The 144,179-nt window shown below is 40.2% G+C and overlaps 5 protein-coding genes across 12 annotated transcripts in view; 3 read left to right on the forward strand and 2 right to left on the reverse strand.

Annotated features, from left to right (window-relative positions):
• Window positions 1–385: 385 nt before the first annotated feature.
• LOC135699439 (sodium channel protein Nach) lies at window positions 386–9,656 on the forward strand. Its single transcript, XM_065219703.1, has 6 exons — window positions 386–480; window positions 8,069–8,263; window positions 8,331–8,789; window positions 8,846–9,045; window positions 9,157–9,432; window positions 9,520–9,656. Exons 1-6 carry the CDS (start codon window positions 386–388, stop codon window positions 9,654–9,656), a joined length of 1,362 nt encoding a protein of 453 aa, XP_065075775.1.
• Window positions 9,657–20,312: 10,656 nt separating this feature from the next.
• On the forward strand, window positions 20,313–68,804 carry LOC135699438 (uncharacterized). The gene is made up of 2 exons (XM_065219702.1): window positions 20,313–20,356; window positions 68,468–68,804. Coding segments are annotated over exons 1-2 (300 nt in total). The 5' UTR covers window positions 20,313–20,354; the 3' UTR covers window positions 68,766–68,804.
• A 10,365-nt stretch (window positions 68,805–79,169) lies between these two features.
• tadr (torn and diminished rhabdomeres) lies at window positions 79,170–101,722 on the reverse strand. 6 transcript variants are annotated; one of them, XM_065219642.1, is made up of 10 exons: window positions 101,694–101,722; window positions 94,141–94,515; window positions 85,229–85,392; window positions 84,957–85,151; window positions 84,659–84,885; window positions 84,420–84,574; window positions 83,931–84,319; window positions 80,819–81,361; window positions 80,591–80,758; window positions 79,170–80,524 (listed from the first exon to the last, which is right to left on the reverse strand). In XM_065219642.1, coding segments are annotated over exons 2-10 (2,010 nt in total). In that variant the 5' UTR covers window positions 94,143–94,515; window positions 101,694–101,722; the 3' UTR covers window positions 79,170–80,357. The 6 variants fall into 6 exon arrangements, with proteins under 6 accessions (XP_065075714.1, XP_065075718.1, XP_065075719.1 ...); XM_065219646.1 differs by having other exon boundaries at window positions 101,632–101,695; XM_065219647.1 differs by lacking the exon at window positions 101,694–101,722 and adding an exon at window positions 101,405–101,583.
• Window positions 101,723–116,357: 14,635 nt separating this feature from the next.
• Scgalpha (sarcoglycan alpha) lies at window positions 116,358–118,616 on the reverse strand. Of its 3 annotated transcripts, none has more exons than XM_065219650.1 (5): window positions 117,643–118,616; window positions 117,342–117,583; window positions 117,157–117,219; window positions 116,925–117,053; window positions 116,358–116,864 (listed from the first exon to the last, which is right to left on the reverse strand). In XM_065219650.1, the coding sequence occupies exons 1-5, from the start codon at window positions 118,381–118,383 to the stop codon at window positions 116,723–116,725; spliced, it is 1,317 nt and encodes a 438-aa protein (XP_065075722.1). In that variant the 5' UTR covers window positions 118,384–118,616; the 3' UTR covers window positions 116,358–116,722. The 3 variants fall into 3 exon arrangements, with proteins under 3 accessions (XP_065075722.1, XP_065075721.1, XP_065075723.1); XM_065219649.1 differs by having other exon boundaries at window positions 116,925–117,071; XM_065219651.1 differs by lacking the exon at window positions 117,157–117,219.
• A 13,972-nt stretch (window positions 118,617–132,588) lies between these two features.
• The window catches only part of LOC135699414 (ATP-binding cassette sub-family C member 10), a 12,144-nt gene continuing 553 nt past the window's right edge, over window positions 132,589–144,179 (forward strand). The window contains exons 1-4 of the mRNA XM_065219675.1: window positions 132,589–132,898; window positions 132,962–134,744; window positions 134,808–136,223; window positions 143,077–144,179. The exon at window positions 143,077–144,179 is cut by the window's right edge and continues 553 nt beyond it. Coding sequence (XP_065075747.1) covers window positions 132,963–134,744; window positions 134,808–136,223; window positions 143,077–144,179 — 4,301 coding nt within the window. The 5' untranslated portion in view covers window positions 132,589–132,898; window position 132,962. The remainder of the gene's footprint in view (window positions 132,899–132,961; window positions 134,745–134,807; window positions 136,224–143,076) is intronic.

A 144,179-nucleotide genomic window follows, 5' to 3' on the forward strand; every position in this document is an offset into this window, starting at 1 on the left:
CGAACAAACCAAAGTCCGACTGATCGTCGAATCGTTCGAAATCGATGCCACATTCCGCTATCGCTTCACCGACACTATGTCGGAGATTATCGATAAGTACATTCTTATGTGATTGAATCACCACCACCAATGCGTATTGAATAATTAATTGCCAATGCTTGTTGTAATTATTCTGCAATTATTCCATAGATAATAAAAACACTTGTAATCTGTCACGGCTTTTGCTTATCGAAAGAAATCAGTGCGTTTGTCCTTTTTGAGCAGCATGAATGGGCACCAATTTGCATTCAGCACTCGAGCGGTGAGGATTTATTGGCTTTTCAACCTTGCGTGCGTGTCGTTACAGAGTTCTTGCTAAGCTAGTTTGTTTTTTATCTATGCAGTCATGCGTTTTGTGGACATTGTCAAGGAGTACTTATTTAATTCGACGATCCATGGCGTCAAGTTTATAGCCGATGAGTCTTATCATGCGGCCGAGAGGTGAGGTTACATATTCGATTTTGCATATTCGAAAGGATGTGGTGTTTCGCTGTTAAGGTTGAGAATTTCAAGGCATTCCGACATTCAGAATTGAACTCTAAATCGAAATTCTGTTGAGGTTAATTTTTTTTCCGTCAAGCTATAATACGTATTCTACCTTGACTAAAATGTGTATTTCAATACATTTGCTGAACATCATTTAGTGCGGTTTCTGTTTAAACTTTGGATATGATGATGAAACTTATCTAGAGCTTCGCCACAGACAAACAGACATAACTCTTAGAAGAAAATTCTTCAAAAAATATCGTCAAGTGTATTTTGCATGCGCACTTGCACCATCTATCATCCACATTCCTAAGCATTGTTTTGCAATCGGAGCATCCCTCGTTCATGTAATTTTTTCACTAGTTGCTTTTCCATCGTTCTGTCAACGCGTCAGCTGTGTTGAATAAAATCAAAACAGATGGAAGTCAGTGATGTCAGATTCAGTTGAAAGATTGCCGCAAAAGCTCAACGCAGATGTCGTCACTGCATGATGATGATAATGTTGACAGACTGCATATAAAATTCGTGAGAATTAGCATTAAATCATAATTTTAATCAAGCCTGCGTGAAATCCTTCCAATATAACATTCGAATTGAAGAAGAAAACGTTTTTACGATCAGACTGATGTGCATCTTTGACTTTTCCAGGTGAACTTTCATAGAATATATTCATTTCATTTCACGGCTCCATCAATGCTGCATCGTAAAGGTGATGGTAAACAGAAGTAAATTGCTCAATTACTCAAAATAAAGATGATTTGTCATCTTGTTATCACTTTGAAGACCATTTAGCACCATTTTATAGTATGGTGCGTGTTGAGTAAATCAAGTTCCGGTGCGTTTTCCGTCAAAAATTGTGAGTATCAATATGTTTGCTTAAAAAAGGCAAAAAAGGAACATTTATTGAATATTGGCGTCCTATACAACCAATTCTCTATTACCACTAGCATGATACAACCTTTCCTAAGTAAATTCACTTAATTTCTACTTTGATCTTAGTGAAAATCGCACATATTTACCATCTTCTGAAAAATGCAGCTGCGCAGGAGGTAATCTCTCCCTGTGGGTGCAAACTTGTTATGCATAATTTGCCATGAAAACATCTCCGATCCATACCGAAATAATAACAAATAGTTTTCAAACACGTTTTCTTACACGATTCAAGCAAAAGTTTCCACGGGAAATTGAGTTTTTCTTTATGGACCAATTTGTCCCAAAAAGCGTCTGTTTTACTTGGAAAATTTGAAAACTATCCTCCTTCTAGTAGTTCTTACTTCGAAATGTAGGTGGCGAAAGCTTGGAAAAGTTTCACTAAGACGCCAATAGAATAGATTGGATTCTGCAGAAATACGGATCCGTAGGAAAAAATTACAGAAGCTAAGACTTTTTTTGCTGGAATCAATTTTTTAAACGAGATAATGCATCACTAATTAGTGCCCTTTCTACCACCGCTCATCACTTTAATGTGTACACAGTAAAAAAATATAATATGTATCAATCAATGAAATTCATGGTGAAGTATTGAACATCAATAACTGGTAAAAGTTGATAGAATATTAAAGTCATCAACATGATTTGTTCTCGAATTATGTGTACATCGTACAGCGTAATATTTGGAACGGAATGACTAATGTGCAGCAATTTTTATGTAATATTCAACAACTTTTTTCTGTATTCGTCAGATGCGGTATGTGTCTCCAGTGGGATGCCTTGACCACTTATTCGAATTAAGTTCGAAATGTGGTGGCTTGCTCAATGCTAAAACATTATTTGCGATGAATGTGAGTGTTTAGTCTGTATTTATATCATGTGATTCGATTAAACAGTTCAGAAAACTAGGGGAAAGCAGAGCCAAACCATCAGATCCTATTTAGAGCTACGCACAATGCTTCCAGATCTGATTCATTGCGATAAATTAAACAGTTAGACAAAAGATTTAGCTGTCACTTTGCTGTGATGAATCAGATCCGGATACATTGTGCGTCGCTAAAGTGGATCACATGGTACTACCTGCGGTTGTATTAACAATTTTAAGAGTTTAAAATCAAGTAATGTATCAAAGAAGGTGGACAAAGTCTGTTAAATACGGAGGGTAAAAGCGAGGGGGCCGACTCTATCTAGGATGCAGAAAAGATTTTGTTTTGCTGTGGCTAGCTGCGCGCACGCTGAGTAAATAGAAAGAAGATTGATGGCGATTCTGTAGATTTCCTGTAAAAAGATGAAGATGAAGATTTTTCGAAGATTGATTCGCTAGTGTGAGATTTTTGAGCATCTAGAATTGAGATTTAGATGTGTCGCCCCCTCGGAGTTACCTCTATGGTACAACAGCGCGAGTAACGGAGCGTTAAATAGCGATGTATACGCTTGATCACCGTCCAACAAACAATTTGAGTTGATCAACAGCTGAATAAGCTATTTTTAAACTGAATAAGCTTATTTTTGTCTGAATAAGCTCTTATTCAACATTCAATGTTTGTTGGACGTCCTAGCATAGAGGTAACTCTAAGACTAGAAGGTCCCGAAATAACGTGCTCAACTTTTTGGCTCAGCTCTGGTACTCTCTTCGGTCCCAAGCTAATCGATTCACCCCTCGAAACATAGGAAAAACCAATAACCCCTCATTTTATCTGTCAAACTTTCATAGCGAATCAAAACAAACATTGCGTAGTACTAGAATTTCGACTAGAATGGGGTACGTTAATCGTTTGCTTGGGACCAATAGGCTAGTCAAGTAGTGAGCCAATTTAAAATCGTTAGTTTCGTATTGATTGTTGGTCCTAGTGCCAGCGTGGGACTCTAACCAGAGCTGTGCACGATGGTCCTCTGGCGAGAAAGGGGGTTGGGGCAGGCCCAACAAGCCGCTCTGGAAAAAACACAAAGTTGCAAATACTAAAGAAAGAAAATTGATCGGAACAATCCTCACAGACCTGGCGACATGAACGCTTCGGTTGGACGGGAGGCAAAGTATAGACCGACAATCGGGCCAAACAGCCTGCATGCCGTATCGAACGACAACGGCCAACGATGCGTGAACTATGCAGTCTCTCGGGGTATGGTAGTTCGAAGTACCTTTTACCCCCGCAAGGATATTCACAAAGCCACCTGGAGATCACCTGACCAACATACACCTGCACTACCCACGGAAGAGCAACTTGGCGCAGCTTCTTTTGAAGATGGCTGGAGGGACATTCTTTCCGTCATAGGTAGTACTGCTGCAGCGGCACTAGGTACTGCGATCCCGGACCGAAGAAAGGACTGGTTTGACGGTGAATGCAAACTGTTAGTAGAGGAGAAGAATGCAGCACGGGCGAGAATGCTGCAATACCGCACGAGATTGAATGTGGAGCAATACAGACAGCGCGGAACAGACAAAACTCGGTTTCCCGAAGGAAGATGCGTCAGCAGGAAGACCGAGATCGCGAGGCGATGGAAAATCTGTACCGCGTAAACGACACACGGAAGTTCTACGAGAAGCTAAATAGTTCGCGCAAAGGCTACGTGCCACAAGCCGATTTGTGCATGGACTTGGACGGTAACCTTCTCACGAACGAGTGTGAGGTGATTGAGAGGTGGAAGCAGTACTATGACGAGCACCTCAACGGTGAAGCAGCAGAAAACGAAGGTGGCACGGCAACAGACCTTGGAGTGCGCGCAGAAGACGACAGGCTACCGGCCCCTGATCTTCAAGAAGTTGAGGAGGAGATCGGTCGGCTGAAGAACAACAAAGCAACTGGTGTAGATCAACTATCAAGTGAGCTATTAAAATACGGTGGCGAAGCACTGGCTAGAGCACTGCACTGGGTAATTGCCAAGATTTGGGAGGAGGAGATATTACCGGAGGAAGCCCAAGTAACCAAAAGTTCTGATAAAAGGCCATTTGTGGCTTAAGCAGCTTAGTTGGTGATGGTCTTTAGAATTCTAAGCAGCCTCATTTTTAAGTCGTTATAAGAACTTGAAAGTTCCGGTATCATAATTAAAGAGTCCTCTACACCAAAATTCTATGTTTAGTTCGCAATTTTATGAAAGTTATTTCTAAAGGCACGGTATTAACAACAATCAATAGGAAACTAAAATTTTAAATTGGCTCACTACTTGACTAGCCTATTGATCCCAAGCAAATCGATTACGTACCCCATTCTAGTCAAAATTATAGTACTACACTATGTTTGTTTTGATTCGCTATGAAAGTTTGACACATAAAATGAGGGGTGAGTGGATTTTCCTAGGTTTCGAGGGGCGAATCGATTAGCTTGGGACTGAAGATAGTACCAGAGCTGAGCCAAAAAGTTGAGCACGTTTCTTCGGGACCTACTAGTCTTAGAGTTACCTCTATGGTATTAACAAAGACGAATACTAAGATGAAATAGGCGGAAGAAAAACTTTCTATTTTAGTGTCCTCTTTCAAGGTCCCTTTCATCCAATGAATACCCTCCGTATGCAAGGTAATTTTGTGGTTTTGGTGCCCCCTCGGTAGAGATAACATTTTGCGCTCTTTTTTATCAAAACAATCACACCAAAATCAGAGATGTCCCATTTTTTAAATTATTTGATTAACATCTAATCGATTATTTTTTGTTCGCTGTGCTGTCATTTTTCCACCAATGAGAGTGCAGCATATGTTTGAAACGATTGGTGATTATCATCTGAAGAAGTTAATGCTTATATTACCGATTACAAATATTTTACTTTATACACGAATACACGGGTTCGAATCCAGGAAATTACATTTTATTTTTTTTTAATGTTTGGATAGAATGTTGATGCACTGCATAAATATAAGAATTATGATTTATTCGGGCCACTGATCATTTAGTATTTACGTACATTAAATTTTGTTACTAACTAAGACTTGTGCGAATTGCTTCATGTGGCTTGAAGGTTCGGTCGGAACTTTATTTGAAGTTTATGGAACTTGAAGGTTCGGTCGGAACTTTATTTGAACTTTACAGAACTTGAAAGTGATTTTAATTGTTGAATGCGGAACTTTTGGTTACTTGGGAGGTGTCGTATACCCAATCTACAAAAAAGGGCGACAAGTTGGATTGCTGCAACTATCGCGCGATCACACTGCTGAGCACCGGTACTCTCTCAAATTCTATGCCGCCGCCTATCACCATTTGCAAGAGAGTTCGTGGGGCAATACCAGGCGGGATTCATGGGTGCCCGCGCTAACATGGAGCAAATTTTCGCGATTCAAAAGTTTCTGCAGAAATGCCTCGAATACAACGTGCCCACACATCATTTGTTCATCGATTTCAAATCCGACACAATCGATCGAGATCAGCTATGGCATATTATGCACGAGTACAGATTTCCGGATAAACTGACGCGATTGGTCAAGGGGACGGATGGATCGAGTGATGTGTGTTGTTCTAGTTGAATCTCGACGGGGGTTACGGTAAGGTGATGGACTTTCGTGTCTGCTATTCAACATCGCGTTAGAAGGTGTAATCAGAAGAGCAGGGACCCGAGTGGCACGATCTTCAGGAAGTCCATCCAGCTTCGCCAATGACATCGACATCATGGCACGGAACTTTGAGACGATGGCGGAAACGTACATCAGACTGAAGGCTGAAGCTAGGCGGATTGGACTTGCCATCAATGCATCAAAGACAAAATACATGAAAGAAAGAGGTTCTAGGGAAGACAATATTAGCCTCCCACCCCGAGTTCAGTGATGAAATCGATGTGGTCGATGAGTTCGTGTATTTGGGCTCACTGGTGACCGCCGAAAATGATACCAGCATAGAAATTCAAAGACGAATAATGGCTGGGAATCGTGCCTACTTTGGACTCCGGAGGACGCTCCGGTCGAAAAAAATTTGCCGCCACATGAAGTTTACTGTCTACAAGACGCTGATTAGACCGGTGGTCCTCTACGGTCACGAGACCTGGACTATGCTCGTGGAGGACCAACACGCCCTTGGTGTTTTCGAACGGAAGGTGATGCGTACCATCAACGGTGGACTGCAGATCGATGACGGAACGTGGAGGCAGTGCTGAGATTTGTCATTGTCATTGACAGACTTTTGCGCGATGTTGACAAAATTGTTTTCACATAGTCAATGATAGACTTGATCCTCAAAAAAATCTTTGTCAAAATCTCATTCATTTTTTCGTCAATAACAAAGATTCACCTGGTAACAGAAAGGGTAATTTCTTGCATTCTGAGACACATTATTGTTATCCAAGCTGTTCAGGCCGTAGATGCTTGTTCACTTTAATGGCTCCATGTAATTGTTTTCCTCAAGCCATTTAATTTCATTTTAAATTTAGCTAATAAACAAATCAGCACATGTTCGTCACTGACAAAAATGCCACTGACAATTGACATGGTTTGCCTTGACGATGACTGTTAGCTCAAACGAGTGACCAAAGCAGAATTTTGAGTATCACCGTGTATTGTCGAAATTGTGCAGCACTGCGTGGAGGAGGCGAATGAACCACGAATTGCAGCAGTTGCTGGGAGAACCATCCATCGGGAAGAACCATTCATCGTCCACATTGTAAAAATTTGGGCGACTACGGTGGGCTGGGCACGTCGTAAGAATGCCGGACGACGACACAGTGAAAAGGGTTCTAGAAAGCGACCCAACAGAAACAAGAAGATGAGGCGCACAGCGGGCAAAGTGGATTGACCAAGTAGAAGGCGACCTGCGGACCCTTCGCAGACTACGAAGCTGGCGAAGTGTGACCATGGATCGAGTAGAGTGGAGGCGACTTTTTCAGACAGAAGAGGACAACAAGGCCTTAACAAATTATTCCAATTGCTTAATTAATCAATGCTTAATTCACAGAACAGAAGGAGAAGTGCAAACAAATCGGTGAATCAAAAAGTGCTCATTTTTCTGCTTAACAAGCGATGTGTTGTGGTAGCGTTCCACACGGGCTTTCTATGTGCACTTACACTATCATAGCATCCTGCCTATCTTAACTGTAGGCAGAAGATGCCTTCTACCGCTAGGTGCGCTAGTGTTCGCAAATGACAAGTGGAGCCACTTTCGGATCCAAAGTTCCACTCCTGTGCTTAATTCCTAAATAAATAAATTCCGAAGCAAATCCCCAAATCAGTGAACATTTGAAAAGAAATTCAGAGGATAAATCTAAGGTTGTTCTAAAGCATACACCAATAAAATTTAGGACTATTCCAAAGGAATTTTAAAGATATCTCTTTAATAAAGAACTCAAAAAGATTTGTAGAGTGAATGCCTATTTTTTTCTGGATAAAACTTCACGAGTGTTCAATAGATAATTGCTGCATTGTGCGTAGAAGAAATATTAACATTAAATTTTGAGAAATCTGAAGTGATCTCTGACGAAATTCTGGGAATGAAAATTAAAATTATTGAGAAAATGCCAAGCAAATCCTGTAGAGTATTGTAAAATGAAAGCCAAGAATTTACTGGAAAGAAAGCCTATAGATTTCTGCGGAGAAATGCTGGAATTCAGTGAATAACATTTCAAAGGAATATTTGCAGGAATTGCTCCAAAAATCCCTTAAGTCATTAATTGATTAAATTTCATACCGTTATTCATGTGACAGAATTTTCTGGATAGTCTGCGTCATCGTATCCTGGTTCGGTTCGGCCCTGCTGATCAACGCCTCCCTGGAAGCATTCCGAACCAGTGCCATCTCGTTCGTGGTGGAAACGAACTACCGTGACTGGAACACCAAATTCCCGGCGATCGTAATATGTGAAATGCGTAACATGGAACGCATCCAGATGGTGGCCGATGAGTAAGTTTCACTTGTTGAGTAGATTCTTGATTTGTTTATGATAATGTATCTCATGAAACTGTTGAAGGTTATGGGGTGAAGATCACGACTTTGCAATGGAGGAAGTTCTCAACGAGATTGGATATTTCCGGGGGGAGTCGTACCACACTGTGAACGAGTGCAACGGTGATGAACCTGCGGAAAATTGCTTCTATTCCAACTTTTCCGACTATGCTCGCTTGGTACGGAGCACTTGCGAGGGCACGCTGGAGGAGTGCTACTGGAACGATAAGCCGTTCGATTGTTGCAAGTATTTTCAACCCATGGAAACGGAACTGGGATTATGCTATGCTGTGAACTCTGTGCAGACTAGTGCAAAAAATCCTATCAAGATTGATATGATTTCGAACAAGTACACGGGACCAGGCAAGCTGAAGGTTACATTGCTGACCGAGGCTTACGTTTACACGCTTGGGGAGGAAGATGTTCCCAATTTGATAACTCCCAAGTCGGAGGTTCTGTTGATTGATTACTACATCGCCTACAAGTAAGTTATGTTTGTTGATTGTTGTAAATACTCATTGAGTCGTTCATTTCAATCAGACGCCAAATTTCCGTCAAAGACATCGAAAACGATCCGGAAACGAAGCAGGTTAGCGTCGAGCAACGCAAATGTCGCTACCCCGATGAGAACATCTTGGACGTCCACGCGTACTACAGCTACAGTGCATGTTCCGTGCAATGCCGGAAGGATAAACAGCTGCAAATCTGTAATTGTACCAGCCACCTAATGCCGAACACAGGTGCCCCGTAGTTAAATTAAAAATCGCTTTAAATGTCAAATTACACCCATTGCGGAGAAATTTATTGATCGACATTAAAATTGAAATTGCTTTTCCTTCTCCCCGTTGCAGATCCCTCGCTCAAGTGCAACATGACCGGGCTGGTCTGTCTGAATGCACACTACGAGGAGCTGACCATCGTCATTCCCAAGTGGTCCACCGGGAAGCAGGGGGTCGTGTGCGACTGTCTGCCGTCCTGCACCGAGGTGGACATTGCGATCGTGCACGATTCGCGTGAAAGTGTCTACAACCCGGAAAATCGTTACTCGACGATCGAGATCGAACTGGCCGCGCTGCCGACCGAACGCTACAAGAGGAATGTGGTTCGCGGTCGGCTCGACCTGGTGGGTATGTGTCACCGCAGATCGTCGCGAGGAAAAATGGATTAATCTAATCTCTTGTGAATGTGACTTTTTATTTGCTCTGTACACGCAGTTTCTGTAGGTGGGACCACGGGGCTGTTCGTCGGGGCCAGTCTGCTTTCGTTCGTCGAGATTGTGTACTATTTTACGATCCGTCCCTACGGGACGGTTTTCATGAGGAAGTTCCGCGGCAAGCAACAAATTCGTTAGGGGTGCTAGACCTGAAACCGGAGACCTTGCTTAGTGTTGTTTTAGCATTTATTCGATGTACTTAGATACAATGTGTTAATGTTTCAAATAAATTTAATCCTCCGTAATCCTACACTGACCCAGAAGTCGTATTGAACTTGAACGAACATATGTTCGGGTACTGTTGCGTTCTGGTACACCGTATGTAGGGGAAGATGGCAACCCGGAGTAAGATGGTCACTAGACCGATTAAAATTTGAAAATTTCGCTTTACTGATCTACTGGTCCTGATAAGCCTTTAAAAATTTCAACTCATTTAGTAAGAAACTGACTTGCCACAAACCATTTGAAGTTCATACAGCTACAACTTTGCAGAAGATCGCTTTTCAGCTAAACGTTAAATTAAATAGTTATTAATTATTTTTAGAGACTGATAATCTTATGGTGCGTTCAAGTAGTTTTTTAGTGGGCAACACTGTATTCTTCAGTGTGACATATTAGCCTTGATTTTTTGATCTATTGTTTTGAGCTCACTGGTGTCGACGCATTATGGCAGCGAATTGTGCCACGAGACCTGGACTATGCTTGTTACCCGCGAGGCAATTAATTTAAAACCAAAACCATAAGATAACCACATAGGGTAAAGCGCTACTTCGTTGTAATCGCCTATTTCTGTTCTATCGATCAGAAAAGATCAATAATATCAATGACTTAACCGTGCACAAATCAATAGTAGGTTTGTTCCGATGTGATAGTTCATTAGCTACTACATAAATCATGTTAAAGCGCATTGCATGAATATTTAGGCTCATTGTTCTCAAAACAAAAGAAGCGCTCCAAGCTTATCCCCTTTTTCTACGTTTATCCGTAGGACGAAGAAAATGTAATGGCGTTTCAATGCGTCAGGAGGACGGAATTGAAACTCATAGCATGAATTTAGAATCAAGAAGCAAGATTAGATTTTAAACAATATCTCAACAATTTGTGACTCTTTATCAAAGGTGAATAAATTTAGAAGTCATCTTTGACAGAAATTATCATTTTTTTTGTTTCAACTCGTTCAGGAAAGAGAGGTAAAGCGCGGATTGTGCTTAGTAGGACGGAAATTAGATCAAAACCCCTAGTTGCATCTCGTTTCCATAGCCATACCTGACGTCTATACTAAGGCCAAGAAAATGAAATTAAAAGCAGGGAAAAAGGAACGAAGGCTCGTTTTACAAAATCTTACTACAGTATTTACTTGGGAATGTATGTATATGCGTTCAAGTAGGATAAACACGCCCATGCACGGCATGTTTGCGCATCTAGGTTAAGTTGAGCTTTCTTTCTCTGTTTACCCTTAACGAAGGATATAGTTATAATGTTTAAACGTTACAAATGTTCACATTCTTATTTGTAGGGCCATATCAGATCAGAGTTACAAAAAGAAAGAAATTTACAAAATAACCGAGAAATCCCAGATCTGAGAGGGCATAGTATAGAAGGTCTAAGCAAAACAAATTTACCCTTTCAAGGGCGATTGGAATCCTAGCTAATAGATTAGGAAAAATAAGGCAAAAGTCCGGTTGCTTAATCTCGAATGCAATGGGTCTTCAGTGCAGGCAGTCCAGTACGTTGGTACTGCCTACACATAGTGTTACGGAGTCTGATAATGATTTTAGTGGGACTATCAAGATTCAGAGTATTGCTCACCTGTCTGGAAACTGGCACCTGTTGTTTCCTGGCTCGGGATATCGCCTCCTCCAAGGAACGCAGGCATCGGTCAACTTCCTCGGGGGCGTCTGGATGTACTTCGTAGTCGACGGTGGTGTTGACACAGTGCTGGAACCGATCCCATTCAACACGATGGTAGTTTCGCGGTAGGATGCTTGAAATCTGTTAGCCGAGAGGCCTACTTCGGAGCTCAGCTCCTGGAATGCCACAGGTTGCGAGATGTTGTGTCGCTTGCTGCTTACAAAGATGTCGATGGTCGCATGAACCCCAGACGGACTCAACCGGGTGGGAGTGTCCGGGGCCAAGATGGTATAATGGCCCTCTTGCAGGTCTTCATTGAGGATGGTGCCGTTTCGATTGCTCCGACCGTTGCCCCAAGCTTGGTGTTTTGCGTTTAGGTCGCCAGCGATGATGAAGTTCCCGCTCCTTCGGGTGAGTTTGATGATGTTTTTCCGGAGGGCCACTGACGACCCGTGAGCCATAGCACACTTGTCGCAGCATGGTTTCATATGACAGTTCTTCGTGCCATGGCCCAAGGAGAGCCAGCTTATGCATTGGGTAACATCACGGTGTTGCGGTTTGTAGAATTCCCAGTCGATAATGACCTGAAACAGGTCACGTATGTTGCACTTCAGCGCAGCAAGGGTGGTGGAGCCCTTCAAGAAGTGAACCAGAAATTATTATTATTTTTTGTTTTGTTTATTAATTTATTTGATAAGGCTCAACCGAATTAACTTTACAGAGCCGAGGATTCTTGTTCACTATACAATACATCTTAAAACTATAGTCAAAAGGTACAACACAATAAACATTTTATGTTCCGCTATACAATAAGCCACCTCCATCAGAACGGGAGCCGCTTCCAGTGGTTTCATTGTATGGCAGGTTCGCCAACGGGGGTCAGTGCGCTTCCATTGCAGCAATGGACGCAAAACGTGATCAGCACTCACCCACTCATCACGAAACGGTTGCTTTCCAAAGTCGACGATGCATCGACTGAAAGAACTGCTGATGAAGTACAATGAGGAGGACCACACAATAGTTGCTGCCGGGTTAGGGCCCAACAAAGTCAGTTTCAATTGAAAATCGTCAAGCGACGACAAAGCTGTCACCCATCACTTTCAATTGAAAGTCATTCTGTCTTTTCTTCGACATCAACAGAACCTCTTTAGATCAGTTTTCATGCTGTTTGTATTGGCTTGACTCTTGTTCATTTCGTCTTCCATTGTCAAATGAGCTTACTTTTGCATTGAAGCGAAGCTATTCGATTAAAATTCGCACTGTTTTCCTGTTGAATTTATTATTGTCGGGTGGTTTGTTTACCCATCAATATGGGTATTTTTGAAATCGAGGTGACGTCTAGAGTTCGGAAAACGATATGTGACGCCATTTTAAAATTCAATATGGTGGCTTCCAGTTAAAAAAAAAGTGGGAAATACTGATGTCGACCCATCAATATGGGTATATGTGGAATCGGGGTGAAGTCTAGAGGTCGAAAGTTGATATGCGACGCCATTTTGAAATTCACGATGGAGGCTTCCACTTTAAGAAAAAGTTGGAAATAGTGCCAAATACCCATCAATATTGGTATTTTTGGAACTAGGATGCCGTCTAGAGAATGAAAATTTAATTCCAACACCATTTTGAAATCCAAGATGGTGGCTTCCTATTTCAGAAAAAGTGGGAAATAGTGCCAAATACCAAGGTTGCAAATACTCATTTCAGCTAAAACAATGTTTTTTTTTTAAATTATGGAATAATTAGATGCTATGATCATATTATGAACTGGTAAGATACAAGAAGAGGTTGCAAAGAATGTGTTTGGCATATTAAACCTGTTTATTTCACTTCATGAGAGTCACAATCAGCGATTTTTCACACTCACTCACTCACTCACTCACTCACTCACTCACTCACTCACTCACTCACTCACTCACTCACTCACTCACTCACTCACTCACTCACTCACTCACTCACTCACTCACTCACTCACTCACTCACTCACTCACTCACTCACTCAGCGATCAGAAAATCGCTGATTGTGACTCATAGAAAGCCAAATTTACAGGTTTTATGTTTCAAACACATACTTTACCCGTTACCCTCACAATCTTTTGGTTTTATTATTCCGAAAATCATTATTTTAGCTGAAATGAGTATTTGCAACCTTGCCAAATACCTATCAATATAGGTATTTTTAGAATTGGCATGTCATCTAGGGATTGGAAATAGATATGCGACACTATTTTAAAATTCCAAGAAGTGAGCTTCCGGTTCGAGAAAATGCAGATAATTCTGTCCAATACCCATCAATATGGGTATTTTTGGAATCAGGATGACGTCTAGAGAATAAAAATCGATATCCGCCGGCATTTTGAAATCCAAGATGGTGGCTTCCAATTTCAGAAATACAAAATGGGAAATACTGTCAAATACCCATCAACATGGGTATTTTTTAATCAGGGTTGCGTCTGGAGGCTGACAATCGATATCCTACGCCATTTTGAAATCCAAGCTGGTGGCTTCCGATTTCAGAAAAAGTGGATAATTCTGATGCCGACCCATCAATATAGGTATTTACGTCTAGATGCTGAAAATTGATATTCGACGTCATTTTGAAATCCAATATTGCGGCTTCCAGTTTAAGAAAAAGTGGGAAACATTATCAAATACCCATCAATAATGTGGGTATTTTCGATATCCCAGTACCGTCTAGAGGCCAGAAACCAATGTTTGACACCATTTCAAAATCTTACGTGGAGGGTTTGAGTCGGAAAAAGTGTGAAATACTGTCAAATACCAATCAATGTGATTATTTTTGGAATCGGGATGACACCTAGAGGCCAGAAATCGATGTCCAACGCCATCTTGAAATTCAAGATGGTGGCTTCCGATTTCAGAAGAAGCCCTACAAATGGCCTTGCATATTGATTTTCAGCTTCTACGCGTTGTCTCTTTTCCTAAAATACCCATATCTTAGGGTATTTGATACTTTTTCGGAAACCCGATGACCACCATCTTGGATTACAAAATGGCATCGAATATCGATTTTTGGCATCAAAATACCCGTATCTTATGGTAGTTGACACTTTTTCTGAGCCGGACATCGTTTTTTATGCACCTTCGCGTCGTCCCCGTTCCGAAAATACCGATATTGTAGTGTATTTGAGACTTTTCCTGAGCACGATGGTAGCTATCTTGGACTCCAGAACATCCGGACTACATATAATCCGGATGCCATCCCTATCGGCACCCGATATTGTGCGGATACTATATTTTCATGCCTGAAGACGCGACGCGTGACAAATCGAATGAGCTCCGAATTGAAGTGAAAGTGAAAAAAACGAAGGAAGCATGTTTCGAGTCATTTATTGCGTCAATTGAAACAAGTCTTTGCTTCAAATGAAATGAGCTGATGCACTTGACGAACGAAACAAGCCATAGTCAAGTCATGTTTGACAGGAAAAATGTCCATAGTGACTCGACAACAAGAAACACAATGACTTCACGAAAATGATATTGCTCGAAATGAAGCGATTCTGTGGAGAGTTCATTTTCTTGTCTTTGTTTCGAAAATGCAGAAACCTGTGCCGAGTAAACAGACGGTCGCGTGACACACATCGAGAGTGTTCTACTTCTGTAGCCAGCCGAGTGAACACTGAGAGAAATTATTTGTTATTATTATTTTTATTTTCTATAAATTTCGCGGGACGTACTTAATCTGACACATAGGTGTCATTTGTTGGTCACTTTGTAAAAATTCAGAAGTGGGCACATAAAGCGCTAACCGCTAAATCATGTTTTCGGAAATCACTAAATTTTCTAACACTGTACATTTTAGATTTATGTGCATTTTCTTTTCCTTGATTTGCTTTTCGTCGATCTTGCTTTCCGTACTAGAAGGTAGCTCCAACACCTGGACCCTACCTATCGACTCATCAACTCTCATGAACCGGGTTCCAACGGCTTTACTTCCCTTCCGAAGGAATGCGTGATCAGAGATTTTATGCCTCAGAAAATCCCAACTGGCCTGGGTTCAATGGCCCTTTGGGGTGAGAGGCAACCACGCTTATCACTGGCACCGTTAGAAGTGGATTTTCATACAGGATACTTCGATACTTTGGTTTTAAGTTAATTGACCTAAAGTGTAATTTAGCGGCTTCAATTTTCAAAGAATAAAAATTTATAAACTCTACCTGTGAGCAAAATTTCCTAAAATTTTGAGATCCTTCGGTCCGAACCTGCCCGATAGTAAAAATAAATCCACTGTTGTACACTGGAGTCGCTTTTTACGCGAGGAATACGTGCCGCGTAAAAAAAAACCGCGTAAAAAAAAACTACCGAGATTTGCCATTCGTAATTAAAGCATGCTATGGTCCACATAGACATATTTTAAAAATTTCTGTATTTACACCAAAAATTGTAATTTTTTTAAAAGTATGCCGTTCGATAGCTTGAAACGGATATTGTGATTGGAATCAAGTCTATAGGTTGTATCGTTGTCGAGAAATCGTTAAAAACGTACCGCGTAAATTGCGACTCATCGGCACTAACCGTGTAAAAAAAACCGCGTAAAAAAGGCTTCAGTGTATTAACATTAAAACAGAAAAAAATCATCATTCCCGAATCCTACACAAAGGAAAAAAGAGGGAACTTTTCCTGTTATTATTAGGCTACATAGGGTAAATGATGGCTTCGGCAGCCATCGACTGTTTTCGGCAACCACAATTTAAACGTTAATTTCGATGTATTTTCTCACTAAAACACTTCGCTGAATGTATTTAAACGATTCCTTATTCTTTCAGCTTCAATCCTAATACATTTTTACGACTGAGCAAACCTGTTATGCTAGGTGTTTCTTCAAAAGAAACATAAGCACATCAAAATACGGCTGATTTCGAGTTGCCGATAATAGAACAGCTGGTTAACACGCAGTTTAAACGGAAAGGTTGCCGAAGTAAAAGAGGCTGCCGACAATAGTCACACTCACCTGAGAAGTTTGGAGCACCTTAAAAACGTTTTCAAACCGTTTTGGACAGTTTTGTTGATTGGAATGGATAGAATAGCTAGCAGCAGATGAATGTAAACAAACAGATACGTCATATGTGTGCGTGACACTGAGAAAATTCTAATAGAAGTGCGGAAGCTGCTTAGATTGACGAGAATACGTAAATTCCCCTATTAATTTAAATTTTCATACATTTGGGTTGGATATTTTTTTCTCGCTGTCAAGACTGAGAGAAAAGTGATCCATAGAAATAAACGCTCAAATTAACCCTTTTTTTTCTGTGAAAAAGTTTCCTCGATGAAAAATTTCATTAGCAGTCTCAAAATGCCGCATCCTTCCCAATTTGAAAGAGGTCATATATTATTCTTTTTATTTTATTTTGAACGATAACGTAATGTTGTCAGTTCCTAAAGTATATTGGATCCAAATATAAATCCAATAATCCAAATATAGATCCAATAAATACAAATTTTAATGAGAAAGAAATATTTTTCACTAAACCTGTTAAATTTAAATCGACCTTCCCCGTCGCACAGTGGGCAAAAATTGAAAAAAACCGCGGTTAAATTGAATATCTCGGCTGCCAAACGGTTTCAGTCAACATGTTATACATATTCTCAAAGGAAAAATTCTGCTAAAATTGGTGGTGGTCTCATTGGACTCAGACTTTTGTGTACCGAGATAGAGCCGGGATCAACCCGAGTTCCCGGTAAAGTAGGAAATGCCACTATCTATCGACATAATTTTACACTTTACTTAACGTATATTACTGGAAATTGATAGTACTAAGTATATATGGTGACACCATATACGCCCTCAGGGAAACTCTACTATCCGGATTTAATATTTAAGATCCGGATAATTTGGAATACATATTTTGGAATATAGTCCGATTGACCGATAAAGTGGTCACATTATACAAATTGTCTTAGAACCTTGCGATTTTTTCTATATTTGTTCAGAATCATGAATCAAAGCGAATTAAATAAAGAATTTAAATTTTGGGGTAAATTGGCCATATTCCTGGTTCAATAACATTAGTTTAAAGATAGAAAGTAAAATAAGAAGCGTTTCATTCAAACTGCTCAAACTTCATACAAATTCCACCAACCAAACTCAAAAGGCGTCGATGTTGATATTGATTTCAGTAAACCCCTCAAAATGACCCTAAGAAGAGTAACACAACGACCTTTCCTCGGATGCAAACAAACAACCAGTATAGTCACATTTTGCCGTTTGCCGTTCGAGTGGATGCAGTAAAAACCATCATCATCGGAGGCTCTATTGGAGGAGGCCACCACATTCACGACTAATACCTACTGTTTTATAATATTTACGTATGTCTTGGACGCTGATGGCGAGGAAAGAGATATACCTACCTATCTATCTACTTAATAAAAAAAATACTAAACGCGTCTGGCTCCAAGACTCTCCTCATTGAAAGCGAGTCGGAGAAAAGCCAAACAAAAACAAACTGCGCACGCCGTGCCGTAGCTTCTCCACGAAGGAGCACGGAAATGAGGCAGAAATCATGCTTCTTCTATATTTGCCTATACGTGCACTGGTCTGGCTCCCTCCCCCAATCGTACAAAGCGCGCAGTAAAAGTGCGGTAGCTCAGTAGTACCTACTAACAGTTGGCAAAGAGGTTCGTCGCTTACTGGCGATGGTCGATCCGGAGAGGCACAGTGGGAAAAAATCTGCTCAAAATCGATACAAGCTCACAACTTTTGGCCACTTCCAACCCGGAATTAATCCCACTGCACTCAGATTTCTTGAGTCTACCACACTAGATCCAAAGGAATCGCATAGCTCTCTCTCTCTTTTTCTTGGCTCTACTCTGCGCTAGACTCCCCATTGCACAGTGGTCCAGAATGCAGATTTAGCTGGAATGATATGTTTTGAGCCTGAAATTGAAACTTTAGACTAAAAGTCTCTTCTACAAAGTTGTTCCTTATAGTTAGGCCCTCATTTTTATGACAATGAATTCTAGAGTGGTTCATATTATCAGTAAAATCAAAAATCTAACTTTTTTGTTTGAATAAATTAAGGTATACATTCTTCGGCAAAGTTATAGCTGAGCTAATTTCAAGCAACTTTGTTGAAAATAACTTTTATGTATCTCTTAAATTGGCCGATTTAGAGCTATTTTCTTGAATTGAGTTAGGGTGGCTCTTAAAAAACAGTTTTTTTGCTCTATTTTTCTTATTTCGAATTTCTCAGCAAATGTGTCTTCAGATAACTTTTAGATATTAAAAAGGCGCAAATTTTTGCTGCACAAAGCTTGTCAATATCTTTCGTCGATCAAGAGTTATTGACGTTTTTATACTAAAAATATACACTTTTCAAATGTTAATATCTCTGGTTGGGGCAAACAAAAAAAAAGTTTATTGGCAGCATTTGAAAGAGCGTATGTTATTCTCAATAATATGAAAAAATTGGAGGTATATTATTTTTTAAACTCGTATAAAATCAATTTGAATTAATTCATATTTTTTACTATATTTGAGTATATCTTTTTTATTAGAAGAGATACAGGCAACAAATTCAGCAATAAAACATTCGTCTTAAAGAGTTTTAAAAGTCTCTAGGAGATGACTTTCATGATAAATTTCAAATAAAAAAGTTATTGGCAAAAGATGGATTTCATAGGACCACTCTAATGACAAATTTATATAAAATGAGATAGTACATTTGTTTCAATATTTGGACATTTAGTTACTTCGAAGAAGTTTTTGTTCTTAAAAATTCCCTTCTTTTGGTGTTTGCAGACGTCAGGGTGGTCCTCAAATTAGGGAATTTTTAAAACTAACTTTTTTGTTTTACAAAATATAAACATGTGTTGTTCAAAATAGTTGTAGTTAAGTTACTTGCAAGCAACTTTGTCGAAGAAAATTTTTTTCTATCTCTTAACGTTCTCATTTTAGAGTAATTTTTCGGAGTTGACTTAGGGTGTTCCTGGAAAAAATAGTTTTTTAGCAATAACTTTTTTATTTGAAAATTCTCATCAAAGTTATTTTCTAGAGCATTTTTAAACTCTTAAAGACGAATGTTTTATAGCTGAATTTGTTGCCTGTATCTCTTCTAATAAAAAAGATATACTCAAATAAAGTAAAAATTTATGAATAAATTCAAATTGATTTTATACGAGTTTAAAAAATAACATACCTCAATTTTTTTCATATTATTGAGAATAACATACGCCCTTTCAAATGCTGCAAAAAAACTTTTTTTTTGTTTGCCCCAACCAGAGATATTACCATTTGAAAAATGCATATTTTTAGTATACAAACGTCAATAACTCTTGATCGGCGAAAGGTATTGACAAGCTTTGTGCAGCAAAAATTTGCGCCTTTTTAATATCTAAAAGTTATCTGAAGACACATTTGCTGAGAAATTCGAAATAAGAAAAATAGAGCAAAAAAACTGTTTTTTTATGAGCCACCCTAACTCAATTCAAGAAAAAAGCTCTAAATCGGCCAATTTAAGAGATACAAAAAAGTTATTTTCAACAAAGTTGCTTGAAATTAGCTCAGCTATAACTTTGCCGAAGAATATATACCTTAATTTATTCAAACAAAAAAGTTAGATTTTTGATTTTAATGATAATAGGAACCACCCTAGAATTCATTGTCATAAAAATGAGGGCCTAACTATAAGGAACAACTTTGTAGAAGAGACTTTTAGTCTAAAGTTTCAATTTCAGGCTCAAAACATATCATTCCAGCTAAATCTGCATTCTGTACCACTGTGCATTGGTGGCTCTAACTAGGCGCTCTGCATGCGGCATCTTTTGGATCGCTAGCATGGTACTTATCAGTTTTCAATTTGCGCTTCACGACGCCGCACACAAAAACCGCACGGATCGAGATCAAACTTCTGGCAGTCGAAATCACGACTTTTCGCGATCGCGCGCCTTCTTGGATTCTTATGATACAGTGAATTCCTACAGGATTTTATTGGATCTTGCTACGACGAGGGTGCTTTGTTTTTAAAGAAAATGTAAGTAGTGATGAGGAAAATGAAGTGATATTGTCGAAGTGACGCTGTGTGTGCAAACCGATCGGAACCTGTCTAATTAACGATCAATTTGTGCTAACATGTTGCAGGAATGTTGTGGCAGGTTGTTAGTGTTATTGATAATGGGAAAAATGATTACGGTGGAGTTAGATGGATCGGGAAAACGGTGCACATGACACTGCCGTCATAGAATGCATGCATAACTGCAGCATGCAACGGAAAAGTGATCGCAGTCAGTAGTGTTTGATGGTATAACAAGTAGCGGCAAAAATGAAAGGAGGAAAAAATGAAACGAATTCACATGGTATTTATTCTCTGCAGTTTTTTTTCACATGCAGTCTTCCCTGTTGGCAGCAGCATAGTCGCGAATAGGTTGTATAGTTCTTTTTTCTGCCAAGCAAAAAAGATGGTTATAATAATAAACAATCCGCTCGTCATGATTATCGAAGTTTAATAGAGTGGTTGGGATTTTCTTTTGCTTTGTTTCTTGGTTGAATTTTTACTAAATTGACTTATGATTGATCTACGGCTTTAAGACCTGGTTTGGATGAAAGTGTAACGTATTATATTGAATGCACTGATATGATTGAGTGGAGAGGTTATAACAACGCTTTATTTGTTGATTGCCACACATTGGAGTGCTTCATCGGAAGCATGGTTAGTGGTTTATGACGAAACGGGCTCAATTGTGCAACGGCAGTGCAAATAATAGTTTACATCAATGTAGTTTTCAGTGAGTTGTATATGTTGACCAGAAGGTTAAGTTCACTGACAGTAGAGGCATAACTGCCGCAGGAAAACAATCGAAGACTGTAATATTGTGATATTTATATTCATTATTAATTATCTATTGTTATTCAAATTACGCGCCTAAGCTTAAATAAACAAATAATAGTTATACTAAAAAAACTAGAACTAGGCTTTAAAAGCTTAAAGAAACATAAAACATTAGAAAGAATCATCGTTCAGAAAACTAGTGTTGTTGAAAAGTTTCTCAAAGTCAAGATTGAGTCAAGCAATCTAAGCTCATCGTTGACAATATTTACTAATGGAGACAGGCCTGATGTATTATTCAGCATCCATGCTTCTCACACTTAAGCTCACGACTTCAAATCTTATTTCTGCATATGTCATTAATGTCTTAAACAGTGGAAGCGACTATGATATACAAAACAAACACATCTAGTTATCAGAATCATAAGGGCATCAGGATTTTCACTTTTGTTAATACCTCGGTTGAATTAAAATTTCTCGATGCATTTGATGTTGCTTTTGCTAGCTAAAAGAATTTTTAACTATAATGTTTTGAAAAAAAAACCGAATATTCCGGTTCAGTTGTCTGTAGTAATGCAAAGTGAAATTCGAAGGAGAGGCCCTTACAATTAAGAACGCTAGATGTATTAATAACCAGTAAACCAAGTTGCGTTCCGCTATTATTCGATTCTTCAAGGTAAGTAGAGAATTATTTCAAAGCTATAATAGCTGGAGTGCACTCATGTACCTGAAACAACACACTTAGAAATAACTAATTTTACACGTGACGGAATCCATCTTTCACATCAAGGATGAGACCTAAGAGGAAGAGGAGACAACTGGCTTCTTACTCTTTTATCTCTATCTAGATAAATAGATATCTTACGCACTTCAAATCGGCCAATCACGAGCTGGTTCGCTTTTGACATAAAAGTGGTTCGTTTTTGCCCCCGTATTGTCTCCTCTTCTTCTTAAGATGAGACGTAAACAAACAGGTCATGTAATATTAAGTGCTCCCAGACGGAAAAGTTCATTATTCGACAAAAAGTATGTTTGATTGAGCTGAATTTCGCGTCTGTTATGACTCATTATGACTGTCAAAGATGTACGTCACGTGTAAAATTAGTTATTTCTAAGTGTGTGTATAGAAATGTGTGTCTCAGACTCGGCGCACTACTGGGCAAACTGAAGTGGCTACGTGGACTAAAAGGCACTAAAGCAATCAAATTAACTAAAACACAGAGTGGATCATCTTAAACACTATGGTGTGCAGCGTTGCCAGATCATTTTTTGAAAATTCTGGACCAGTCTAAATATAAAATATGGATAAATCTGGAATGCACCAAAAATCCTGTTTTTTACATAAAAATCTGTCAGTATGAATATCTGGAATTTATTCAAAGTTCACCAGAATGTTTATGAAATCCTTGTTTTAAAAAATATATAAAGCCAACTTGTTAGCATTGCTAAAATCATCCAAAAGTTAAGAAAAGTGTTAAAACATTGTTCCCAAAAAGTTTAAATATCCATCAAGCAGCTTTTCAAAATTGATTTAAATTTTTTGTAAAATACTGCAGAAAATATGTTTAGGATTCTGAAGCAGCAAAGAGTCAAGCAACTTTGATGGGATGATTTTTTTAAACTAATAGTCGATTTAGTCCTTAATATTTGATACATTACCAGAATGTGTCTTAACATTTTTATTAGTTTTAAATAACTGTAATATTACTCTGCGATTGATCTGACTTCCAATTTCATTCTTGACATCATACAACTCACTCGGTAGACTAGTAGGCAATTTTATTTTAAACTAAAATTCTCCTGGCTGAAGTGAGAATCAAAGCCTAACATCGTAGTACTCACACACAGTTTACCTAAACTTCGGGTAACTCCACATGACCATTACAATTAATTATATGCAAAAGAATAATATTATTATAAAACTAAAATGAAAGTCTGAAAGCGTCATTTTTTAAGTCTCCGGATCTTGAAATGATTCTAAATTCTGGAATTTATATTTTTCCTGGGTCCCAGATCATGAAATGTGTTGTTAGTCTGAATTTACTTCATATACAGAGTTCAATTTGAATCATCGTAGAATTTCATCATACTTCTATTCTGGATTCCCCTAAACTAATCTTGTTAATATCCAAACTTTTTCAGTAACATTTTAAGAGTGCTTAGCATTATCTCTTGTAATCTCTAGTAAATCGCTCTCTGATTCCACAATTCCCTCAAACTGGTAATAATTTCCAAGAATTGACATAATTTTGTCTCATTTTTTCTCTATGAAATTCCCTTCGAATATTCTTAATAGATTCATTGGTACGCTCTTCAGAATGACCGTCACATTCTTCTCAGACTAATCTTCTTCAGTATTTCCTAAGTACTCAAGTACTTAGCCATAATAGCTTTGAAAGTATCCAAGAAATTGCCAGATTTCTTAAAACTTGATAAACCCTAATCTTCCTAGAAACATTGGACATAATTCCATTGAAATAATTCTCTCGATTCGTATCAGCATTCTCCTTAAGTTTCATCATCACTGTAAACTATTTTCAGAATTACCTTAAAATTCTGAAATCTAGGGCAATTCAGAATTCTATAGTATTGCAGACTGCTAAGGTAACTCAATATTCACAGGTACTTTAAAACTCTATTTAAAAAACTAATTAATTATCCTCGAAAATATCACGAACATACTTCAAAGTCCTGGTGGTTGACTAGATTCGAAAGCCTTGCTAATTTTCTAAAGCTCAATTCTGAACAGTTTTCGATTTCTCTAAATACCAAAATTAGGAACATTTCTTCCAGGATTTCAAAAAAAAAAAATATTATAGTCAAAATCTAAACTTAAAATTAATTGGCTCGATATTTTTAAAAATTTTAAAATTTTTGACAGCCAACAATGTTTAGAAAATGTCTCAATTTTCATGATTCTGCAATCCATTGCAAACATGTTGTAACAATTCCATGTATGATGTTGTAATAATGTCCAACGTTGATGGCCTTTAGTAATTAAAGTAGTAAGTTTGGCTTTGTATTTTTTTTTATTAGAGAGTCCATGTTTAAAAAAAAAAAACCTGAAAATAAACGTGATCTGTCTGTGTATCTGGCAAGACGACTGAAAATCTGATGGTGTGCATTGTGAGGTGTGGTCGATATTCTGTCACATACTTTTGACGACGATGACGACTACGACGACGGCAATACAGCGAGCGCTCGCTGCGGTTCCGGAACGATTCTGTCGATGGTGGATGATGAAAGGCCGATCTGAGAATCCGGAACAATTCCGGCAATGGCGGATTTTACAAGGCTGGCCTTGTCGGAAAGATGGTGGTTCCACTGACTAGTCTACCGGTGACTACAGCGAGATGGCGTTTGAACTAGCGCGTCGTTGGTTTTATCTGGTATAGCAGTTTGTGGAGATGGTTCCGATGCACAGGCGCTTCCTTCTAACGTAGCCGGTTGACGACGGCAAGGCCACCCTCTGTCGAGCCGGGAAGGGAAATTGTCCTTTACTTGTCCTTTACGTTTAGGTCAAGGCAACTAAAACGCCACCTAGACCGTAGCGTGCAATGGCGGTCCTTGACTTGCCAACCGGAGAGCGATTTGATTTATAGAAAAGGTCATATCGAGGAGGTAAAATTCATTAATGCCATTCTTCGACCAATTTCGAGGAATGCTTAGAATTTACTTTAATCAGAGAAATTGGCCATTTGCACTTTACCTTGATTCACTACTCGCATTTGATATTCTGTTAAAAGTATACTCCACAGACACTTCAGGTCTACACGCTCGCCTGAGATAAAGTGCACGATGGCCGTTCTTTATGGGGTGTTTACACTTATGCTATTTCACTAGCGTTAATGAGTGAGCCGATAGCAAAAAAGCTCACAAGTATAATGTAAACAGAGCATCAGCGTCTACCAGCAGGAGATTTCAGGAGCAACTGTAATTCGTGCTAGTTGGCTAGTATACTAGCTCTAGCAAAACCGCACAGATGTAAACACACCATTAAGCATCGCAGAACCATTCAGCTCATCACCCGTGACTCCGTGTCACCATTTTGCCGCGGCCATGCACACCTTATTCAGCAATCGGCCGTTAAGTATGGCCGTATCGTCTGTCCAGCAAGTGTTATACAAATTTACTTGAATGCTCGATCACCTGGTGAAAATTTAAAATATTGTATTGGACCTTTGTAACTTAACGGTTACACACCATTCAACATTTTCACAACATAATTGTCATCGCCATCGCTGTTGCCAACATCTTTTCGATCATAGTAATCGATGACTTGTGTTGATTGAAGTCATCAAATAATCATTGACTGTTTACTTCGACTGAAAAAACACCCTCTCTAGCTCTGGACACTCTTTTGAAAACATAGGGGTGATGTACATATTATGACACGCTCAAAGGGGAAGGAGAGTGTGCGATTCTGTGACAATCAATACATTAGGTATAGGAAAAACATGACGAAAGGGAGGAAAGGGGGGTGTTAATGTTTCGTCAATAAATATGCGTGACATAGAAAATGCATGGCCCCATATAGGACAAATAAACATTCTCATACGTATTTAATTTTTGCAGGGTATACAAAAGCTTCCGAAACTGTAAAAATCCTTGTGAATCAAAACTAACGTGAACAGTAAAAAGTACACATTTGTTTCATTTTTCATTCAAAGCAGCACTGTCATGGTGATTTTAAAGCTTTGTTTTTCTTGATTTGTTTTCCGTCGATCTTGTTTTCCGTACTGAGTACCAATGTAACCGATGCCAGGAAGGCAGCTCCCACATCTGGATCCTACCTATCGAGCCATCAACTCATGGACCGGGACCAACGGCTTTGCATCCCTTCCGAAGGAAGACGTGATCAGAGATTGTATGCCTCAGAACAACCCGGCGGCGCTGACTGGGATTGAACCCAGGCCTTTTGGAGTGAGAGGCAATCACGCTTACAAATAAACAACCAGCGCCGCTAAATTTAAAGCTGGTTACTCGCTGATTTCATAAATGCACCCCAATTCAGGAGCGCCCCGAATTCTAATAAAGGAATTTATGTATTTCAACATGTACATTAGACCTGTTCATTTTAAACGAAATGTTCGGAATGTAACGGGTCAACCGTGATTACTGTTCGTCATGTTAATTTGAACTTTTGTGCAAATTTTCAGCAAAATCGGTGTTGATTTAGAGGTGCTTCAAGTTAATTTTATGTTTTTAAGGTAATTTACGGCTTACAATATTTGTATCTCGAGACTGAAATAACGAAAACTGCTGTAACAACTTTCATAGCAAAGTTTAATGTGTTATGTATCAACTTTGTAACCAAAGGTTGACTATTCGAAGTGATTTTATTGAATTTTCACTTAGTTTCATGCTCGAAGATATCTTAAAATGTGAAGAATTTTAAAGTATTTGTTCTACGAATTTTCCACCCATATGATATAAAAATGTGTAGTGTACGGCATAATGTTCCTCATAGTGTTCTAGAAGTTTCGTTCCAACATAGTTTTCGTGTATATTTCATAGATTGAGAGATAAAAATCAGAAAAGAGGCCGTTTTAGCTAAAATTCACAAGACAACAGAACCAATAAAAGTCAATTAGATTGACAGAACATAGTTGCATTGCTTTTCAATGACGACCGATGATGCGATTTTGCTGAAAATTTGCACAAAAGTTCAAATTAACATGACGAACAGTAATCACGGTTGACCCGTTACATTCCGAACATTTCGTTTAAAATGAACAGGTCTAATGTACATACAATTTAGTTCCCTCAAACTGACACTGAGATATGAATAAAACTTGTCTGCATTCAGTTCACCATAAAACTATCTGAGATGTAGTTCTCGGAACTGTGCTGAAGTTCAGCAATATAGCTTCTCTAAAATTTGTAAACATTTGTGAAATTCGTCGATGTGCTCGGGATTCTCTTACATTATTTGAACTGCGTTCCTTAGATTATCTTAAAAGCTACACAATTTTCCTGAAGTCAATGAAACTGTCTTGAAATTCTTCCGATGTTATAAAAAAAAAACTCTGCTGCTCACTGTACTTCATCTGAACTTCTTTGGACTTCCCTAAACTTCCCTCAAACTTCTTAACGATCATGTATCATTTTTTAAAGTTCCCGCAATTTTAATGGAATTCTAAGAACGTCCTAAAGTCTTAACTTTTTCATGTGATTTCCTTGAAATTAATGGAACTGTCCTAAGGTTTTTCGATCTTCCCTAAAGTTCTCGCAACTTCTCCAAAGTTCTTGGAATTCTCGTTCTTCCAAGTTCGCTGAACTTCTATGAAGTTCACAAAAAATTGTTATATTTTTTTAACATCGCTGAAGTTTTCTAAACTGCTGAACTGCATAAAATGTTTCGGATTTTTTCTTAAATTAATATATTTACAATAATCTTCCGTTAATTCTCGAAACCACTCTGAAGCTTACAGAACATCTTTTAAAAAGTTTTTGCATTTTCATGATGTTCTCAGAATTTCTCTGAAGTTTTCTGAGCTTTCCTGATGTTCTCCGGAATTTTATGAATTTCCCGCAATTTCCCTGAAATTTATAAACTTCCTTGAGTTTTTTTTTTAATTTCCTGAAATTAAATGAAACAGCATAAAAGGTTATCTTCCATTTAATTCCACTTAAATAATTTTGGTATCCATGACAGATACGTATTTCGAATACAATGTGTAGTTTTCATCACTGTCGTTCCCACTAAAGATTTAACAAAATCTAACCCCCTTAAGAACTTATCCCCTGGGTAAAAATGTCTAGATTAAAGCATTCCGCTTACAACCCAATTTCATTACTTCATTCCTGAAATTGTTGTTACTTCTTTAAGCCCGCAATTTTCCTGAAATTAAAACGAGATAATAAATGTAATAAAAAATAATGATTTTCACTTAAGTTCACAAAATTTTCATGAACTTCATGAAAACGCCCTAAAATTATGGAAACAAATTCAGCATCATTTTAAAATTTTCCCAATTGTGACTATCCTGATGGTTAATGGGCTTTCCTCATGTTAGTGAGACTGCAAGATAGATCTATGAACTTCCCTTATATTCACTAGACTTCCCTGAATTTATGAATTTATTTCAACAGTCCCCGTAAATTAATTTAATTGCCTTAAAGTTCCTATAATATTCCTTGAGTACTGAAAACTTCGTAAAAGTTCACGGAGCTTCGCCTAAAAACTCTAATTTTTCCAGAACTTTTCTGGATATTCATGAAGTTTCCTAAATTCTCGGCATATTCTTAGAACACATGAAACTTCCTGAAATTTTTCTTACATTAATGGAACTGCTTTGAAGACCTCTTACCGCCCTGGAAGAACTCTAAACTTCCCTGAATATAATGATACTTCCTAAAAATCTTCAAACTTTTCAAAAGTTCCCTGATCTTCACTTAGATTCCTGCATGAAAAAAACCCGGAATTCACTTAAAATCTGCTCACAATTGCCTGATGTTCATGTGTCTTTCCAAAATTTTAATGAAACTCTCGGAACTTCATAAACTCTCTGAGTTTCGCGGAACTTCTTTAAAGTTCCCGCAATTTATTTGAAATTTATTGAACTGCCCTTATAGGTTCTTAGATTTATATTATCGATCTCGGAAGTCCCGTGAAGTTCTTGGTAGTGCCATGAAATATATTGGGCTGCCATAAAAATCCTGGGGTTCTTTTAAGATACCAAATTTTGCAATTACATTTTCTAAAGTTTTCTGGAGATCTTTGGACTACTTAGACATTTTTGGTTAGAATTTGATACTGAATAGTTTTTGAAATGTCCCGGAAGTTCAAGGAACTGTTCTGAATTTATCGGAACTTACGCTTTCGATTAAAAGTTCCCAGAATTTCTGGACATTCCTTTTCTTGGAATTCTTGGAACGTCCCTGAAGTTATTGGAGCTGCCCATACGATCTCTGTAATTCTTAAAAAATCTCTAGGTACTTGGTATCTACAATTTTCTTAAAGTACTCTCTACATCTCTGCAGTTCTCTTGACTTCCCTGAAGCTCTCTGAGAATTTGAGGACCACCTCAATATTGACCAGTACCAAATAATTACACGGTGTAATTACACCGAAAACCAGAGTTACATTTTCCTCTTGTGTGCAAAAATGTGCTGCCGAGACTCTCAACAAACCGTCTCCCGTCGCAACGAAAACAACATGTGATGAGCGAGAAAGAGACACGCGAGAATAAGATACGAGCGAGAAACAAATGCGACACCCAAAAATCCTGGCGTGCGCGAGGCTCGCGCTGATCTCATGTGCCTCATCTCATGTGCTACGATTAATGCTAGAACTGCGGAGCTCGAAGTTCTGGAAGGTGTAGGTAAGCGAAATACAGGCTGTTGAAACTTGGTTGCTTTGACCGACATTTCATTTGCGTTTGCACAAACCATTCCTATTTTAGAAGAAAGGTACCATATATTTGCAGTGCTTAATTTCTTGAAATCCTCTAATAGCAAAAGCCATTAATTTGCCGGTCAATTAGAATATTCTTTGTTTATTTTTTTCCGGTTCAACACTTAACTGCACTTGCATGACTAACATCTTTTGACACGTTATTTTCAAAATATAGAATGGACAAAAATTCTACAAAAAGTGTATCGGTAATAATACGGGGATTGGACCGTTGCAAGACGTTCACACATTTTCAACGTCATTTACCCATTCATCGGCAACACAACTGGTATACATTGTTAGATGGGATGTTACGAATTTTGAATAGGTTATATCGGAATGCTACGAATGCAGTAAGGTTATGATAATTCAACGGGTGGAAGAATTTTTGCAGAACATTTTTTTCTTGGCGTTTTACCTTTACGCTTTCACTTGTACTTTGTTACCATTACTTTAAAAATGTTCAGATTTTTTTTAATGAACCTCATGCGATCGAGCATTCAGATACATTCTATAACATAAACGGTGACCCACTGGGTGATGGCGCGGTCTATGCTAAATAGCTGCAGCAAAATAGTGACATGAGCGGGCATCGTTGGCTTTAACTCAGATGAACGTGTAGACCAGTGCAGTGATATATTTACCGTTCCAATTATTAATATCACCAAGTCTACCGACCTTCTGTTCCGTTCCTTCAAATCGCTTTCTGGTTGGCACGGAACGATCTAGGTGGCTTCTGCTGACCTTTGCTCTGCGGGTTTCGATGGCATCGTTTTCGCGTCAATGTCCGTAATCGCTAAGAAGAAATAACCTTTTCGGTTAGATAATAGGCGACCTTGCCTTTGCATACCAACAGTGTCAGAAGGAAGCGCCTGAGTATCTGCACCAATTCCACAAAGTGACCACCAAGCGCCACCATCTAGCTACAACAAACCAGAAAGTGGTACAACCATTGCTACAACCTGCAACATATCAATCAAATCACCATGGTGCCAGAGTGTATAGTTTAAATTTGGCAAATATCGTGTTGAAAGTTGATCTATCCATTTGAAAAATTATGATATTCAAAAACTTAAGCACATTCTTAAGTCATCCTTTTTTTTAGCAACTCGCTAATTCAGATCAGAAGAACATCAGCAAATGCTGATCTTTTAAAACTTCCTGGCTGTCTAGTGAGCATATCTGAAAGAATATCCTGTTACTTATGCAACGTTTCATGAACATCTACAAAATTTCCTTAAGTTTTAGAAAATTTACTCAAATTTCAAAGTACCTTGAAATTAAACGATGGTCCAAAATCTTCATCTTCAGGAAGTTCATTGAGATTTTTAAGATCTCTGACAAACTGCTATGAAGTTCCCTAAACTGAAACGAAGATCCCTGAAGTCTTCTATCTTTACGAAATTCCCTGTACTTTTTCAAAATGCCCTGTACTTCTATGAAGTTATATGCAATTCCTCGAATTATTACGCAGTCCACAAAACTTCATCAAAGCTTGCTACACGTCTATGTTTCTCGTTGATTTTCCGCAAAATTCGACGCACGAAATTTCCTGACTTTGTGCGGAATTCTCAGAACTATTTCAAGTCCATGACGTTTCATCAAAGTTCTGAAGTTATAAAAAAGGTCCCTGAATAATAAAGAGGTTCCCTGCCATTAAACAATAAACTTCTACGAAGATACCCAAACTTGTATAAAGTTCCCACTTCTACGAAGTTTTCTGAACTTTTGCATGATCTCAGAAATTCAAATAATGTCACTAAATTTAGCTCAAGATTCATCTGACATATGTTGGTCTTAATGCATAAAACAAAATATAATAAAAATACCAAAGAAACAATCAAAATCAGGACAGTGTTCTAGTGAAAACAGTTAACGGAACATTAGAGTCAAACGAAGCATAAGTGTTACTAATCACATTAGCGACAGTATGATTGGCCTCATTCAGCCCACACTGTCAATTATGAGCTGCGAGGTGTATGAAGTGTCGTTGTCTTATAACTTTTTCAGGTACGTAGAAGAAGAGTAACCGAAGCAGTTCGATGAAACTCTACGAAGTTCACTGAAGTTCAGTGAGCTTCTATAAAGTTAGCTGAACTTTAAAAAAACTGCACTTCAAGAAACTTTCCTGAACTCCTGGTACTTCACGAAGTTTCTTGAAGAATTACAAAATTCCTTACAACTTGGATAGCTGTTCGTACCCTGGTGTAGTGGCTGTAGGTGCATTGTCAGACAGCACCAGCAAATCAACAGAGGAAGTGGTAGAGGTGCTGCATGAAGAGGTGGTGATAATGGACGTGCCCTCAGGAGGCCGATAAAGCATGCAAAAACGAACATCAGCATCCTCGGCAGAAAGGGTTTGCGGATCTGTCGAGATTCGATGCGTTGCAAGCACAAAAAATATAGGAAATCGATTTAGATCTCCATTATAATGTTTGTTTAGTCCTTCGGCTCCGCAGAGCTTTCAAAAATATTGAGCCTACTAAGTAAACATTTTGGAAAACATGGTTTTCGATTCAGATACTGACCGTTGAGTGTGACAAATATGTTGGATTCATCCCAAAATTTACAATCCAGTTTTCTTATTTCTCATCATATTTTCAGGTTGACTACTACTTGGGACGAACACACCATGCTTTTCGTCTAAATATATTTGAACAGTTCTCAAATTTAAGTACATGTTTGAATTAACTAGTGATATAGGCCACAGCTTGAAAGGCTGAAAATACTGATGGATGAAGTCACACGAATCAATTTCAACAACGAAGTTTTTTTAAAGGGCCCTCCGAACTATTGGTTCTCTGCCAGCTGCAAAATACCTATCAATGTCATCCACCAAGATCAATCGAATCCAAATCAGGCTGATCAATATCCCAAAATTTGAGTTCACTTGGTGGCGAACTGATTCTGCACTGACTATTTGAAGTTTATATGGGAATTACTATGAGAAAAGTGTATTTTTGTCCTCATCGTTCTAGCCCTGCACCATAATGATTTACGGAAAAGCTGTCCATCAGAGACCCCCCCCCCCGTGAAAATTTCCCAGCTACAACTTTGTTGAGAACCACTTTTTAATTGAATGTCAAGACAATTTGTTATTAATTATTTTCCAAGTTGATAACTTGCTGGTAGGATTAATCGGCTGTTTTCAGGGCAACACTGCATCTTATGACACCCTTATGACATAATAGCCTTGATTTTTTGTCCTATTATTCCAATGTTGTCTGCTGAGAAGTAAATAAACCATGTCAGAAAACATCATCTTCCTAATCAATTAATAACTAATTATCCTAACGTTCAATTTTTCAATTCCCACATAAACTTCAAAGGGGCAAGTGCAGTATAAGTTCGCATAATGAGAACAAATTTTGTGAGAATGATCAGGAGCTGATTTGAAATCGTTTGAACTTGGTGGAGCTAAATCAATATTTTGAACCATGAAAATTCCATGCGCATGGATCAGTAATAAATAACCCCGCCGGTAATTAGTTCGTAATCGTTTAACTCATCTTCCGCTTGAAATACTTCTATAAAACCACAATCTCTCAAGCCTCAAAAACTGAATACCAACTGATTGAAATCAATTAGTTGTACCAGCAACACGAGAATGTGACAGGACTACAACAGTTCTCTGCTGTTTTTTATCACCAACCAGCCACTTTTAGCATGCACGCAGGACGTAGGTACGCTGCCGATCTCCCTGGAGCTCGCCGAGCTTAGCTTATGAGACACAGCACATGTGACACGAATGAGGCACGTAGGAATAAAAAAGAGACGCGAAATAATTCGTCTCGAAATGTACCAGGCACCTACGATCTGATTGAAAGCGTGTCTCTATCACGCGGGATGGATGCACGTGTACATTAACTCTGCCGAAAACCAATAGACATTACTTGGGACTAGCATTCATCATCAATGTGTAAATACTGGTGATCTAAAATTAGGCAACACCACCGTTGGCCACGTCCTAATGCTGATCAAGAAAGGGGTAGGGATATGTTGACGTAATACTCGCTTTAATGAAAGCCCAGACCACCTCTACACTTTCACGAGAAATTATTGGGAGTTTGGCAGTGTTGGGAAAATATCAAAAGATCAAATCTTACCAATGAGAAGAATCTCATTTGAGTATCGTAAATAAAAATCAATAAGCAGACAATATTGGATGATATTAAAAGCTGCGATACGGTTGCTCTGATATCATGCTAAAAAACTCACCAGCTACAATTCTCATCAAACTGTGGTGAGTTTGAGCTTCAAGATTTTTGATGTACACCCGAACACGAACCGAAACTTCCATCACTGCTGGTAGCAGTAACTTCGTGTCTGTCATCTGTGAAGAGTAAAGAGAGATAGCAAGCTATGCTTTCTCTTTGTAAGAATACGATGTGCTACGGAATCATTGTGGTGGCAAGTCAACTCGTAGCTACAATTTTACATGTTCTGAATTGTCTCGCAATATCAAAGGAGCTTGTTAAATCAATATCATGCTTGATATTTTATTCCGGTATCTCGCGTGATATTGGCTGCCCTTAAGAGGGAAACAAAATCATTTGAGTGAGGATTATGTCATCACTGGAGGTTGGATAAAAGGGTATGGATTGCAGCACGATTCGTTTTGGTGAACGATATGCTGAATTGACGTCCTAACAATTCCATAGCGCAAAGGAGCTTGGGTTTGAACCCACGGTCTTCTGCTCAGGTAGCAAAATTGGTTGCCACTAGGCCACCGAGCTCGTTATATTACAAAAAAATTACGATCAAGTTTCCGTTCAATTTGTTGTTAATTTGTTTCGATCCCGTCGACGACCTGACCGACGCACAGTGGGACGAAGTCAAAAATAGCGGGACATGGCTATTTGCGACGAAACTATTGAGTGTAGCATTTTGATGTCCATTAGAATGTTTCTTCATTTTTTGAGTACTTTAATTGAGAAGTGAACATTTTTGGTTATACACTAAGATAAACAAATATCTTTTGAAATTGACGAACATATATGGAAACTAGACTGGCCCACAAAAATAAAAGTTCTAATTTTTCACGGGCTTACCCCTAGATTTGTGCCATTAGGTGAGAAAATCTCTCTCTGAAAATTTCAGCTCATTCGGATGTAACACGAGCTGGCGCTTTTAGTTTGAATTTTTTATGAGGAATTTGGATAAAATACACGAAAAAATGACACTCCTACACTCTATCGAACATAAAAAAATCTTTAGTATCGATTTGAATCAGATTTTCAAAACTTATAGTTCAATCAATGAGTAATAACTTTGTTTAAGATTGCATCATGAATCCAGTTAGTTTTATTGAGATATTCGCTTTTGAATGTATATGAGCATTTTGTATATGAAAATTTGAACCAAATCTCCTATATGAACATTAAACCAAAAGCTGAAATTTTCAGAGAGTGTTTTTCTCACCTACTGGTACAAATCTAGGGGTTGGCCCTTTGAAAAAAAAAATGATGAGAAAATTCCCCCATATAAATGTGGGCCATGGAAACATTGTAGATGAAGTCATTTTAAGAAACTTTGTCGAAGTCGTCAATTTTCGATCTCTCAAGTGAACGAAGCTATAGGGTGAAAATGGAGTACTAACAACAATCAATACGAAACTAACGATTTTAAATTGGCTCACCACTTTAGTAGCCTATTGGTCCCAAGCAAACGATTAACGTACCCTATTCTAGTTGAAATTCTATTACTACACTATGTTTGTTTTGATTCGCTATGAAAGTTTGACAGATAACATCAGGGGTGTGTGGATTCATGCAGAACATGCAGGGGTGAGTGAAATAGCTTGGGACTGCTTGGGACCGTTGTTCTGGTACTGAGTGAGCCAAAAATAATAATGATTTTCTTCGGGACCCAGTGGTCTTAGAGTTACCTCTATGGTACTAACGCTAGTAGCGCTAGTACCCCCTTGAAAACATTTTTTTACCATAACTTTTTAGTTTGATTTTTTTAAATTTTTTCTATGTTCTACAGAGTTGTAAGTGCTCTAAAAATGCATATTTTTACTGAATTAAGCAAAGAAATAAAAAAATCTTAGTGTATACCCCCCTTGGGCAAAAAAAATTCACCATTGCAGAAACCTTTCGTCGCAAATGGTTATGTCCATCTTTTTTGATTTCGTCCCTCTGACGAAAACAAAGAATTTGAGATGGATCTTTCTCAAAACTCAAATATTACTTATATTACGTACATTATCACAATCTAGGACCGACTTAACAAAAAGCGATTCATATAAAGCGATGTCCCCAAAAGCAGCCAACAATCCTAAGTAACCTCCAAGCCCGTTAACTATAGGGTTTCCGAACTTTATATCAGTCGTACATCAGCCTTACCCAACTAACATTGAAAGCTGAATAGGGACTTCTTCAGGCAAAAATATGCTGCTTCAGCTAAGAAATAGCTTATTCAGCTTTTAATCAGCTCAAATTGTTTGTTGGGTATATTGCAAAAAGGGCGGTAAACTTGCTTGTTGGTTACTTGGGATGTCTTCCAAACTGGATCACGCATACACCCTCTCCGAAATGCATGGTTTAAACAATTCAACTTTTGGTTATTAACTGCGCTTTATGAACTCGGAACCCAACGATAAGAGGGTTTATTCTGTTGTGGGAAACCCATGATATTCTACTCACTAAGCAAAAACGATCCCTCCAGGGTCATCGAGCTGCTAAAAACCACAACACTCCACGACAGAATATGATTAGGTTTTTGCTTGGTATGTAATGAACAGCTTTTTCAAGCGGAAAACTTGCTGGTTCACGGCAACGTCGGTCACCGAATCACCACCAAAACTCGCAACGGACACATTATCAGCACTTTCCCAGGCTAATTCGCCAACCGGACCGGGTTCAAACTCGCCCACCGTGACGAGACTTTCGATGGAACTACATGCTGAAAGTGTGGGTTCTTGGGAGGCAATCCACTATAGCACAGTTTCATGAACACTTCAAACTCAACTACAACACAAACAAATTATGTTTAATGCAAAAAATTCCAAATCTGTGGAAAAAAAAAACATGCAGCAAAAATAATCGTCAAGTCGCCTCCAAGAAAGAGTATGTCCCTCTTAATACGTTAATGTAATTATTAAATTATTTAATGGCTCTCGGCTCCGTGAAGTCTTTTTGTTCTAACTATTCCAAAAAACTGTATCAAATTTGAAAGAATTCGATTACGATCCGGAGTTGCGGGAGAGCTTTAAAATTTGTATGGGAAACGGAACAAAACTATTCATTTGCTTGAAAAAAAAAACTAGAACTTTTTTCCTTGATTTGTTTCCCGTCGATCTTGTTTTCCGTGCTGAGCACCAATGCTTCCGACGCAAGGGAGGCAGTCTACACCTGGACCCTACATATCAACCCATTAACTCATGAACCAGGGACCAACGGCTTTACATTTGGTCTATTTAAAAAGTGAGATTTGTGAAATATTCGTCTTAATCTTGATGGGGATGATTTGAGGATCAATTTGCAAAATTAATATTTTCATTTTACAAAAATATAGCGCTGTAGAACTTGTTGTGTTGATTTTCACATACAGATCAATGGAAAATTATTGCCTCATGCTGAATTGATGTTTTAGACTCAGGGGTTGACTATATTAAAATTAATCTTTTTAACAAAATTAAATTGATTATTTCGCTTCTAATTTTAATAATTCAAGAACTGGTGAATATCAACAAACGCGTATTCATTGATGTATAGTGAACTCATTTGTTTATTTCGCTCGTACGTGACGGCGCAGATTTTCAAAACAAACGCAAGTCATCTGCACTGGGTCTAAGCGCTACTCCTTGCGTGTGATTGGGAATGATAAAATCAGACAATGCATACATACATTTATTTGTACAACATCACATTTAAGATAAGACATAATCAACAATAGTACGCCACAATACTCGGTTTGCGGCTGCCGCTCTCCATCCTCGGTCATGCCCAATGTTCGCTAGATCACGCTCTACCTGGTCCGCCCATCGTGCTCTCTGCGTTCCACGCCTTCTTGTGCCAACCGGATTAGTAGCGAACACTAACTTTGCAGGGTTGTTGTCCGGCATTCTTGCAACATGCCCTGCCCACCGCATCCTTCCGGCTTTGGCCACCTTCTGGATGCTGGGTTCGCCGTAGAGTGCAGCGAGCTCGTGGTTCATTCTTCGCCGCGACTCACCGTTCTCCTGCACACCGCCAACGATCGTCCTTAGCACACGTCGCTCGAAAACTCCGAGTCCATGTCTCGTGTCCATAGAGAACCACCGGTCTTATTAGCGTTCTGTACATGGTACATTTGGTGCGGGGGTGAATATTTTTTGACCGTAGTTTCTTCTGGAGCCCGTAGTAGGCACGACTTCCACTGATGATGCGCCTTCGTATTTCACGACTCACATTGTTGTCAGCCGTCATTAAGGATCCAAGGTAAACGAATTCCTCCACTACCTCGAAAGTATCCCCGTCTATCGTGACATTACTTCCTAGACGAATCCTGTCATGTTCGGTTCCGCCTACTAGCATGTACTTTGTTTTTGACGCACTCACCACCAGTCCGACCTTTGCTGCTTCGTGTTTCAGGCGGGTGTATAGTTCTGCCACTGTTCCAAATGTTCTTGCGATAATGTCCATGTCGTCCGCAAAGCACACAAATTAACCGGATTTCGTGAAAATCGTACCCCGGCTGTTGAGCCCGGTTCGTCGCATCACACCTTCTAGAGCAATGTTGAAGAGTAGGCATGAGAGTCCGTTACCTTGTCGCAGTCCCCGGCGAGATTCGAATGAACTGGATAGTTCACCCGAAACCTTTACGCAGTTTTGCACACTGTCCATCGTTGCTTTGATCAGTCTGATCAGCTTCCCAGGAAAGGAGTTCTCGTCCATGATTTTCCATAGCTCTGTGCGGTCGATACTGTCGTATGCCGCCTTAAAGTCGATGAACAAATGATGCGTTGGGACCTGGTATTCACGGCATTTCTGGAGGATTTGCCGTACGGTGAAGATCTGGTCCCTTGTCGATCGGCCATCAATGAAGCCGGCTTGATAACTTCCTACGAACTCGGTCATTTTAGGTGATAGACGACGGAAGATGATCTGGGATAGCACTTTGTAGGTGGCATTCAAAATGGTGATCGCTCTGAAGTTCTCACATTCCAAGTGGTCGCCTTTCTTGTGAATGGGGCAGATTACCCCCTCCTTCGACTCCTCCGGTAGCTGTTCTGTTTCCCAGATCGTGACTATCATCCGGTGCAGGCAGGTGGCCAACTTTTCTGGGCCCATCTTGATGAGTTCGGCTGCGATACCATCCTTACCAGCTGCTTTGTTGTTTTTGATCTGCTGAATGGAGTCCTTAACTTCCCTCAGCGTGGGAGTTGGATCAGTTCTGTCCTCTGCTGCACTGACGTAGTCGTTTCCTCCATTGCGCTGGTCTCTTGTGCCTACGTTCTCCTCGCCATTCAGGTGCGCATCGAAGTGCTGCTTCCACCTTTCAATCACCTCACGTCCGTCCGTCAAGAGGCTCCCGTCCTTATCCTTGCACATTTCGGCTCGCAGCACGAAGCCGTTGCGGGATGCGTTGAGCTTCTGGTAGAACTTCCGTGTTTCTTGGGAACGGCACAGCAGTTCGATTTCCTCGCACTCCGCTTCTTCCAGGCGGCGTTTTTTCTCCCGAAAGATGCGGGTCTGCTGTTTCCGCTTCTGTTTATACCGTTCCACGTTCTGTCGGGTTCCATGCTGCAGCATTACCGCCCGCGCTGCGTTCTTCTCCTCCAAAATCGCTCTGCACTCCTCGTCGAACCATTCATTCCGTCGACTTCTTTCCACGTACCCGATGGTGCTCTCGGCTGCGTCGGTGATGGCTGCTTTTACTGTACTCCAGCAGTCCTCTAGAGGGGGCACATCGAACTCGCCCTCCTCTGGCAACGCTGCCTCGAGATTCTGCGCGTATGCTAAGGCGACATCCGGTTGCTTCAGTCGCTCTAGGTTGTACCGTGGCGGGCGTCGGTACCGTACATTGTTGATGACTGAAAGTTTTGGGCGCAGTTTGACCATCACCAGGTAGTGGTCAGAGTCGATGTTAGCGCCACGATAGGTCCTGACGTCGATAATGTCGGAGAAGTGCCGTCCATCAATCAGAACGTGGTCGATTTGCGATTCCGTCTGCTGTGGTGATCTCCAGGTGTAACGATAGGGGAGGTGGTGTTGGAAGAAGGTGCTACGTATGGCCATGTTCTTGGAGGCGGCGAAATTGATGAGTCGTAGGCCGTTCCCGTTCGTCAGCTGGTGGGCGCTGAACTTTCCAATCGTCGGTCTGAATTCCTCCTCTGGCCTACCTGAGCGTTTAGGTCTCCTATGATGATCTTGACGTCGTGGCTTGGGCAGCGATCGTACTCGCGGTCCAGCTGCGCGTAAAATGCGTCCTTGTCATCATCAGTGCTTCCGGAGTGAGGGCTGTGCACGTTGATTATGCTAAAGTTGAAGAATCGGCCCTTGATCTTCAACCTGCACATTCTTTCGTCGATCGGCCACCAACCGATCACGCGCTTCTGCATTTCGACCATCACGATGAAAGCTGTGCCCAGCTCGCGTGTGTTGCCGCAACTCTGGTAGATGGTATGATTACCTCTGAACGTTTGCACCATGGATCCTGTCCAACACACCTCTTGCAGCGCTACGATGCCGAATCCGCGGTCCTTCAGTAGATTGGCGAGTATTCGGGTGCTTCCGATGAAATTGAGAGATCGACAGTTCCACGTGCCGAGTTTCCAATCGCAAGTCCTATTTCGTCGCTGGGGTCGTTGCCGTTGGTCTCGGTTCGTATTCCTCTGTTGTTGATTTTCCGTTGCAATGCTTTTTTACGGCTGGCTCGCAGGGCCTGACACCGGAGGACCAGGGTGCACAGTTGTGCTTAGAGTCCTTCACTGGCACTCGGACGTAGATCAGCCGCCCCTAACATGGGAACAGACGCTGTTGTGAGCCGCTCCTCCTGGAGAACAGACGCTCAGGCTTGCCGAAGCAAACCCCCCTTCCCTGTCAGCCTATGACCAAAGTTCCCACCGGGGTTGGTTACCCGATCTTCCCTAAGGTTGCTCACAGTTCCGGCCGGTACCACGGGGAGGTAGGGATAGGAGTTGCTGGGAAGAGGCTAGTGATCTCAATGGGATCTGTATTGCGCATTACCCAGCATTAACCGACCAAAACAGATAATGACTCTAAGTTAATTGAGGAATATTTGTCATTTCTATGATAATACGAACCACCCTAGTATTAATATCACCAAAACAAGGAACAACTTTATAGAAAACACTTTTTTCTAATGTTTCAATTTCAAGCCCTAAATGCTTCTTTCCTTCTAAATTCCCATTCTGGATCACTCTACAGTGTAATTTTTTTTTTGATAGGATATACAATTACTTAGGGTAAACGCTCCTATAGTTGCGGTACGTTAGAAGCTTTAGGTTCCTATAGTTGTGTATTGAGTCTCCATGCACAACTATAGGAATCTAACGCTTCTAACGTACCGCATCTTTTCCGACATCAAATTTGCCATTTTCAGGTTAAGATTTTTTGAAAATAAGAATTCCTTATAAAAAATTAGTCTGGAAAATTGATTATTTTTTAATGCAAAATATCATCTTGTGTAGCAACCAACATTTGTGAAAAGCTTCATTCAAATCGAAGAGAGTGGCGTGGAAATGCTCAGTTCACATTGCAGACGTTAACGCTGACGTTATCGTCGGTTATCGATTAACAACCCTGATCTGAATTTACCTTGGCAGTCTTTTGAACATGCTCCTGAAGTGCTAAAACAAGTTGAATTAAATCAATAAAAAAAAATATTCCATTGAATCATCACCGTCATCACAACCATGTGATGTCATTCAACTCGTAACAGAGTGGTTTGTCTTCTTTGGATCAATATCCTCATCTAGCAGGTAGGCCATTACCAACGATTACCCTCGACTGCGTCAATGATACGTGAAATCAATCTACTCACACGACTGGAAGTATCCACCTTCAAATTGTTTCCCCATTCGCTCGCATGGTGCGTACACAATAACTATATCTAACTTGATCCAAACCGGTGGCTCTTCGCCATTCCAATCATGCACCACAAGGTAGTTTCAAACGACAACGCACGCCGGCCGGGAAGGACGTTTGAGCGCGATCTGCATTTTGTCACACTGACACACAATGCCAAAGCTTACTGCGATGTAGGGATTAGGTTTTCTTCTTCTTCGTGATTTTTTTTTTCAATCACGGAACTGCGCTCTAGCAGTAATCCGCGTGTGCGCAAAATTATGCAATCCTTGCTCTACCCTGGCTGCTGATGAAGCTCACCCGGTTCTTTGGCTTAGTCAGGTCTACCCTCGCCTGCTGGCCCCGAACCACCAACCGGCTCGTAGTAGGTACCGCACGACGTGCATTGCAATCAATGTAAGGTATAATGGCATCCAGTCGCTTTGTATATGGCCACAACCACGGTGACGGCGCTATGGTTATGCTTCGCGGGTGATTAAACGACGCGACAATTGCACCAACAGCAGCAAGGTCCACAGAAGTCGCCTGTCGTAAGAATGCTTTTGTATGAAAAATGACAATCGCGTTCAATGCTAAGCAACCGATGATGATGATGGGGCGGTGGGAATGTTCGCTTACTGCTGCGGCCATCCCTCCTTTCAAACGGATGATGACTTGGATGAATGCAATAGAAGGAAAACCATCACACGAACAGCGCTGCGGCATTTCTCATGGTAGTCAGTCTCGGCCTCAAAAGCCAGACAAACCATTTCATTAAAACCTCTTTACGCTATCGCATCTTTGATGATTAAAAACACAACCCAAAGCGAAATCATTTCCCGCTCCCGAGTGCTTATGGGCTAGGCGGCCGTATGATCGCACGAGGGCTTTAAATATGCTCTGCTCACTCACCTAACCGGGGAGGCCAGTTTAGCTTATCGCCAATTTTGACAAATAAATATGAGTAAGAAATTGATAGTCGTCGTCATCGTCGTGGAATCGCAGCAAGCGTTGCTATTTTATAGGAAACCGAGGGAGTGAGGTGAGTTTTATGAGAAATGGCTATTTGAAACGGCAAACTACATACGATTGCAGCCAGCTCAATCCGTAATCGAACTCAATTGATCAATCCATTACGAAGCGGAGGTGTTTGGTGCAGTTTTAGTTTTAAGTGGATTCCCATTTCTCTTTACTTTATGACTTCTGGTATATAGGCGATAATGGAGTGGGCAGTTTTGTGGCGTCGCGTCCGAAGGACATGTGAGTTGTGGTTGTTATAGCATCTAGTAAATGTAGTTTGGTTTGCTGTTTGAATCAAACATTAGATTGAAATTTTCAGTATGTTCATAAAATTAATGGGTAGAACAAATGTAGGTTTATTTCATCTTATCTACCGTGATTTCCAAGATAACCGAGAAAGCTGTTATTGCCTCAGGGGGCATTTTGTAATATTCACTCCTACTTGAAACGAATCCACAGACACGGAAATTCAAGCACGTCCAATAAATTACCAAACAGGCATTCCTTGCTGGAAACTTGTCGATGTGTGAAGCGCCAACCATCTCAAATATGTCCAAATTAAGCGAAAACATGTTCACCACCAGCCGGTTTGTGCTTCTATCCAACGGACAGGTGTCATGCAATGCCCTGGAGGGAATTCCCTTCCAGCAGTCCTCCCCCCTTTGAGAGAAGATTTCATTCACGTCTTACTGCTGATATCATACCCTCCGACTAATCAAAGTAGTACGTGACTGCACCGCGAGTTCACGGCGAGATGCTTATCCAACACTCATCCCCAGCCAACTTTGATAAATCACGTGGAAAACCATACACGACAACCCAAACCAAAGCAACCCGTTTGCGTGCGTCTCTTGCGATTAATGCCGTGCCGAGATGGTATGAAAATTTGTACACATAATTTGAGAAAGAATGTTGCCCCATTCCCCAATGGTAAAGCGAGAAACACTGGCACCGCACTGTGCCGCCGATTTGTGTCTCTAGGCTACGGGAGCGACCGGCTCTGGCTCCGAAGATAGCCAATGAGGAAATGGTGTGTGTTTACGCGAGCGAGTCGCGCGATTTTGAATGATGTCCCCACGATATGAAATGTTGCGTGGATTGCGCAATACAATTTTAACGACGTTTTTTTTTCCTCACTGTGATAGGGATTAGGCCAACGACTTCGAACATTGACTAACATTGAACCTGGGCAATTATCAACGAATTTAGAAACCAAATTTTGCAATTACTCAGTGCTTTCAATTTCATGTCGAATAATTACTCGCGAGCCGATTCTAAGCTTGATGCGCAATTATGCGCAACTGGCCGCCGCCGAGGAGGAATAGCAACGCGATACACAAAACGATTAACTATATCTTGAAGGTCGTCAGCCCTTCGAGAGTCATTATTCTACGGAGTTGTGTACCTATAGAAGCCTCAAGTGCTCCCCTCTAAGGAGCCTCGATTCCGGTACAAGGCTATGCACATCTCTTATATGCATACAGCGAGTGTAGGAAGATAAAATTTATTGCCTTTAAAAAACCCGGAGGTAAAAATGGCAAGTCGTGTGTGAGCCAAGTTCATGACCCAACCGAGATCCCGAGAAGACGGGAAGGCCTTCCTAAGCTATTTAACGACTCATAAATGGTATAGGTACTAAGAAGATCCAGTTGTCAAATCCATCACTGAAACAGGCGACGGCGACGACGAGGGCAGAAAGACAGGACGGGAAATCACGCCGTGGCACGAACAAGCTAGAAATAATCATTAAAGAAAAAAAAAAGCCACCGTTTAATTACTTCATCAACCATCCACCATCCGCCGCCAGCCAGTTGCCAACATCATCGACTGCCCGTGATGATCGATGATGTCTCTTCGCATCTTCTGGTGACGAACCTGTTCGCCGTGATAAATCGAAGTAGGCGTTGTGTCGTGCCGAGCGAGCAGAGACAAATCTCGAGACAATTGAGATGCCAGCGCCGCCAACGGTGTAGTATGTCATGTATTTTTTTTTGGTATACCTAGTTATGCACATTTTGCATAGAGGCAAAAAAAAAACGATTTGTTGTGACGGAGTTTCGACATAATGTACCTGTTATAAACGACTGATTAACTACGGCAATAAAGATAAACAAACAAACATATCTGGGAGATCGTTGGGCGCTCGCATCAGCGATGGTCAATTGAGCAACGAGGTGAGGAATGGAATTAAAGATGGAGCAAGGAATCTGCGGAGTGGCATTGGTTTGTTTTTGCGAACATTCATAGGAAAACATACCCCTAATTATGAATGGCTGACCGTAATTCGATTTTCTAATGGAAGAGTAAAATGAACGTTGCCAAATATTGTTCGTCAAATGACTGTGCTAAAGCTTAGAACCGGTTTTGAGTCTAACCTTAGAATGTATGAATATGATCTGACAAGCAAATTGGTGTATATTCAGATCAGTCATCTTTTGCGCTTTTGGTTCATTACGAAGCATTTTATATTCAATTCAAATTCTTTGTTGATGGATTATGACGAACTACATACACTCCCAATCATATGTTGGAGTCACCCCCGAGAAAAAAAATGCAAGTGTGTTATTTTAGGTCCAATTTTCGTTCCTCTTAGGTAATTTGAATGAACTTCGTACGTAAATGGCTCAATTTATTTATTTTTAAAGATTCAACAATTTTCAAAATTTACAATGACCAATCATGACGGATTTTATCAAAATTGGGTAGGCCAATTTTTAAAATCATGGTGGTTGTAGAAACTTGATTCAATACCCAACGGGCTCCTGTTGAAAAAAATTGGTGGAAATATTTTGAAAATATTTGGATCATGAAAATATGTGTTCAAGTCATCGCTCAAAAGTCCTGATAACAAAACCAGAAAATGGGTTTTAATCATATCTTTGCTAAATATTTTCCGTCCAGTTTAGATATGTGATAAATCCCTGCGTTTTGGTCAGATAATTTCAAGTACTTTCGCGGATTACCCGAAGTTTTTAATTTTCGACTAGCCCGTGGTTTAACCACTCAGGGTCGGCTGGCTTGCTCGAGGAGGACTCAGAAACAAAGCGGACAAAGACACAATAAAGCAGAACAAAGATATGGCTCGGAAAATAGAAATAAAGTTACAAATAGAAATTTGACTTAAACATTCTTAAATTTTATTCCAACAAGATACATGGGATGGAGGGTGAGCTCGTTGCGGCCGTTGCTGCATCCGATGGGGCCCTTTGGTCCGTTGCATGCGAGGAGGAGGAGGAAGGAAAAACTCATACCTTTGTTGAATGCAGGTTACATGCCAAAAACGTGGTCTCCGGGCAGCTCCTGGTTACCGCCTGTGACTACGCCCGATGCTTCTTCTGTTCGGGGTGATCTTGAGTAGGTTCGTCGTGTGCCCGCCGACGGGAAGTGAACTCATAGGTCAGGAGCCCAATAAGCGGGGGCGGACCCGCCGGACCTTAATGGGCCCTAACCTCCAAAACGTCCGTTCTAGCTTCCACGTCGCGTGTGATCCAACGAAGTAGCTGTTCGGGCTCGTTGACCACCGGCACCGTAGGGTGTTGAGCAGAGGCTTACTTGTGGTCCGTCCTGGAATGATGTCCAACAGTAGCCCTCCGGGTGACATTCCAGGGGGGAATTCCGTGGATATTCCCCACTCCAATCACTGAAGAGGGGTTCGAACACGCCGGACTTGCAGCGAATGATCTGACTTCGTGGTGACTTCACCAAGGTTGACTCGTGACCTTCAACCAACCACTGTCACTTGAGCACCCGATATCAGATATAGGTTTTTTTTGCCCACTTCTGCTCGTTTCGACGGACCAAGCTCAACTGTCTCGATCTCTGCAATTCATCTCCCCTCAACCTTTGTTTTTGGTTCTTATTTTGTCTACATGCAAAGTTGGGTATGGGTATTTCATTATGTGTTGTGTAGCCGGTTCTTCAGGTTATGACCACGGGAGTCCAGCAATGCATATAGGGGAGAACGGTACATAACGCACCCCCGGGGCAGGACGCACTTTTTCATTTTATTTTAAGATTTTCTTGGAATTCTGAATCCAATTCTAGGACTTATCATGCAGGATTTTGATTTCAGATGCTATGCTAGAAGTGCTGCTTGATAAGACAACAAAACAGTTACGTAAAAGCCATGAAAAACACAAACGAAAGTCAGCTGGTGCGTTCTGCCCAGGGGGTGCATTGTATACCATTGTCCCCTACATGTTTTCAAGTCTGCCTTATATGTGTTTCAAATTTTATAATATAATTTAACTGCCTTTTTTATTTTTATAAATACACATAGCAAACAAACCCCGTGAAGGAAACACAACACATGAAATAGTAACTTAAAACTACTGTACATTTGAAAAAAATATATCGAGCCAAGGCAAGAACAATAAACAAATTAAGTGTTTTTAAATATTTGATTACTCCTAATGAAAATTTACTGTGATAAGCAAAACTGTGTCCCTTATATTGTGCCGAGTATTGAACCGGTAACAAGTTGCGATAGTGAAGATATGATAACAGACAAGCAGACATAACACCCCAAGTCCAAGCCAAGCCGATCAATGGTTCCGCTTCATCGTTCCGTTTGAACTCCAAACATCTTGATTTGGTTCCCTTCAGGTACCGCACTACCCTTTTCAAATACTGGGGTTTTGACTGGATTGCACTCCGACATTTGAAACCGTGCCAGCAGCTTTTCAATGTTCGTTACCTGGGACAATCGCATACTGTTTCTCTCGTCGTTATAGTCCAGTTTGATTCTCAAGAAATGGCTCGCTTCTCCAGAATCCGTCATGTCAAAAATGTACATCAGCTTCTTTTTCAGTTTGATAATTGACGATATCTTACTTCCAGCAAGCAGCAAGTCGTCTATGAAAAGTACGATGGAGATCTCATCTCCTGGTTGAATCCTTGTATACAGGCAATAATCGTGCATTGAACGATGGAAGCCTAGCTCCAACAACTTCTGGTTGAACTTCTCGTTCCAACAACGGTAAAGTGACTTGACCAATTTACACACGGTGTTTGGCGGCGAAATAACACCATCTGGAACGGCCATGAAGATCTTCTCCTTCAATTCTCCATGCAGGAACGCCGTTTTTACATCCATTTGATGGAATTGAAAACCCTGGTGGATACCGGCTGCCAGTAAGATCCGGATTGTGGTCAACTTTGCAACTGGAGCAAATATCTCATCATAGTCCAGTCCTTGTTTCTGTAGAAAACCTGTCGGGCTTTGCATCACACAGGTTGCGTCCTCCTTAATCCGGAAAATCAATTTCGACTTTTACGGCCTATCTCCTGTTGAACAGCTTGTAAATTGCCACACATTGTTTTCCTTCATGGATCGGAGCTCAACGTCAACGGCTTTCAACCACACATCCCGGTCAGGTCGATCTCCGATTTCATCAAACGTTTCGGCCGCATCTAGTGGAAATGGACTGCCAGAAGTTGCTCTGTATCCAGTAAAGTAATCGAACAACTTACCGCGTGACTTGCATTCCCGGCTGCTGTGTCTTGAAAGTGCTTCCTGTCTTTCTGTTTGCAGAGGAAGTGCGTCGTTGACTGTTTCGTCTAGTTCTGGTTTACTTTCACGAGCATCGATCTCATAAGTAGGAGCAGGGACATCCTTGTCATCGTTTTCATCTTCAGGTCGCACTTCATCGTCGTTTTCGCGTTGAGCTTCAACTAACCCCTCTTGCTCAGAGCTGGTAAATATCACGACCGTCATGTAACGATGAGAAAACAGGCCCTCTCACTATCATGAGACGAAACTACCTATCATTAGCTTTCTTGTCATTTTTCAATGATCAAGCACTCATGAGAATAATTCTTATGCGGTTTTGACATCAACATTTCTAACTTATTTAGATGAATTTAAGAAAACAACCTTATGTAATCAGTAGAGTGAATATATCTTTAAGATTTCCTCAGTACAAGTAACTTTAGTAGCATTAAATGAACTAGCAATTACGATGATTACAACACTGTCACGTTCTGTCATGACAAAAAATTCTATGAGATTTTGAAAAAAATCTCTATCATCGTTTTCTCATCCAATGATAGTGACAGAAATAACTCTGTAAATATCGCGTGAGATCTTTTATTGAAAATGAAATTTGCCAGCCCTGCTCTTGCTCAAAATAAAACCTGACTAACAGCGGTCCTTCTGCTTTGATGTTGGACTTCACACTTATCTTCATCAGCATACGGAAATGAGCACTCGTCAAACTTCACATCCCTTGCAATCGTTATCTTTCTCGCATTTCTGTTCCAGAGCTGGTAATCGTTTGGAGCATAGCCAATCAATCACATATTGCGACTTTTCAGATCCAGCAAATTCTGCTTGGAGTTGAACCAATCTTCTGCTGGAGAGACACCACTTGGCAAGGCTGATGTAGGGTTGCGATATAGGAGATTCACACACGCCAGTGCCGCTTCAGATCACAGATTCATCGGTACCATTGACTCGATTAGTACTGAACTGATGTTCTCTACTAAGATTCGGTTGAACCGTTCTGCCACGCCATTTTGTGGCGGCGAATAAGCCACCGTGGGTTCCACCTGGATGCCCTTCTGCTTGTAGTAGTTTTTAGGATTTGTCGAATAGTACTCCCGCCCATAATCCACAGACATTCGAGAAATAGGCTTACCGATCATTGCTGTCACCGCAGCTTCATACTCCTTGAACCGGTCGAAAACCTCCGACTTCCTCTTCAACAGATAAAACATCTCGAAGTGACTGTAGTAATCGATGAAGCTGACAAAATATCAAGACCCATCCCAAGCCGGTGGGTCGATGGGGCCACAGACGTCCGAATGGATTCTCTCAAGCGGGCGAGTTGCGCAGTTCCTTGTATCGCTGAAAGGCTCACAAGATTGCTTACCTTGAACGCATGATTCACACACACCTTGTGAGGCTATCGCTTCCAATCCATGCTGACTAATATGGCCTATGTGGTCGATGCCACAGCTTCCCGGTTTACGCACCGCACACTTTTGCACAACAGTCCTCGGCAAACAGCTCTATTTCGAAAACAACCTTGATTTAAACGCGATCGGCCAGCTTGCGTAGGAGTGAGAATACGGACTTGTCGCTTACCAGATGATCACTACAGCCTGAATCCAGCTTAAAAAATGATTTTTCCAGCCTTCTTCTGTCCACATCGTCCAGCATCTGCCATAAAACTCACCCGCTTCACCTTTGCTCTGCTTACGGCAATCCTTCTTGAGGTGTCCCCGTTTACCGCATCCATGGCACTTTCCGGTGAACTTCTGCTGCTTGTGTCCTGCATACGCTGCTGGTTTTGATTCCATAAAATCTTCCTGGCGGTCCGTTCGCTTTGACTTCTCTGCCAGTAGCCGTTACTTGACGAGATCCAACGTTAAATCCTTTTCCGTCATGTTTTCCAGGGCCGTCACAAGCGGATCATACGAATCCGACAACGTTAAGAAGAGCTGCGACACCAGATCTGCGTCAACCAGGGTAGCACCAGCCGTCTTCAACTTCCTCGCCAGTCCATCAAACTCCAAGAAGTGGTTTCTCATTTCGGTTCCACTATTCATGCGCAGCCGCGCCAGCTGCTTCCGGATAAGAGTTTGACTTGCAGTCGATTTCTTAGCGTATGTTGCCTCCAAACCTTCCCACATTATCTTCGTCATGGTCTTCTCCCGGACGACCTCTAGACAGTTGTCAGCCAGGCAGCTTACCAACAGCACTTTTTCTTTGCGGTCCTTTTCCAAAAACTTGGTTCTCTCAGCTGCTACTTCCGGTAACTCTTCTGTCAGCACTTCTGAGACTCTTGCCGCTTCCAAGAATAGCGTGACACGGTAGCTCCAATTATCATATTCACCGGCGTTTCCTCGAAACTGCGGTATTTGGGGAGCGAGGTCCTTCTGCGTAGTGCCCATAACCTATTGAGGGATTTCAGGGACTTGTGGGACTAACAACTAAGGTTGCCCCGTAACGTGGGTAGATCACCTTTTCGTGGTACGTTACGGGATGTAAGATCTACCACCGATTCCTAGTCTTGACTACTTCAAACTAGGGGAACAGGATTTTTCAGTAATCAAAGGAACACATCTTAGTCCTTGTTACTTTTTATGCCTTGTTGATAGTGATAAGTCCTCGGGTTGCCTGGACCGAGAATGATCTTGAAACAAGGAAAATTGAGTTAGTTAGTCTTCATCTATGTGATTCCTAATCTTCTATTCGTTGTTCCCTAGTTTGAAGTGGTTAAGACTAGGGTTCTGATGCATGGTCACTATCGGTGTCGTTCCTTAATTTTGTTGCTAAGGAATCCAATTTTGACTGACAAAGGGGCGCGCCTTTGGAGGGTGTTCCAACACTCCGAAGGGTATAAAAAGCGGAACCTATCAATTAGAATCGATTCCTTGCGATGAAGGCAAGAATGACAACTGTATCAAAACCGAATACTTCATCATTTTTCAATAGTGATGAAGTAATACGACATGCACTAAACTAAGGACACGGGATATACTACAATAGATCAAATTACTGGTCGCAGTAGTTTTATGTCCCGAACAGAGAAAAAAAAAACAACTTAGGTTTATTACATCTGAACCAAGGAGGTGGCATCCCTATCTCTACTAATAACAAGTAGTCGTAGCGAGCATAGATGCAGGCTTACGCTCTGGACCCGCTTGGATTGATATGTACAATCCTCTGCCAAGCAGGAGGGTTGCTGAAGCCAGCACTGCAGCCTACAGTTTTTATGCTATGTTTATAAGTGCATTGTCGACACGTATGCGTTAACACATCTTATGTGAATAATCATTAATGAAACTTGAATTTTTCATTATTAGTTTGCCTAATTTAAAAATTAATATAATAAATATTTAATTCCTACGAGTACGCGCTTGTTGAAAATTTATCACGATAATTTTGCCGCGCAACAAATTAATCATCTATGTGGACGGAGCATAATTTCTCAATGTTTGCATCAGCTGTCTTGGATTGACAGGTAATCGAGTCAAAGAACCAACAACTTTGGCTTCATGGCGTTTCTGCCACCGGAGTGGATATGTGATCACGTATTTTTGCTGGCTAGGAAAAGAAGGTGGCGTGTCAGGCCCGCCCTTGGTCTGAACTGGTTGAAGTATTGATTCTATCTACGGAACCACACGTCCTATCGAAATACAATTCAATAGCGTTCAATGGAAGCAAGAAAAACACATACTGGAACTTGTTTCACTCAAATCTGTTCAAACAATACCGATAAAATCGAGAGTACACACACACGAACATACATATTTTCCCACGTCGCATATAAAAGCAGAGAATAGTCAAGGCCTACTTTGATCAAATTTACGTAGCAATCAATTTTACGGATGTTCCAAATCTTTCGGCAGGTCATCTGATGGTCACTCAGAGCCAATGACCAGCTAATATATGAAAAATCGCCATTTTACTTCACTTCATATAGTTGCAGAGAATAATCAAGGTCTACTTTGCTAAAAAAATACATAATAATCAAGATTAAGGTTGATCCGGGTCATCGGATGGCCTTCTGTTGGACAATCTGTATTAAGAACCAGGTTGTGGGTTGGTTTTGTTAAAATATTAATCAGCACTACTCAAGGGGTAGGTCACTCAGCACAGTGTGCCAAAAACACAGTAGGGCACACCATGGCTCACTCGTTTGGCACCCATGGTACATAATTTTAGTGATCTCTAGAGTAACTGGCATCACTGTATTACTTCTGCGCATTCGCAGTGAGGATGTGTCAAAATTTGATTGTTGACACAAACAATTTTCGGTATCCGCAACAAATAATTTCACCGGAGCCTCCAACTCATCCTTAAGGGCCACCCACATTAGATCCGTTTGCGTTGCGTTGACGTAAATTTGACAGTTAGACAATAGATTTAGCTGTCACTTTGCCGCAACGCGTCCGATCCGGATCTAATGTGCGTGGGCCTTTACTGCTATGATCCGCAACCGGAGCACAACGGAAGATGCCGACATCACGACGACGACCTGGTGGATTTAATATGAATCTTTGAAATCCAACGCAGGAGTACAGAAACTGCCACGGAACCAAGGGAAAAGTTCGCGAGTCATAGGGAACTTTGATGAACTTTTCCATCACTGATTGACTTCCAGATGTTTCACGGATTTTGAAGCAAAACATTCGCTAACTTTGCCTGTTGTAATGCTCCAGACATAAATATGCTATCCGGCACATCAACAGAACCACAAACTGGCCGAACCACTAGGAAGCATTTAACGCTTAATCTTGACTAGTTCAGGATTGATTAAAATAGAATCACTGCTACTCCGCCACTAAACATTTTAACCTCAGTCTCCGAATATAAATCATTTAAAATGAATCCGAAAATATATTGTTTAAATAGCAGTAAATCATTTTTTTTTATTAAATTTTCTAACTAAATCGACATTGGACATCCTCATCCTTATCTTCACCTTCGACATCATCCAATATCGAAAGGCTGTGCGGCGACGTGGACAGCCCCGTCTGGCTGTAGCAGATATTTGAATCTACTTAAAACTTCTACGGATTGATTTCGTACGGTTAGCAGGGGACGATTTTAGGAAAATTGAACTGTGATGAATTGGTTTCCATTCCGCCTCCAGTAGTTCCTGGATGGTGATCCGAGTTTTGGGATTCTTGTCAACAGATTTCCTCAACGTCCACGAATGGGTTCTCGAAGAACAACAACACGTACAGTGTCACACAGAGAGCGCACATTTCCAGTTCAGGGTAGGAGTAGCGGTTGCCTACCAACACTTCCAGACTGCAGTACTCGGTCGTGCCGTAGAAGGTAGAAAAAATTTGCCCTTCCTGTACGAACGTCGCTGATCCGAAGTCAATCAGCTTGATATGGGAATGGTGATCGATGATAACGTCTTCATCTTTGATGTCCCGGTACAGAATGTTCAATTAGCGCAATCCCAATGTTCCTCACCAGCGTGTAATGTTTGCTGTACACTTCGTGGATCAAATCTTCATCGCACTGCGACATACGGGAGACGGAACTGGGCCGATCAGAGTGGTGTGCAGCAGCAGTATTCTTGATGGGCTTGTCTTCTTCTTCTTCTTCTTCTTTCCTTTATTTAACGTCGGTCTCTGTTCCACAATCTAGTGCCAATCACCGACGGACATCGATTGCCTTCCATTGACGGCAATCGAATGTGCAGGAAGGCAGCTTCCACACCTGCGTAGGATATCGCACCCATTCAAACATACATGGGCCGGGACCAAGGGCTTTACTTCCCTTCCGAAGGAAAACGTGACCAGAGATTTTAATGCCTCAAAAAATCCCACCGACCTCGGCTGGGATTGAACCCAGACCCATTAGGACTTGTCTTCGACAGCTCATACGGTTTATTAATATATATAAAAAAAAAAAACATTTGAATTGTCAAAATACCGGGTTGCCAAACATACAATTATTCACACAAAAAAATCAGTGCGGTGACATGGCATACTTGGTACGCACACTTGAGGCACAATGAGAAAAATGTTGGTGCAAAATAAGTGTGTAGAGTGACCACCCCTTGGCACTACCCATAGATGCCTGTTGCTGTAGATTTCCAGCATCACCTTGTTCTAGACGACAGGTACCTTTTCTCAACCCCCCCCCCCCCCCCCACCCGCGGTGACCTTGCGGAAACTCGAAATAAAATCGGAACCAGTAAGCAAATCTGTTCCAATTTTCAATAGACCATAATTTCGAACATTTTTCTACTTACTGTGAAAATTTCAGCCAATCTCATGGCGAAAGAAAAAAAGTTATACCCATGCAAATATTTCGTAAAGGCCCTCCCCAAAAGGTGTTCATCGGAAATGCTAATAACTTTTCGAGGATAACTCGGATTCACATCCGGTCTTCTGCCAAGATGTTTCCAATACTCCAAAGGTTCTACATTTTGTACACGAAGAAAATCCACCAAGTTCAGCGCCACTTAAAGCCGCGAATGCGAAAGAGGCTCGTTCCCCCATACATTTTGTCGATTTTTCTCCATACAAACTTCCCGTGTACCAAATGACTTCAACATTTGGCAGGGTGTTTCTGACCCCCCAAACTACCATTCCAGGAGGTAGCGTTTGAAATTCCAGGGTTGACCTACACTCCAACCTACATACAAATATTTCTTAGCTATGCCAATGCCATTGTTGTAATATTATCCCTTTCATTTCTTGCCGGATCTTTTCAATCAAACCATGCCCTAAGTAACCCTATTACCCTATTACCGGATTATATTAAATCTGAATCAGGAAAAATAAGATTACGGCTGAAAATTCCACCAGAGGCACCCTTGGAAGTTAAGTCTACTGAGCTTTGCTATATAGATAAGGTTGAAACACAACACTGTCAATCATTTCCAAGGATTACCTATGCCCTGTATAAACTGCCTGCAAAAGCTCGAACCACAAAATGACGTCTGTTTTACACCTTTATGACGCTAATGACGAGGCGTGAAATGTAAATAAGTTCGTTGGATGGTGGTTGCTTCGCACAATTTGAGCTGTCTGCTTGCTGCTTCCCGTCGACTGGTGGTCCATCATGTGTGAAACTACTGTCCTCATGGCGGAGACGAATGGACAGTGCAATAGTCAGTAACAACTCGTATCCATACCCACTTATTCGCACCCTCCGTAAAGTCCGTTAATGCTCGAGCACATTCCCGCGTCCCAACGATGTGATGGTGCTGGAAGGTGTAATCACATGGGACCTGCGGCCAACTAGAGTGGTCAGCTACTGAAACTTTCTTGCAAGTGCCTTACTACCTCAGCTGTGAAAACGGCTAACTAGCGGCTAACTCGTATGCCAGGGTACTAAAAACGAACGAATGTCTAAACGTCTTGAAGAAGTCTGTGCAGACCAACTAACTGACTCGGCCAGTGTGTGGGAAAGAAAGGCGTAATTAATAATTTACATAATTCTAGTCGTAACGAGCCGGGACAGGTTTATTTCCTTCCTTTTGATTACGGCATACTGCCGACCTGGCTGGGTCATCATCGTCGTGGTCTAGGTGAAACTGTAGATTTTCTAGTGACCCGCTTGTGTCGTTGCAAGGCACTAATTTTTTTTTTCGGTGCTTTAGAAGCAGAAAAAGTGCTCCAATTACTTTTTGCTCGTTTAAATGGCCTGCGTATACGACCGAGGAAGCGAAGCACAGAAACATCACTTTGCGATGCGGTTGAGCAGCAGTTCTATGGTACCGTAAAACGGGGTAGCTTTGATAGTTTTTTGAAGTATATTCTAAATATTTTTTACAACAATTATTGTAGTTGGAGCTGCTTAACGTCAAATATCAGACGTAAAGTGGTCATTTTATGCGATAATTGAGGTGATGAAAGTATAGAATTGATAGTTCCGTTAGGGAACGGTAGTGTGAAAATTGTATATAGAGAGTAGAAAGCGAGTAAAGGTCAATTTTGAGGAAGGCACGAATCGGGTGGATCATCGTTTTTACCAAATAACTCTCACCATCCCTCCCCAATAGAGGGGTTTGGTAAAGGAGACGGTCAACCCGATTCGTGCCTTCCTCAAACTTGACCTTTGCTCGCTTTCTACTCACTATATACAATTTTCACACTGCCGTACTCTAACGGAACTATCAACTCTATACTTTCATTACCTAATCTATCGCATAAAATACCACTTTAAGTTTGATATTTGACGTTAAGCATCTCCAACTATGTAAATCGTTAACATCGCATGATAAGTTAAAGAACAATTATTGTTTTTCAAATATTTTTTTTTTTAATTTGTTTTGGGGTTACTTTGATAATACTCAATGAATGTAGAAAAACATGCGTCAATCTCAAATAATTTAGTTCAAGAAATATGAAACTTTTAATGAGTATATAATCAGAAGCAACATAAGCAAAAAGAAAACAACATCGGAAATACATTTAAAGGGCGAACACGAAATTATTGCGACACATTCAACAGGACATAACTTTTTTTACCATTGGGTAAAAATCCACCAAATTTTGCACACTTTCTCATTGATGTGTATTGTGTACATGCTGTCAAACACGAAGTCGTGTTTTTCGATTCAACGAAAATGGAGGTGAACCAACGCGAGTTGAGAGAACAAATTCTTTCCAAACACCTGGAATTTCCTGACCTGTCGCACCGGCAGTTGGGAAAAATGTTGAACATTCACCATTCAACCGTCTCCAGAGTGTTGAAGCGGTTCCAGGAGTGGTTGACGTTGGACCACGGCAAAGGAGCTGGAAGAAAACCGGGACCGGAGAACAAAAAGACGGAGGGAAAGGTGAAGCGGATGATTAAAGCAAATCCCAGCGTCTCAAGCCGTGATTTGGCTAAAAAGATCGGCATGTCGCAGAGCTACGTCCAGAATGCAAGGAAGAGAGCTGGATTAAATACATACAAGGTACAGAACTTCCCAATCCGCGATGAGCGGCAACAATCGACGGCTAAAACTCGGGCACGGAAGCTTTATGAGAAGATGCTGACAAAATATGGCTGCTGTGTGATGGACGACGAAACGTATATAAAAGCCGATTTTAAGCAAATTCCGGGGTTGGAGTTTTTCACCGGTAAGAGCAAGTTCGATGTGGACGACAAATTTAAGAAGAAGAAAATGTCGAAGTTCGCCTCCAAATATCTCATTTGGCAGGCCATCTGCTCTTGCGGACTGAGGAGTGAGCCTTTCGTGACAAAGGGCACAGTAAATGGCGAGATCTACAAATCTGAGTGCTTCGAGAAGCGCCTTTTGCCGTTCTTGCAGCAGCACGACGAAGCTCCGCTATTTTGGCCAGATTTGGCATCATGCCACTATTCTAAAAGTGTCCTGGAGCGGTATGAGGCCAATTCTGTCCATTTTGTTCCAAAGGACATGAATCCACCAAACTTTCCGGAGCTGCGCCCGGTGGAGCAGTACTGGGCAATAATGAAGCGGGAACTTCGGAAGAGCAAGAAGACAGTCAAAGACGAGAAGGACATGTTAAGAAAATGGAAAAAAAAACTGACAAACTGGTACCGGATGACACTGTAAAGACTTTGATGGAGGGCATCAAGCGAAAATGCGTTCAATTTTACACTCAAGGCTCCATCGATTAACTTTTCTTTTGATTTTTGAACTAAATATATGTATAAAACTACCCTAAAATTTTTGTTTGATTCTAAACATTTTAAGAAAATTGGCATGACATTTTCGGTGTCGCAATAATTTCGTGTTCGCCCTTTAATAAGTGATTATTTGAGTACCTTTTAAGTCAGGCGAAAAACAAGATTTTTTTTAAGATATTTGGAAAATATGTAACGGATACTATATAAAAGCTCCATAGTATATCAAAGGTAATACCCTAAGAGGTCCAATGTATCCAATTCGGAAATAGTGCAGAGAGTAAATTTAATCATTATATTCTTCTATCAAAGTTACCCGCATTATCAAAGATACCCCGTTTTAAGGTACTTGAGGTACTGCCGTATCGACACGACGCTCTGGACCGGTCATGGTGTAGATGAACTCGACTGAAGTCAGGCCCGAATAGAAGCTGTCCGCTGGGATTTTTGCTGTGATTCGGAAGAGGACTTAGTTTTGCTAGGTTTGAAGAGATTCATGGTTCAGACAATACTTACATAATTTTTCGATCGATTTTCAACACCCGGTGGGTATCCGTTGTTTTTTTTTTTTAATTCTTGATTGATTCCATGTATCACCAGTTTTATGAATGACACTAGCTTCATTTGGGAGTAAACAAAGTATTGAACCTTAGCAATCATTGCCAAAACATCAACACTCAACAGTGATGCCGTTTTATATTATATTGCCTGTATCCTACTTGTCAAAGTGTGCCTTAATGTGTCTAACAGTGTATCATGCTGTGTTTCGGTACAGTGTGCAGAGTTGATTTTCCCTTGCATTGGCGTTATTTTTTAATCTTTCTCAGCATTTCTTTGAAATTATCCGCAGAAAACGCCCTTTAAATTCTGCTTATAAGGAAATTAACGCATTCTCGTGCTTCTATTAGCATTTTATCAGCGTCACACATACATATGACGTGTTTGTTTGTTTACTGTTTGAAAACATTTTTACAACGTTACTAACTTCTCAGGTGAGTATGACTATTGTCAGCAGTCAGTTTTTTCTTCGGCAACCTTTCCATTTGAACTGCATGTTAACCAGCTGTTCTATTACCGCCAACTCGAAATAATCTGCATTTTGTAGAGCGTATATTTTATGATGAGAAAATTATGGCGTAGCAAGATTGCTCAGTCGTAAAAAAAATAGACTAAGGAATCGGAGCGAAGTGTGTTGATGGGAAAATTCAGTTGAAAAAACGTTTAAATTTTGATTGCCGAAAACAGTCAATGGGTGCCCAAACCCGCACCAACTTTTTACTTTTTACTCAGTTGTTGAAATTGGTTTTTTTTTAAAGTAATTGATAGATTAGGATAATAGCTTACTATAGATATGCAAAAAGTAGATTAATCTTAACATTTGCATCAACACCAATGAATTTTTACTCTTAAAGACCGAGATGTGCAGCGAGCATTTCTCACTTCATTTTTACAACGCAAAAACAAATACAGTTTATTACTAGAATTAAAATCAACTGTGTTTTATGTATCTGTAAATAGCTTAAACTCTGTTCTATCTACTGCTTTAAAAAGAACTATGTTTCGTTAGCTCTGTGAAAAATTATTAGCAAATGAGCAGTTCGTGACCAAAACTGTGTATGGCAAGCATGATCCTAATAAAATTGGAATACTCATAAGAATTCTATTTAAATCCTCCTTAAAATTCACCTGCTATTCAATCTTCGAAAGATTCCCATAAAATCGCTTGTGAATCACCTAGGAATTTAATTCAGATCTTCTGTTGAACAGATTTTTTTCTTGTAACGTTCCGTTAGAACTTGTAGGTTGTCGGGAACAGCTTTAACTGCAACTAGTTTTTTTATTATAAGTAATGCAGGATGGCCACTGAACCGGGAAAACTGAGAAATAACCGGGAATCGTTCACAATCGAGAAAAACCGGCAAATTAAACGGGAATATGATTTGAACCTAAAATACAGTTTTCACATTAGGTATTTGAAATTTAAATATGTACGCTGCCGTAATACGCATAAGAGTCCCAGGGTGCATAAGGATTGAATAGAAAATGGGACAGTTTTGCGTATGACGGCGTATTAACATGTAAAACATATATCTTTAAATATTTTTTTTTATTATTTAAGAATATTCTATGTCCGTTATCTCAAGATTCTTAGTGAAATATCTTGAATAATTCATCAAACTCGAAATTCTTATCCTTTTTTTAGACTTTAGACTTTAGAGGATGATGAATAGACTTTGGTAGTTTGTTTTGTGTGAGTTGCAGCATTATGTGATGTGATGTGATGTGAATAGAACCCACCATCAGTGCAAGGATTACCTATGACTGCAGATACTTCAGTGGTTGTAAAGTTCTGCCTGATGGTTTGTTGCAGCAGGGTGAATCAACTTCATTGAATACCTTTGGAAGACAAACGACAAGATGTACATCTATCAACACGTGACAAGGGACTGGCAAATCCACGAACCCTTGTCCAGTCTACAAATCCTTTGAAACCCTTAGGCTGCCCCCTCCCCCCCAAACCCAGCATATAATAATGTTTGATTAATGAAATGTATTCAAAAAAGGGTTATTTAGAGTTCAGTTAATTTACCTGTACCAGTGTTATTACCTTTGATGACGATGAATTGTTGCTTTACTTATGTTCCAATTTTCTGGAGCTTCTTGTTTTTTTTTTGCATTCTCAAACGCTTTTTAATTATTTTTACCTAGTCCTACTCATTTTCCTTGTTGTTGTTACACATTTTCTTTCTTCTTCTACAGCAATTCTTTTCACTCCTCATCACTTTCTCCATCGGAAATTTCACTTCCACTTTCTTTATATATTTCCTCTGCTTATTTTGTGTGAGTTGCAGCATTATTTGGATTAAGGGTATTAATATGGGTCTGATTAACTGCCTCTTTCTGTTGAGCCCACTCTAGCTCTAGAACCTACCTTTAGTATTTAGAGCTATAAGTGAATTGCTGGTCTGAGTTCCTCTGGTATATTCAATTAGAAGATGTTCCTGAATATACAGTCAAACAACACGTAATGTTGTGAACAGCTTCAATAACAGTTGTCAAGTAGTGCTCCCATTTTATTTACAACAATCCAATGCCTACGAGATTGTGCCGAAGGTGTTCCGAAGGTGAGCCGATGGATGCGCCCAAGCTGTGCCAAATCTAATTTCGGCACAATGTGCTGAGTGACTTACCCCTTGCGGAAATCTCTTTCAATTCCTTCAAAATCCTTATGCATTCTCGTATAAATTTTCTTAAAACTATCTTCAGTTTGAAATTCGGCAACGTTTTTTCAGTTATATTCAGAATTAGATTCTATTGGAATTATTATGGATATGCTTAGAATTCTTTTTTATTAATTGAATGATTAATTAACATATAATAGATTTTCTAGGCCATAAGTGATCGTTAACAGTAGTGTCAGAATTGTTTCCATATCATAATTGAGTTTGTAGTAGGGTTAATTTCACAGTGAATAAGGGCGTCTATGTGATATTTTGGTTTATATCTAGTGCATCCTGTTCCCTTAACTTGTTGAGGACACCCTGTCTTGCCTCAAAAGTTACCCTTTTTGAAGTACTACTCTTCACAGCATAGAGGGCACCACTACGGAGCATGAGTTTGACAAATTATTCGCAGTTCTACTTGTCCAACGCCCCCGGCTGGGTGAGAGATAGAGGATGAAACGTACTGCTTGATGCAGTTCAGATGATTTGTTTTGAATTTATTTGACGTTATAAAAAGGCTTAGCAAAGGGCCTACCATTTCTGATGACAAGCACAGCGGCTTAACAAAAAGGGCCTAACCATGTAAAGATTCACAGAACGCAGGGGGACCCTATCCCTGTCAACCAGATATAGATGCACCACAGCTCACATGATTTTGACATTTTTGGACAATCTGACACTTTTGGGTATACTGACAGCGGTAAAACTAACGGACGAACAACAGAACAAAACAGCTTACTCCTTCACACTATCATCGTAGTGCTGAATACTGTTGCAGTCATCTTCACCCACTATATTCATCACGTTGATGAGAGTTCCGCCGAAATTCATGATTGTTGCCTCCGTGACAGAAAGGCTTATTAATCGGTGGAATTAAATTATTATCGATTTTCATATATTTTTGAAAACGAATTACGCCACATTTCAAATGTTGGGTACTGAGATACAGTTACTATTGTTATTTTGAACAATATACATTGTACAAAGTTGTTAGGTTGAATAAATAATGTTTATTTTTCCTTAGTTTGGACAAGAAAGTTTTTAGGATTACATTATAATAATGGAGGGAGATATTTGGAGCTACTTGGCTTATTTACTGTTTAGTTATATACCTGTAGCGTACAGTACTCAAGAACGGTTCTGTATTGAGGTGTAAGCTACCCGAGCAAAGCTGAACATCAAATTGAAATCAAAATTTGCTGTTATGATGTAACTTATTTTGAATACTCCAGTTGATCTCATTTTGGTTGACACAGCAAAAATGAGAGCAAAATTTTACACTGTTGAAGCAAACGGAAAACTAATCCTGCTTTCAATGAAATCAATTTGATTACTGATTTTGCATTCATAATGTTTAACACAGCAAAAATGAGAGCAAAATTTTACACTGTTGAAGCAAACGGAAAACTAATCCTGCTTTCAATGAAATCAATTTGATTACTGATTTTGCATTCATAATGTTTAACTGAATACGGGCCTAGAGTAAATGGTTACCATTCATGTTTCTCAAGCTGAAAGACTTAGGCTCCAATCTCACCGTGGGCAAGTCACGAATGACCTAAAATGTGTTAAACAAATCAGATAAACGATAATCATTAGTTTAACGACAGATGAATTTCAATTAAATTTTAAACAAGACGTAAACAGCAGAACTTCAAGTTAAGTTGCTTTCATTTAAAACGTCTTGACCGCATAATGAAAGCACAATATGATATCAGACTTATGTCGCAACATTTGAAATCAAAATGAGTTTTCATTATGATAGGAACTGCACACCTTAATATCGATTTGCTTTCATTTTGTTAACCGACTTTGCTCGGGTAGGCTATCGATAGCCACTTGCGTAGTGGGAACGTTTCGCCGAAGCTTGAGTACCAATAGATTATGAGAATAAACTTTTGCCTTTGCTGCATGGTGACGATGACATGGGTTATCGACCATGTTTCGAGACAGAAGAGTTTTGCGGTACATTAATTTTAAGTGGTTGCACTTCTAATGAAATTATGATGCGCAAGGGATTTCTGGACTGTGGGAAAGTACGAGTAATTCGAGTAAGGCAAATGACAACGTGATTCTGTTGTTTCTGGGTTTTGCACGTTTCAAGTATTAAATGAAATGTAGTTAAGTTAAGAGATTATCTTGTACATCGATTTATGGATGCTTTCATATGGATGCTACAACATGCCTAAAATTCTTGAATTTCCTTATAGGGGAATTGACGTATTCTCGTCAATCTAAGCAGCGTCCGGACTTCTATTAGCAATTTCTCGGCGTCAGACATATATATGACGGGTTTGATTATTGACATTTATCTGCTGCTTGATGTTCTATCAATCCCAATCGACAGAATTGATCAAAACGGGTTGAACACGTTTTTACAACGCTCCAAACTTCTGAGGTGAGTGTGACTATTGTCGGCAGTCTCTTTTTCTACGGCACCCTTTCCATTTGAACTGCGTGTTAACCAACTGTTCTTTTATCGGCAACTCGAAATCAGCCGTATTTTGTAGTGTGTATGTTTCATTTAAAGAAAAATATGGCATGACAGGATTGCTCAGTCGTAAAAATGTAATAAGATTGAAGCTGAAAGGGTAAGGAATCGGTTGAATACATTCAGCGAATACATTGAAATAAACGTTTCAATTTCGGTTGCCGAAAACAGTCAATGGGTGCCGAAGTCATAATTTACGCTATATGAATTGAAATAGCGGCGAAACAATTTCAATTCCCCAGCAGGCCTGGGTTCAATCCCAGTCGGCGTTGCCGGGATGTTCTGAGGCATAACATCTCTGATCACGCCTTCCTTCGGAAGGGAAGTAAAGTCGTTGGTCCCTGGTTCATTAGGGGCTGTTCAACTACGTAGACAGTTTTTTGGTATTCTTGACCCCCCTCCCCATGCGTTTATTAAAAAAAAAACTGTCTACATAGTTTATTAACAGCCCCTAGTTGATGGGTCGATAGGTAGGGTCCAGGTGTGGGAGCTGCCTCCCTGGCGTCGGTAGCATTGGTGCTCAGCACGGAAAACAAGATCGACGGAAAACAAATCAAGAAAAAAAAAATTCAATTCATTTTCTGGTTTGTTTAAATTTTAGACATAGGCCCTTTTCAAATGTTACGTGAGAAATATAACATGTTATAGTGCCTTTTACCTATTATTGTATCACGTTCACTATTATCTTTTATTATTCACTTTCACAATTCACAAACAGTATTAACTTGTACTATTCACTTTCACTATCACTTTAAAAAAAAACCTATAAGTACTTGCAAACTTCTTCAGTGTCTATGAGACGAAAAGGGCCACCCTAATGCGGGTCCAATATTTTTTGATAAACAACAAAATTTCTAATTGTTTCGAAATTCTAAGATCCACTCTAACTCTTTTTCTATGGAATTACGGTATTAAGATATTCTATGCAACTTAATATAGGTTGTATTTTATATGAAATATTGGAGTATAGATCCATAAATTAGATTTTGTTTTGTGTGTACCCGGGATCATGAATATTTAGCTTAGTTTGCAATTTGATTCCTTTTCTCTAAATCCATGGTCCTGATTTTTGTTAAGACTGAAATATTTTCAAAAAATCGAAAACAAGAACGGCTATTTCACGTAATACACACTTAGAAATACCTAATCTTACACGTGATGGAATCCAGCTTTGACATAAAAGATGACACGTAAACAAACATGTCACGTAAAACTAAGTGCTCCGAGACTGAATAGTTCGAAAGTTAGTGTGATTGAGCTGAATTTCGCGTCTATTATGACTCAATTTTACGTCAAAATTGACGCTCGTTATGTCAGTCTCAGAGCACCTAAATTTGCATCAATTTTTCCGTCAAGTCCGTCAAAAGCATTGTCAAAATCGGAAGGAAAAAATAAAGAATGTTCTGGACAAGCTTCTCTGAAGAACCACAACTTTGGATCTCCGTTCAATGTAGAAAATTAATATCCAGCATAGATATCAACAATCAACAACAGACACCCGAACACGCATAAAAAAATCACTACGCACGCTGCGATCATAGCCCCCATAGGTTCGCTTCGCCTCTATCCCCCCCCCCCCCCCCCCACCGTATGAAGCGCCACTTGTCGTTGTTTACTTGGATCTCGGGTCGCGTGCCACAAACGTAGGTACGGGCGACGCGCTTTTGTTTACCCAACAAGTTGACCTTAAACATCGGAGAAGTCTTTTGAACTTTTTGCAGCTGCGATCGATTCGTTCTTTGGATATTTTATAAACTAGGAGCGAAAATGGTCATTAGCTTTATGTTGCCGAGAAACGCCTGACGGCTGAAGATGGGGGTTGCATTGCTGTGCGGTAACTTTCAAAAAGATAATGAAAAAAAAACTTAAAAACGTGTCGGGCATTAACGGGCAGAAATGCGGTAATTTTTAAGTTCCACTTAAGCCATGCAGGCATAACTAGTAGATTTAGTAAAGGCATGCACGAGAGTCTTGTTTATGTTTATAGTGGCGCGCAAAACCATCGGTTGTATCAAGTAGGCGATGATCATCCGGCTGAGGAAAACGGAATTCATTTGTTTAGATGGAATCACCTAATTGAAATCGTGCGTTTTAATTACTATACAGAAAAGATGTAATGGTGGTTGCGTTCGCATGCTAAGGGTTTGAGTATGCTTACAAATGAGTAGATCGCCCTTATACCTATATGATTTTTAGTTTTCCTAAAATGTTGCATTAATCTGTATGTTTCAAGGTGCATCTTTCCAAATGATGTTGATGTTGATGATTCATTGAGATCAAGATACTGCTTTGTCGCTTTCAATTTGTTCACGTACCAGCAGACCAAAATTTTCGATTTCTTTCGAACTCCATACGATCACGATACTCACCCGCACATTTCTTCACTGCCAATTGTCCGTCCATGACGTTACTACGCAATTCAAATTCTCCACACTGAGGTCGGAAGTGATGATGAGCCGAATGCGCCAATACCGGGTCGTCGCCTACTTCAAGTACAACATAAATTTTACTATCCAACCCTCGACGCTCGCTCACGCTCGGTTCGTTGAGTGTGCCCGACCGATCTTCCGATCATAGTCATCGTGAAACAAAATAATGAAGTAGCCAAGTACGCCAAGTCGGTAACCGATCCCAAAGAGAGCGCTGAACTAAGTGGATCACTTAGTCGGTAATTGCAGGCTATTGGTGGAACTACCGCAACCGAAGAAGAAGGCGAAGACGGCGTGGTGTATGTTGTAGGTACCTACCAATCTACTAAAGCGAACTAACGAACAGGGATGCAATTAGGTTGGCAAATTTGCACGGATTATGGTCAATTTGGGATTGGCGTGGATTGGCGAGAGGCGGACACTGGCTGGCAGTCAATCGTCATTGACTAGAACGGTGATTATCTGAAATCTATTTTTTTGTAATCCATACTTGGCTGAAATTGTTTCAAATTGGGCTCCAATCAAGAGAAACACAGTGCCAGCCAACTCGTACATCGAAACTGCATCTTTTCCTTTCAAAATATTTGATTTATGGCAGTAATAGATTTCCCATTAGATCGTCATTAAACCAATCAAAACATCATATATGGCTGCCAGTTGGGAAGACTGAACCAATCTGCATAGCCTATAATTTTCCGGCCCATTAGTCATTATTATTTATGCACAGAAGTTTTGTAATTGATACGCTCTCTGGTGCCAGAAACAAGATCTGCGCCAGCGATGGACATCGACGACGACGACGACGCATCGTCTGAGTGAGATTCGAACTGAAGCCGACAGAGCGCTGCTAGGTTTCATGTAGATGGACCTAACGGAAGCCGTCAGGCGATAAAGGTGCTAAATTTAGCTCAAAGCGATCTGCTGTGAACCGGGTTGGGGTAAGTCTTGGTTCGTCTAGTATGTGCATAGTACGCGTAGAAGTGTCGCAGTTAGACTAGTGAGCCAAGTTCAAATTTTTTTTTATCTGTATGTGGAATTGTATAGAAGATACTAATAGATTTAAGTCATGGTGGATAGGATTGATTTGAACGGCCTTACAACTTTTATAATAATAAAACGGCAACGCTCACTAGAATCTTGAAATAGTCAAAATAGTCCTAAAATCACCAACATTAGCCCAAACAGTGAAATGGCTAAGATGTTCCTAAATTTCTAAAGGGCCTGGAAATAGCATAAATGTCCTAAAAATTCCAAAATATCGGTGGGTTGTGATCCTTACATTGAGAAACGCTGCACTAAAGTCTTCTAATGTTTCCATTCCAGACAGGTGCAGTTTGATATTAAATTCAACGTATTGCAATAGTTTTCAATACAGTTACTTCAATATCAAGCAGTAGGGGGCAAGTCTTGCAAAATATACCATTAAGGCGCGGTACACAAATAATGTAGCACAGAAAATCTTGATTTGAATTTGGATTGAAAAAATCTAAATTTTCGGTTGACCAAAGCGGTGTTGATATTTTTTGCTAAATTTCGGCAATGGGAATTTTTACAGTAGTAGCTCTTCAATCCTTTATCGATTTTGGAGCTGAAAGACTCAAGGCGTAACCACTGAGAAAGGTTATACACCGATAAACCAAAATGGTGCCTAAATTTAAAATCAGGTGAAAATGTCTTCATTAGCTAAACATTGAACACTAGACAAAGGACAATACAGAACACACAATAATGGGAAAATTTCCTTCTATACGAAAAGAGATTCACCGATTGGATCGCGAATTGAACCTTCACGTCGTAGGTATTATCTTTGTTAAGAAAACCAATTCTTGTTTTTTTTTTTAAATAGTGGTGTAAAAGGATTATTGTCTAACAGAAACAAAAAATGATATAAATTAAAATTAATATTAACTATCGAATGCAGTATCCATGTATTATTGGATAAATTTTTAATTACATATATATTTAATGAAATGCTTATTATTATTTTAATCTCATTAAAATTTCTCCGTGGTAAAGTTCAAGTGGTATGAAGCGCAGTTTTAAACTGCTTAAATGATGTGATTCACTGCAATAATAGTTTACTGCAGCAACTGATCTATCGATTGGTGCTCAAAAAATAATCCATAGAATTAAAACCCACAATCGGAGATGCTGGCACTCAGGTCTAACACTACTTTTATGAAGCTGGGTAGCAGCCTCAGTAGGCGATGACCGCCAGTAGCGCCGAGTTGTGGTTGCTAGAGAGAGCTTGCCGACCGTTGCGTTGCGTTGCGATGCTGCCGGGATGAGGAAGCAAACCACAAAGCAGGCTCCAAAACGAGATGTAAGAAAGAGAAAAAGCGCTTTAGTAGACGACGGACGGTAAAGCCTATCCACCGACGCCCGAGCATGAGGCCTGCAGATTAATATGATTAATTGAGGAAAATTGCAGACACGAGCATAAGTGTAACATAAATAATACCATTTATCGATTATAATTTTTCTAATCAATTATAGGTTGTTTACAACTAATTATATATTATTTACGATTGCCATTTGTTACGCATTGACGCGTGTGTGAAGTCGATTTCACGGGGAGTTGATGTGCCCGGAGGCGCTTTTCGTCATTGAATTTTATCACACGAGATTGATACATTGTATTGATTGAACTTTTTTCCTGCCTTCCAGGTGGCTGAAACTGTTCTGCCTGCTGCAATCCATCCTACTCGCGCTGGGCATCTCTCGCTACGCCCACCCTGCCGTACTGGAGAACGATGCCCAGGAAGCCCTGCTGCCGGACTACCTTCGCAACCCTTTCTATCGGACGCCACGGGTGGCCAATGCGCTGGCCCGGTTCAGTTGGATTGGCCCCGGAGAGGAACTGGTTCGGGAACGACATGCGGAAAAAATCTCCCGAGCTGACATCTACAACGTGCTGACCCATGCCGGATTTGTTCCACGGAGATTGCATGGTTTCAATCGTTAAACACCGCTCACCGATCGCAGCAAGCTGAGCAGCAATCAGCGGAGTTGTTCATTTCTTTATGTCAGTGCAATTGGTTTCGATTGGTTGTTGTTGGCCTACTACGAGCTGAAACCAAACGTCAATCGTTGCTATCTGTAGTCAAAGTTTTTTCATCAATAATAATGTGTCTAAATTTTTGAAGCAACTACCAAAAATCAATTTTTCCATTTAGAGGATGTAAATATAGACAGCATTTGCTTTGGTAGTTGCATTTGAAACTTCTGTGAGCATACTGTAGCGATTAAAGTTAGATTTAAACTGTATTAGTTAGAGTAAGTTAGATGCGCTCTTTGGGCGCGTGAAACCAGCTTCAAATCAGTAATTGATTCAAGGTTTACTGATATGTGCTGCTTCAAACCATCAGTAAGTAGCGAACTGCGTGGAGGCGCCATCGAATTTGTATGTTTTCAAACAATCATTGTTGCATAATTGTGTAGAAAAATAAAAACAAATGAGATTTCAATAAAAGACAATATGGGCTTTCAAATGGCTTCGAAAATGGAAACAAAAACACAAGTGGTGTAGTATCTTGGTTAAGGTATAGGAGAAAAATGATAATCAGTTTTTTACTTGAGAAGTGCAGGTAAAGAAGGAGAATGACAGAAGAGAGATGTTAAAGGTGATACGAACGTGCTCGCTGTGTGCCGATTATTACTGCTATTCAAATAGGCCTGTCCCGTCTAAACAAACCCATTTTTTAACCAGAGCGGTTTTAATATTTTGTTGCATCAATATTTTTGCGAGAAAATCACACAATTACGGCCAGTAATTCAGTTTTGACAAACTACTAGACGATGTTAAAAATATGTACAAACTTATAAATTGCTGTAGAAAAGTTATAATCTTGGAACAAGGGGTAAGTCACTCAGCACATTGTGCCGAAATTAGATTCGGCACAGCTTGTAAATAAAATGAGAGCACTACTGAACAACTGTCATTGAAAGTGTTCACAGCATTACGTGTTGTTTGACTGTATATTCAGGAACATCCTCTCATTGAATATACCAGAGGAACTCAGACTTATAGATCTAAATACGAAATGTAGGTTCTAGAGTGGGCTCAAGAGAAAGAGGCAGTTAATCAGACCCCATTAGTACCCTTAAGTCAAATAATGCTGCAATTTACACAAAACAAACTACAGAAGTCTATTCATCATCCTCTAAAGTCGGTCTCCAACAATGTTCCCCACCGGTTCCCACTCTTTCCGGCCGCTGATAGACCGTTGCTTTTCATATCACGAAAGGCTAGATTTCTGGTCTGCCTTTGAGGGCAATATAAAACCCTAAAACACAGGACTTTTATTATTCTATGAAAACAAAACATCAAAACTTTGCACACCAGCCACTTCCCACGTCATCATCAATTCGATTTATCCTTGCGATTTCAAACCAAAACATTCAAGGTGTCAGAAATACCGGGTTGCCGGGTTGGGTATTTTACAAACAATCGCAGCTTGCTCTATGACCGGCGCAATCGGCACACCTGCGGAACACTTGTGACACACTGACAAAAAAGATGACCCAAGATTGGTGTGCGGAGTGACCTACCCCTTGTCTTGGAATTAAAAATCAAAATCTGTACTGGAGAAGGTCTCTTATGTAGTTCGGCAATGTTTTACTTTTTTTTTTAATTGTTTGGTCAATGATCACTGAATTATAACGGTGTGCGGGGTGTTCTCTGTTTTTTACTCTTTAGTATGACTATGATTGCCCTGAAAAGAACCTTTTGATATGAATTTTAGTTGGGAAATATTCAGAAATTTAACTCCTTTCGAAAATCTTGGTAGTACAGGCTGAAAGCCTTTGGAAGACGATGATGACGTGTAGGCAGCTGTATCAGCAAATTGGACCGGACAATCCCATATTCTTCGGTTCAATGATTGGGCACTCGCAAGAGTCTCGGCCCGTCTGCTGCTGGACAGGGGTTGAACTGGTGTCTGCGACAGATTGGAAGGCCGCAGAATATCAGTGTCCACCCAGCTAAAGCTCCTCCCCTTTTTAGTTTTTCTCGTTAAACTCCTTCTCTCAACAAGTAGCCTTTAGCATAAGACGCTTAACACTTTTTTCGTCGTATTTACGATTCTGTTTCACGTCATGGTTCTTCTCTGTGCCTGTTCAGATAAATTAGCACTTTTACTTATTTTCTGATTTTCTAGACTGAATTAAGGGAATTATAAGCAAAGGGGCGAAAGTGAATTCTCTTCATCGATTTCTTTTTTTATGACCATGGATTCACCAACCTATTTCGCACGTACGTTTCAATGATTATGTTTGCCGTCGAGTTATTAACGAAAAAGAAAGTCGATGAAGAGAATCGATCAAAATCTCTTGCACCCCTGCTTCCAAGTTTGGTTACAAGATTACAACTCTGGAGAGCATTTTGTGTGGTCGTTGGGGGCGTGTGGTTCTGAATATGGCGATGAGTGTGCAAAATGTTACGCACTTGCATCCTTCCTATTCGCACACACCCGAAGATTGGAGGCGAATGCCACTTCGACATGTTTCGTCTAGAAATGATTCTCTGATGACTGTGCAATAGACTGATGCAAAATTTGACTTTTTCGCTCCACAGTGCTTAAATGGTTTCAAATCGGATCTTGATTAGCCTCCCAAAGTTACAACTCATTTGGTTAGAAACAAACTTCGCACAAGCCATTTGAAGTTTACATGTAAATTACTATGGGAAATCTCAACTTTTTGTTCATTTCCTTCTAGTCTTTTTCCATATTGAGCTGCGAAACAGTTCAACACCCATTCTTAAAGAAAATTTTCACAGCTACAACTTTGCTGAAGACCGTTTCTATGTAAAACGAGACAAGAAAAAGTTATCAATTATTTAAGAGATTGGTAAACTTATGACATGATCAAGCAGCTGCTCTGTAGGCAACACTGTATTTTGCAGTGTGACATAGTAGCCATGATTTTTGTTTCCTATTCAACGCCCCAGAAACACCAATGTTGCCTGCTGAGCCGTTGATTGAGCATGATCATAAGACATCAGCGCATTGAACCATTGATAACTTTCGATCCTTGCATTTAATCAAAAAGTGGTCGTCAGCAAAGTTGTAGCTGGAAAAATTTCCTACAAGTACAATTGAAAGTTTTTGAAGTAAACCGAAATTGTGAATTATTAGATAGACATGAACAAAAATCTTGGTTTTACCATAGTAATCCCCATACGAACTTCAAATGGTTTGTGCCATCTCAGTTTCTCACCAAATGGGGTCAAATTTTGAGAGGTTAGTCAGGATCCGATTTGGAATCGTTTAAGTATTGTGGAGCGAAAATTTCAAATTTTGCATCACTCTACTGTGCAACCCATATAGAAATCACAGACGTAGTCCTGCGTCAAAAAATCAGTAGGTCCATTTAAAAATCATTTTTTGCGTCTTCTCTGCACATTCGTTCCTCCAATGTCTGGTGATTAGGGTGTTCCAAACCTGAGCCAAATGATAGCTTAGGGTGTTAGAACAAAACTTTTCTATGGGAACAACTCTGGGTAGCGATAAACGTCACTAGAACTATTCCACAGCCACAGACAGTGTATAAGTAAATCAAACGCGCACTCTTTTTCCTGTGGATTTGAGGGAATACCTCAAGTCCCCTAATCTATTAATGTGTGTGCTAGGAAAAAGAGGGTGCGTTTGACTAGTACTGTCGCATTAATCGATCAACTTGTCCTCTTCAGAACTTTCTCTAGCTAATGAATTATCGCACTAAAGCATCATGTTGATATTATTTAGTATAGCATTTCCTCCCAACTCTGTAAATGTTATTCAGAGGTTTGAGATTGTTGAAAAAAGTACCTTTTCAAATCTTATATCAAGCACATACATATTTCTAATTCTTTAAAATCTAGTGAAATTCAACCCTTTTATATTCTGTAAATATTCTTTAGGGTTCAAACAATAAGAAAAAAAATGCCGCGGCTTGGTTTGCCTTTAATCATTAAAAGTAGTTATCAAACATAATGTTATAATCAACCTAATACAATAGAAGATGGGATGCCAAGGCTAAAATAACCCGGCAGAACGCTGGGTTTGACAAGAGAACTGAACGAGTACGGATCAACTGCTGCTGCAGAAAAACATCAACTAATATTGGTCGTAGCTAAGAAAAAACAATAATTTTCTAAAAATCTTTGTCATCGATTATTCTATCCGGACTACTCACTGATGAGACAACGAAATTTCATGTCCATGCTCATCTCCTGATGCTTCCTCGAAATTGTTAACGTTCTTTCCTGAATCAAATCGCGAGTAATCAGTCGTATTCATACTACGTAGATTTAAGCAAAATTAGTAAGTTATAAAAGCGAATTATTGGGTCCGTAAAACTAACGCGATTGAGCCTTCCAAATAAACGAACAAGACCAAAAGACTCTTTTATTGATTAGTTATCAGATGAAAATAATAATTAACTTTATTATGTTGATAAACATAACCAATGGCTAACCATACACTGAGAATATCCCAGGTAACAATTTGATGCTTACCCAGGTAACAATTTGATGCTTACCCAGGTAACAATTTGATGCTTAACAAGTGCTGATTAATTAATTTCAATTCAGCCTTAGATTGAATAATTGCTGTACATAGACCACCGTCCAGCTTTTAAACATCTAAATCTGGTGATTTTATTCAGCCAAAAGCTCAACAGTAATATACATTATAAGCTTTTTAAGGCATTAAATAACAGTCTTTTCCAACCCTTGTTCAGCCTTCTAGTTTTATTCCAAAAATAATAATGGAAGACCGCTTCATATCTTATGCATTTATATCGAACTGTTTTAACTTGTTGCTGACTAATTGGATTAACATATTTATATTGTTAATATAAGTCTAAAATTACCTTTGCATTTCGGGATTCGAACCGGCAGTCGCTGATTCATAGACGTCAACCATATCTACTGGACCATTTAGGCATATGTGTGGTAAAAGATATGATCAATAACTTGAAGCACGTCAAATTTAAGTTGAATAACAGCAACCGGAAGAGTGTTTTACAGCAATGCAGCATTTGTAAGCAACAAACTGGTGAGAGGAATGCCATTTTCAAGTGCACTTAACACAATGTGGACACAAGCACGCGATTTATTTTGATGGTCATTTGGATGCTATTTTAGTGCCATAATTGAGTAATATTTTTGGAATGCGGTCTGAAAATTCAGTATAATATAAAGTGGTGAACAGTCAAAAAACAGAAGTACAAATTTTAATACTTTCGACGTCCTCGCAGACCACTTCTACCTGGAGCTGTTACTAAAAATTGCCTTTTCCTTGTCTCTACTGCTGCCACTGCCTGTAATTAGAAAGGTAGGCTGTGAATTTAGTAGAACTAAAATGCCGGACATGCAACGAGTGACACAGACACGGACGGCATTTAACAAATCAAGCTATTAAAATATGTATAACGCATTGCTGATTTGTGGAGTTGTGTTAAGCTTAAATAAGGCTTGTTCAATCTTTGAATCAGGTTGGATTATGGTGATACAATTCGCTTCATGCACTACTAATCAACTATATATTCAGCCTGATGTTAATCAGCTTTGTACACCTTAAATCAACCAATAGTCAGCTTCTGTTCTTAATGTTCAGCTTGTATTGTTACTTGAGATATTAAGAAAATTATTTCTACTTACCACTAATGTGCCATCTTTCTATTTTATTAGATTTATATTGCATTGAAATGGCTACGTTGTCTTTAATAAATTGAACGAGTTTTTTTATTTGCCGAAAACCTCCAATCACTCGAGAACAAACCGTATGCGAAAAACTAATTTAATAAAATTATCACACGTAAGACCCAAGACTAATAAAACCATGCGACCGTTCCGCTCGCCTCCTCACACAGCACATGGATTATTATTCTAAAACATTTTAAATATCCTACCCAGGGGTAATCAACTTTGCACACCTCAACCTGTGCCGAAAGCTGTGCCGAAGCGTGCCAATCAAGTATCCCATGAGATTGGCAACCCTGGAGTTTTAATGACGATTGTGATTGTCATAATATTGGTTGAATGAGCAGTGCCGAGAGTGTCGGTCACTAGACTAAATTTGTTTGCACACTAGCGGGTGCATCGCCGTGTAAAGTTGTTTATTATTTTACTATGGCTAACCTAAAAAATGTATGAACTGTCAAAAGGAATTTGAAAGCGATTTGTTATGATTTTTTTTTTCGGAAGAAACCCGCTTAATATGACGGTTCAAATGTTTTGTTTTGAAGAAACAAAACAACAACTATCTCAGATCCTAACTATCATAACCAAGACGATGTTCCATGGAGGCACCCCCCAGCAGGACAAGCTGATACCGGACAAGCTGATACCGGACAAACTGGCTAAACCGGGGGATCTCATCATGAACGTGATCGATTTCCTCCGTCCGCTGGACAACGAGCACGGCAAAGACATCATCAAAACGCATCTGCTAGCATTCGAAATCTACAATCGCTGGAACGGACTCACGCTATCGATATCAACCACCCGACCGGGATAACATGGATTCACGGTTCGAGGTTGCCAAGGGCATGAACCAACTAAACGACAAGAAACTGGACGAAGCGGTGAAGTTTAGAATGCGACGAAAATGTTGCGGTACTATTTTTTCGCAGATGATACTACTCTCACCACCACCGAGTCGTCGTCGCCGGCGTCTTCAGCGACCGTCACTACATTACCGCCGGAACGGTCATGTGCCCGGTGGAGCAACACTGCTGCTAGTCGCTGCTAGTCTCCCGAATGTCTCCCATGTTATTTCTGATGTGTTCTACGACATTCCGACGTCCATTATCTTTGTATCTTCAGTTCCTAGTTGCGTATTATAAAATCGTAACACCAATGTGGAAAATTTACAATGTTTCCGGGTATTTTCTTAACGTAAGTGAAGCGCCCATACTCCGTTGCGCATCCATGTTTCACTCCCGTGGTGAAGCGCCCAACGTAGAGCAACAACTCGCGTGGTCTTTCTTTCTCCGTGAAATGAAAGACAGTGCAATTCCATTTCTACTGTATGGAAAAAGCTCTTTGATGAATCAGTTATCCTGAGGTTGGAACTGTGCTCGTCCGCACCTAGCAAACCCCGGATAATAAACTCATCAGAACAACTGCCCCGATTCTTTATTATTCGAAACCTTTTATACATGAATTTGTTACTTAAACTCTACACAATAGTTTTTCTCCAGTATGTACATATAAAGCGAGACAGATAGTTTTTTTCTTGGAAAGTCGGTGTCTGTTTTTTTTAACAAGAATTAATGCTCCTCGCGGTAGGAACGTCTATGTAGGATGCTTACTCATCAATGTTTACTTTGACCTTTCGCGAAGCACCTAGTTAAGCCAGCGCGCATCGCTGACGACGCGGTAGCAACTGTTTATAAACAACTGACCCTGGAAATGTGCGACATTGTCACTGCTGCTGTTAAGTTGTGTATTTTTCTACTACCGTATGGGGGTCTATTACTGGTTAATTTCTTACTCAGATTGATATTGGATTTTGAGGCCTTTGCAGTAAGTGCCTGGTATCTGTGTTCCGAGTATTTTTTAGATTATCGTGGTTTTTTGTTTAGTTCCGTTAAAGTGTAAAAAAATAATGGCAGGTAATGTTCGTGAGTGTTGTGCAGTTTTCTCCGATGTCAAACTCCCTAGTAGGCAGAGGTAGGACAGCTTACTGTAGAACGCAACAATCCACCCCACCGAAAATTGCAAAAACCCGCCACCAGATGGACAAACAACTGCCTGTTGGGAGGCTATGGGGGGTGGCGATAGAGATGGCCATTTTGAATGGAGGATAACGGACACGACAAACTGGCGATGAACGACGAATGGCCCGGGTCACTGGCCGACAGTCTGGAGCAGTGACCCAATGACTCACTCAACTTTGAAATTAATAAGCACTGATCGTAAGACCACCAGCGAAAACGGTTCATCAAGCAAGCAAGCTAGCTAAATTTACGCAAGTAATAGTGGAAACAGTGGAAAAGTGTGAGGAAAGAGTCAAGGACAGCAGGTAAACCGCAATAATTACCATTTTGGTTAAAATGGTCCTAATGCCAAATGTATTTCACCATTAGGACCCCGCTGTATTTAGTACAGATCACCTGTACGCAGTGAAATTCCGGTAGACGTACCGGAAGATTACACCGTCACCGCCTGCCAGCCCGAGTTCGTCACCAATTCATAGACCCAGGAAGTGTAACGTGGTGCTCGTCATCGCCACCACGTACATCAAGCGCGCGAAGGAGGTACACGACGAGGAAGTGGAGAGGAAGCGGACGTCGACCGAGGACAAGCGGTCGACGATCGAAGACACGTGGTGGAGGTGTTGCGAGGGGGACGAAGAAAACAGGTCAGATAGATTGCAAGAAAGTGGGAGAATAAGGGAGTAAAAAGGGAGAATATAAGTTGTCAGGAAAGTTAAATAAATCTTTAATCTTGAGTAGTGAAGTGCATGTGGAGTTTTTCTGTGTGTCACGTGCGATCATTCCCTGCCCCGCGTAATTGCAATCGGTAAGCGTGCCGACCCTGAGGCCATTGAAGTCATGGAGTCTCGAAAGTGCTCCTGACTGAGGTGGCTGACACTTACACATCACTCCATTGTCGTATCGCATGTGCTCCATTTTGCAGCTCATCTTTCACTTTTACTTTGTTGACTCCATAGTACCGGAAAAGATAAAGAATACATTATTAGCAATGATGTGATATAACCACAACGGAATGGCCGTTCAGAATGGTTAAATGGAAGTTAAATAAGGGAACATTTAAATTTAACACGATTTAAAGTGAATTGCACATAACAATATCATCACTTACTTACTCATGAAATCTGCCTCGAGCAACCTGGCAGAACGCGCCCAAAGCCCTCACTGAACCAAAAGGCAGGAACCGCCGTGGTTTGCTTGTAGAAAACCGAAAGGATAATACCGATACAGACAATAGAATGCACGCTGTTGAGGAATCCATGGCGGAATTTGACCGGAAGTTCGCGGTTGCAGTTATGAAACCCAAAATAGGATTGTGTCAACAACAATGATTATAATTTTGACACATGCACAGCGCAAGCGTAGATATAAGGCTTAACTGTATTTGTGGCACACTGTGCGAATTGACCATCCCCTTCAAACCATAAACTTTGAGATTAAGGGGTCCGTGTTTTGACCACTCGTCTGTCAACGCTTGGGGAATCGCATACATAAGACACTAATTAATTCCATAAGTACCACTTATGCCTGATGATCGTGCTACATGAATTTAATTATTTTGACTTATGAATTATGTTTCATAGTGAAGTAATCAAATTGGTTTGTCAGCGGAATGCTTAAATAAAACAGCACATTTTTACCTTGGGCATGCATACTTAAGGGATTAGATTTTGATAAGTTTTTAGAGGGAATGACACTGATGAAGACTGCACATTGTAGTCGAAATACGTATCTGTCATGGATACCAAAATTAGTAAAGTGAAATTAAATGGACGATAACCTTTTTTGCTATTCTATGTTTTATAGGTCAAACTGATGATTTCCCTAATAAATCCTTGTGCCGAAAAATCATAAGTGGTTCTTATATATTTCTTTAGTTTATTTACCTCAGTGGGTCGCATATAAGCTCAGGAAATAAGACACAAAAAAAAGCATCATGTGCCTGTTTTTTACCAGCTAATATTTTGAATTGAATCAATGTCTTCTCATACTATGCACACACAGAAATTAGGGAGGAGACAACTTGGGTGAAAATATTAATATATTTGTGGATATTTTCATTTTCTTGAAAATGTCTTAAAAACAAACAAAAGCTCTGTATTTTACATGTAGTCGATTTTGAAAATACTTTAAGTTTTTCGATGATATTTATAAATATTTGACGAGGGGGGCGACTCTATCTAAGATGCAGGATTTTTTTTTGCTTTGCTGTAGTGTGATGCGTGCGCGCTTAATAGATAGAGAGAAGATTGAGTGAATTTCTCATCTCTTTCGTTCTCCCGTTATTTAAATGGTTGAAGGAGTGTGACGTCAAACTCCGTCATCCATTTAATCAGCCAAAGAACGAAAGAGACGATAAATTTACTGGGCCTTACCTGTTTACGCTCATTGATTTTTCATATGTGAATTTTGTTTTCAAACATAAACAAACCATCGTCTTTGTTGTCGCTTGGAACCAGTTATGCGAGGCAGGTGGCGATTGTTCGTATTTGACAGTCACCTCCTCCCCTCAGATTTTTACACGTTTTGAAAGTCATATTAATGTTAAATGAACCACTAAGCCATCTATTCGATACGAAAATTATTTAACACATTCATCTTGGGCCGTGATATTAATTAAAACTCTACTAAATCAACACTTATTTCACTTTTTCCTTTATTATTTCTTACATCTCAGAGTGTATGTAAAGCTTAGCATAAACATTAAATCCAATAAATAACTGCACATTTCATGCAGAGGACAAAGTTACAACCAATATTGAAAAAACACTTCTTTTTTACCAGCAATGATAAACCTACAGCACGAAGAATAAAAACAACAAGAAAACATTAACTGATCACCAGAAAAGCTCCTGGTTTACCAATTTTTCAAACTTTGCCAATCCACATTCAACAATATTTAGAGATATTTAGCCAACGTAAATAAATGTTTTGAGAAGACGTCAGATTCTACGGTCATCAATCACATTCGAACGCTTTTCCCTCACGCGTATTCTGCAAGCTGCGGAAATATATTAAAATCTTCGACATATCTGCAAACTACGACTTTACCTACAATTTTTAAAATAATGCTCTCTCATTCTGTTAGCTGTTTCTCTGATTCTGTTCTACACAATCGATAAAAATCGCTACTGAAAGGCCGCTTTTCTGTGAGATTACAACTTTCTCTTTCTCTTTTTCGCTCTATCTGCCCTACTATTCTTTGGTTGAGAACTTAATTCTGTTTTATGTTTTGTAACAATTTGCAAAGATTTATTACATGTTGTGACAAAAAATGTTTCGTAAAAATGCTACGTCTGACTAATTTGTTTCTGTTCTTTACTTTGGTATCGTCCTTGTTATTGCACTTAAATGAAATTCGGTTCCCATCCTGCATGGTAAGCCGCCTAATACTTCTTCTTTTGCTTGCTAATTGATTGCTTTTCTATTTGCTTGCATGTTTTTTGTTTTGTTTTGACAGCAGATTTCCTCGAATCAGATAAGTCCAAATTGTTAACAGCATTTTCATTTTCTCTGCTTAAATTGACATTCAAGAGAAAGAATCGTTACGTTTAATTGAATTCAATCGGTCTTACGTGTTTCATTTCACATTGGTATCACATTTATGGGTTTAATTTTATATACTTTTGATTCGTCTTCATCGATTATTGTAAAATCACACGTACTGGGATTCCGGTGTTTTTTTTTCCGGGAGCAATAATTGTCGGGGTTCTCAAACAACCAGAATGTTCAAAAGACGTTTGCTTTCCTCTACTACTTGGGATGAAAAGCGCCAATTTTAGACCCATCAGTCGGTCCATTCTTCAACCGTGTCTTCCTCTTCGAAGAATTCACTTTCCGAGCTGTCCGATTGTCAGCTGTGGCCGGCGATGCGCGACGGGATAATGGATCCCTTCGGAGGACGGGGCAAGCGAATGGTAGTTCTGGTTCCGGATACACTTGCAATCAAAGTCTGCGTCGACGGAGGCCGTTCCAAGCAGAGACAGCACCAGGTATCGCACCGGATGAATAGGAAGAGACCTGTTGGGAGGGGTCATTTTTGAGGTTATTAATAATCGTTAACCATATGGAAGTTATCAAAGTTACCTGCCACGAACCATAACAGCAAAGCAGGCCACGATTGGAGGAAAGAAGCAGAATATAGAATTGCCGATCCAAGGAGCGCAACCGTACAGGTGAGAGTTGCCGGTGTCGTCGAAGTTGTCTGGTCGTACTTTGGAAACAGCATCAAAATGGCGGACGGAATAAAGACCACTGGAATTTGGACCACAATATTCAAAAAGAAACTTTTTTTTTTGCAAATCAAGAACTTACGATTAACTCCAACGATAATGGCGTTGGTTTCCCAAACCATGAGTCCCAGTGAAGTGAGCACACTCCCTGTCAAGATCAACGCGATGAAAACCATCGTCAACTTCCAGCTGCCAGCCGAAGGTAGTCTCAGCGTGTTGTTGTCCAACGGTCCAGCCGCGGACACTTTTACCTTCTGGCGGTACTCATCGACGATGGCGTCGATATCGGTGCTGCTATCCTCATCGCTGTCAGTGTTCTCCGGTTTTGCCAATGCAATGCATTCAATGTCGGAAACCTGATCCGAGAGGATGGTCGATTCTACGTTGGGTGGACTATCGGGAGCTTTCGGGGAAGGAGGTTCTCCTAGAAGCAACCACTCACGCTCGTGCTCCTCGCGAGAACCATTCTTGTTGGCACGGTTGTTCGGCAGCATGTGGTGAGCTAACGAGGCCGTCGAAGGCTTACGGAAGAACCAAACCGATTTCTTCGACTTCATTGAGGTCGATTGTGACGGGACGGGTTTCGGTGTGGTGTTTAGTCTGCTGTACGCCAAGGAGGATTCATCTGTGGGAAAAGACACATAACTGTATGGGAATTCGCGATGTTGAGGCGAAGAATTTGGAGTATTGCAGAATAATGCATCTTAACAAAGTTGGTATTTTTTTTGTGGATATTTAAGAACTTTTGTTAATTGAGTTTGTTAGCAGGCATGGAAAATCATTTGCATTCATTTCATACATTCATTTACATTCATTTGCCTCTTACTTTTTTCATCAACAGCATTCTGCAAAATAATGTAAAGAGCTTTTGTAGGTATTGTTATTAGCTACAACTTTTGCTCAGAACTTAAATCTGTATCTCTGATGCATGACGAACCAGAGCGAACAGAAGCCACTACTGTTTTTAAGTGAATGTATTTTACATTCACTGAAAAACATTAACAAGTTCTGCCCGCTCTTGTTCGTGATGCATAAGAGATACAGATTTAAGTTATGAGCAAAAGTTGTAGCTAATAACAATACCTACAAAAGCTCTTTACATTATTTTGCAGAATGCTGGTGATGAAAAAAGTTAGAGGCAAATGAATTTAAATGAATGTATGAAATGAATGTAAATGATTTTCCATGCCTGTTGGTTAGTATTGAGTTAATTGTAGTACCACAGACAAGTAGACATAACACATTGAATATTTTTCAATATAAAACATAGTCACTAAAACACTACCGCCATCTTTCAAGTATACTGTGATACACAGTACGTTGAACAGATGGCGGTAGTGTGTAAACGTCAAACCCAAGGGAATTGACTAAAGGGTGATACGGTCAAAATTTGGTCAATATCAACTTGACGTATTTCTTTCAATTTTGCATTTAAAAAACCTGAACACCCCTCATTTTGAAGGTGTGTGTGTGTAGAATGTTGCTCCTATTTTGATTTTGGAATTCACTCTTCAGTTGTCAAAATGCCGTCCAAGCAAGAAGAGCAGCGTATCAAAATTTTGCTCGCGCATCGCGAAAATCCGAGCTACTCTCACGCAAAGTTGGCAAAATCGCTAAAAGTTGCCAAATCAACCGTTACAAATGTAATTAAAGTGTTTGGGGAACGTTTGTCGACAGCCAGGAAGTCTGGATCGGGGGGAAATCGAAAACCGGAAGCCGCTGAGACGACAAAGAGAGTTGCCGGTAGTTTCAAGCGAAACCCTAACCTCTCTCTCCGAGATGCCGCAAATAAGCTGGGTGTATCGTCTACAACCGTGCATCGAGCCAAAAAACGAGCCGGACTATCGACTTACAAGAAGGTAGTGACTCCAAATCGCGATGATAAACAAAATACGACGGCCAAAGCGCGATCCCGGAGGCTGTACACGACGATGCTGACGAAGTTTGACTGCGTGGTAATGGACGACGAAACCTACGTCAAAGCCGACTACAAGCAGCTTCCGGGACAGGAGTTTTATACGGCAAAAGGAAGGGGAAAGGTAGCAGATGTTTTCAAGCACATGAAACTGTCAAAGTTCGCAAAGAAATATCTGGTTTGGCAAGCCATCTGTACCTGTGGCTTGAAAAGCAGCATTTTCATAGCTTCCGGGACTGTCAACCAAGAAATTTACGTGAAAGAGTGTTTGAATAAACGTCTGCTGCCTTTCCTGAAGAAACACGGTTGTTCCGTACTGTTTTGGCCGGATTTGGCATCTTGCCATTACGGTAAAAAGGCCATGGAGTGGTACGCCGCCAACAACGTGCAGGTGGTTCCCAAGGACAAGAACCCTCCCAACACGCCAGAGCTCCGCCCAATTGAGAAATACTGGGCTATTGTCAAGCGGAACCTAAAGAAGACCAAAAAAAACTGCTAAGGGCGAGCAACAGTTCAAGGCAAACTGGCTTTCTGCGGCGAAGAAGGTGGACAAGGTGGCTGTACAAAATCTGATGGCAGGGGTCAAGCGTAAGGCCCGGCAATTCGGATTTGGAAAAGTGGAAGCCTAACTGAATATTTTTCCTGAATTTTATACTAATTGAACTTGAAAAAGAAATTTAATTTGATTTTTTAAATAAACGATTTCACCTATTTACACGCGTTTTCCCTTGACCAAATTTTGACCTATCACCCTTTATGCGTGCCACAGGAGGCGGTACTACCAACTAAATAAACATTTAAATTGACCGTTAAATGTGTGTTCGATGAACAACTTGCGAGCGTTATGTCTGTTTATCTGTGGTAGTAACATTACCCTATATGTATTTGAGCAGCTCCACGTCAAATGACGAATCAGGAAAACTCGCACCTCTCCAATTTGCATAAAACTTTGCATAATCATGTGTTATGGGCAATCATTCACATTTTTACAAAAAAAAATTGTTTATCCTTTTTGGCCTGGAACTGGTCATTTAATAAATCTAGATAGAGCTGGAATTAGGGCGTAACCGTTTTTATAAAAATGACTTCTATCAATGATTTCTAGGAATTCAAGGCACGCCCACGCAAACCAACATAGCCATCGGTTAGAGGAAGTCTTCCCCTACCTGATTAAGATGTTGGTTTGCATGGGCGAGCCTTGAATTTCTAGAAATCATCGAGAGAAGTCATTGTTTACAAAAGCTGTTACGTCCTAGTTCCAGCTCTACCCAAAACTTACTCTGTTGCTCCATATACTGCGGCCTGAATGGGATGTACAGCAGATAGAACGCCCTCAGGAACGCCGCCATCAGATGACTGGCCGCTAAAATGTACGTCAAGTTTTCCATCGGACAGGCAAATGCCAACATCGCGCACAGACTGCCTCCGGTGAACACTGCCAGTATCGGGCTTCCACTATCCCGGTTTTCGTATCCGATCTGTTTGGCAAGGATTTTCCAATCCGACGTGGCCAGCTGCACGATCTGGTAGAACATTTCCGGAAACAGCTCCAACAAGGCACCGGAACAAGTCAACACCAAAAGGCAAGCCACTGCCGCAATCGCCTTGTGAAAGTCCTTGTTCTCCAAAATAGACAGCATCGGGACGGCTTCGTAGTCGTGACTTGCGCTACGATAAAAAAAAGGAAAAATGAAAGCAAACACAAAAAGTCAAGATGCTTCGACATACGCCCACGCATGGATCCCTCCGATGGGCCACGATTCATTACCTAAACTTTATCACCGCCGTTAAGCACGCACCAATTAGTTCGTTCGATAGCAGCACCGCCAAGATAACGGCTAATCCCAACAGTCGTTTACAGTAATTGCCATTTAGGAGGTCGTTCGAGAAGCTAAAACTAGCTAATGCTGCGCCGGAAAGAAGCTGCCAAAAGGAAGAAAGACGCAAAAGACAGGCGTTATTTTTTTCCTCTGCAGAGTGGTTAATAGACCGGATTTGTAAACCCACCCCCACAACTCCCTTTGGAAGAATCGCCTCGCTGGTAAACAGCTCAAAATTCCCTCGCAATCCTGCGACAACACCGATAACCGTTGTCAACGCCATCACTCCGGACACCATGAGGAAGCTGAAAATTTTCGTATTCTCTAATCCAAGCATAAACATCCCCGAGAGGAGGAAAATCACCACCACCCCAATCACGTCTGGCCAGGGCTCGTTCGCCGGTGAGTTGCGACCTGTGCGGAATGAGACAATGCTTCATCTAAATCAGCAGCACGAAAAAGTTTTAATTGAAATCCGCACTTACCAAGAATGTACATCCTAGCGAGCCCTCCGGTCATGGCATCGAGCGAGGAGCTGAGTGTTCTCACGAGCACGGCACAGGCCGAGAACAGGGCCAGGATATCCATCCACTTGGACAGAAACAAACAGAAGAAATCCGCCCGGTGGGTGGTACGAATATAGTAAATTTGGAGCGACTTGACGCTCGACTTGCACACACCTGCAATGGAAAAGTTTGCTCAATTTTGGCCGTCGTTTTAATCAAAACCTAATCCCAGCAGGAGGGTGGATACATACCGGAGAAAATGGCGAAGACGGCTGCGATGGCCATGCTTATCATTGTCCCGGGGCCACCGGTTTCGTTGTATGCGATCAGATGCGTCAGGATCAGCGTTCCCAAGGCCCAACGGCCACCGGTTCCGTTCACTACAGCGCCGCCAATGGACCATGATGGGAGGACCCTGGTGAAAGAAGTGCACTTCAGTTAGCTGTATTCATTTGATTAACGGAGATAAATCGGGTTTTGATGCTCTCGACATGGTCAAGAGTGATGCATTTTGGATTGAAATCAAAGACTAGATATAAACAAATCTTTATTTTTTTTTAAATAAAATTTGACTCAAATGAAATTCGAATGAAAATATGACTTTAAGTTTAAGTTTAAGTTTCAATTTATTTATCAATAAATCATAGCACGAAAACAGCTCACCACTCGTAATGTTATCTGAGAAAAAAATTAGATGCCAACCGGCCATCATGAAAAAAAGCTCGATTATGCAGATTTATAAGTTTGCAGAGAAGTTTAAAAAATCTTATATTTTTCTAATGAAGTACTTTAAATTAATTTGAGTGTTACTGTGGGTGATAAAAAGTCGAATTCTAGCTTTATGATCCACTTTCTTCAGATATTAAAAAAATATATATTTAATATAATACGTCTATCCTTGTGTAAATTGCATTGACATGAATATACAAATTGCACTTGAGAGCACTTGTGAATTTATGTTGCTTATAAGTAGAACTTAAAACTTTCCGATGAAAGCATTTAGCTAAGAAGTCACATACATACATACATAAAGTAAAGATCTAAGACTTAATTAAATTTTCCGAATTCTGTGGCTTAGTAAAACATCGAAGACCCCAGAATATTAAAAAAATATTAGAAAAGCTTTCCCAAGCTTTGAAGAAATAGCAGATCTTGGGGAAAAATGATCTAGATCCTAGACATAGAATATAATTTTAATGATTCTAGGATCAGACAAATTCCAATTTTCATGTTCTTGAAATCCAGTGTTCACTCGGCTGTCGACAGAAGCAGGCCACTCTCGATGTGTGTTACTCGGAAGCAACCATTGTGTGGTCTTACTCATTGTTCTTCCTCACCAGTTCTTTCGGTCGATGCATCGTCGACTATAGAAAGCAACCGCTGACCACGTTTTGTGTCCATTGGAAGCGCTTATCCCCTCGTTGGCAATACTATCTTACAATGAAACCACTGGAAGCGGATCCCGTTCTGATGGAGGAGGCTTATTGGATAGCGGAAGATAAATGTTTTTAGACAATAACACCTCAATGAGTTAACGACCTTCTCAATTGATGAATTTACGTTACGGTCGACCAGCAGATGGAAATGATGTGAAAATGATAATGACGTTTAGCTACCTGTCAAATCGTATGAAATATTTTTTAGTACATCCTCACTTTTGTGGTTTTGGATTTCAAACCTAGGTGTCGCATGCACTGGTGCAGTTTCGCGTAAATTCATCAATAATAAATTATGGATTTCTGGCATCAAAAATAGTGTTGATTATTCACCACTTATTATGATAACTACATTATTTATTAGTTCGTTATTCGTGGAACATCTAAATATTATTTTTTGTATCTTTCCTCTTAAGTCAATATCATTTTGAGCTTGATTTTCATACCTGGATTTGGTATTCATAAGTTGTTTTATCCTGCTTGGCTGGGCATCATTTCTCAATATTATGAAATGTACAACATGACCCAAGAAACCCTCCCTATTATCAACTTGTATGATTTATTGTTTCTAGTTTTCAAAGCTTTGGTGTTCGATACAAATACAAAACGTCTCTGAGCCAAGGGCTCCCTTCAAATTGAGGGCCCTGGCTTTAACCCACCATCGCCTTAGCGTTAATACGGCACTGCTTGAGGTTTTAAACGCTTAACGAAAACGAAACTTAATCGTACTCGAAATTTCTAAAAGCTTAGGTTAATCATGCGCTAAGTGACCTATGCTTTTAAAAATGTCTCCATACGAATGAGTAAAAGTAACTCACTCTCTGAGTTAATTTCTGTCTTTACTGAAGTTATTCAGATGAACTCTCATATCTGTCAATCACCCATATTCTTAGCTTTGTTCGAACAAAAATTATGGGAACGGTCGTGGAAAATCCAGGCCAGTCCCACAGGTGGATTGCGAAAAAGTTTGGAATCGACAATTCGACCGTGTCCCGTGTGGTAAAATCGATAAAGGAGACCCAGACGACCCCGTGAACGCTAGGAAGGTGAGGAATTACTTCAAGCGCAATCCGAACCTTTCGATTCAGGACATGGCCAAGAAGGTCAATTCTTCCGTCTGGTTCGTCCAGTGGACAATAAAGTGGGCCGGATTTCATGTCTTTAAGGTAAGGAAGGCGCCTAACCGAACTGATAAACAGAATACGGTGGTCAAATCCCGTGCCTGGAAGCTGTACCGCGAGTGGTTGGTGCAGCCGAAATGCATCGGAATGGACGACGAGACGTACATTAAAGCGGACGCCAAGCAAATCCCTGGCCTGGAGTTTTTCGTCGTCAAATCCTGCCTGGATGTTCCGGAAAACTTCCGGAGGAAGTACGTCGACCAAGAAGTACTTAGTGTGACAGGCGATCTGTGAGTGTGGCAAATTCAGCAAGCCGTACATAACGACCGGCACCATCAACGGCCAAATACATAAAGAAGAATGTCTCCGGAAGCGCCTGCTAGCCTTCCTCCGGTCCCACGAAGGTGACACACTGTTTTCGCCGAGTCTGGCATCGTGCCGTCAAACTCGTCAGAACTTCACCCAATAGGAAAATTCTGGGTGATTATGAAGGGCAAGCTCCGGAAAACAGAGAAGGTCTTCAAAAACGACAAAAATTTGAAGAAAGAGTGGGCGAAAGTGTGTAAGACAGATGCCGCAAGTGTTGCACAGGATTTGATGGGTAGCGTTAAGTCCAAGATGCGGGCATTTTGCCTAGAAGAGAAGGTTGAATAAACCAACTTTAGAAAAAACATAGCTAATATGTGTTTATTTATTCCCTGAGAGTTTCAAAAATATCCGACTTAAAATGAATTTTTGGTGATCATTTTTGCCTGCTGCATTTTTTTTTCGAGTACAGTCTTTACTAGGTTTCAAAAAGGAAGCTCTAGACTTGTGTGGAAATATTATAAGTTGAGTTTTGGAAGCGTTGGGAGAAATCTTCCATTTTTGTAAATAAGAAGAGAAAATATCTAAACTTTTCTGCAGTCTGCTGCAAATAACACGAAGACTTTTTCCTTTAGTGGAAATGCCTGTGTCACCAGCGAACAAAAATTTGTGGCAAATCAGGGAGGTCCGTAGTGAAAAATTTAAACAATATAGGGCCAAGAATGCTACCCTGAGGAACTCCAGCTCTAACAGGAAGTAGAAACGCAACTCTAGTTGAGCACCCTTCAGATTTGTTTGAACAAATTAAATTGGTAACTCTTAAGAGTTGATGAGTAGTTAAATGCCCATGGCGGAATCCAAACTGCTTATCTGCAAAAATCAAGTTCGTATTGATGGGAAGCGTCATTTCATTCAAAGTTATTTTTTTTTCAAAAAGTTTACTTATTGTATAAAGCAAACTTATTGGACGGTAGCTAGAAACTTCAGCTGGATTTTTGTCCGGCTTCAAAAATGCAACAACTTTTGCATTTTTTCATTTATCAGGAAAGTATGCCAAATGGAACCATCTGTTATATATTTAATTTTACCAAGAAAGACAAGGTACTCTCTGGGAGTTTTTCATATTATGAAACATTTTAGTTATAGATCTTAATTCTTCTAAATCAGGAATCATCAAAAATATTTTTCCGAGAGAAAATATTCAGATAATCCAGAGCAACCTGATTTTCAATAGGACTAGTAAGACCCATACTGAAATTATGGGTACTCTCGAATTGCTTAGCAAGTTTCTGAGCTTTTTCCAAATTTGTGAATAAAATGTTACTATGTACCTTCTTTAAGCGCTGGAATAGGCTTTTGAGTTTTTTTCTTCTAAATTTGAAGGTTTGGAGTTCGGGTCTAATTTAGAAACATTATTTTCAAAAGTTTTGTTCATCAGGGCAGAGAATCGCTTTTTAATTTGTTTTTGCAAATCCCGCCAAATAATTTTCAGGGCAGAATTGCGTGTTCTTTGATATTGCCTCCTACGGACATTTTTCAGATGGATCAAGAGCTGAAGAATATCTTCAATTATAATTGAAGCGAATTTAACCTCGCATTTTGGTACTGAGGCAGCTCTTGCTTCAACTATAGAAGTAGTCAGAGATTCAAGAGCACAATTAATGTTATTTCAAGAGCCACATGTGAAAAGGGCCTACAAGTTTTTTGTAAACAAACCTTTGTAGGCCCTTTTCTCGCCAACCGAGGGTCGCCCACGCAAACCAGGAATATCATCGGGAACGGGAAAGTGTCCCCTACCCGGTGATGTTAAAGGTTTGCGTTTGTGTCATATGGGCGAGAAAAGGGCATAAGAAGGTTTGTTTACAAAAAGCTTGTATGCCCTTTTTACATGTTGTTCTGGATTTGTGGTTTGCAAACAAATGTATGGATCAAAGCTATACTCCGTAAATGTTCGATATTGCTCCCAATCAGCTCTATGGTAATTGAAAGTAGAGCTGTTGGGATTACAAATTATTTCTTGAGATATTTCAAAAGCTATTGGAAGGTGATCAAAATCAAAGTCAGCATGGGTAACCAAGTAGACATGAATCAGTTAAGACCAAATCAATTATTGAGGGATTTCTCGCCGAAGAAAAGTATTTTGGGCTGTTTGTATATTTAGTAGTGTAATAACCTGCAGAACAACCATCAAACAATATTACCATTGAAATGACTTTGAAAATTATTCCATGAGTGGTGTTTTGCATTAAAATCACCAAAAATGAAAAGTTTAGACCTATGACGGGTAAGTTTCTGAAGGTCACCCTTGAGCAAAATTCTTTTGCTGGCATATGCATTGCAATGACAAATAGGCAGCTATAAACGTAAGTTGTCCAAATTTTGTTTCGACAGGTTCGACTTTGGTTTCAAATGAAGACTTTGATGTTTGACACGTCTATGAACAATGATGGCAACGCCACCACAAGCTCCACCAAGACGATTATTTCGATAGTTCGTCTTCATTGTCTTTAAAGATCGAACATTCCAATTAAAAATATTTAATTAATTAAAATCCATTACTGAATTTCAAAGTCATGACGATATTGTTGGCAATAGCAGCATACACTTGCTGAACTTTGTAAGCAGCAGGTCTAGATGAAGAGTTTGAAACAGGGGAGCTATTTGTACCTACCTACAAATGCATAATTTGTTCCTCGCTGACCGTTATTAACACTTGTCGCTTGCAGTGTTGGAAAAGTTCGTGATATTTCATGAAGTTCACCAAGGGAAAAGTTCGCGAGTCATAGTGAGTTTTTGCGAACTTTTCCATCACTGGTCGCTTGGAATGAGAATGTAGGATCGCAAGTCTTACACTCCCAAAAATTGGTATTGTGGTTTTCACCACAATTTGAACATTTAATTTTTTAAGGATCTTCCTTCACAGGACAGTCGTCCTTAGCGGGAGAAAAATCACCACAATTCATGCATTTAGCTGGCATTTAGCATTTTTTAGTTCCGTGACCCCATCCCTGGCACTTAAAATTTTCTCCAGACTTCCTGAAGTATTCCTATTTTACCCGGACATGAATCATAAGGATAGCTTTTTCTAAGGCCTTATGGTTATTTAGTTCACTAGGGCTAAATAAAAGTCATTAGAAATACCGTTGCGCCAATCGCCAGGACGGGATTTTATTTTCATTTTGATTACTTGGACTGGCTCCAATTAATTTTTAATTCATCTTTGATATTCACCACTGGGCAGGCCTTTCAAGACAACCTTGAACAGACGTTCAGTGTTGATGTCGTAAGTGCAAATTTGGTGTTGCTTCTAAGGAAAATACTGGAGAAGATAGTAGAAGAGGCTAATTTCTAATAACATACTAGAGTGGTAATTTTAATACGATAGATGAGGAGATGAAAGTTTAGAGTTGATAGTTCCGTTAGAGTACGGCAGTGTGGAATTGTTTGTATAGAGAGTAGAAAGCGAGCAAGGATAACTATTATGAATGAAGGTACAAATCGGTTTGATCATCTCTCTTTACCAAACTCCTCCGTCGGAGAGGGATGGTGAAGAGATGATCACCGACACGCTCAAGTACCGACGATGTGTTTGAAACAGTTCTACCGATTTTTACCACACTCAAGTTGTTATCTGAAGGAAGGCATCCAGTCGTAGGTTTGGAAATTGCAGCTATTGTTATCTCTAACACGGAATACCCCTCACCATCCCTCTCATACGGAAGAGTTTGGTAAAGAGAGATGATCAAACCGATTTGTACCTTCATTCATAAAAGTTGTCCTTGCTCGCCTTCTACTCTCTATGTAAACAATTTGACACTGCCGTGCTCTAACGGAACTATGAACTCTATACTTTCATCTCCTCATCTATCATATAAAAATTACCACTCTAGTCTGTTATTTGAAATTAGCATCTTTAACTATGTAAATCGTTGACTTCACGCAGAAGTAATATAAAAAAAAATAGTTATAGTACTGGAGAAGATGTTTGAATCTGACCAAGGTTTCAGCCAATACATGGAATACCCAAATGGCCAATTTGAAGTGAAAACTTGAATTTAACGAAGTTCAAAAGTTCCGTGCGAAGAGCATGGAAATCAGAAGTGGTTATTAGTGATCCTAATAACTCAGCGGCAAATGTTTTTTTATGTAGTATTGCTTGTGGAAACCGAAATCACGGATTAATCTAGTTCGTTCTTGGTAGTTGAAATTGAGATTGCTCATCAGTTGGAGGATTTTCTAAAATCAGTGCACAGTGGTCTACAATGGGAGTTTAGCTGGAAAGACGCTTTTAGAGCATGAAATCAAAACATTAGAAAAAAGTTCAAAGTTGCTGCTTACAGTTAAGCCCACATTTTGGTGTCAATTGATACTAGGGTGGTTCTAGTACTCATTGAAATAAAAAATGAGGTGAAAATTCTTCGAAAAAGTTGTAGCGCAGACAGTTTACGGGGAGACACCTGTTAAGATCTCTAAAGAAAGGGTATTTTTGTTAATTTTTTTTTTGAACATTAGTATAAATGCAATCACTTTGGGTTTTCAGTATTGTAGTAGATAGAGTTAGTGTAGAATAAATAATGAGTAGAATCGAGTGAGCGACATTGACGGAAGAACACTGAGACTGCTCGTGTGACTGAGTGAAATTTTGCGGAAAGGTCATGACAGGCAATTTTTGTAAACAAAACAAATCACGGTGCCAAATCGTCTGATAATATTTCCGCAAATCTCGGTTTATAGGATTACTAGTGATTACCACAATAGGGGGAATCTTTTCTTTTTCATTGGGCCGAGAATGTTGAATGGAATTTTGCCCGATAATGGATCATTTTCATCATCCGTGAGCAAATCAAATTGATTACTTAAATAAATTTCATCAGAAGGGGGATCAAGAGATTGCCCTTCTCTTTTGCGTTTAGGCAGTAAAACGATTCTCTAAATAGATTTCCAAGCAGATCGCTTTAAGAATCCGAAGGATCGAATAATAATTTTACAAATCGATATACAAGCAGGGTAGGGTCCAAACAAAGATCGAAGAGGAATAAGAGTGGAAAAGGTAGAAAATTTGCAGGTAATATTGAGCACTGAAAAGTGCTGTTTAAATTTGTTGTAGCTTTAGGTAGCAGAAGCAAAAAAGCAATAGATCCACACGGCAAGAGAGCACAGTGCAGACTGATTCCGTTTAGTGTGTGTAATTTATATCCGGTACAAAACTTCAGGTAAAATTTCAACATCTGTTGAAGTGTTAATTAGCCTTTTGCACGTGATGAACTAGCCTACGGCTAAAAATCACGGAAAAAAGCTGTTTGATTTCACTTGGCAAATATCTTTACAACAGAATTCATGTTATTTTCAATTAATTCGGCAGACATTCAATCAGCTGACCGCATTAATCAGCCTGAATAAATCAACTGCAATTCTCGTCATATTTCGAATCAACAACCTTCCCATCATCATCATTTATGAAGCAGGCAGTTGACGTGATCATTTGCTCAGCGTGATGTAATAGTTTCTCAGAACAAAACAAGACTCCCTGCGGTATGAAATGTGTATATTAGGGTGGGTCAACTTTACAACGCCCTGTTCTCCAATTGCTCTTTCGATCTGAATTGAGCTCCCCAACAACTGTGCCAAATGTAAACGAATATGGTTAACTTGGAGAACTTTATCATTTGTATGGGAAAATGTGTCGGAAACGGAACAAAACTATTCATTTGCATGTCGAAACACTTAGATTGAAAAAATTGACTATTGCATCACCTTGATATGTTTAGCATCACCACACGTATTCACATTCTCTTTGGGTGATGCTAAACTTTTCAAATTGATGCGTAATATTCAATATGAGTGTTGCAATACTTTTTCAAGTGATTCCATACGTATGACAGGTAGGTGACCACTTAGCCTACATTGAAAAATAGTAAGTGTTTGTACAGAAGTCTAATCAATTTGCAGTCTTCGACAATGTTGTTCTGAATAGTTGTCCCAAGCTAAGTCTCAGAGAACATTTTTTTTTGAATTTCCGACAAACAACTGAATAGTTTTGTTTCATTTCCCATACATTTTCCGATACAAACTTTAAAGTTCTCCCGCAGTTCCAGAGCGTAACAAAATTCGTTCATATTTGGCACAGTTTTTGGGGACCTTCATAAAGATTGAAAGAGCTATGGGGAGTAGGTGGTTGTGATTCTCCAAATATACTTGACCCACCCTAGTGTGTACGTTGAATGTGTACACATACCTATACATTTATAGCAGCACTTAGAACCGACTGAGTTGAACAGCAACAGCAAATGCAATACTTACATGTTTGGATGCTATTAGCCGGGGTAGCCGCCGATGAAACCCCAATGCCTACAACGTCAAAACTCGCCAAGTTTCCAGCAGCTCTGTTCCGCTACTTGTGCCTTTTTTTCCGACCACACACACTGTGCTGTAGCAGCCTGGCACAAGCTGATTTATATTTAATCACTATTTAGCTTCTGTTTCGGGGATCTATTCCGCTTTCACCACACTCGTTTCTCAGCACGCAAACTTTCGATCCTTCTTTGGGTTCTATTTTCCCTTTGACACACCGTATTTCCGTTCATTTTCGTTTGAGTTTCATTTTTCCTTGAGTTCCACTAGCGGGCCCGAGGCAGGTTCAGGTGCACATTTCGAAGAAAACTGTTGAAACGGGTTCTGTCACGTAAGAAAAATAGAATTGTTTTATTGCGACATGAAATCAATGTGCAGCCGAAAGTGACTCGATAAATTCTGATTTGCTTATCCGAGCCAGCTGAAGGGGGTGAGCTGGTGATTTCGGAGAACATTGTGTTGATACAAACAAAAAAAAAAAATGAGAAAACGAGCCCACAAGGTCGAGGAGAGGAAATCGAACGTCAAACAGTAGGCGAAAATGATATTTCCAGTCAACTTAGGGCAGGAACTTTCCGCAGTTGAAGCTTCCGCCGAGCTGTTCTGTTTTCTTTCTTGTTTATTCTGACGATTTCCATCCTACAACGCGAATTAGGCTTAGCAGCTTTGCTGCCATCCCGGGCCGGAAAATACAAAAGTGCTTTACACCCACAGTGTCATCCGTTCGGCTTGTTGAGGGTTGTGTTGGCGTGGAGACGCGCGATGCGTTATGCAAACATCAATGCTTTTTGCCTCAATCTGCCGCTGCCTACCGATATCGGATACTGTAAGAGAACTGAGCTTCAGTGTTTTTCTCTGAACTCTGATTATTTTTAACAGGGAGGCAGCATTCTCCCCCCGGACCCATCCGTTTCCATTCGCGTCGTTCGCTATTGAGCCTACTTGACGCTTTCGCATGGGGTGCCTCAGTGTATTGGTAGCGGGGAAAATGGCATCAAAGCAATCGAGATTCCACGCGTTGTGCCGCACGTCTGAATTGCGTTGGTCTTTTTGTGTAGCCACGTAGACACTTTAGGGGGGGGGGGGCGTCGTTGATTGTCTATGGTCCATACTAATTTCCAAAGATGTGTGTGGACGATTGTCTACACTGGGCTAGGCGGGAGGGGGGGGGGGTCTAAAGCTACTCAGAAAGTGTCTACATAGTTTATGAACAGCCCCTTTCTGCCTGTTCTCGAAGTAATAACACTACCGTTTAGATTCTAATGGCTTGGTGTGGTAAATGCGGTTGTATAACTTCCGATTTGTGGCTTTAGGATTGTTATTTTTTCCCGATTGGAACTGTTTTTTGCGACGTTAAAGTAACGGTCGGAATGTTGTTGTTTTTTAATTCAATTCGGCTATAGAATGCTATGGACTGATTTAGAATGCTCAGATTATTCTGAAGTACTGATCCTCAAATTTACACATTCAACGGAGACTTACGAGATATGTTTTCAAAATATTAATATTCAATACTGCTCCTAGAAGTTAAACACATCATATGAAATACAAATCAGCATATACAAGGCAATATATATTCTCCAAATCGTATGAAGTAAATAATTAGGTACTGCCAGAGAAAGTACCAAGCTGGACTTTAAGAAAATACTAAGATGATTCTAAGGAAATTCTTTTTAAAAAATCTGTGAAGGGTTTCATAATAATACAGATATAAACAAATTGTCAAGATCCTAGAGCTCGATTCAAAGTAAATCTGGACGCACGGTTTAATACACCACCGTGCCCCTGGGGGTTGGAACAAAAAACGTTTGACAGGCATTTGTTGATGTTTAATTGACGAAGAAATTGGTGAAAAGTTTTTCTCGATTGATCGACGCATCCCGAAATTACGGATCATGGAACTTGAAAAAAGAAAATTAATTGTGCACAAACATCTAGAGAATCCTTCATGGTCTGCCTCAAAAATAGCAATAGTGTTAAAATTCCCAAAGTCAACGGTGAGTCTTGTGCGCATCTATCATAAAAGTGGCACTAGGGACAAAGAGCTGAGGAGAAAGGTGCTAAGGTACGTGAAAGCAACCCAGGTGTCTCCATACGGTATTTGGCAAAGAAATACGATTCCAACTTTTCCACCGTGCGTAACATCCTTTCAAGAGAAGGATATAAGTATTTTTGTGCCAGTAAACATTCGAATCGCTCCCTGAAATAAAATTCAGTGGCCAAAAAGCGAGCACGATTATTATACGAACAAGTTTTGACGAAATTTGATGGCTGTATTTTAATGGATGACGAAACATATGTCAAAATGGAATATAAACAAATCCCCGGACGAAAAATTTAACTGGCATCTGGTCGTGGCGATGTCCCTTCCAGGCATACATTTGTTTTTGCTGATTTGGCAAGGAATATGCAGTTGTGGCCTTAAAACCAAGGTTTTCATCACATTTCACACAATGACGTCGAAGGTTTACATTAAAGAGTGTCTGAAAAAGCGGATTTTACCCTTCATTCGGCAACACAAGACCAACGTTATGTTTTGGCCGGATCTAGCCAGCTGCCACTACTCTAAGGAGGTACTTGAATGGTATGCTGCAAACAATGTTAATTTCGTCGCCAAAGAGATTAATCCTCCGAATTGCCCTGAGTTCAGACCGATCGAAAAATATTGGGCAATTGTCAAGCGAAAACTTCAAGGATGCGGTAAAGAAGTGACAAATGCACAACAAATGCGTTTAAAGTGGAATAAGTTCGCCGGTACAGTGTAACCAGCGACTGTGCAGATCATGATGGCATCGATCACAAGTAAAGTGCGACAGTTCGTTCGAAACGGTGAAATGTAATAACTTGTTATGTATCGTTTGAAAGCTGAATAAATACCCTTTTGTTTGACATTTTGATTAACCGTGTATGTGTTTAATTCTTGAGTTATGATCACTTGAATCCGTCCAAATTTACTTTGAATCGGGCTTTAGAAACAGAAACAAATTATCATGATCCAGGTTCGGGAAAGTAAGATTTCGAGACTTCGAAAAATTTGTAAATTCTCTTGTTAAGAAGGTATTTAAATATAACAGTTCGTCAAGACTCTGTGATTCGAATATTCGAAAACTGGCAACGGTTTCGTTCGAATTTACTATTTTATAGAAGCTGTCAAAATGTAATCTTGTATAAAAACTCGAATTGTGTTTACCAAAATATGCTTCAATTTTCAAATATATTCATACGGCTTGAAATATTTTCAAAATGTCTGCGATAGCAAAATGTCTTCATAAAAGTTCAAATGTCTTCAAAATGAAGAGAACGTGTCCATTCTGGCATCCCTGTATATGGCTTGAATCAAGTTCAAGCAGTGAAACTAACTTCCTGTTAAGGAAAATTAGACTGTCATGCAAATTGTGGGGAGCACTACCCAACTAACAATTTTCACAATGTAAACGCTTTACTCATTTCATTTATACAGCCTCAAGCTGTATTCAAACGTTATACGATATGGGGAAACCTTTACTCAACCTCTATACAAGCAAATCTGGCGAACTTAGTCAGCTACTTATGGCTGTTGGAACGGTTGGGAGAAGCTCTTATTGCATATCCATTAACGCTTCTATACAGCTGTTATCCTGCTGTTTAGTTGTGTGTGAACTTGAAAGGCGCTTATTCAACCTTTTCCCGGTTATCCAATAATCACTACACAGCTTTCTCTTGAAGCCGGATTAAATACTGTTTACGCTTTTTTATGAAGGAATTTATTGAGTTTATTTTGCTGTGAATCAAATTAATCGAAATTAGTTACAAATCATCACCAAATTATTTACCCTGCACCGGAGCCTGGAATCGAACTCGAGACGACCTCATTGGCAAACCTTGACACTACTGTGGATTTCCACCTGGTTCAAAGGAGAATCCCCCAACGCTGTAGCTTGCAGCTAAATTGTTACTTACCTCTTCGAGCTCCTGGGAATGAAAGGCCATGAGTTCTGGGTTTTCAAATATACGAAGCATGGCCTACTTAGATCAAATCGACATAGAGTGTCCGTCGACTTTAGCTCCGTATACATTTCTACCGAATCATTAATACAGCTCATTTCACACTTTCCTAAGCTCATGACTGTATACCGCACAACTACCAACTGTGCTACGCCAACACTTTGAACTTATGTAAACAAATCAACATTCCCTTCTACAACAAAATCGCTGAGTAGAGGCTTTATAATAGTGCACACGAATCACTTTTCTCGACTAGTTATAAAACAGCAGAGTAAAAGCTGTAAAACTGCACACGTCTAAAAATAAACCTAGTTGACTGTGAAAATGCTTCCGAAGCTGCTCTAACACAGTTTATAAGCTGAGTACAGGTTGTTTAGTTGTTGAAAAAGCACTTTTGATGTTTATGTTATTCAGCAAGAGTAGTTGGTTGTTTAGAAGCCATCAAATGAGTAATATATTCACTTTGTTAGCTTTGTTTTGTAGCTACAAGTTGAAAGTTGATTAGTGTGTGTATATAAGTGACATTAGCGTTAATTGGCTGATGTTATTCAGTGCGACTGACAAATTGAATAATGGTGGTGAGAAAGTTGAGTAAACGCTCTCCAAAACTATTTTGCTAGCTTTTGCTTGTAACTGTATCTGCAGCTTCTTTTCAGCTACTTTACAGCACAACGCTGGAAAAGTTGACTTACAAAGCTGAAAATGTTAGTTGGGTAGTATGGTACTGGGACACTTCCCCTATGATAACAAAAATGGATATGTTTGGCAGATGTGATGTTGTGAGGCGGTCGTAGGTAAAAAAAATTGTCAGTATTCGAGCAATTTGAGAAAAAAATGCCACTTGTATTTTTCCGATTCACCCCTTTTATGATGCAGTTTAGTAGACTGTAAATCTAAGCCATCACCCGTGTTGACAAACAAACTTTCTCTCAGATCAGTTAGGAAAAAGGGTAGAAGGCAATGAACAAAAGGTTCTCAGTCAGGTTCTAACCAAACGAGTTAAAATTTTGCTTATCAGAACCCGGTTTGGAACCGTTAAACACTGTGGAGCGAACAATTTAAATTTGTTATCAGTCTAGTATGGACCCGAAAGAGAGTAGAGTGAGGTCAACCAGCTGCATAGCCTCCGAGGCAGATGAATCATGCATTGAGAGTGGCGAGATTGCATAAAGAAAACCGAAATAAGTAGATGCGATTTGTGGGTGATTCGATGGCAAAAATCTGCCGGACCGGGTAGGCTGCAGGAACAAACTTTAATCCGGTTAGTTGACTTGGTGTGCAAACATGGCCAGAACACATTAGTGGGCGAATGAGGGAGAATTCTGCCTAGTCCTATGTCTTGAAAAACATCTGTGAAAGTGATCAAATAACACCCAGAAGTGATACATCAGAATGCTAAAGTAGAACTTCTCATCAAACCCTTCAAGCAACACGTTATTTCATACTAAACTCACAAAAAAAAAAATCAACCTCAACAATATTTCCTCAGAAAAGAGTGCTTTATTATCACTGTTTATTATCCAAACCATAATACATACCACCCACCCCTCACGTAATAACCAAGAGGCACAAAACCACTCCAACCACCCATTCTAGGTCCTTTTCGAGAAGGCGAGAAAGCGTGTAAGACGCCTTTCACTCCATTCTCCAGTTCATCTCTCAGAACAAAAAGTCCCACTTATTCCGGCACTTGCTTGAGATGCGAGCATTGTTACCTACACACAATTATTGTTCACTTTGTCGCTACCGTTTTGTTATGAGAGACATGAAAATTATGCTCCACGCAAAAAATCAGAACGAAGCACAAAAGAGGCCCTGGCGAATATTAAATTCCCACAACATCCACCCTGCCATTATAGTCACTATATGCATAGTCTGGCGGAGACAATGACGGGAGCCGATTCGACCTGTCACTTGCGGGAGCCAATCGAGCATGACTGTTTCTTTTTAAATCAACGGGGTTCAAGTATTGGGATCGTGACGATAATTAAATCGAACGAAAATGAAACGGATGGAATCCGAAAATTTTGCAGGGATGCGTTGAAAAGTGTGAGTTGATCGATATTCTATTAACACATTTCCTCCTATTCCGTCGAAACATGTATGCATTGATATGCACAGATAAAAAAAATGTTACATAAAACGTTCTGCAAAAGCTTGACCATTTTCATGGGGTGCCAGATTAATACTGAAGAAGTCAAAGTTGCCAGTTTGCATGATTTTGTATCCGCCAGACTATAAATATAGTGACTATACTCTTGACTATACCTGCCACCCATTCCACGAACGCTTTCTTGTTTTGGCAGGATTTTCCTCCGCGTTTCCACCCAATTACTCATCTCCAAAACAGAGGAGAAATGACAGAGCGTGAGAAGTGTGTTGATTTCGCTCAGTCCCCTGGCGCCTGGACGTATGCTTTGGTTGACTAACGATCGTTTCGACTATGATTGGTGTCTGAACGCATTTTTCGAGTCCGTTGCCATCGTGCCTCCTATATGATAAAAATTGGACCAATTCGTCATTTGGCAGACGGAGGCCTACTAGATGTAGCTATGCTATGCTATGCCCCTCCCTAAAAAATTTCCGTTCAGTGCAAATCAATCAGATGGCCGTTCTGTCAAATAGGCTTGATTACTGCTTAAATGCAGGCTGAAACATTCTTAGTCAAACCCCACAGGACGTCAAAAATCGATAGGGATTAGCATGAGCTGTTCCTTTTGCCTTTTGTTCGTTTCTTCGGTGAACTATATTTCTTCCGCTTTCCGACTACCAGTTTAGTAACGTTGGTATACGTTCAGTCTCGAGCAGGGCATTAATTGCGTTTATGTTTCCAGACACGAACATCCTCAAGGAAGCATGCAGTGCAGAACTCTCGGTAGTGAATTTCAGCTTGGATGTTTTTTCGCTTGTTGCAAAAGTGGAAACTTTTTTGTTGCGTTTTAAATTCCCTGAACCCCCCTGAAGCTACAGAATAGAAGACTGCAACTGATAAATTTTGCATGCAGAAAATCGATCCAACAGTTTTCTCCCTCATTCCAAACGCTTTGACCACACATCTTTTCTGGCGTGATAAATTTTCCACATCGCTTCAATCACTTTCACACATTCACTCAACCCCTGTTCAATCAAAGGCCAACGCAAATCGATGATGCTCGGAAATGGCAAACACTTGTCCTCACAGCTCATCACGACAGAGGCTTATAGCGTCCTCGGGCACCAATATCATCACCTCCTTCACTTTGCACGACACTGATTAAACGAACGTGATAACAGAGCCATCACAAGCTTGATTTTCCTGCTTGCAAATGCAAAAAAGTGTCACCATCGGGTTTACACGCTTCAGTGTCGTGTAATAATTAAGATCGTTGACAGTGGAAAAATCACTATCCTCAATCGTTCCTGTTCGCCCATCACCGCTCACGCCCCATTTCCCCGAACATGTGCGTGTTTGCAAACCTCTCGAGCTTCTTCCTTTTTCTGCACTTCCAGCGATACCACAAAAAAAGCGGAAAACGAACCTGGGAAAACTGCGACCACACCGGTGAAAGCCACGACAATGACTGACCCGACGAGGACGGCCTTCGGGATAAACGATGGTGTTGTGTTTTGGAATAATGAACTCCGTCGGAAAACGGGGAGAATCCTGCGCAGGTGCAATGATGGGGTGGTACAGTGCCGGAAGTGAGAAGCGGGCTTTGGAAGGTTTGAAATTTTCCTCATCTTACAGTTGCTCATCACTGATACTACTCCAAATGTCACGGTTTCTTCCAGCTTTCTTGTTGTTTGTGTTGTTGCAACACATTCAATGCAATGAATGCATATCCGACGATAGAAAAAGGGTAACCGATTCGAAGAGGTGATAGTCGTGTGCAGTTGCTAGCAGTGTCCGTCGCTCATAATTCCCGTGCATTGCGTGAAATTTCATCCGTCCGCACATTCCGAGCTTTCGTGCTCCATTTCGTGGAACAGCGCCACAGCAGCTCAACGGTGACGGTAGGAAAATGCATAAATTGGAGTGCCAAATGCTTGATCAGCATGTGGCTTTTCTTCTCCACGCTAGGTTCGCGACTGTGCTAGCAAGCACCCAACCGAAGTAAATCTCCGGCGGACCGGACGCAAAATCCCATCCCGCGTTTCATATTCTCCGAAAAGAAGGGATACTCGTTTGTCGTCACACGCTAAATGCCGTTCCTCACCAGGGTCCCTTTATTGATATATCAGACATAACATTTGATAACGGCACAAAAGCATTTGTAAACAAACTTTCTAAGGCCCTTTACACGCGAACCAAAGTACGCTCACGCAAACCAACAACCTCATCGGATAGGGACAACTATCACCTTTCCGAAAGTGGTATTGGTTTGCGTGGGCGTACTTTGGTTCGGGTGTAAAGGGCCTTAAGACCGGCGCACAATGCATACATTTTCGGGTTTTTTGACAGATAATGCATGGGCTAACTGTCAAAAAACCTGAAAACGTATCAATTGTGCGCCGGCCTTTAGAAACTTTTTGCCGTTTTCAAATTTTATGCCTGATTCCCAAACCGTCGTCTCGGTTGTAGACCGTCAGCGTAAGGCGGCGAAATCTCTCGGTTGCCTCAAACGACTTGGCCGACGAGTGGTACAGTGTGCGGTGAGTTTGGTGGAAGAACCAGGTGACCAACATACCCGGTCTCGGCCGGCCAGAAACGACCACATTGCATTTGCACAGCATCCTGCGAGGTGAATCACAAGCGTAGGACTCGGGTCACGCTGCTCACGAAAGCCGAAAGTTGAATGTACGTGTGCAAGCGAGACCACGGGTGCACGGTACACGATCACATCTAATCCAAATGCTCTTGCACTTGACTCAGTCTGTTATACGGCACTACGAATCGAAGTAATTTATCATTTATTTTCAAGTTATTTGGGTTTTGAAACAAAGTGATTTGTCGTTGGAAAATATGTACTGTATAACACCTTAAATCAAAATGATTATTATTTGAATCGGCACCACTGTTTTCACCAATTGAATTTGATTAGTTTTGTTTTTGGAAGCAAATGTCAAAAACGTACATGACAAACATTACTCGCGAATATGGCAAGTCAACAAAAAAGGAAGTCAAGCGAAAGAAGCAATAATTCTCCATCTCCACCCGAAATAATTTGCGTTCTAGAGCGTGAGAAATACGAAATTGTTGCTGTAGTCAATAATAGTGTATTACTTTGATAATTTCGATTACAAAACAGCGTCAAACTTATCAAATTTATTGCTCAATGTCTCGCCTTGCTTCTACTAAAAGCCTTGCGATGTTGTTCAATGTCACTTGAAAACATGTGACCTGCCCAACAAACAATTGCCTATTGAAGAAACGACTTCTTGACGATTTTATTCCACTGATGCTTAATAATACTTGTAATATTTTAATAATAACTTCTGTTCAGGCTTTGTTCACACAAATCTGGAGAATTTATTCAACCACAACAGCGAAATATTTGGTGTTGAATAAGGTATGTCAAGAAGCTTTTATTCAACTTACAATAGTTGTAACAGAGCTTATTCGATAAAATTGTTGATTATTCAGCGTTTATTAGACATCATTACTTCCTTAAACAGCGATGGTATAAAGGTGTATATAGACGCTTGATTATCATGTTAAATAATGTTTAATAAGACACTATTAGACATTTATATTAAAAGATTATTCAATTACGGGATAATTAATCCGAAAATAAAAACGGCACAGAAGAGCAGGGTTGTGTTCTCTCGTTAATGATTGTTGTGTCATTTATTTCTGTCGAAGCACGCACCCCTACCACAATATAGAAAATTTATAACATACATACATACACACACATGTTGTTATATGGGATTCGAACCATGACCTTCCGATCACCAGCCGCTTGCCTTGCCATCTGAGCTATCCTAGATTACATCATAGGGGGAGCAATAAAAGCTTGAATCTGAAAACCAACAGCACTTCCAGCCGTAACTCTAGCTAATTCAAGGAGATGTGATAATGATTAATTCATTCATAGTTGTTTAACATTAGACCAACGTTACCTCTCCATCTCTCTAAATTCGATGGAAAGGATGCTATTCTTTTCGATAGATCTATGAATTGCTTGTCGTGAGTGATACGATTTAAATTAATTAGGCGTAGAAAATAAATAAAAAAAAGGGTTGAGCCAGCCTCGAGGGTCGCAGGTTGAACTCGCGACCTTCTACTTGGAAAGCGGAAACGGTAACCACTATGCTACCAATTTCATTTTGTTTTTAGCCTGAAGCAGTGTGTGGAATAATGAATGAATACGCCGTTTGTAAAGCATTTACAAAGCATGCAATTAAAACAGGGACGCATAGTGGTATAAGAGCTATTATGCTGACTGTATTCACCTTTATTCAGCAATATTGTAAAGCAATGCAATGGAATCTAGTAATGGAGCTAGAAAACAATTATTAGACGTATAATAAAGCATGTTATTAAATCAATTGAAACAGTCGGATTTAAGCATCAATGTATGTGCAAATTACACTTATTCAGTATGTTATTAGATCGAACTTCTGGATCTGAATGAGGAAGATGTAGATAATATATGTTGATAATAAATTAAAAGTAATAATAGTTCTAGTGTATTCAAATAATAATAATGCATGTGATAATAATAAATCGTGTGTAGCCTAGTAGCCTGCTACCTCAAACAGAATGTGAATAAAATAAATAAAACAAAAGCACTTAGCTCTCAGTAACGCGAGAGTGTGAGAGTGAAAAGGAGAAATAAAGCGAAAGCACTAATCTCTCAAAAGCGCTAGAGTAATTCTAGTACGTCTCTGAGAGAAACATGTAGCTAAAGCATCGCAAACAGGAAAGCTTCCATAGAAATTGAGAGCTGTAATTGTAGTATGTCTCTGAGAAAACACGTAGCTAAAGCATCGCAAACGGGAAAGCTTCCATGGAAATTGAGAGCTGAGAGAGGATAACTTGATCAGTTTTGAGACGGACGTGAACAAGAACAGTTCAGTTCAGTTGTGTGCATCAATTTACAGATTGAAAAGATGGAGAAATCTGGGAAATCCGACAATGGCGCAGTCGTGGACACCAATAACGCTCCCATCAGAAAGTAAGTAGTAATAGTTGATTAATTATTCTCGGCCAGATAGTGAATAAAGTATACGTATAATTTTTCGCAACGCAGAAATTTTTCTGAAAAGAGAACGGTGTTCTAGCTACGAATCTCTTACTAAATACAAAATGGCGTGGACATTTTAATTGAAATAATTCATATCTTGAATCGCTACTAGCGGTTCTATTTATTTAAATTCATATAAGATATGAGATGATAATTGAATTACTTTTATGATGATGAAATTTGTGGAAATACTCAAAGCAAAAGTTTATAAAAAAAAAAATGAAGTTGCTTCGATTAGTTTTCTTCTTCTTCCTAAAGTGATTATTTATTGGCAATATGATCCAATGATAAAATTCAACCCTTGAGCGGGTTGGTGCGTTCCGTAGTGGACGTTCGTCCCGGTTGGGTCCAAGGATAAAAAAAAAATCCAACCCTCGAACGGGTTGGTGCGTTCCATAGTGGACGTTTGACCCGGTTGGGTCCAAGGATAAAAATCCAACCCTCGAACGGGTTGGTGCGTTCCATAGTGGACGTTTGACCCAGTTGGGTACAAGGATAAAATCCAACCCTTGAGCGGGTTGGTGCGTTCCGTACTGGACGTTCGACCCGGTTGGGTCCAAGGATGAAATCCAACCCTCGAGCGGGTTGGTGCGTTCCGTAGTGAACGTTCGACCCGGTTGGGTCCAAGGATAAAAATCCAACCCTCGAACGGGTTGGTGCGTTCCATAGTGGACGTTTGACCCGGTTGGGTACAAGGATAAAATCCAACCCTTGAGCGGGTTGGTGCGTTCCGTAGTGGACGTTTGACCCGGTTGGGTCCAAGGATGAAATCCAACCCTCGAGCGGGTTGGTGCGTTCCGTAGTGAACGTTCGACCCGGTTGGGTCGAAGGATAAAAATCCAACCCTCGAACGGGTTGGTGCGTTCCATAGTGGACGTTTGACCCGGTTGGGTACAAGGATAAAATCCAACCCTTGAGCGGGTTGGTGCATTCCATAGTGGACGTTTGACCCGGTTGGGTACAAGGATGAAATCCAACCCTCGAACGGGTTGTTGCGTTCCGTAGTGTCCGTTTGAACCGGTTGAGTCTTATCCAAAGCTTCAAGATCACTGCTTGAACAAATTATAATAAATCCAACTGAGTTGATACTTTCCATTCGATCTGTTCAGGTACTTAGCGAAAATCGTAAGATTTTATTGAATCTGTAAATTAACATGACATTAATAGTAATATAAGTTTGTTTGGAATAATTAATAAACAACAACAGATAGCCAATAATGACTATATTTCTCGAAATAGAAAATGATAATTTAAACAATGTTAATGTAAACATTATGGATTATTTCAACAGGAAGATAACCAGAGCTTCGATCAAGGATGCAACAATGTTGGCAAAACAACTTGAGGAGGAAAAGAAGCTAAACTCTACCTTGCGATCGAAATTGAAGAAAGTGCGATCTGACAACAAACAGCTGGAGCATTCGTTCGCAGAAGGTAGTTTTGTACGATTACACTCTACTATGCACGAGGACAATTCGACCAATGAGCAAAATACTGTTTTGATGACGTCTATGAGTAATCTGTCTTTTGCATCACTACAAGTACCAGAATGTAAGCCAAGCGACGCTGAAGAAGACATCGATCGCAAAACGTATGAGCAATGGAAGGATCTCCTGGAGGCATCCATGCAGCTGGCAGGAGTATCGGATGAAGTTACGAGGATGAACATTTTCAAAATAAAGGCAGGATTGAAACTATTGGACATTCTTGAAGGAACAGTGTCAGATTCCAATTCACCAGATATTCGTACAGCCCCTTATTCAAACGCAATCCATCGACTTGGCTCATTTTTTGGTTCTCGAGATTATTTGTTTATGCAACGACAAAAGCTCCGATCACTGGCACAGAAAGTAGACGAGACAGATTCCAAATATGTGAAACGGGTGATTGCGGTAGCAAAGCTATGCGACTTCGACGAAACTATCTTGGTAGAGCAGATATCGGACTCAATTCAAGCCCATGCTTCAAATCTCAAGGTTCGTGAAGTGGCCAGGAAATTTCTGCGCAAAGGTGGACAGCTCGGAGAGTTACTGGATAAAGTTCGAGCTTTGGAGATGGATCAAATAAACGAAGAGATGTATGCGAAAAATCATCAGCAAGCTCTACAGCAGGTACAGGTGGCAGCTGTGACTGCTGGTAAACCAGGGAACGAGACTTTCAACAATAATCGGTTTGGCAGCCAGAGATACCCACGTAATGACCAACCACGATTTGGTGGTAACTGGAGAGGTACTAGAGGAAGAGGATTTGTTCGTCGTGGATACGTCAGAGAGGCAACCTCCCAGCAAAACAGATGCTGGAGGTGTTTGAGTAACCGGCACAACGCAACGGAATGTTGGTCCATTCAGCAGACTTGTCATAATTGCCAACGTATGGGACATGTGGCACGAGCTTGTCGTCGAATGCCGTCATCGGGACCGATCAAGCGACGCATCAGCACCGATGATAAAGAAGTCGCGTTTACGTCAAAGAAGGTCGCTATTGTTAAGCACGACGAGGATGAAGCTGTCAATTATTGTGTAAGTTCACCTTCTTCGGCATAACTGATCTGGCTTTATCATTCGTTACTTTTGCGAGCTACTGGATTGATTTTTGCATTTCAATATAGAAGTTATTTTGATTGTTTTGATATAGCTACGGGCTATTAAAAAAAAAACTTTGGCCTCGTTTTCATTACTGTTACTTAAAGCTACTTTTTTTTAAATCAATAAATATACAATGAACTCGTACATTACGTATTATCATTATGTTGCTAAGAATGACCATTTTGATTAACAGAAATATGTATCCCAGTCCAAAACGAAAGATTCTAAAAGAGAGATCAAACAGCTAGAATGCTCTTCCCAAGATAGAGCAGCATCTAACGTGTGCTCATCTGATAATGATAAAAACACAATCGAGAAGGGAACAACGCTGACGGTTAGTGTGTATAAATTTTATCCTTTAGCTAAATCTCGTACTTTATATACAAATAAATTTTCAGGAATCAGAAACATGCATTTCAGGTGTGAATGAATCGTCGAAATTGAATGAAAATGGAGTAATTATTGGCAAAATATCAGGGATCCAAGTCAGCTTTTTGATCGACTCGGGCGCTGACGTAAACACGATCGGAGGTGATACATTCGAAATGCTACTGAAAGACGCTGAATCCAGAGCTGGGTTATTGTGCATCAAACATGGAACGGACAAGCCACTGAAGGCTTACGCATCTTCAGGTCATATTGACGTTGTTGCAACATTTGTGGCAGAGCTGACCCTTAGTGATGATCGGCCTTGCTACATGGAAAATTTTTATGTAATCAACAAAGCACGCGCGTTGTTGGGCAGGGACACTGCCATTAGATACAGTGTTCTACAGCTGGGTTTGGACGTTCCAATCCAAACGCAACATCACATGAACTTTCCTGGAGAAATTCAGTCACTGCATGTACCTGAAGAGTTTCCACAGTTCAATGTCCCACCGGTAATTCTCAGATACGATGACACCATGCCGCCGTCGAGAAAGATCTTTACAAACATCCCACCGGCTTTTAAAACCGAGACAGAGCGGCGCATCAACGATCTATTGGCATCAGGAATTATTGAGCGCGTCACGGATTCGATGGACAAATCATACTGCTCATCACTTTTGGTAGTACCTAAGGGTAAAAATGATATAAGATTAGTGGTGGATCTCAGAGGCCCAAATCAAGCAATCATCCGAACACCATTCAAGATGCCGACCTTGGAATGTATTCTCTCCGGTTTACCAGATTGCAAATGGTTCTCTACAATTGACTTGACGAGTGCCTTCTTCCATGTCGCATTGGACGAAAGTTCGCGGCACCTGACAAATTTCTTTGCGGGAGATGCTATGTATAGGTTTCAAAGGCTTCCATTTGGGCTGACAAACGCTCCAGATATATTTCAGGAGATTATGCAGACAATTGTGTTGGCAGGATGTAACGGAGCTCATAATTACCTCGACGACATTCTGGTATCCGGTAGAACTAAAACAGAACACGACGAGAACTTGAAGGAAGTGTTGCGAAAGCTACGCGAGCACAACGTCTGCATAAACGATAAGAAGTGTGTTTTTGGAAAACAATCAGTGAAATTTATCGGATTCCAATTAGGCCATGACGGACTTAGAGTTGAAGACGAAAAACTTAAAGCCATTCGAGGATTTCGTACACCGGAAACACAGCAAGAAGTGAAGAGTTTCTTGGGGCTAATGAATTTCACGGAACGGTTCATCATTAACAGAGCGGACAAGACTAAGAAGTTAAGGGAACTTGCAAAATCGGAACGTTTTTACTGGAGTGAGGAGGAAGAAACGGAATTTGTGTTCCTGAAAGAAGAGGCCTTGAAAATAATATCAAAACTTGGATATTTCAACGTAAATGATGATACGGAGCTTTACGTCGATGCGTCTCCATTCGGGTTAGGCGCAGTTCTCGCGCAATACAACAACGAAGGGGTTCCAAGGGTAATTTCTTGTGCATCTAAGGCACTGACAGCAGCTGAAATGAGGTATCCTCATACACAAAAAGAAGCACTTGCCATGGTCTGGGGAATCGAAAGGTTCACGTTTTATCTGACTGGAAAAAGCTTCGTGGTACGCACGGACGCCGAAGCCAACGAATTTATTTTCGGTAAAGGATACAAACTGAGCAAGCGTGCAGTATCACGAGCGGAATCGTGGGCTTTGCGGCTTCAGGCTTACGATTTTAAGGTCAAGCGAATACCAGGACACTTGAATGTAGCAGATGCTCTCTCTCGACTGATTTCAAAGGCGCAAGTTGACGAGCCCTTCGAGGAAGAAGATGAGAAAAACTTACTATATTCGTTGGAAGCTGGTTCTATGAACATAACGTGGCAGGATATTGAGCTGGAATCGGAGAAGGACGAAGTTCTGATTGAAGTGCGTTCAGCCATAAAGTCTGGAATTTGGCCGAAGCATCTCATTAGTTACGAGGCACAGTTAAGAGACTTGCGAGTTTTGGATCCAATGCTGTTCAAAGAAGATAAGATTGTTCTACCTTTAAGTCTACACCTAAAGGCCATAGAAGAAGCACACAAGGGGCATATCGGTTGCCCGGCTATGAAAAGGATTCTCAGAGAATTTTTCTGGTGGCCAGGAATGAGCGACGATGTAGGGAAATTTGTGAAAAATTGCAACACTTGCGTCATAATTTCCAAAAGAAATCCACCAATTCCACTTTCAAGTCGCCAGCTGTCAGAAGGTCCTTGGGAGATATTGCAGGTTGATTTTTTGACTGTTCATGGTTGTGGGTTTGGAGAGTTTATGGTTTTGGTTGACACGTACTCCAGATTTCTCACAGTAGTTGAAATGAGATCTACGGATGCCAGAAGCACAAATGAAGCACTTCAGAAGATTTTCTTCACTTGGGGTCTACCGCTTATCCTACAAAGCGATAATGGTCCCCCCTTTCAGAGCAACGAATTTGTACGATTTTGGGAGGCAAAAGGCGTAAAGGTAACTTGAAATAGTAATGTAGCAATATATTTGTAATTTGATTTTTTAATTAGGTAAGAAAATCTATTCCACTGTGTCCTCAGACGAACGGTGCGGTAGAGCGCCAAAATCAAGGAGTCATAAAAGCATTGGCATCAGCAAAAGTCGACGGTAAAAATTGGCGGAATGCACTACAGGAATACGTACATGTGCATAATTCACTTAAACTACATGCTAGACTTGGAATTACTCCATTTGAGTTATTAGTGGGCTGGAAGTACAGAGGTACATTCCCTTCACTTTGGGACTCGAAATCGGAGGATATTATTGACCGAGACAACGTACGTGACATGGATGCAATGACGAAGCTGCAGAGTAAAAAATATGCCGATGCCAGGAGGGGTGCGAAATCATCAGATATTTCTGTAGGAGACATCGTGCTGATGGCGATTCCGAAGAAAAGGAAAACGGATCCTTTGTTTTCTAACGAAAAAATTACAGTTCTATCACGATATGGAGCTAAGGTGGTGGTAAGAAGTGACCGCGGAGTCCAATACACACGACACATTAATGATCTTAAACGTGCCCCGTTGCATAACCGTGAAACCGAAGAAGTACCTAATCCTGAAACCGAAGAAGTATCTAATCCTGAAAACGAAGCTGAGAACATCGAAAACGACGAGCATGTGGAAAATCCAGTCGATAAAATATTAAAGCGACCAGTTCGAAACATTCGCAAGCCTGAAAGATTTAAGGATATGTGTCTGTATAACATTTTTCAGTAGGATCACAACAGCACACATACATTAAATGTGAATGACTCCAGGACTTACATGATGTCGTTCTTTATAAGATCTACCGTAATATAATTAAAAAAAAAAAAAAAACAAAACATACTTATCATTATTTGCAACATAGCCCGGTTTGTGCATTCCATCATCGTTCCCTCCCCCTTAGTCGGCTTCTCTGTGAGCAGTAGCATACAACTTTATTCCGATCCCAAACCGGATCCATGTGTCGTTGTTCACTTTGCTTGAGCCGGTGACATTGGCCATTTTCGCCTAACAAATTATGGGCCGGACATTAACGTTGGACGTTGTAACGTGTCGTGCGATTCGAGATGATAAATTGGTGAATTTCGTTGGAATTAGAGTGGAAATACCTATTGAACGTGCGGAAAATTGAGCTACTGAAATCAGCAATGCAACACATTTGTGGCAAGACAGAAGACAGTCAACGTTTATAAAGCTTTTAATAAGTAAATTAATCATATCAGAGCAAACGGCGCAATAAAGGCGCATCTATCGATCTCAATGAGCTTTTTTCAGCACATAATTCGACATCCTGTTTTATTCAGCATTGTACACTGTTATACAGCATTTATTCAATGTGTATGCTTATTTGTGACTGTGAATTGTTTGTTGGGTGGGTAGTAATATGATATGGTCATATTCTGAATAACATATAACTAATTATTTTAAGTGGATTTTTTGACGTAGGATTACGTCTTTAGGCAACATATTGGGGGTGCATTTCCAAAAAACCAAAATCGACCGCATTACGAAAAGAGGTCAGGTTTTGACCACATATAACTCTGTCAATAGTAGATGGATTTTAATTTTAAGCAAGCCAAACGATTTGAAATTTATCTACCAATCTACTAAAATAAACACTTTATTAATTTTCAATAAGTCACTATTGAATCCTACATCAAATCTACGATCGTGTCTTGGATACAACTTCTTACTTTTTTTCAAATTTAATTAAAGTGATTTTCAACCGTAGATTGGTTCATCACTTATTTTCCCCGTTCTTCTGAAATTTGAAAATCAGACCTAGTATCCCCACGTTGCGGGGACTTCATCCCTTATTTTACCAAATGATTTCATATCTTGTATACACATAAATTAGGGAAGATACTTAAATGACGTTACATTTTTGGGTGATCAGCCATGTTGAAAAATATGCTACTAGGGGGACGTTGGAAGTTGAACCATAGAGGTAACTCTAAGACCAGAAGCTCCCGAAGAAACGGTCAACTAGAATGGGGCACGTTAATCTATTTTCTTGGGACCAATAGGCTAGTCAAGTAGTGAGCTAATTTAAAATCGTTAGTTTTGTATTGATTGTTGGTTGACCGTTGGGGAGTTGGAGCTTCATCAAACGTAAACAAACGTTTAAGGGTGGAATAATACCAAAAATAGTTAATTAATGTCTGGCTGGAATCGGCTGGAGGAAGATGTGTGCGGACCCTGATTTGAGGCTAGTTTTAAAATGTTCTATTGGGGGGGTTCCATACATTTTATGGGTTTCAATGGTCGAGAGAGTTAATGTTTGGACGTGATTTACACTGAAAAATACCTCCCGATAGAACATTTCCTTACTTTCTTGAAAATCACAGAAAATGCTTCCGATGGGTTCTCCTATCGGCATAACAGTTTGTATGGTGCACAGCAAAAAATAAATTTTAATATTACATCCTAGAGGATGCTCTTCAATCATGTCGAAAATCTCATGTAATTTATATGGCCACACAAATAAACAAATGCAGTAAAAGCAACGTAATGTCAGCACATGCACTGTATTAATGATAATTTTGCCCTTTTTGGCATGTAATAGTACACCATATTTTCGAAACGATTGAAGTGCATCCACTTTGATGTGATATTAAAATTAATTTTTTGCTGTGTGGATCACATCCTCCTGCTCTTCCGATGTGTAGTGAGGTCCGCGACAAATTTGATCGAATTTGGTTATGATCTAGAATTCTAAATTTTGTATGGGAAAATTTCATTTGCTACTAATTTGCTTGCCAACAATTCAATATTCAAAATATTGCTCAAATTTCACCAAATCTCGGAAAAAGATTGGGAATACTACACTCAGAATAATTTTCACGTAAATACTACGTGAAAACATACGTAGATTTTTTCCATCGTACTTTTCACATAAAAGCTACGTGATTCTCATGTAGGGGTACTCATTTCATGAAGCTCACAGGATTATCACATAGAAGCAGTGTTGGCAAAATCCGAAATCAATTGATATTTTTCCGCTCTCATGGGCTCGCAATATCACGCGTGATATTGGATCAAAATATCATGCTTGATATTGATTTTACAAGCTCCTTTGATATTGCGAGACTATTCACAACGTTCAAACATCAAGCTGAGAGTTGACTCGACACAAAAATGATTCCATTGCACATCGTTTTCTTAAAAAGAGAAAGCATAGTTTGCTATCTCTTTTTAATCTTCACCGATGGCAGACGCGAAGAGACTGCTGCAAGCCGTTATGGAAGTTTTTGTTACATTCGGGTGCAAAGCAAACATCATTAAACTCAATCTCACCACAGTTTGGTGAGATTTGGAGTTGGTGAGTTTTGTTAGCTTGATATTCCGAGCTGCGATATCACAGCTAGCAAAATCAACCGCAGTTGCTTGCTTGTTGATTGTTGTCTACGAAAATCAAGCGTGATCTTGGGTGTTGGTGAGATTTGATTTTTTGATATTTTCCCAACACTGCATAGAAGTTACATAATTTGGCCGGTGACATTCATTGGAGGATTCTAGTATCAATATTTCGACACTGTTTAAACAAATATTTCCTTAATATGTAGATACAATCATTACTGTATTCATAGTAGTATAATTTAATAATATTTCTTTAATTTATTCAAATATTCTAATGTGGTGTATCATCAGATTTTTTTTAAATATTCGATACGCAGTATAAACAATCTGGACGATCATGCAGATGGGCCGGAATACTTTTTTTCTTAGGGTAAGAAACTGCTGGACAGCTTGAAATCATTCTGTTGAGCACGATGAAACAGACAGTTTGTTTTTGTTAAAGAGAATAAAATAATCCATAATGTTATACTTACATCTCGCGACTACCGAATACCGGACAAAAGCACATCATGATGCCGCCATGATTAGCACCGCTCTGAGTGTACGTACCACTCTTTTTTAGATGTAGAAATCACATAAGCTTTACGTGAATCGCACATAAATTCAGTGTTATGTGAAAATCATGTACATTTAATTGATAATGTATAAGAGATGAACTAGCCTTAGGCTAAAAATCTCTTAAATAAAGTTTAAAAAAAAATTGATTATGTAGGTGTGTTAAAAAGAAACTCTCTGTGAAAATCAAGGGACATCACATACATTCTACGTGAGTCACGTAAAACTGAGAGGAGAGGAAATTTTTTTAGAGCTTATATGATATTTCACTTAGCTTCAACGTGTAGATTATTCTGAGTGTACCCTACCTAAGTATATGGCAAAAAAGATTAAACTGGAACGAATTCACCAATTTACTTGGATGCTGGATGCAACTTGTCCGTAAACTTCACGTGGAATTCGAACCGCGAGAAATTGTTGATAAACTGGAAACTTTTCTCAAACCAATGCTTTCCATTTCCGGTACCGCCATCAAACGAGTGGATCATGAAAAAGACTTGCTAGGTGTTAAATTATCCTGTCACTCTCCGAATGGCATCCGTGTTTCCATTGGTCGGCTGCTTCCCGAAGTGAAAGGGTTCTCAGGGTGAAATTGTCCGCAACGTCTTATTTTTCACAGATGAGAATGTCGGAACGGAAGAGGTCTGGGGAAAAGACCTGGCTTTAACTGATCCATAACGGTTTGTTATGTAACGACGTGGATCATACGCGAAATGTACGCTAGATGCAGTTTGGAATACATTTTTAATTGCTTTTAGGGACGTAATTTCATATGTATAATTCCTTTCACCCGGCCTTGAAAGACCGTTGGTCGTAGCTTGTTGTGATGTCAGGGGCACGGTAGCCATAGAGCGGCCTTTTTTGCTTACTGAACAGAAGACCGTGGGTTAGAACACAAGCCCCTTTACATTACTGAATTGATAGTGTCGACTCATTTGCATTCCAGCGGCGTTAATTTCAGAAATCAATACACTATATCAAAACTACGATCGCAAGGTGAATCCTGATCCAACGAACCCAACCTACTAACAATGACCTTTTTGGGGACGCAGAGGTGAAAACAGTCCCCAAAATAACAAAGGTCACTCTAGTGTTCCTTTCCTACTCCCACTTGATTGCAAGGACGTGGCCGGCGCCGTTATAGATCTTTAAAGTTTGGACTCACTGAAACTTGTACAATGAGAATGGATGGTCACTCCCAACCCCATTCAGTTGATTAATTGTGCAATTGCATTAGTTCTGATCAATCACGGAGCAGCAACCATTTGATATGTGCTGTCAGTCTAAGCTAAGCTCTAAGCTAAGCTAAGACCCAATCGATCTGCGATCGTTCCGTTTCCCACACATTTTCCCATACAAATCGAGATTATAACTAAAATCGTTTAAAATTTTCACAGTTGTTGGAGACCTCAATACGCATTGAAAGAGCAGTGAGGAACAGGGAGTTGTAAAGTTGACCCACCCTAACATATATAGCAGGATTCTCTCGACTTATTCATTTCTAAATTCACCTAGATTTATTAGGAAATTGTCTGGCCGAGAAAGAACCGAGATTATTTAAATGTTGCTTAACGGTTTATTTTATTGATCATTCGATAAATTTGAGACCCAATAATTTGAGCTGATGAATATTCAAATACATGGCAATGCAGTGATGATCCCAATGTTAAGCATTTTAAATACTGTAGCTCAGCAATTTTGATGATCGTTAAGATATGCGTAGATGCTAATGATGTTCTGATGATTTAGTTTTTGAGTTGAGTTCAATGAAGTTTTTTTTTGTTATCATATTGTAGATGCCAATCATGATGCCTATTCGAATTTCGTACTACCAATTTCAGTTTATTAATCATCCATATAATGGCTACGATCGACTACTCGCTTAGACGTATGTGCGTACAATTCCAAACATCCCTTGTTTAGCAAAACAAAACCCGAGGCTCTACCGGTCACATATCAACACCAATCGGGGCCTTTCGCTGCATGGTGGAACTGTTTGATCCACCGGTTGACTTGTATGGGGGTGGTTTTGGTCGGAGATAAGAATTTACAATCCTGGGACTTCCATCTCGGTAGTAGCTTTCCGAAGGACTGTCGATACATAGGATGAATTAAGTCTTTAACAGTTTCAAAATAATAGGATCAATTCACCTAGCAGAACGAATGCTTAAATCCTCCTCTTGCGGAGCGTCCTTCAAACTCTTGAGCGTCCCTGTCGGTTGTTGTGCTTGTTGTGAGTATTGAACCATCTGGACGGGTTGAGCCGGGCGGTACTCATGTCTGTAAGATTTTTTCAATCTTTTAATCGAAACGGTAGTTTTAATCTACTCCAGAAAATGTTCAACTACTTCAACGAGAAACAAGTCAGAACGCAAAAAATCACCTGAAGAAATCTGTACAAATGTTAAAGAGAAAATCGAAATAATATTCAGAATCGTCATCTCGCCTACAAAAGATGAATAACAAATTAGAAGACAACGGAAAAAAATGGAAACGAAAAGTTATAAAAACATCATTTCTATAAGAACAACATTAAAACAATCAAAGAGACTTGCAGGAAAATCTTACAACTTCTCATGCTGGAAGCACAAAATCACCGTGAGGACGGATAACAACACGGCAAAGATCATTCCAGGAATCGCGAACGAAACGGCAAACTCGTCGCTGTAGTTCCGTTCCGGCACCTCGGACTTCATCGGAGCGTCCCACTTGTCCGAGCGGCGGAGTGTACTCAGCTCAGATCCCTTGACCGGTTTATAGCTTTCATGGGGATGATGAGGCATCGCGGTGATATCGTCGTCTGCTGCGTGCTGCAAAAAGTGAAGTGTATAATGGCTAATTGGGCATTGCAGTGCCGATACGAACTAACCAGCTTAAAAGCGCACCAATCCAACTTGAATCCCGAGCTTTCAAACGTTGTCTGCACCGAAGTTCTCTTGTAATTACACGATGCTATCTTGTACAACGGTTTAACCTCCTCCTGCAAGTCCAACAACCTGCCGGAAAAATCAGCCCTGCTACCCAAATGCACCACCACCCCCTCCCGTTGCTGTGGCCTCAGTGGCAATCGCGCACCCAGCTTGATAGCCGAGTCCATAAAGATGATGTGCAAATCCTGTCGACTCTCCTGCCACAGATCGTTCCGGAAAATGTTCTTCAAATTCTCGATCCTACCTGGATCCATCATGTGCACCCAGTTCAGATTGTCGATTTTCATCTGGATGACATTCCTCGGCGGAGGTTTCCGGTGCACCGACAAGATCAGCACAATGCGCTTCGTTTCGTACGTTTGCTTGTTCAGTGCGATGATCTCGATCGGCACCTTACTGTCCGCGGTCCGTTCCGGTGGAGTCCCGTATAGGAACCCGGAATGGTACTCACTGCTGTACATGTAGCGGACCCAGGACGGAAGATCCGGATAGCCCTCCATGGAGGGACGGTAATGAAACTGCTCGGTCAGACCCTGGAAGGTCCAGTTGAACATTCGCGGTTCCACCCGAAGCGAGAACAGCTCCGAAACGTAGACATCATCGGTGAGATAGGTGGCAGTCGATTGATGCAGGATGAAGCATCCCATCAGCAGTAGAAAGGAAATCGATTTTCCCAACATTGTTTTGGCTGGGTTGTTGTTGTAGTTTATTTTTCTTCCTAGCGTTTATTAGGTCAAACTGAAAATCTCTTCTACCGATTGAATTTGATTTTCCAGATGAGAATTTTCACTGAGTAGGGAAATCGCGACAGCTACCGATTGTCATCGCAACACTTTCAGTTCAGATTTTAAGAAATTTTCGCGAACATTCTAGATTGCAAATCTGATAACATTTTTCCTGGGTGGAAAATGGAAAATGGCTTATGACAGATGAGGAAAATTGTGATGGTTGGGGGAAATAAGTGTTGTATTTTCGTGTGACTTGGCCGAACCAATACCAGCTAGCGGGCGCATGCGCACGTGTTCTACTGTGTTCTGCCAGGTAAAAGACACGTGTTGCCGTTCGTCAGCAAAGTGTTCTAGCGTTGGCATGCTGGTGCTTTCAATTCTAGGAAATGCTCAACGGAAGGAAGAGCATTAGATTTAACGGACCACCACAAAGTCAAGGAGCAAAGTCTAAACGAAAAAAAATTAAGAATGCATGCAATGAATAGACTGCGGTTATAATTTTCAATGGAAAATTTTCTCAGAAATTGCAATTGAATGCTAATTTAATTTTTATCGGTATTTTGATTCATGAAAACGACCAAACTAGGGTAAACTTCAATGAAATAATACGTTGAAAAATCCCTAGCAATATTTCAAGTGCGTCTAATACCCCGTCCACACTACAGCCTACTTGACATAAAGTATCTTGATATATTACTTCCTGCATATTACTTCCAGGGAAATATTTATGTATGGATTCTGACTGGGATTCTGATATCAAGAGTTGTAGCAAATTGCTATGAAATCAGATAATCCTATATCATACAAACAGGGTATTCATATCGCTTGGAAAGCTTTTTTTTTTTCTTTATTATAGAGATTTTTAGCCATAGGCTAGTTCATCTCTTAACGCTTGGAAAGCTGGCTGATACATCTACGATTCCAAAGTGTTCCTAAATGGGAATTTAGCAAAGACAAAAGTCATATTAACCAACTAGCCCCACAAGTGGGGTAAGTTGGTTAGCCGGTTGTTGGTGATTTATTTGAAACGTGATATATTTGAAACCCATGGAATTTAGATCTGAAAACCCTTGTCATTCTATGCATAATGCACGATTCAAAGACCCAGTTTTTAAAGAACATGTGCCGTTACAAATATTAACTCAAACATAAAATATGTCAAGAGGAAACCTGTCCCGATATATCACGGGGGACAAAAATATATATTTTCAATTTTCAAGTGAAACCTGATGTTCTGCAAAAATTGCCTAGTTAAAACCCACAATATTCCTAAGTCAGCTACAAAAGCTGTGGATAAGCGCCCAAAAGAGCGGCCAAAGGAAAGTTTAGTTTGATTAATTAACGTGTATGTTTCGAAAACTTTTAATTAACAACGCATGAGTTTGTTTTTTTTTTGTTTCAAAAAATATTTTGTTTTATTTTTGCACTATCTACTTTTATTATTTATTGGGTTGTTTAACTTTGAAAAATATACCGATTTTTATACATCATCTAATAGAGCTTCGTTTTCTGAGCACAACGAAATTCATCTCGATTTTTAAATCATGATTTAAATTTTTGATCGTTGACACCATGGTGGTTATATAAATGGTGATACAGCTTTGTCACTATATAGGCGAGGAGGTCGCAGGGGGGGAAGTGCGATTTTAGAGCAAATTGTAAACAAACTCGGTCGCTGTCCCATACAAAAATCCAACATGGCTGAATCATGAATTTGACACATTAGAACACCTATATGTAGACACTAAATCTATTCGTTGACACCTCGCTCTTATACAAAGTATAGATGCTATAGATTCCATAGATAAGCGGAGGAAAAGTATAATGTAGGCAGGGGGAATAACACTTCAGGATTATCCCATTTTCTCCAAAACCTCTCATAAAATTTTCTACGTGCAGAAAATTTCAATACATCCTATTTATTCTTTCTATTCCCAACTTATCCCTTCTAAATGCACACAAATTGTCAAGCAAGCCGTGCAGTTTCTCGAAGTTTTCAGGTCGACCGCGAAGCACTCTGCCATACTCACTGTCAGTTATCAACAATCTCCACAACAAACACCATGTATGTCAGCTGGCTATACCGATTAAAAATCGGTGTGAAAACTTGAAAAAGATGATGGACCACTCGTCTAAAATCAGTCGTGGGACAACATCAAGTGCATCACGGAGAAGACGGCAACGCACATCCATTTCCCGGAATCAAACCGATCGAAGTCGAAGCCCAGGTGTTTGTGTGATGTAGCATGGAAGCACAGAACAGAAGGGGAAGTGCAAACAAATCGGTGAATCAAAAAGTGCTCGTTTTTCTGCTCAACGAGCGATGTGATGTGGTAGCGTTCCACATGGGCTTTCTATGTGCACTAGAGTGATGCAAAATTTGAAATTTTCGCTCCACAATACTTAAACGATTCCAAATCGGATCCTGACTAACCTCTCAAAATTTGAACCCATTTGGTGAGAAACTGAGATGGCACAAACCATTTGAAGTTTGTATGGGAATTACTATGGGAAAACCAAGATTTTTGTTCGTGTCGATCTAATAATTCACCATATCGATCTGCTTCAAAAGCTTTCAACTGTGCTTGTAGGAAATTTTCCCAGCTACAACTTTGCTGAAGACCACTTTTCGATCAAATGCAAGGATCGAAATATCAATGGTTCAATGCGCTGATGTCTTATGATCGTGCTCAATCAACTGCTCAGCAGGCAACATTGGTGTTTCTGCGGCGTTCAATAGGACACAAAAATCATGGCTACTATGTCAGACTGCAACATACAGTGTTGCCTGCATAGCAGCTGCTTGATCATGTCATAAGTTTACTAATCTCTTAAATAATTAATAACTTTTTCCTGTCTCGTTTTACATAGAAACGATCTTCAGCAAAGATGTAGCTGAAAAAATTTTCTATAACAATAGCTATCGAACTGTTTCGCAGCTCAATATGGAAAAAGACTAGAAGCCAATGAACAAAAAGTTGAGATTTCCCATAGTAATTTACATGTAAACTTCAAATGGCTTGTGCGAAGTCTGTTTCTAACCAAATGAGTTGTAACTTTGGAAGGCTTATCAGGACCCGATTTGAAACCATTTAAGCATTGTGGAGCGAAAAAGTCAAATTTTGCATCAGTCTAATGTGCACTCACACTATCATAGCATGCTGCCTATCTTAACTGCAGGCCGAAGATGCCTTCTACCGCTAGGTGCGCTAGTGTTCGCAAATGACCAGTGGAGCCACTTTCTGATTCGAAGTTCCACTCCTGTAATGGAAGTTACGACAAGCAGGTGAAAAAGGACTTCAGGTAATTTTTTCCACTCGGCCCAAGTTTTACTTGTTGCTGCTGCTGGTTCGGATTCGGAGGAGAAAGAGTTAATGGTGAAGGAATACAGCCACCGGCTGATGGAGTTTCTGTGCGAGAATATTGTGAATCAAATTCCCGTCCAAATACAGCTGGGAATATTAACTGGAACCTAGTGATCCATCACCACCACCCTGTAGTAGATGGGATGAACTCGTTAAAAAAATACTTGTTTTATTGATGTTCACAATCCAGAATATTAATGAACATATCGAGCCGCTGAGTGCTCGATCACACAGTTAATGAAGGGAAAATAAAGTTACAATGTTGTTCAGTACATGTTGTACTTCTATCGATGATCGCACAGCTCTATTAGGTAAAAACGGGAACATGCGATCACAGAACAGAAGGGGAAGTGCAAACAAATCGATGAATCAAAAAGTGGTTCGTTTTTCTGTTCAACAAGCAATGTGTTGTGGTAGCGTTCCACACTGGCTTTCTATGTGCACTCAAACTATCATAGCATCACACGAGTGGAACTTCGGATCAGAAAGTGGCTCCACTTGTCATTTGCGAACACTAGCGCACCTAGCGGTAGAAAGCATCTTCTGCCTGCAGTTAAGATAGGCAGCATGCTATGATAGTTTGAGTGCACATAGAAAGCCCGTGTGGAACGCTACCACAACACATTGCTTGTTGAACAGAAAAACGAACCACTTTTTGATTCATCGATTTGTTTGCACTTCCCCTTCTGTTCTGTGATAGCATGCTGCCTATCTTAACTGCAGGCAGAAGATGCTTTCTACCGCTAGGTGCGCTAGTGTTCGCAAATGACAAGTAGAGCCACTTTCTGATCCGAAGTTCCACTCGTGTGATGCGATGCAACAGATAATTCGTGTAGCGGAAAATACGAAGCAAAACGGAACATAGAAACCCGAGAGAGGTATTTGTTTCGGGTTGTTCGTCTCGTTTGTGGGGTGTAACGTGTAAGCGTATGAGAGTGCGATGACTTATAGGAAATAAAGTGGGAGAGATAAAGATAGCATGCGGTATTGATCGAAGGAGATCGACTGATGGGTTTAGTCTGGAATGTGTTGGAGTACGATTGCACCGACCGGCATTTCTGTTGGCTATTGTTGCGACGGCTGCACGTAATTTATTTGGAATCGTGCTCGGTCACTACACACCCGTTCCTCCTACGGTGCAGTTTCGACCTATTTGGTACGGAACCGTTTTCTGCACTTGAGCTGTGATCTTTGGTTAACATTGTTGGGCGGTGTCCATTAATTACGTTACGCTAAAAATCAATAGGTTCGACCCCCTCCCTTTCGACCAAAACGTTACACTGAAAATGATCCCCCTCTATTTATTACGTAACGCTCTAAAATAAATATAAAATAATATGTCTGTTTGTCTGTGATTAAAACATATCCATTTTGCAAGCAACATTTAGTGAGGACATTTTTTGACCTGTATTTTCAAACTTTACATCAATAAACAAAGAAAAAAAAACATAATGTTCTCGTTGTTACGTAACGGAAAGCTTTACTCCTCCTCCCCTAAGTAATATTTCGTTACGATATAGGTGACCTCTCTCCCCCTATAAGCGTCACGTAATTAATGGCCGCTACATTGCAGCAGATTTTTCTTCTTTTTACACCTATCCTCTTCACGTTCGGACTTGTATTCCTCTGAAACTTTTTAACACCCTTTACATTACATGCATTTCCTGATCTCCATCTATTTTTTCTATCCGTGCTCTATTTTCGTCAACACGACACACTCAAAAAAATCCAATCAATTATGTTTTTCCCCGAAAATCCCAAGTAATTACTACACAGAAAAAAAAGTTGTTGAATATTACATCCAAACTGCTGCAACCAGGTCAATCCATCGGTAGTGTAATATAACGTTGTACGATGTACATCGATTTTGCGAACAAAATTACAACCATTGATGTAATATTGTATCTGCTTTTTGCTATTACATCATTATTTCATACATCAACTTAAATTACATTGATCGATATTACATTTTTTTTTTGCTGTGTAGACTGAAAAAATACATCCAAGTGAGTGTCGTTCGCGTTTATGCGGGCCTGTAACAAACAGATATTTTGCAGCAAAAGTAAATGCCGAGGTAATCGGCTGTTGAAGATTTTACCGAGCTACATTAAGTTTGTGTAGTGGCGCTGGTGGTGTAGTAGTAAAGGCCGGCGCACAATAGATACGTTTTCGGGTTTTTTGACAGATAATACATGGGCTAACTGTCAAAAAACCTGAAAACGTATCTATTGCGCGCCGGCCTTAAGTGGTTGCCTCTCACCCCAGCAGGCCTGGGTTCAATCCCAGTCGGCGCCGCCGGGATGTTCTGAGGCATAACATCTGTGATCACGTCTTCCTTGGGAAGGGAAGTAAAGCCGTTGGTTCCCGGTTCATGAGTTGATGGGTCGATAAGTAGGGTCCATGTGTGAGAGCTGCCTCCCTTGCGTCGGTAACATTGGTGCTCAGTAGAAATACTCAGAATGATAGGCGGAGAAAAAAAAATACAATTTGGCAGCAGGGATTTGTACCTAAATTATCTTGCAACCCTTCCTAGAAGCGAGGCTAGAAGCTAGCATTTCACATAACTTTTATTTTTTATTCGATTTACGTGCAAAATAATAATTGATTGCATCGCAATATTTTGCACATTTCTTGGTGCCATTAATTAACCAACGAAGATCAATTAATCAATAGAGTTAGAATATTGTTATTGATTCCAAAAACTAGTTGAATTTGAGAAGCACACGAAACATAAAGGTGATTGAATTTCTGTTCCATTGCAATACTCTCAAATTTTATCTAGTAAGAATAAGAAATCCTCGAAAAAATTCTAATGGGAATGTTCGATTGGCTCAGATTTTGGCAGTTCATTTGGCTCATAATATTCTCTCCGCCCATCTCTCCCTCTGAGTATTTCTAGTGCTCAGCACGGAAAACAAGATCGACGGAAAACAAATCAAGGAAAAAAAATTAAGTGTGTAACCGTTCTCTCATTTAATTTTTAGAGTGCATCACGGTTTGACTGTCTGTCACTTTCTTTATCGCACCTCGGACCACTCATAGCACTAGCCAGCAGCAGCTGCTTATTGATATTCAACCAACGAATTGCTTTCATACACTGTAACTGGAAAGTACCCATTAATGGGTGAAAAAGTGCCCATTTCGCGGTAAAGTAGGTAAACTCATAAAATGGGTAAAACGTCTTTACCCACTAATGGGTAAAGAGCTTATACGTCAAATCATGGGGTACTTTTTACCCATTTCCGTGGATGAGTTGAGCGTCAACCTTAACTGAAGTAATTGTTGCCGTTGAAAATCAGATGGGGCGCCACATCAACGTTAGCATCGACATTCCAGGCAACATACTTCATTAATTGTTCTTGTAAAGGTGTTTCAGCATCCTGCAAAAAAAAATGAACGTCTTTTTAACAAAAGCAAAATCTAGTGCAATGGATTTATTACCGAGATACATCGAATTATCGGAGCCGCTAGTTCTGCTTCGAAGTCTGTAGACTCCTCCAAGGAAGATTTTCACATATTTATCACTTTTTTACTAAAACGGAACAAAGGCACTCGACAAGGCACACCAAGTATACCAGCAACGTTACCGAGCAACAAAGATATTTTTCACCCAATATAGGGTAAAAATGTACTCATTTTTGATCCCTGAACAGGTTTCGGAAATGGGTGAAAAAGTACCCATTATTTGAAATTTTCATTTACGCATTTTTTGACAGCTCCATACACTACCACAAAATGGGTACTTTTTCACCCATTAATGGGTACTCACCAGTTACAGTGTAGGATCTCACCGAATACTTCCGAAGTCCAGCCATCAGCCGAGACACGTTTGCTTTCGCAAGATCTTCCGCCTTGGACCTGGAACACCTGCAAACCGGGACATTATCATTGTCCTCATCTTTTTGTTTTCCATTGTTTTGCAAAACGTCATTACCATTTTCACCCACTCACCATCTGTGAGTCGATCGTCACTTTGATTTTTTAATTATTCCGATAGGTAATTTTAACGTTTGTTGTTAAAATGATGCATTTTAACAACATAAAAACTGATAATTGTTGATTTTAAAATTTAGATGTCACCCCCCTATGATTTTAAAATTAAGCAAAAGACACCTCCCTATAGCTGTCAAATTTACTTTTGGGAATAATTTCTTCAAAAATTTATTTTCCGTTTTCTTTGCATGCAGCTGCGTAGTGGCACTGGTGGTGTAGTAGTAAGTGGTTGCCTCTCACCCCAGCAGGCCTGGGTTCAATCCCAGTCGGCGCCGCCGGGATGTTCTGAGGCATAACATCTGTGATCACGTAAAGCCGTTGGTCTCTGGTTCATGAGTTGATGGGTCGATAAGTAGGGTCCAGGTGTGAGAGCTGCCTCCCTTGCGTCGGTAACATTGGTGCTCAGTAGAAATACACACAGAGAGATAGGCGGAGAAAACAAAATACAATTTGGCAGCAGGGATTTGTACCTAAATTATCTTGGAACCCTTGCTAGAAGCTAGCATTTCACATGACTTTTATTTTTGATTCGATTTACGTTCAAAATAATAATTGATTGCATCGCAATATTTTGCACATTTCTTGGTGCCATTAATTAACCAACGAAGATCAATTAATCAATAGAATTAGAATATTGTTATTGATTCCAAAAACTAGTCAAATTTGAGAAGCACACGAAACATAATTGCATTTCTATTCCATTGCAATACTCTCAAATTTAATCTACACTGAAATAAATCGACATGTACGGTTTATTGGATCCATCCTTTAACATAGCAGTGTCAGAAGGTTTATTCATTCTATGTGATGATTGTTAGACTCCATTGGATTATCAGATAAAAACTGCGATTGCGATATGGAATCATTTCTAAAGTAATTTCACATACTTCGAACATGGCATTCCTTTGCATTGAAAGTGGTTAGCGATAGGTAAGAGGTATATGAATATTGTCATATATTTTATAGTCAAGAACTGTTGATATGTCATGGGTGGAAACGGACATGTAGAAACTATTGGACAGTCATATAAATTTGCGCTATAAGAAAATCCATTAAAAATTACCGGTGTACGTGATCAATTGCGCTCGCTAAAAGATATATCTTATATGACTATCATGTGTATTTTATTGGAGTGGCTTTTAACGATTTTTGACGTTTGTTAATATGTCAAGTGTGTAAATAGACATGTAGAAACTATAGACGAGTGCACGGTTGGATTTGAGTTCACTCACTGATGAAAATGTGACGTTTGAGCGGGGCAATGTTTACTAAAAATGAACATTCAGTGTTCATTTTTAGTGAACATTGCCCCGCTCTCCTGTCAAATTTTCATCAGTGAGTGAACTCAAATCCAACCGTGCACTCGTCTATTGGATAGTAATTTATGTTTTCACTATAGGAAAACCTACTAACGAATATATTTTTTCAGGATGAATACAGCTGAATCACAGACAAACAGACATAATTGTTAGAAGCAAATTATTTAAAAAATATCGTCAAGCGTATTTTGCATAAACACTAGTACCCCGAGTAAACAAATATAATAAAGCTATTAATTAATTTATCGTTGTATGATTATTCGTGTAAATAATATGATGATACATGTTATCTTGCAGTTAATATAAACCGAGATATAAACCTAAAATAAAGTGAATCATATCGATGATAAATGTTATCATAAAAAAATATCTTACCATAACCTTCATACGTCGTTAAAGTATAGTTATAATACAAAAAAAAACTTTTTCTCGAACAAAATGTTCATGAAAGTATATGCTGTTTCGGCGCACCACCAATGTAGAGTGCGCTACGCGATGATGAGAGGAAACGTCAACCAAACCCTTTGTTTACATCAAAATTACAAATTTTACATCACAGATTAATGCATATGTTTATTCATATCTTGTAAATTTCCATCGGGAGTGGTCTTATTTTATGATTGTTTACAGATCTGAGCTGATTTACATCTCAAATAATGCAGATCTTAACCGCTGGGACATTTTTATAAATCTTAACTTTTCTCAGAAAAAAATATGTGAAAGCACCAGCCGAATCACTGCAAAATCGATACAGAAAAAAAAAGATTCCATGCGAATGAAGATTTCTAGCACCTGCGATGCATCAATCAATCAGTAAAGGTGATTTGGATAAAAGAAAGATGTTTTATTTGTATTGAACACACTTAGATTTTTCTATCGAGCTCGGCTGTGCGAATCTCGGCAAAAAAAGTTTCACTGAGATCTCAGCAAAAGTGACATTTGATAAACTGAGTATCGGATAATGTTTAGCTGAATCTCAGCAAACAAATGAAATGTTTGCTGAGATCTCAGTAAAACTTTTTTTGCCGAGATTTGCACAGCCGAGCTCGGTAGAAAAAACTAAGTGTGAAAGATGTTTTAATTATTATTAATTATTTTTCGATTATTATAACGGGTATCGTCGTGATTTTAAATTCCTTATAATTTTAATAGCATAAAATTATACCCGTTATATTTTTATATTATATATTATTATTAACACAGCCGAGCTCGGTAGAAAAAACTAAGTGTGAAAGATGTTTTAATTATTATTAATTATTTTTCGATTATTATAACGGGTATCGTCGTGATTTTAAATTCCTTATAATTTTAATAGCATAAAATTATACCCGTTATATTTTTATATTATATATTATTATTAAATAATTATAACGGATATAGCCACGGTACATACAAATTTCTTTTGATATTACCAGAATGGAACGATACCTGTTATAATACAACAGTATAAAATAAGATAATACAAGGATTGTTTCCTGAATACTTTTACGAACATTTTGTACGAGAAAAACTATTTGTTTTTGTATTTTAACTATACTTAACGACCTATTAAAGTTATGGTAAGATCTTTTTTATCATAATATTTATCATCGATATGATTCACCTTATCTTAGGTTTATATTAACTGCAAGATAACATGTATCATCATATTATTTACATGAATAATCATACAACGATAAATGTTATAATAGCTTTATTATACTTGTTTATTCGGGTTGTAAACACTTCAATGGCACCACCATTGCAAATGCAAGCACATAACCTTATTTGTGAAGAATTTGATTGTGAGTGTTATGTCTGTTTGTCTGTGGCTGAATCTTGCTCCCAATAAAATACATCTTATATGATTGTTCTGCATAAATCATTGAAATAATTTTCAAATTATACTATTGTACACTCATTGAACATGATTGCTAGTCCAACTAAATATCGCAAAAGTTAATCAAAACGTATTGAATAATCTTTATTTGTTACTGTCCCATAAGATAAGGGGTTCCGGAAAAACATGGATTGAGATTAAAAAAATTGAATCTACTGCAATATTTACTTTGCTACAATTATAATTGAAAGCCTTCTTCACGGCTTATCCAGATTCCAGCACTAGTACTGGAATTTCATGAACCAGTTTCATGAATTGGTATAATGTAAAGGTTGTTTTATTGAACACAGGGGCATCATGAAAGATTTAAAGACAGGACACCACAGAAGCGGAACATAAATTTGTCAGCGCTTTTTTCTTCACTCTAGGAAAACGAGCATAACGTTGCACTATATTCCATGTCGGGAGAGCTGTTATTACTTCATGCTAATTGAACGAGCTCAATCTCGAAGTCAGCCGTGGCCCAGTGGAACCGAGCGAAGACACCGATAGCATCACACCTCAAAAATCCTGGATCGAATCGCAAATCAGCTACAATAAAAAAACTACGCAACTGTGAAAGCTCCCACTGCTTGATGTTTATTTTTCGGTTTATTTTTAGAATCGATCAAATATATGTGTCAAAACAAGAATTACATTTCATGTGATTTTCATATCAATTTTAATTAGATTGATTTATGACATGTATATGATATTGAAGTGAAAAATAAAGCTTATTCTTATGGGTTTCAAATCCACATCAGATGATTCTTATAATTTTACCGATTTTCATTTATCATATGACGATCATATAAAATTTATCAACTTATCAGCATTGTAAATGTATCAGATGTTCATATAGAAATTACCTGACACATTTTCAAGCATAGCTTTTTCATTGGATTTTCTTATAGCGCAAATTTATAAGATTTACACATAACAGGAATATGTATTTTTGGTTCAGTGTAGTAAGAATAAGAAATCTCGCGTCACTTTTCAAATAGACCAATGTAACATATCCACCATTTTAAGAAAATCGAAGTTGAAGTTCAACAGATTATTATTTTAACTGTTCAAAAACAATACATTTTGCAATACTATTTTTAATGTAGTCAGTGTATAATAACGTTGAAAATTCAGAAGAAACGGTAAAATCACAATTTTACTTTGAATTTCATGCTACACAGCAAAAAAAGTTGTTGAATATTACATCGAAACTGCTGCAACCAGGTCAATCAATCGGTTGTGTAATATCACATTGTACGATGTACATCGATTTTGCGAACAAAATTACATCCATTGATGTAATATTGTATCTGCTTTTTGCTATTACATCATTATTTCATACATCAGCTTGAATTACGTTGATTGATATTACATTTTTTTTTGCTGTGTACAACATAGAAAAAACCACATAGGACGTTTTTACAAGTCGAGTTGTACATCGGACATGTTACATTGGACGATTTTTCTCAATGACATAATCAATGAGTGTTACATTGGACGTTTTGTCTACATGATACTAGATTCCCTTTCACAGATTTCAGAGTATAGTACCTAACTTTAGATTGGCCCCGCCTTTGGAAAATGAGCACCAATCATGTTAGGCAGTCCGAATGACCGAAGTAACAATCAAGTAACCATCATTTCAAACTGTACATTGGACAATTTTTGATCAATGATTATCTTAAATAAATGAAAATAAATTTGAATGGGTGTTTTTGTATCACATACAATTATAGAAGAGCAATAGCTTGTATCGCTTAACTCGATTTGTTTACATTTGTTACATTGGTCTATTTGAAAAGTGACGCGAGAAATCATCGAAAAAAATCTAGTGGGAATTTTCGATTGGCTCAGATTTTGGCAGATCATTTGGCTCAAAATATTCTCTCCGCCCATATCTCCCTCTGAGTATTTCTAGTGCTCAGCACGGAAAACAAGATAGACGGAAAACAAATCAAGGAAAAAAATTAAGTGTGTAACCGTTCTCTCATTTAATTTTTAGAGTGTACACGTAACGAAAATCAATTATTTAATTCATGTGTTTCACTTATACATTTTTGCCAAAGCATCAGCCTTATACATTCCATAAGACAAACCACATATGTCCTATTAGAATGCATAAAAGGTATGTGTGACCGCTTATACATTTCATTTGATACATGATCTTTATTAACTTTTTGCAAGGCGTCTGCTTATTAGTTGACTTATACAATTTATGAATAATCAGCAATGGAAATTTGCCAAAAGGTATAGGGAGATTTCTATCCGTGTATCAAGGTTTGACTGTCTGTCACTTTCTTTGTCGGACCACTCATAGCTAGCCAGCAGCAGCTGCTTATTGATATCCAACAAACGAATTGCTTTCATAGGATCTCACCGAATACTTCCGAAGTCCAGCCATCAGCCGAGACACGTTTGCTTTCGCAAGCACTTCCGCCTTGGACTTGGAACACCTGCAAACTGGGACATTATCATTGTCCTCATCTTTTTGTTTTCCATTGTTTTGCAAAACGTCATTACCATTTTCACCCACTCACCATCTGTGAGTCGATCGTCACTTTGATTCTTTAATTATTCCTTAACGGCGTCTTCAAATACCGTAATCTGTCATGAGATAGTAAGAGATGTGACTCGATATTATCGAGCATTTTACGAGCGCTGATGGGCGCCACAATCCAGCTGAGTTTCTGGTAGGGAACATTCGATTTGATGTTTGGGTTATGCCGATTGACGTATAAACGATTCCGTACCAGGAACTCAAACAGATTGTGGCGGCCATGAGCGCTCGTGTAATGTTGGATACACTCATAGAATTCGACACATTTTTATTGGCGAATTTCCATCCATCCACTCAGAAGTACATATGAAATTTATGAGTCAAATGAACAGTGTGTGTGGTTACACATGAATTTTATGTCTACACATAAGAACTATGTGTCCGACACATAAATATGATTTGTTTATCATATTGCAAAAAATCATGTTTGGGACACATAAAAAAATCTTTGAATTTTTATTAGTGTAGAGATAGGATCGATAAAAAACGATACTATTAATTTTGGAGATTATATCGGATAAAGTGGATTTTTTCAGATATGAATCGATTCACCAAATAAAGATTACCAGAACAACATGTGAAAAGGGCATATAAGATTTTTGTAAGCAAACCTTTGTAGGCCCTTTTCTCACCAACCGAGGGTCGCCCACGCAAATCTGCAATATCATCGGGAAGGGGAAAGTGTCCCCTACCCGGTGATGTTAAAGGTTTGCGTTGGTGTCATATGGGTGGCGAGAAAAGGGCATAAGAAGGTTTGTTTACAAAAAGCTTGTATGCCCTTTTCACATGTTGTTCTGGATTATCTTTTTGCCGCGGTGATAATGTGAATGCTCTTAATCAATTTGATTTCCCGTTTGTGGCACAGACCTAACTGGTCCATATTTGAATCAATTTGATTTCGTACAAATGTAATTCACTGCATCAAGGCACCCCTCGCTGATGTGAAAACACCGGTTTGACAGTTGGCACAGTGTATTTCCCTTTGTCCGATCATTAATATGCCTCTGTTTTCATTTTTCATTCGCAGTTGCGTGTGTGTGCGAGTGCGGCTTTGTTCAGTTTGATTTGGTCAGAAGAAAACGAAAACAGCCACGGTCAAGGCATTAAAATTCTGATAATTTCACAACAAAACCAGTCAGTGACCTTACCAGCACTCTAATAAAACAAAACAAAGCGAGAAGCTTGTATAATTCGCCGACCAGTTTGCGGTTCTTCACCTACATTTGCATTTCAAACCACGTAGTAGTCGATAAGAAGAAAACCCACTGCTGATAACGAGTAGCGAAGTGACTAAACCATTGAAAAAAACAATGATGAATCAAATAATTTAAAAAAAACTGTGAAGTTAGACTTGTCTCAATTGAAAAAGGTACGACATTTCGTTGCTTTCTAAAACAAAGTATCAAGTGCTAAAAATCGATTTGTGTTTCAGAATGTCCTCGTGGGACTTTTCGTGGACGGACGTCTGTCCGTCCGGTTTGCGTCCGTGGGTGAAAGACTACAACGATTTGGCACCGTGTTTTCAGGAGATTTGCTTGCAGCTTCCAATCCTGGTGCTATTTGCCGTGCTGTCGTCGTACTATTACGGATCTCACTTTCGGTTGGTGTACCGGAACGGTGTTCAGCTACGGTCCATCCGGTTGCGCATTGCCGCCTCGATTGGGTTGGGTTTGATTCCGGTGTTGAAGATTTTCTACCTGCTACGGATTCATGGTAAGATCTATCCGATCGATGTGCTTCTATCGTGCGTGCAGCTCGTGGCTTGGACGGTTCACATTGGCTTTCTGACCAGTTCGATCAAGCGGGGATCGTTGAGTCATCGGGGCCCACTGGCGATTATCGTCCTGTGGACATCGCTCTTGGCTTTGACCGCCATTTGGGTCCATACGAACATCAAGTCGGACTATTGGTTGTGGTACATCGCGGACTTGGTGATTTTCATTAGCTACGGGTCGACGCTGATTGCTCCGGGAAATGCTTACTACATAAGGGTTCAGAGGACAGCGGATGAAGAACGACAGGCGCTGCTTTCGCAGACTTACACGAGATTTCTGGAGGATATCGATGAACCGGTGTTGGGCCCGATTGAAGATGATGCCAATTTCCTGTCGAAGCTGATCTTCTATTGGGTGAGACCGCTTATTACGAAAGGAGTTGTCGGTAAGCTGAGGAAGAATGAAGATCTGTTTGATTTGCCTGAATGCCTAAATATGAATTTGGTTGTGGATAAGCTCCAGAAGCAGCTAGTGGCTGTAGGGTCTCTGTTCAAGGCACTTCATAGAAGCTTCGGTTGGGAGTTCTATTTGATTGGACTTCTTCGACTGTTGGCTGATCTCTCCGGTTTCGCCGGACCCATCCTCCTCGGTGGATTGCTTCGCAGTGAAAATTTCATCGGTAATGGAACTATTCCAGACAACGACAATTGTGATACTTGCTACACAATAGACTTTCGTCCATATTACTACGCTTTAGGGCTTCTACTGTCGACTCTCATCAGTTGTTTTGCCGGTGTGCACTTCAACTGGCGAATGACTTTGGTAAGCACCAAAATGCGCATGAGTCTAGTAACGGCGATCTACCGAAAGTCGCTCATTGCTAAAGGCCTCCAGAATGCCCGTCCGGAAATACTGAATCTTATGTCGACTGATACCGATAGGATTGTTAATTCCTGCATTAGCTTCCACTCGTTCTGGAGTATCCCGTTTCAACTCTTCACGACCCTCTACCTGCTTTATACTCAAATTGGACTAGCGTTTCTCGCCGGGGTGATTTTTGCCATCATTCTGATCCCGATCAATCGCACGATAGCGATCAAGATCGGTCAACTGTCGCAAGGTCTGATGACGGCCAAGGACGGCCGCATTGCCATCACGACAGAAACCATCGGTGGAGCGAAACACATCAAAATGAACTCATGGGAGGATGTATTCATCAGCAAGATCGAACGGATTCGTCGGGAGGAGGTCGGTTACTTGTCCCGGAGGAAGTATCTGGATGCGCTATGTGTGTACTTTTGGGCGACGACGCCGGTGCTGATGTGTCTACTGACGTTCGGAACGTCCGTGCTGCTGGGAGGTACGCTGACTGCGGCCACCACCTATACCAGTGTGGCGCTGTTGAATATGCTGATTGGACCGCTGAATGCCTTTCCCTGGGTTTTGAATGGACTGGCTGAGGCGTGGGTTTCACTCAAGAGGGTGCAGGAGCTGATTGATGTAAGTATGAGTTAAATTGGGGGGGAATATCCCACTATTAAAGTGATTTTTTTTACATTTCAGCTACCGAACATTAACCTAACCGAGTACTACAAGCCGCTGCACCAAACGGAAACGGCCTTCTCTGGGGCTTCCCGTCGACCGGTCGTGATCGCCATCAAAGACGGTCACTTTCAGTTTGAAATCCAACGCAGCCGCAAGGAGCTGGGTCTCGTTCAGGAGGACATTGTCGATTTTCGAATTCTCAATTTAAACCTTCAGATACGGCAAGGAGACCTTATATGCCTGGAAGGCCCTGTCGGAGGAGGAAAAACGTCCCTGCTGGAGGTGATCCTGGCAAATTTCAAATGCACCCAAGGGGTGGTGGCGATTTCGAACGTGGACGAAGGTTTCGGGTATGTAGCTCAGACCCCGTGGCTGCAGAGGGGAACGATCCGGGAGAATATCCTGTGGGGAGAAATGTACGACGATACCAGATACAAGGCGGTGATTCATGCTTGTGCTTTGAACTATGACTTGAACCTTCTGAAAGGGGACAGCACTGGAGTTGGCGAGCAAGGTCGAACGCTATCCGGTGGGCAGAGAGCACGTATCGCTCTGGCCCGAGCCATCTATCAGAACAAGGGGATCTACTTGTTGGACGACATCCTTTCGGCACTCGATGCTCACGTAGCGTCGCATATCGTGCGCCACTGCATCTTCGGACTGCTAAAGGATAAAACCCGAATCATTGTAAGTCAGCATCCGCTGGTGCTGACTCGAGCTAATCAGATTCTTCACGTTGAAAATGGTGCTGTGAGTCAGAGTGACATCACGGCGACTGGTTCGATGATAAGTGACTTTGAGGACGAAGGAGAAGACCTTCCGTCGAGTTTCAACGTGGAATATGAACCAAACACACCGCCGAAGGATGATGATAATTTAAGTTTGGACAGTGTGATGGCCGAAGAAAGCAGAGAGTTTGGTCATTTGGATAGGAAAGTACTCGGAGCTTATTGGCAGGCGATGGGGCGGTCGCTTGGATTTTGGGTTATCGTTTCGGTGCTGTTGATGCAACTTTCGAGGAACCTTTCAGATGCTTGGTTGGCTTATTGGGTGGGAGCTTCCTCGCCGGCACCAGCTCCGCCTAGCAATGGTACGAATAATGCAACTGTATTGGAATCAGAAGTGCCACAAGAAGGCATTGCTCATTTGTGGAGCCTGAGTACCATTCAGAGCGTACTGAGCATGGTACAGGATTTTGCGTCATCTTGGATTAGAGGAGTAGATCACGATACGGAACTGGCTGACGAACTGCAACAGGAGGCACTGCTAGTGGATACAGAGAACAAGACGCTTACAATGTACTACCTCGGAGTCTTCACCGGTCTGGCCGTTAGCAATTCGCTCATAACGTTGGTCCGGGCGTTCCTGTTTGCGTACGCCGGAATCAAAGCGGCCAAGTGCATCCACGATAAACTGCTGAACAGTGTGGTTTATGTAAGTATGAATGATCTGGGTTTTTGGTTTTGCGGTGATCCAAAATATTCCGGGTAAGGACACGAAATGAACCCATAATTGGAGAGAATATCAAACGTTAACTTAAGAAATCTTAACCTTCATAAATATTGTGACCACATCGGAGCTCAACCCAACTTTAATGAACATCGTTTGGTAAATGTATCGTCGGGTCGTATTTTTCAGAAGTAGGTAACTAAACATCTCCTTGATGTTACTTCAAGCAGTCGTGCTGTTGTAGGGAAAATGGGGGTAAAATGCCCATGGTGGGCAAAATGCACCCCCCCCCCCCCTTTCTATCCTAGCTGTTAGTTTGTATGATTTCGAATATCTGATGCAATATGTTAGGTACATTCTTCATCTTTTTGCTTGATAGCATTAATGACATGTTAATTTGAAAAACGGTAGTTATTGTGTTTTACAATGTTTGTTGTTAATCTATGTTGGGTATAATGCGCCCTCCGAATTGTAGTGTGGAAAGCATAACCATCAGGCGTGAACCGTTGAAGTCCAATAGAGAAAGAACATATATTAAGCCTAAATGTATGCTTCTTTGGCATGAAATCAGTATGCACAAATGGCCACGCAGTATTTCTTCTTCTATGGTATTTTTTGATGAGGGTTAAAAAAAAATTAAACGGGGATCTTCTTTACCCCAATCTCCCTTACTTTGTACAACATGTGTAGGTTTTCCGTTACAATGTTGTTGCAAAGTTACCTACCGATGTTAAACCTACGTTTAATTCGCTATGAGACTTGTTTTGAAGTAAACTAGTCAATTTATTTCAGTTTCAGACTACGTCTTTGTGGAATATACTGGGGTTCAAATCAAAAAATTGTGACGAAATAGTGTCAGCACAAACAAACAGACATAACACACAACAAGCATTTAACGGTCAATTTGAAACTATCTCAGTTAGTAGTGCTGCCACCTGTGGCGCGCATAGTAAATTCCAATGCGTTTGACATTTACTCACTACCGCCATCTGTTCAGCGTACTACCCACCACAGTGTACTCAACAAATGGCGGTAATGTTTTAGCGACAATGTTTTACAATGAGAAATATTCAATGATTATGTCTGTTTGTCTGTGGTGTCAGATTTTAAACGCTTATAACTTGGGATTTCAATTATGATCACACCATTTGATTCAGATTTGTTGAAAGATTCGTTAGCTATAAATATTATAGTAGTTTAACATTGGTAAACTATTGAAAATTGTTAAAATGGAGAGAACGCGAATCGTGAAGTTTACGAACGATAATTATGATTCGTGGAGGTTGGAAGTCGAGTTTCTGTTAGTGAGAGAGGGACTTTGGAAGCACGTCTCGTCGGAAGTGAAACCGGAAAAAGAAATCAACATGGGCACATCCGGAATACGAATTCCACGAAGGCAGTGTGGGACAATTTGGCGCGGCAACGCCAGAATAAGACGCTCACAACCAAAGTGCATTTGCTCAAACGGATCTGCGACATGAATTACCACGATGGTGACAACATCGAAGAGCAGCTAATGGAGTTTGAGGATTTGTTCGAAAAGCTGACCAATGTTGCAACAAAGCTAGACGAATGCTGCGCTGAGGAGCAAGCGCCTCTTATCATCTCCCAATGGTGGAAAAGGGTGAATGCGGCATCGGATCAGTGTCAGATCAGAAAGGTTGCATCCATGAGTGGCACAGGAAGCTGGGGCATCGTGATACTCAAGCTAGTTTGGATGTCCAACGGAAGGAACTGGCAATTGGTATTAGGTAAATAACTACTCTATACATACAACTTGTGAACCCTGGTTGCAAAGGAAGATGAGCCGGCTGCCATTTCCCAAGAAGGCGCATTGAAAATCGAAGAATATTTTGGATCTGGTACACAGCTATTTGTGTGGAGCGATGCATACGGTCACACCCGGTGGTCATTGTTATTTCTTTACTTTAATCAATGACTACACCATTAGCATTTTTGGCGAAAATGAGTTATACATTGGAATCGATTGTCAAGTAGTACTATAACCCTATAACGTGCTAACACTTTACAATGAACAGGAAAAGTTTTCTACTTTGGTCAGAAAATTTCGCTAAAAATACCAAAACTACGTTGTCCCGTCCATAAAAATTCATAGAGAATAACAATTTGAACAGCATTTTTCTCAGCTTGCTGTTTTCACGAATGGGATAACTATGCTGACAAGGGCAGCACAGTCGTTATATCCTGGGACGGGACTTGACAATCGGGTAGCGATTTCGAGCCAATTTTCTGTCAAATCCGAGCCAGTTGCTGATTGGTCGATTTGACAGTAGCAATCGTGGAATAAAAAAGACAGAGGGATCACATCAATCTGGCTGGCAGTGATGCCAGAATCAATATTGACGTCAATGGCGTTGTTAATTGTTTATATTTGCGAAAAGAAAGTTGCAAAATAGGGGCGTGCTTAAAGAGATGGATATTCTTGTTTGTTTATGGTTGTTTATATTGTGTTAAGCAAACATGATGTACAAGGTGCTAAACTGCGGTAGAAACTCCGAATCAAATTCAAATTAAAATAGAAAATCATTTTGCAATCCTGGCATCATTGGTCAACTCCGTCAAACACCAAGCACTAATTTTCGACGGGCATTCAACAAATACATTAAGAAGAGTGAGAAGCTGGATTGTCAAGTCCCGTCCCGGGTTATATCTATATCACTGCATTTTTGTCGAAGAAATCGGAGACGGTGGATGCTATCCAAGATTTCGTGAAAACACAATTCGGTAGGCCGCCAAAAATAATCAGGTCTCACCAAAAAGAAGCTGGTGCGGGTTTTGAAGCAGGAAGGCATACAGCAACAATTCACGACAGCATGCACGCCACAGCAGAACGGAGTCGCTGAGCGCAAGAACCGTTCATTGGATGAGATGGCACGTTGTATGGTCATAGAATCTGGATTATACTGCCGGTACTGGGCCGAGTAGGTCTGTACAACCAACTATTTCCAGAACATGTTGCCTATGAAACCGGTGTAGGAAACGCCCTTCGAGATTTGAAACGGTACGAAGCCGGACATGGGCATGCTGCAAGTATTCGGTACAGACGTCCAGAGGCGTATGTTTTCATCTCGAAGGAGAAGCAAATGAAGTAAGAGCCGAAACAACGAAAATGACGTTCTTTGGGTATTCGCAGTAGTATAAAGCGTGGTGTTTTATTTGTTTATTTGGTTCTACATCAACAGACTGGGCTTAGTCCTAATGATGGATTAACTGCAAAGGCCGTGAAGTCCAACTTGTGAAAATCAAATAAGGAAGCAATACGATTGAAAACCCTTTTTAGTCCATTGATAGCACCATAAAAACTATAGTTTGTACGCCGAAAAGGTATCCTCAGCATTGCGTTGTTACGGAGTGCTCGTAGTTGAAAGTTAACGTCGATTTGTTGTAGAATAGAACGTCAATCGATTCTGCGCTGTAGAATGTCAGCCACAAACAGGGCTCTTGTCGTATCTCTTCGACACCACAAAGGATCCAGGTGAATTAACTGGCACCGACTTTCGTAGCTTGGAAGGCGATGAGGATCCCTCCAAGGCAATCGTCGAAGGGCAAACCAGATGAATCGTCGTTGAATAGACTCTACTATTTGTACACTGTTTTGGTAAGGCTTATACTCGAAAAAAAAATGCACCATTTTTATCCGTGTGTAACTTTTTTTATCCGTGGGTAAAAATTGATGAAAATCTGGGTATAACTAGTTTGGAGTGAATTGTTTACATTTGCAAAATTTCATAACAATCGGTTCAGTGGTTATTGAGATGTCATCGAAACAAGAAGAAAATCGCCGGAGAATTTTGCGTGCCGTCATGGAAAATCCGACTGCGACCATGAGATGGATCGGAAGACAACTGGGAATCACCTATATACAACTGTGTCTCGGGTGGTAAAATCGTTTAAGGACTCCCAGACGACCGAGCGGCGGTCTGGAAATGGAAGAAAATCGAAGACAGCTGACGTGATCAACAAAGCACGGCGGCCAAATCCCGCGCAAGGAAGCTGTATCGAGAGTGGTTAACGAAACCGATGTGTGTGGTTATGGATGACGAAACCTACATCAAGGCAGACGCAAAGCAGATACCTGGGTTGGAGTTCTACGTTGCCAAATCATGGTTTGATGTTCCGGAAGGCATAAGGAAGAAGAAAGTGGACAAATTCGCCAAAAAATACTTGCTCTGGCAGGCCATAGCCAATGCGGTAAACTGAGTAAACCGTACATCACAATGGGTACCATCAACAGCGAAATTTACCGCATCGAGTGCCCCCAGAAGCATCTGTTGCCCTTCCTGCGGTCCCACGGAGGCGAGACATTATTTTAGCCGGACCTGGCATCATGCCATTACGCGCGATCGACGTTGGATTGGTACAGAGACAATAACGTTGTTTTTGTACCAAAAACCGCCAACCCCCCAAATTCTCCAGAGATTCGTCTGGTGGAAAAATTTTGGGCTATAATGAAGGCCAAAGTTCGAAAATCGTCCAAGGTGTTTAAGAACGAGCTGGAGTTGAAGAAAGCATGGATGAAAGTGACCAAAAAGGTCGGCTCCACCATTGCACAAAATGTAATGAGGGGTCTTAAGGGAAAGGTGCGGGCTTTCAGCGATGGAAAGGAAATTGAATAAAGTAATTATGCCGAAACATAATCCATATGTATTAGTACATTCGCTGAAAGTTTCAAGAAATTCCGTCTTAAAATAAATTTTTGGCGAACACTTTTGTCTGGTGCATTTTTTTTTTTCGAGTGCAGGCCTTAGTTGTGATTCCATACAGGGCAGCAGTATTCTAACACCGACCGGACGAGGGAGCAGTAAAGCGGCTTCAAACAGTAGATGTCCGTGAAACTTTTAGCTATCCTGAAAATGATGCCGAGCGTTCTGGATGCCTTGTCGATCACGTACGAGATATGCTGGCTGTATGTGAGTTGACAATTTAAAATGACTCCCAGATCCTTAATGTGATTCACACGATGTACGTCATCGCCTTCTAGGATATAACTGAATGTAATTGAATGCTTCTTCCGTGAGAACGTGATTACTGAACATTTTGTTGGATTTACAACCATGCGGCACCAATTAGCAAAAGCGTTGAGTTGGAGTTGGAGAAAGTGGCAGTCAGCGATGGCTCGGATTCGGAGATAGATTTTCATGTCGTCTGCGAACGACAGTCGTGGACCGTCGAGGATGAAATTGACGTCGTTGAAATACACAAGAAATATTAACGGGCCTACCTTTCGGAATACCCGAAGTGGCAGGGAACGAAGGAGATCGGCAGTCGTCGATTGCAACTGCCAACTGACGATCAGATAGATAAGATGCGAACCATCGTAGGAGACTGCCGTTCATACCGAGCCTATCCAGTTTGGCGATCGCTATAGGATGGTTCAACTTGGCGGCTGATAGGTCAGTGTAGATGACATCTGTTTGCATATGGTCTGTCATACTCTCCGTAATGTACGAGGTGAGACACAGAAGGTTGGAAGTAGTCGAACGCCCTGCCATGAAACTATGCTGGTCTTCGCTCAAGTGCTGCTTGAAGTGAGAGACTGGAAGACTAACAACATTGTTTTCAATCGAATGGGCGAAGTAAACAGGAGTGTTTATAACCTCATGCAAAATGCAAGCTTTTGGATTATTGAAAACCATAAACACTTGAAAACTGACAAAAATCGTAGAACAAGGCCTTTTGGTCAAATTTTTTAACTTTTTTATTAATTTTTACCTATAGGGTAGAGAACTACTTCGGCTTAATCGCCCATTTTGGGCCTATCGAGCAGAAAACTTGAAATAAATCCATGATTTCAGAGTAAACAAGTCAATTGTGCGTTTGGTACGATACTTTAGTTAGTAAGCTACCGAACAAAGTCAATGAGAACGCGTGATATGAAGGTTTGCACCTATTATTCCCAAAAACAAAAAAAGCGTTAGGTCGAGTTTAGAATTCTTAGACCGAGTTTGGCGTCAAGAAGCAGTGTTAGACTTTTGACAATATCTCAACGATTGGTTTCTCTTTATCAAATCTTTTGGTACGTACGGAAAGGTAAATAAATTTGTAAGCCATCAGTAATAATAACATTCCGTTTGATGCTAAACTGCGCTATATTAAGAAAGATTAAGTGCGGGTTGTGCTTAATAGGCCGGAAATGGGGTAGTTAACCATACTCATAAAAAAATGTGTAATGCAAATTGTTTTCTGTGCAAACATTAAGTTCAAAATGTTTACCGAGAACTCTTGCTCTACGATTTTTGTCAATTTTCAAATCTCGAGCAACATGTGAAAAGGGCCTACAAGTCAAACGTAAACAACGACTTTGAACGTCGATTGCTCACGAATCACAACACGCACACGCAAAATAACTGTCTGAATTGTCTGAAAGAGTCCATATCCGCGATAAATCGACGTCTTTGTTTACATTTAGTTCATAGACCCTTTCCACATGTTGCTCCATATTCCATCCAATTTTTATTTTGCATGAGCTTCATAAGATGCGAAGAAGAAGTGCAGTGCAGACGAAAAACGCGTATCTGTCAAGGATAAGCAATTAAGGTAGTGAAATGAAATGGAAATTACTAATCCTACCCTCTTTCTTTATTCAAATGTTCGACAAACTTTGAGGTAAACATTTGGGGTCTCCGGTTCCTTGACTTACATGCCACTGAATTTGCCTAAAATTTCCTGGAGGAACATTGAAAAGAAAACTGCCGGCCATGGGTGGAAAAGGCTACTTAAATATTAAATAGAATGATTTCAACCTATTGGATCACCCCGAACCAACCTGCCACAAGCTAGCATTAGTCTAATATAAACTCTTCCTCTTTTCCCGCAGACAAAGTTCCAATTCTTCGACATTGCCCCGCTGGGTCGCATCCTGAATCGCTTCTCGTCCGACGTCTACACCATCGACGATTCGCTCCCGTTCATCCTGAACATACTACTGGCCCAGTTCTTCGGCCTGCTTGGTGCCCTCGCCATCAGTCTATATGCAATGCCCTGGCTGGGGCTGCTCGTCGTTCCGCTGTGCCCGATCTACCTAACACTGCAGAATCAGTACCGATACGCATCACGGGACATCAAGCGACTATCGAGCAATGCCCTGTCACCGCTGTATACTCACTTTACGGAAACGCTTCAGGGGATGGCCACGATCCGAGCGATGCGAGGTGAAGCTCGATTTAAGAAAAACTTCCTCTTCAAGCTTGGCGAAAGCATTAAGGCTCAACTTTCGTCATCTGCTGCCCAACAGTGGCTCGGATTGAGGCTTCAACTGCTGGGGGCTTTCCTGGTGGGTGGGGCCGGATTGCTAGCAGCTATCACTTCCGCTCACCTAACCTCACCGGAAATGGTTGGCCTAACGATTTCCTACGCCCTATCGATCACTGGGTTGCTGTCCGGATTGCTCAATGCAGTATCCGAAACTGAACAGGAGTTTGTCGCAATTGAAAGAGTTAACCAGTATTGCGAATTGGAGAAGGAAGTCAATTGCGAAGGATCGGCCGATCCGCCATTCGGTTGGCCCTATCAAGGGGTTGTAGTATTCGACAATGTTTATCTCAATTATCGCGAGCATCTGCCTATGGCGCTCAGGGGACTTTCGATGCATATAACATCTTGCGAGAGAATCGGCATCGTCGGAAGGACCGGCGCAGGTAAGACCTCTGTTCTAGCTTCAATAATGAGGGTGGCTCCCCTTTCGAAGGGTACCATCACAATCGACTGTGTAAACATTGCAACCCTTCCACTCGACGTTCTGCGAAGTCGAATTGCAGTCGTATCACAAGATCCTTTCCTGTTCAATGGCACCATTAGGGAGAATCTCGATCCCCGAGGGCTTCACCTAGATTCGGAGATTTGGGAAGCCATCACTTGCTGTCTGGCAAGTCCTCTCGTGCAAGCCTTGGGTGGGCTTAACGCCAAGCTAGACCCCAGCGG

This window comes from Ochlerotatus camptorhynchus, unplaced genomic scaffold (genome assembly GCF_037179485.1).
Source record: "Ochlerotatus camptorhynchus isolate MF236.1 unplaced genomic scaffold, CSIRO-AGI_Acam_v1.1 ptg000108l, whole genome shotgun sequence".
Classification (NCBI taxonomy): domain Eukaryota; kingdom Metazoa; phylum Arthropoda; class Insecta; order Diptera; family Culicidae; genus Ochlerotatus; species Ochlerotatus camptorhynchus.

What these genes read in the sequence shown, in the direction of transcription:
- Scgalpha (XM_065219649.1), bottom strand. Translation starts at nt 118,383, where the DNA reads ATGTTGGGAAAATCGATTTCCTTTCTACTGCTGATGGGATGCTTCATC. An exon ending in ATTTGTACAGATTTCTTCAG is followed by an intron (nt 117,072 to 117,156) that starts GTGATTTTTTGC and finishes TTCGATTAAAAG; the next exon opens with ATTGAAAAAATCTTACAGAC. An exon ending in TTAAGCATTCGTTCTGCTAG is followed by an intron (nt 116,865 to 116,924) that starts GTGAATTGATCC and finishes ATGTATCGACAG; the next exon opens with TCCTTCGGAAAGCTACTACC.
- tadr (XM_065219642.1), bottom strand. An exon ending in TTCCAAAGGGAGTTGTGGGG is followed by an intron (nt 84,575 to 84,658) that starts GTGGGTTTACAA and finishes TCCTTTTGGCAG; the next exon opens with CTTCTTTCCGGCGCAGCATT. An exon ending in GCAGTATATGGAGCAACAGA is followed by an intron (nt 81,362 to 83,930) that starts GTAAGTTTTGGG and finishes CTTTTCCCACAG; the next exon opens with ATGAATCCTCCTTGGCGTAC.
- LOC135699439 (XM_065219703.1), top strand. Translation starts at nt 386, where the DNA reads ATGCGTTTTGTGGACATTGTCAAGGAGTACTTATTTAATTCGACGATC. An exon ending in TCTTATCATGCGGCCGAGAG is followed by an intron (nt 481 to 8,068) that starts GTGAGGTTACAT and finishes TTCATGTGACAG; the next exon opens with AATTTTCTGGATAGTCTGCG. An exon ending in GATTACTACATCGCCTACAA is followed by an intron (nt 8,790 to 8,845) that starts GTAAGTTATGTT and finishes CATTTCAATCAG; the next exon opens with ACGCCAAATTTCCGTCAAAG.